Source organism: Vanessa cardui, chromosome 3, assembly GCF_905220365.1.
Source record: "Vanessa cardui chromosome 3, ilVanCard2.1, whole genome shotgun sequence".
NCBI lineage: Eukaryota > Metazoa > Arthropoda > Insecta > Lepidoptera > Nymphalidae > Vanessa > Vanessa cardui.
Window position 1 is genome coordinate 5,945,869 of NC_061125.1, and position 144,179 is coordinate 6,090,047.

General features: G+C 30.9%; 1 protein-coding gene and 1 non-coding gene across 4 annotated transcripts; one reads left to right on the forward strand and one right to left on the reverse strand.

Annotated features, from left to right (window-relative positions):
* The first annotated feature begins 3,587 nt into the window (after positions 1-3,587).
* On the forward strand, positions 3,588-3,660 carry Trnam-cau. The gene has a single exon. It is a non-coding gene; the product is annotated as a tRNA-Met (tRNA).
* A 26,675-nt stretch (positions 3,661-30,335) lies between these two features.
* LOC124543730 lies at positions 30,336-118,994 on the reverse strand. 3 transcript variants are annotated; one of them, XM_047122005.1, is made up of 6 exons: positions 118,825-118,994; positions 110,852-111,343; positions 54,699-54,744; positions 47,600-47,726; positions 32,431-32,540; positions 30,336-32,324 (listed from the first exon to the last, which is right to left on the reverse strand). In XM_047122005.1, exons 2-6 carry the CDS (start codon positions 110,953-110,955, stop codon positions 31,965-31,967), a joined length of 747 nt encoding a protein of 248 aa, XP_046977961.1. In that variant the 5' UTR covers positions 110,956-111,343; positions 118,825-118,994; the 3' UTR covers positions 30,336-31,964. The 3 variants fall into 3 exon arrangements, with proteins under 3 accessions (XP_046977961.1, XP_046977962.1, XP_046977960.1); XM_047122006.1 differs by having other exon boundaries at positions 118,820-118,994; XM_047122004.1 differs by having other exon boundaries at positions 118,666-118,994.
* Positions 118,995-144,179: the final 25,185 nt, after the last annotated feature.

Genomic DNA, 144,179 nt, shown 5'->3' on the forward strand with positions numbered 1-144,179 from the left:
TTATATTATTAACCCCTTCGACAATGAGTTGCTACTATTTGACGGCCTTCAAATGAAAGGATACTGAATAAGATTCAGCAAGCTATTCGTAATACCGAACAATTTTTAAGAAAACATTTTAGTGATTTTTTTGTACTCTTGTTTGACATAAAGGATTTTAGATTATTTTATTTACTTGTATATTTTTTTGTAAGCACAGAACAAATCTCAATTAAATTATCCGTACAACTGTATGCAAACTGTCTTCGATATTAGTATTTAAAGTTAAAAAAACAAACGTGGCGCTTCTCAAACATTTATTTTAGCTACGAGTCTCTGACCATTTTTTTCTTATTAGTAATAATAGAGCGTTAGCCTCCAAGCCACGCAATATTCTGTAAAATATTACAGATAATTTAAGTTTAAAATGTGTGTTTTAATGATAAACTGTTTAAAAAACGCTGAAGTTTAATCCTTTGGGAGGCTATAACATTATGCATGCCGCGCTTCGTTGTGTAAGATTAACCCATTGTAAAAGTGTCTTTTAACAAACTCTTACAACTTTTAAACTCCACCGTGTCTCAAATCTCGAATCGGTCTCAGGAGGTTTCCTGTAAAAAATTAACGTACAAAAAGTCGAAAAATAAAGTTTGAAATGTCCCCTTTCGCGAGTAAACATTTTAGCCGCTTGGAAGTACAGAATTTAAATTAAAAATGTTCGAACAGAAATTCTATTTTTACATAACAATCTTTTTATTATCAGTACAAAATATTTAGTATAGTCTCGATGCTAAATATATGTGAAAGATTAAATGTCCGACTGATGTTGTATAAGTTTGTTTCTTTGTTTGTTTTCGCTTTTTTCTACTGCGATTGCTATAGAACTATAACATGTTATAAACCAGACAAAATAGATTTAAGATATTATGTGTAATGTGGGTTTGGACATAGGCTGTAAAAAATGTTATTGTATACCTAATTTTCTTGCTGGGAAAAAGCATTACGCCACATCTCTCACCTGAAGTATGACCGGTGCTCAGTACGCCGTGTACCCTAGTACACCAGAATGCTGAAACAAAAAACCGCGGTACCCTCACCATCTTTACACCGACACCGGTTCCGAATCTCTCCAGAAAATTATTAGTCTGGGCACTTTTCAAGCAAACACTGTGCAGATACCAACTAAACTGTTTGTAGTGCGTATTTCTACTTTTGAAAATATCAGAAAAATCTGCATAGAAAATAGTAACAGAGTTTCCGTCGTTTACTTCAATAACTAAACTCACAGGTACTTTTTATGGACGAGATATATTTTTTCGTTTTGTAAAATTAAAACCTAAATATCATACTATGAACCACCACGATTATGCAAGCAACAACCGCGCTTAATTCATGTTGAATTCATTAAGTTTGAAAAGGTGCCGTAACTAGGTGTCTTGATAATTTAATCCTTACAGGATTGCCCAATTAAAATGTTCCCAACGACTTTTTAAATATTCACCACGGCGAAGGGTTAAAACAAGCCTAAAAACGAGGTAAAATTTACAACTCCTGTGAGAATTTATTCGAATATAATGACATTTTAGGTGTCGATTAGTAAAAGTTTGCTCGAAAAGTTTGACAGGCGCATTAAAGGATTTTAGCTGTCGATACAAAATATAAATAATTACGAAATTCCTATGCGTACGAAATTTCTATTTCAAAATAAGTATAACAGTTCTTGGATACATTTATCATTTTAAAATCAAGTATAGTAATAATATAAGAATAGTAATAACTACAACAATGTTATCCTTGCAACAACATTCTGAGTCTGAGAATTGATACTTTTTTTTCAAAATGTCACGTTTTTAAGCATTGTCAGATTCTTAACAATAAATAGTTGTCGTTGTTACTAAGCTCCTATTCAAATCATCGTATTATTGAAAGTTGTCAGCGGATTGTGTCAGTAATTATTATTATCAATTATTTAATTTTTAATCATGATAATAACAAACTATATATTTTATCAGAATTAGAAATATGCAGCTTTAACTTCAAGTCTTTAAGGTTTTAAAGTCTAAATAGACTGTAATATAAGTAAAACATATGTTAGAACGGAAAAACCTGTATTCTTAAATATAAGTCCAGCTACACTATGTAATAATGTAAGTACCTTAAACGTTTCATAATTTTCTTGGTTCATTTACAATTTGAATTTGAGAAACTAACCTAACCTAAGAATTTGTAAAAAATATTTCTACTAAAACGTCACATATTATGGAAATGTTGAAACGATAATGATTTAAGCTTTGTTTTTATGAATTGAAATTTGTGTTTCAGATGTAATATAGGCATACTAAAACCTTCTCCAAACCGTGCTGCTTTTTCTAGTATCAGTTTAGTAGTTTTTTCAGTTAAGAAATAAAGAAGTGGTTTTCTCGTTATTACAATGAAAAAATAATCTAGTGGAAAATACCCTCAGTTTAAACTACTTTTAAAAAATGTAATTATTTACGATATCTCACTAGACACTTCTAAAATTATCAGTGTTTCTTTAGTAAGTATATTGTCCATGAAATTTTTTTATACATAATACGTGTTTAAAAAACTTATTCTCAAATCACTCTGTCTATTTAAAAAAAAACGCATAATAAGCGGTTGCGTAATTTAAAAGATCTAAGCATATATAGGGTCACAGTCGTAAGCGACTTTGTTTTTCTATGTAATGATATATTATGACTTCACTATAGTTTACCTATACATATTATGTTTTTTAATCGGCTCCGTACACGCTCCCTTTTTTATATCTGTTTTCTCTAGCTTATGGTTGTTCTACATTAATGTTTTTTTTAAAATCTAACATTTAAATCCATCTATAGAATATAAAGGCCATCATTTAAGATGATTTCGTAGGTATTACTCTTATGATAAACTCATAGTACTAAAACAATAATCATCATCATTACATGGTAGGTATAAAACAAAGTCGCTTACCACTGTCTGTCCCTATTGTATGCTCAGTTCCTTAAAATTACGCATCGGATTTTGATGCGGTTTTTTTCAATAGATACATTGATTTAAGAGGAAGGTTTTATGTATAACATATGTACATATAATAAAGAAACACTGTCAATTTTAAGTGTTTTTAAACTGATGTAGTAAATAAAATCATTTTTTGGGCTTACATTGCAAACGCTGGCTGAAATCAACGAGATAGATCAAAATAATGTACAGTATTGTGTACCTCCTAAAGGTCTTCAAAAGATTCTTTACTGATATATCTATCTCTTAGGGATAACCGGCATAAACCTATTTTTACGAGATACATTGGGTTATTATCTAAGCGATTTTAAGCAATACAGTAATCCATATCCATGTGAGTACTTTAAATACATTTTGCATTAAATATAGACCAATATAGTATAGGGAAAGAATACAGTTTTAAAACGCAGGGATATAGCAACTTGTATTGTACTGATTGAAATACTGTAACCGTTTTAAGACATTCTGTAGAATATTTAGTATTAGCATTGCACCCATGCGAAGTCGGGGCGGGTCGCTGGTGAAGTATATAAAAGCAACTGTAGCAACAAGAAATGATTACTAATTTAACTTTACGCAATCAAGCCTCGGTAGCGCAGTAGGCAGCGCGTAAGTCTCATAATCTTAAGGTCGTGAGTTCGATCCTCACCCGGGGCATATCTTTTTATCAAAGTTGAAAGCATTTTGCCGTTACAATATTTTTATGATAAAATAAAATTGCAGTGATTTCTGCTCAAACTCTTACTGCAATCATGTCGCAAAAGAAGCTTTATTATAATCGTCAAATACATTTCCATGTAAACTTTTCTAGTCTAGTCTGGACAAATATTTTTAGATACATATGTGTCTAATACTTCATCGTATTATATTATTTCTAAGAAATATTAATGTAAATTTGTAATTCCACAATTAGTCTGAGTATAGATAAAAATATTTCTTGGATATTCCCGAATACAAACAGAAACCAAACGAAGCCAATAGCGCCATCTATCGAGGCAACTTGAAATCCGTGGAAGCTTTATGAAACACGCCATCTATTGTAAATCTTGTACATTATCTTTGGAATTTTGCCAAGTAACGCGTGTTAAAAAATATAGAGTATCGTACTTAAAGCTTTCGAAGATAGATGTCAGTGTTCATGAATTCAATAATGTTAAAAAAATATTAATTTATTGCAAAAAAATTGTTATTTATTTGTGATCAGTCAGTTTGATTTAATTTGCTTATTATTTCGCCTTCTTAGTTATGCAACAATACGAATAATATACGTAATTGTATATTTAATGAACAAACTAATATTCAGTTGTGGTAAAGAATAACTACTGAATTTCTTACCACTTTTTCAGAAGAACAATCGAATTTGTGGTCGCTTTACATTTGATTCAATACGGATCACTGACAATTAAATTGTGGGTTTATGAGCCTACTTGAATAGCCTAGAACAAGTAATGCACGAAATAAATAACATTATAAATAATTCGTACGAAATAAAGAATCGAGTTTATTCCAATACTTAAAATTTAGTTTATGTACCTATTGCTAACTATATCACCTTTATACAGTGTATAAATACAAAATGTTTGCATAAAATACAAAAAATAATATAAATTCAGAGTTGTCTTATACTAAATAGACGCAAGTACATAATCTTTATATGATATAAAGGAAAAATTTGGTGGGTAAATTTATATTGAGATTTGAGAAATTCGTTATTATTTTAAATAATTCTCATAATATTGTTATATAACCGGGTCCCTCTCAGTAACACTATGGTAACGAAACTTGACAGTTAGGAGAGCAAAACGACCAACTTGATGGAGTATTGTTTCGAATTCCGTCACGCGTCGAGCTGGCTAGGGTTAAGCCGGTTAAGGCCACCGTTCGGAGGCTAAGCGCCAGAGATTTTACTGGCAAAAGCGAATTGTTCTAAAGTTTACGATATTTCCCTATTATAAAGCTGTGTTTGCCTCTAACGACTTCGTTACGCACAAAATACAAAACGTAAATCGTCTAAAACAATAATAATTTCGGGTTTCATCCATTACATATGTACCTATAATAGGTATGTAATGACTTGCTACATATTTTTTTAAATGTGTATATAGTATAGAGTAATTTACATAACGTTTTGCTTTATATTGGTCAAGACTTACAACGGTCATTATCAACGCAGAGAAGCGAATAATACAGTGTAGATGCTAAAATGTGCAAAAGTCTGCGTAATAACACTCACTTCACTCACTCTTATAATACCAAATAACTCACCTCACTCTATAAATTCACACGTCCAGAGTGAGAACGTTATTGAAGTTAATGTATTATTGTGATTTAGTTTAGCAATCATATGCCTGCGTATATTTTACTGTGCAGCATTAGACTTTTGTCTTGCGTCGGTCTGTTCTTCAACTTTGTTATTGTTGTCACTAATCTTCCTTGGAGTGTTATCGATCTTAATGGATTTCTGGATTGCTAGGTGGATCTCAATTACATCCAATCAAGATAAAGCTATTTAAAGTCAAGTGCAGTCGGAGTAAGAAAACCTTCGTCAGTTTTCAAATTCATTCCTTTATCAAGTCTTAAACTCTTAATATACCCTTTGAATCTAAACATCAAATAATTGCGACGTAATATGTCATTCTCGATTGGTAAAGCAGATTATCGCACATACTGAGCACACGAAAATAGATCTTATGGTGACGAACTTTTTCTTTTTCCCGACTGTACTCGTACATAACAATACTTTCAATTAGGTACATACATAGCTAAGTGCCCACAAAATATTTTAAAATAAATCTAATAATGTTGTTATTGTAGTTGATATAATACTACATTTTAAAAGAGCTTCCTTTCTTTCATCTTTACAATTCGGTGTATTCATCATTCTACCCTTTAAAGGGCACTCATTGAAACACCACCCGTGTTTCAATGAATCAAAGATTTAATCGTTTCTGGACATTATAAACGTTACGGTTCGGGTTTTAAAGGGAAGTGAATTTTTAAATGTAATTTGTGAAATTGGTCTGCTTCATTATCGTGGATTCTTTTTTCAATATATAATACAAATTAAATTAAATATTGGCTTAATTTACAAATGTTGATCTAGGTTATTTTCAATTAAAATATATTTGTTCAGGTGAAAGCTCTTCAAAAAATGCATTCCAAAGAAGTACTTAATTGAGATACTCACGTATCTCAATTAAGAAAATCATAACAATCAATAATAGCTGAAATCGCTTTACCTATAAGGCAATGTACTAAGTGGTAGCACCTATTTGTTGAAACAAAGACAAAACAGTTGAATACCTTTCATTCTCTATATATCAACAGCTATTATTGTTTCTTCGTCATAACTCGTCATTCGTTAATATTTTTTTAAATATGAATATTGTTGCTACCCAACGTCAGACTTTAGTGGTATCTATTAAAAAATAAACTTGAAATAATTGTAGAACCAAATGTAAGAAACATACAAATAAGTTTATCTCTTCAATAATGGTTGCAGTTAAACTTCTAAAAAACACTAGTATTATTAACACGAGCACTTTTTAAAATATCAATTATAATAACGATCGCTTTAATCAACTCCGTCTTTTAAATAGTAAATTCAAAATTCTCCAAGAATCTAACAACATAAAGTTGCTGAAGAAAAAGAATTTAAGATTAATAAATTGATAAAAACATCGATCAATCTCACTAAACTTATCCTATTATAGTTATCAAAGCTGCCCCTTAACCATGCATGGTGACGATGCACCCTTAAAACAGCCTAATTATACCCCTTTACGGGCGCCGCCCTAAAACGTTATTAAGCGGAGATTTATATCGAATCATTAAGAGCATTGATTAGTTACGGATTCCGTTCCGAGATATTTAACACGTTGCAATAAAAAAAACTAATGTTCTGGCTACTTTGTTTCCAGAGAAATGGTATTATTATCGTTTCTTTTAGAATGTTTATATTTAAGGCAATTTAAATTATGAACTATGCTGGGTTTTTGTTACCTCAAATAGCGTATTATGGCATTTATTTTACGTTTCATGTTTTACAATATGTTAAAGGATTTCTTTGCTTAAACGTTTTACTTAGGTAAGTACACAAAAGATACGAAATAAGTAATATTATAAGCTTCAAATATGTAAATAGGAAGAGCGCTGATGTCTAAAAATCAGAAAAGTAATTTAGCGACCTAGTTCAGACAAAAGTACCATTTTTTTAGATGAAATATTTTACATTGTATTTCTTAATGTATAAATAAAATAAAAGTTTTAAGTGTGTTAGCAATTAATAAGTTCTAAGTAATTAAGTGTAACAATGGAAATTAAGTTTATTATTTTATGTAGTTCTTTCTCTCTGAGGATAATTTCATGATAATTAAGACACTTTATCGAACACCTTCTAGCCTTCGTTCGTTCGATATCGATGCTTTAAATTATAATAAGCTCATATGGGTTACATTCGTACAATCGATCATAAACTACGCTCAATCGAAAGTCAAAATACACTCCCGATTCTTATTATTATTTCTTGTTCTCGTTTAAACTCAATAGAAAAAAATATTATGATAACCAATAAAAATAATATTGCTGATTTTATAAATGCGAATTTCATTCTCCAATAACTCACATAACATAATTTTATTAAATCACACTCTGTGTACGAAATCTTGACGTTTATAGATTGAATAGTTTATTATTATAGAATGTAAATACGTTACCTTTTTCTATTAAACATAAAAAAAAACGATTCAAATTAATGCAAGACTTAATATTTCGATTGACTACCATTTTCAACCGACTTCAAAAAGGAGGAGGTTATCAATTCGTCTGGAATTATTTTTGGTCATGTAAGAAGGTGTATCAATAGAAGTTAAATTGCGGATTACAGTGTAGCAGCTTTAGTCGAATATACCCCTACAAGACTTTAAGTCCGTTTACCAAGCAACCGGCAAGAAATTCTGTAACTATAACTACGGATTAGTACTATAATAAATGGCATCTTCGTATTTTGATTAACTCTTATATGCTACAGCTGCTCTAGCCAGAATTTTTGATGACTGCAGTCTAGGGCATCTAGAGGGATAGACTATGGAGGACCTAAAATTTTGGAAAAACTTCTGTAGAAATCTGTTATTACAAACGCACTACGATTGGATGAATGTTGCACGTCATGTATAATTTAAGATTATTATAATAAAATAATAAAGTTGGCAAATAACCTTGTGGCATCATGATTGATATAATAAGTGAAAATATTTTAATAATTTATTTTGCAATAAATCGCTTATCTGAAATCAACAATGTAGGTAAAGCGATCCAGACGATTTTAACATACAATCACTGTTATTATTCTGACATTTTGATCACAAAAGACGCCGCCAATGATATACTGCTTTGGAATAGAAAGTCTTTGGAATAGCTGTTTGTTCTAATTTTAATTTTCTGTCTTCAAAATTACAAAATAATTCAATTTAGTCGCTTGTACTCGAGCGAATGGGTAAGAACATATATAAATTTGTATATGGCAGATCTTTGAAAGTCTATAATATAATATCGATCAGTCATCTATTCTTATGTCATACTAAATAAGTTAATTGAATTGCTTTTATATATAACTTCTATCCGTCAATCTTACTAATAATATAAATGCGAAAAATTTTAATGAATAGATGTTCGTAATTCTGTCAAGTCAGAACGCCTGACCGGATTTAAATCGAATTAGCGCAGATGGATCATACTTCAGCAGTAGAGTTTACTTTATATCTCGAAAAAACTGTTTCCATCAGTTGGATGGAGAGCTAAGCAGTGGGTTACTAAATTTATATATATGTATAGTACATCGTGTTAAATATAAATAATTCAACCGACTCTATGGCAATTTTTGTCCAAGTAAAGCTTCTCCAAATTGAGTTATCAACTTGGGTGAAATTCATTGTCTTTAAACGTTTATACCTTTTTGTGCCGATACGCGTTTAATAGTTAATTAATGAAGCTACCTGGAGCCTGCGGTCCCCATGCCCAGTTTAATGTTATCGCCCGTCACTGTGGCCTGTGACCGAATTAATTGTCATTGCAATATATCTGAATCAAAGCTTGTATACGTAACTTTTTAAATTATTTTTATTGAAAAGACTAACCAACTTATATGTAGTAGTTATTTTTAATTAAAATTATTATAGTTGTTGCTTGTTATACGTTATATTATATATGTATGTACATATATGTCATGCAAAGATTTGTATGTGTGCGTAAAATATATGTCAAAAACACAGATGATGCAGGACTGTAGAAGAGTAAAACGCTGTAAACTTCCTTCTTTTCTTAAAAAATCAAGCAAAACCTTTCTTTGAATTATTTATTATATTAGCTTACGTGTATTTTATCTTGTACTTGGTTTCGAACGACTACATCGCGAGATGCATGTGCAGTATGAGATTCTGTCTTATGTGTTTCTAAGCCCGTGAATTTTCTTTAAAAGGCGAGTAAGACATTTCCCAGAAATGGCTATGTAAGGCTGTCACTTTTTCGATATATTTCCTAATTTTGTACTTCATTTATATTGAAAGAATATTTATAGTTAGGCATATCTCGAATCTCGAGCGCCTAAAAGTATGTTCAATGTATTTCAAATATATTATTTTGTTGCAGAGTTGCATTGTTATAATCATTCGAACAAACATAAGCCGTTTCATATACATTATGCAATAGGTTTTGTCAATAGCTACTAACGTGCTAGTGGTACCTACTCAGACTAGAATAAATTTCACAGGATCAATTAAACAAATATTTTTCAGACCCTTTAAATAACAAAAAAATTAAGTTAATTGATTATCTTATAAAGCTGGAGATCTCGATATCCTAGTTTAAACCTTTTCTCGAGCCAGTGTAAAATTATTACATATTTCGTTCAAGAAACTTTCGATATTTTACAGGGAGTATGTTTTTTATTTTATGAAATAGTTGGACGGACATAAATGGTCCACCTAATGGTAAGTGCTCATATATATTGAGCCGGTAGAAATTTTAGCCTTCAAAATCTACCACTACTACCTATGTCTCCAATGTTCCCGTAACTTTGGGAACTAATTGGTACATTGGCAATTATTATATCTCTAGACTCTTATCATGGCTGAAACTATCAGGAACACAACATCATCATCTTCATCATTTAAATACATTATATTGAATTACAAAATATTTTATAATAGAGTACATTTCTAAGCGACATACATAACAATGAATGTTACGAAGTCTATCTTATTTTAAAGTATGTAATATTTATACTGTTACTGTATGTACGAGTCGAGATGACCCAGTGATTAGAACGCGTGCATCTTAACCGATGATTGCGGGTTCAAATTCAAATTAAAAAAAAACTTACTCAATCTATAAAATAGAGTAATAAGTAAAAAAATTAAAAATAATGGCAGCTACATACTGAACAAACATTTTTTAACTATGTTTTGTTAAGGTCACCAACAAATCTACTTTGGAAAATAACACGTTATAAACAGCGTAACTAGAATAAAAAAAAGTAAATCATCTAGATATTATTGCTTCATATTACTTTTATAATTAATAATTACACTCATAAATCGAACGAATCTTTTTTTTAAATCACGTTCGTTCAGCTCATTCATTCCGGTCAATGAATCAAGAACTAAATAGGCATTCTGTAATTACAGCCTCCTCCCGATCGTTTATTGTAACTGATATCAATTTAAGCACTTCGCGAGCACTACCATTACACTCGTTTTCATTCGTTATTTATTTCAACATTTATATATAAATTTTTTAATCCGTCTGGTCAATGTAATAAAATTATAAGGAACCTAAAGTTATCGAAGACGTATCGCTATACGAAATATTACATGGTTATGGAAATTAATTATAAATTCTAGTCAAAATTACTTGAGATTCTGCAAGCCTCTCTAGGTAACTATATATCAATCCTTAATACTATTTTGTTCCTATTTGAAGTAAGCATACATTATACATATCATGTTATTCCCTAGAAATAGAGACATATTATCGATTTAAGGTATCGTTAATATTTCTTACGGCGCCAATCCATATTTTCTATATGCAACATTAAAAAAAAATATTGCGTTTATATTGTATATAGCTATGTAGCTTTAATTCTAAACAAAACGTGCATGTTAATTTTTTTTATTTATAGTCAAGTGAGTTACATTATTAGTTATTTTCACTATACTAGTTCATTACAATGTTTCAAAAATCTTTAAATATAGCCAAACGTGAACATAATTTTGGTGGATCCCTAATGGCCCAAAACATTTCACTTAAGTTATAATATTATGTAATTATTACGGGCGCAGCAATTTCTTCTGGGATATTATATAACTTAAAACACTTATTGAAAACTTCGTAATAAACTAAATAATAATATACTAATTAGTAAATTTGAAGTGAATTTAATATAATTATAACCAATTGTTCGATTTCTAAATATACTATCTAACGAAACATTTGTAATTAGTAAAACATGGCAATTAGTCTATACTTGTTAATCGTACAAGAAATTATTAGGAAAAAATATATAAGAAAGATAAATATGAAAGAAACAGAACCACATGTATTGGTAGTTCAGTTTTAAGTGAGGATTCGATGATCGGGTAGAGGTGTAGCAGATTGTGGATAGATTAAGGTTAATAACAGCAGGAACTGATCATCCCGATCGATTTATATGAGATGATAACACATCTGATATAATAACTGTTGAAGAAAATCTCTGTAAATGGTTTTGGTAAGGATCAAACTTTAATTACATTTTAAATAATAATTATTATATTTCATTAACTATCTACAACATTGCTGCTATTTAATGTATGAGACCTGGTTTTCTTTTATGCAGAATTTACATTTTTAGAAATTAAATATCAAAATTCCTTTACTAAATTGGTGTCGGAAAAACCGCCTTTTGAAATCTACCATGCCGATTTAAATATAAAAATCGTACAGTCGTATACAACAACAACAACAACAGCCTGCAAATTCCCACTGCTGGGCTAAAGGCCTCCTGTCCCTTTAAGGAGAAGATTTGGAACATATTCCACCACGCTGTTCCAATGCGGGTTGGTGGAATACACATGTGGCAGAATTTTTAAGAAATTTGTCACATGCAGGTTTCCTCACGATGTTTTACTTCACCGCTGAGCACGAGATGAATTATAAAGACAAATTAAGCACATGAATCAGCGATGCTTGCCTGGGTTTGAACTCGCAATCATCTAACCACTGGGCCATATCGTACGTACGTATGGTGCCTTTGAATAATAACTATTTGAATAACCGTCAACACTGTCTCGTAATGTGATGTTAATGTAAAACTGAATATACTGTTAAATTTTTTTTCAGTTTCTAAACGAATCCTCATCATGAGACTATATTATGAGTGTCAGTATATTATGTATATAAGACAATGAATGTAAATGAAATAATTATCAGTCATTCTGATAATCGCATATAGATTAATGACTGGAAAATGACTGAAAAATTTATGACAGCAAACGAAATGTTTGACAATTTTATGCATGAAAATAATTCTTTACATTGGCTTTAAATTCCATAAACTAAGCGTAACACACACTCACTAATTATAACGCATCGTGTAATTGAGACGACTTAAATATAATAACGTTACGATCGATTTGCATTAAGGGGAACTCGGAAGCATAACCTTTACTAAATTAAACATATTTCGTTCAAAGAAACCTTAAAACATGTGGGGATCGAACATCGTGTAGGTTTTAAAGGGATTTTCCGATGAATAAGTCCAATTTGAATGCGTTTACTGTTATACCGATCGTCCATTTGTATTTTCATAATCATTTAATTATTGTAATAAGTGACATTAAATTTGTCAGTAACTAATGATAACATGCAAACACGACGTTAACTTGCCCGCGACTAGTTTTGAATGCCATTAATTACGGTTGAATCTTTTTCATTATCAATGTGGAACTCTGTTAACGTAACTCGATATTAAAAAATATTCAGCCGATACTTAAGAAATCTATTGTAAATTAGTTTGACAAGGTATCTCAAATTACAAGATGAAGCCACGTGGGCGTGTCGGCGCCACCGCACCGTAGAAGTTATATTGTATGCTAATATCACACGATTTCGAATAATAATTAATACAGAAAATAATTTGGAAGCGGCTCCGATAAACGCGGACAGGTTTGTTCATAATGGTTCTGTCTAATATTAATATCTTTTATTTTATACCGGTTACTATATGTTAAATTTGTAACTGGCCCATACGAACGAGTACCGTTGTGGAGTATCGTAATCATTCCTGAATGCCTACACTGTTATGACACTTTCCACAAACAATGCATTAAATTTTATGCAAATGAGGATGATGTTTGCACTATTTACTAGCAAAGAAAAAGTAATACATAGAGCTCTCGACTACAATACGTAATAATACCTATGTCCAAGGTATAACTATATATTCTTTCCAGCGTAAATAATGAGCTGTGTACAATCACTATACATATATGCAATACTAATCAACCAACCAACATCTGTAATACTGGTTCATAATTTGGATTTAAAAGTAATCGTTCGAAAATAAATGGTGATACTGAGGGCATTGAAAATGAAAATCTGAGAAAGGAGGAGTTTGTCTTAAAGAAACACACTAACTATTATATATATAATATTTTAGATATAAATTATCAATTTATTAACATAAGAACATTAAATGCTTAAATATATATACAAATATGAACTAAAACTAGTTACTGTATAAATCTTGACCGCGTGGAATGGTGGCAAGAATGCTAGCAGCATTTCCCCGTTGAATCGCAATTCCGATCCTCTGGGCAAAAAACGAACCAGCCCTCCTGTCACCAGTGGAGGCAATGAGACGAGGTACTTTTGATAAAGCTTTTTGCACCACTACTCCAATGGCCAAGCGTTTCGACAGCAAATGGAACAAAAAAGTAATTAGATATAATTCACGAATATTTAGTTCTTTTTTTGGCTTCAGCTTTTTCCGCAGCGGCACCGGCTCTTAACATTGTTTCTCGAATATGAGATGGCGCCAGTGTGTCAACACATGTAGCGTCCCACACAAGAGCCCGACCTCGTTCCCAGGGAACCAATGTTAATCCATCAGGTCTCTTACCATCATCACGACTATAATTCTACGAGGCTCAGTAAGAGCAGGAACGTCGATGGTGGCAAGAGCCCTTTTTATTATGTCATTAAGAGAACCGTGGCGGAAAAGCCTACCTGAACTCCTTGGGCAAGAGAGACCATGTAAACCGAAAGAGTCCACTTCCTTTCCACACGGGCATCTGTGCTCAGAACACAGAGGTGTTCCCAGTCGGAGACCAATCGATATGCGAAAACATTCATTATCTAAAAGTGTCCCAAGATTTTTAGAGGGTAATGAATTCAACCAGTGACTAGATTCTTTAGATGATAACGCTAGAAGCCTGGCACGGTCTTGAGCACTTGTTAAATTTTGTGTCAAACTGTGTAGTGTAGCGTGAACCAATGAAGAATCCCAAAGTTTTTGTTTTGTAACTTCCTTAGGGATATCATCATTAGGGCACTTTACCTTCCAGGTCTCTATCGCCTCAGTAACATTCATGATTTTTACTGATTTTGGCTTTAAAATTTCTGAACAAAGGTCTGAAATGCTATGTACAGAAGAAAGATAGGCCGGGACGGCAACACTTGAAATTTTTCTCACGCCGATGCCACCAAAACGAATGGGAAGTGTAGCTTGAGTCCAAGAGTATTCATCAAGAGACAAATTTAGAATTTTTTCTAAAGCGGGTATCCGGTTTAAGGGTGGCGTCGATTTGATTGGTAAGACTAGGATATTTCCAGATTGGGCTCGCACGTAGAATGTACATTAATTTTGGAACGAAAAGGCAATGTTTTAAGATGGTATAAGCTATATGAGAATTTAAAATGCCCAGTCTGTCAAAATTGTCCGAAAATAATATAAATAGTAGCATGTCCATTATTTATCAGTAACATATCGATGGAACTAATTATTACATAGTAAGAAACAAAATGTATCCAATTCAGGACATTTAACGTAAGATGTTTAATAAAGCTCGTATATTCTCCATCACCACGTACGACTCGAGTTTACATATGTATGTCTAATCCAATCCAGATCTTCTGTCAGATCTTAATTCTGAAGTATTTACTTCCATACCGTTTATATTATTTGACAAATAGAATATGCAAATATATTATTGTACCATATAAGATTTGATTTAACTTGTATAGTTCACAGATATCGCTGATTGTTGAATGATTACACGCGATTCAACTCAATTCATCGTAACTTCCGATGTTTTTTTTTTTCCCGTAAGTGGAGTTAAAAAACAACACATATAGTCGTAAATATATTTTTTAAGTTATTTCCGTTTATAATCAATAAAAATTATCTAATATTATATTAAAATAATTAGTTGAAATTCTAATTATTTCTAGCCCTGTTATCTAAATCCTCTTGACTTAACATTTATATAGATAGAGTAGTGTATACTACCATATTTATAGTCACTGAATTGTCTAATATAAGCCCATAATGTTTCTTAGCATATATATATTTTTAATTATTAAAAAATTTCATGTATGAAATGTATTATGTCTAAAATATTATCAGCATTTATAAAATATTTTAATACAATGTATTATTTCATCAAATTAAATAACACAGCAACACATTCTTATAAGATTAACGAATATTTATCCATTAATGCGAACAATTTAAAGATTGTAAAAATATTATTGACGTCAGCAGTTTTATTTGGATATCATTCATGTTCAATTCATTCATAAATTAAGGCATTTTCTATTGCGGTTTTATCAGATACGGTAAGTAGGTATAAGTTGAAACATAAATGTATTGCATGATAAAATTGCTAAGTATTTTTATTGCTAATAATTAATAATAACATAAAATAACCCTAAAATTTGTTATAAAAAATTAAAGTTTTTTTTAATTGTATGAAACAGAACTTAAAGAAGGCTACAAGTTTTTTGATAGGCTAAGGCATCCGATTCTCTCCTCTTGGGGCTGTTCCAATTCAATTCATAGAAACATATGAGGCAAATTTTTCGAACTGGTTTCCTCTTCATTCACAGTACGAGGCACTCAATGATGCTTACTCGGGTTCGAAACCAAAGTCTGAGTCTAAAACTCACGTATTGTAGCCAATAAGCTATCTGATACTATACTTGTACTAAATTTTTAAAGCATTCGTCGTATGTTATTTTGTAATCCAAATAAAGTTGCCAATTTAAATTATTAAGAGGAAATCGGCTTAACGCAATTTATCACCAAGAATTTAATAAAGATTTGATCTTAATGATCGTCGAGATTATTATTATATCAAAAAATTAAATCATTAATTGTATGATTGATTACAATTACGAGATCAGAACGTGCATTGTGTTGTGTAAATTGATATTTATATGTCCCAATTTTAAATTCGAATTACAGGGCAAAATAAGATATTACTACCTTATAAAACTTAGTTACTAATTAACACCATAGACAAACTTACTCATTCTTTTTTTATTTTAAAAGTCCAATTGTTCACAATCTATGGCTAAGGCTTTATTAATTAAGTCCAAACTGAGTGAGAGTTAGTGTGAAGTTATTTTATGTGTGTGTGAATTAACTGAGCTTAAAGGCTTGTGAAATAATAGACTAGTACTCTTACTTTCATTATCATTGTTGCGGACAATAATAACTAAAATTTTGAACAAGTTGGTCTGTTTGTTACCCATTAACGTCTACCGATCATAATCTTGATCAATTTTGCGAACACTTTTTCAGATACAGATAAAGTTTGTAATACTTGCAGCCTCCCAAACATAAACGAAGATGGTTGATACCAGTACTTACATAATAAAAAATAATTAAGAAGAAAAATACGTGCATATCTATGTTATTGTAGTTCACCTTTGCCCACAGATATCAGCATTATAGAAAAATAAATTATTGCTTATAACCTAAATGCTATGTCCGCTATGAAATCAAAAGTGTTACGTATTTAAGTTCATGCCTTAAATACTATCTCCCATTTTGTAAAATAGCAAACTGTTAATTGCTCGTATAAACATCTAAACATTTTGTATAGAACAGAACCAATATACAATAACAACAGTGTTAAGCGAAAAGCGAATATAAATAATAATACGAAAACAATAAAATATTATCCATATCTACCCAACTATTAAAGATTATAAATATTTAATCTTCTGATCTCAACATTTTTAGCGAATCGATAACGTGTGACAGGTAAATGATAAAAGAACACGATATATGAATGAATTATTCATATTATCTCGGCTTTAAAAATATTTATTTGCAATCGAAATTAAACATAAATGATAGATTTTGCTGTTTTATGTCCATATTCCCACAATAAATTTAAAAATTCTTTTGTCGCGTTGTCTTGTGATATTGTATATATTTTATTCATAATACTTTTATTATTCCGTCATGAAACAACCTTGGTCCGTGTAAATTTCCATTTCTATGTAACGGTGAACTACATCCAAAAGATAATAAATCAATGTATTTTTAAGAACAACTATAAATTCATTTTCTATTACCTAATTATTTATCTTGCATCGTCATGAATATTATAAATCAAAGGATGTAAATAAAAAACAGTATATTAAACACAAACCTAATGTTTTTATATAATTCAAGTTATATTTCGAATCCGTGTATCGAAATTATTTCTTAATTTACATTACATTTCCTTTGAAAAAATAATGTTTTAGTTATTCCTGCCTTAGCAATTTCGAAATATCGTGTCAAATTTTCGTTTAAAGCGTTTAAATAGAATGTCATATTTTGTCTAAGTTAACTTTGACTTGTTAATAACTATCTATACAATGTTGTGTAATTGTCAGTGACTTTCTGAAGAATGAAAATAATTACTTAAGCAGAAAGTGGCGACTATTGCAATGGAAATGTACCATTACAAAATAGCCTCTAGAATAATAATAATATTACTATATTTAGGCACGTACATATAAAATATCTCACTATATCTTATATTGAGAAATGCTCATTTTAATTTATTTATTTTTGAAAACAAAAAGAGTTTTTCATTATGATTACAAATTTGTAACTTTTTATTAATTTTTATCGCCAACAGACTAAGAACAATGGGAAATAGGATTACCCTTGTTTCCTGTTATTACACTGGCTCACTAAGCCTTCAAATCGTTACTTACCATCAAGTTAGGTAGAATGACTTTCTGGTTAATTTCGGCCACTGAGGTAATTTTCAATGTGTTGAAAACTTCTTGATAGAAATTTCAAACGATTTAATCCTCACGTTTTGTGTTTCTACAAGTTAGCCATTGGTAACATATAAGGACTTAGTAAATTCCCTAATATCAGGCTATTATGATATATGGCAATTCTCTTGGCATAGCAACGTAGATAACAAGTATAGTACGACACAAATTAGATGTAGCATCGGAAAATGCAATGCAATGAAAATAAAACCGATTACTGCCGATTTACACAACCAATAGAAATAGCTCCATATCGCGCCATTCGACGCTATTCGTCGCTATAGATTCACGCGTCAGAGAAAGCAAGTGCATGTAAATTGACGAATACATTAGGTCATGTGATATTACAAGTTATTACGTTTGTGCAAAGATCATATTCGCATGAGAAAAAAAATATTGATAATTTGGGATCGCGTACTCAATTCGGATGTGATCGGTATTACGAATTTTGCCGATGCGACGTCTAAGTTGTGTCGTACTATACATAGTTGTATTTTTTTCATATGAAGGCACGTAAACAAATTTGAGTATTCTTCCATCAAAATATTCCGTTTCATTGTTTAAAATATGCGATGTAATATTTTATTTAAATAATTTCGATCGATGTTTATCGGTTAGTTAAAGTGGCACACGTCAAAATACCGAACTTTAAAAGATGATCGACAGTTCCTTGTAAGCAAAGCGCAAAAACGTCATTAATAAAGGTTTGTTTTAGTGGACCTATAATTTGAGGATGTATGTATTATAAAAGCTTCGAAGTGAAATTTGTATGTACGCGCGATAATAGTAGATTTTCAAGGTCGATTTCATTGCAACGTTCCTATATGCAATGTTTGAATTTAACGTTTTTTTTTTTTACAAGATTGTTTATCTTGCACAGCGACGTGTTATCAGACCCGTTCATTCTTTTTAATCATCACTGAAGCGATTAATTCTGAATGACAATGAAATAAGATTATTTTTTTTATCATGCAGGCGGACAATCAAATTAGCCTGGTGGTAAATGGTTAAGAAATATTAAACATTTCCTACATTGCTAATACGTCACCGACCTTGGGAACTGAGATGATATGTCCCTTGTGCCTGCAATTACACTGGCTCACTTAGCCTTCAAATAGATGGGTTTACACAAAGCCATAAAGCAATATTCATATTATCCAGCTAGAGTAACATTATAATTAAACTGGATTACTATATTAGTTCTTCATTCTTTTTTTCCTAATTACACTTCTTCACCTCTTGTGATTGTCACAAGTTCACAAATACTACTTAATAATAATAATAATAGTATAGGACATGCAGAGTGTAATATATTGAAATATCGAAATCTAGTAGACGTTGTCCTACAAGTGTAAAATACACTAAACCTCTTAACGCATTCTATGAAAATAATTTACGCGAACTCTATTAATAGTTTTTACATATTTTTTTCATATATTTATTGTTGTCAGTATGAACACGTCCTAAGCGTAAATTATATAAATCAATTATAAATAATGTAGATACGTTAATACGCTCATTACACGCGGGAACGCCTACCGAAACTGTCAATGAATGTTTTATTAGCACCATTAAATACGAGTACAGTTACTTACATAACGTATTTATGAGTGTAATTTTGTTGCTCGCTAAATTCGGTATGATTGTTATAAGTAACATAAATACAACACATACTTTATAGACGTATTGTGTTATATAATAGATTTTATTACTATTTTTGTGCAATGATTTTGCTACATAACTGTATATTATTGAATAAGTATAGTACGACACAAATTAGATGTAGCATCGGAAATTGCAATGAACTGAAAATAATACCGATCACTGTACAACCAATAGAAATAGCTCCTAGTTTTACGAATTTAGCCCATGCTACATATAAGTTGTGTCGTACTATACCTATTTTACTTTTGCTTTTGCAAGCTAAGCACGTCACAAAATAACAATTTGATAGTCTTATTAATATTAATACTCCTCGCATAAGATATGTTGATAGTCGAAACAACAATTACTTAGATGTTATGTCTAGTTTAGGTCCAATCCTCAAAAGGTTAAATCAAAATCAGTTGTACTGTTAATGGAATAAATAGTGCAATATGACATTTATATTGTCTATAATATAGGTAATTCTTAACCAAGATGAACTTTGAACACAGCAAAGTATACTAGATGTATATGATCTGAGATGGCACAGTGGAAGAATTTCATTTGACGACTGCACGTTCAATTCCGCATAGGCACCACTGACGATCAGTTATAATTATACCTATATGATTATTAATTGAATATATTCTATATATGTAGTATATAACGGTTTGAATGACAGATGGAAATTAAAAAATGTTGTGGAGGATTATTCTATTATAGAAATCCTATAATAATAAGTTCATTATTTAAACTTAGACAACCTGTCTTAATAGATTTTGCATTTTGTGGGCGTATGAAGGCACGAACATCTTATTTCTGATCATTACTCGTTATCTACACGTATGCTAATAGGTCTTGTGGTCATGTACAAAATATTGAGAAAGAATATTCTATCTTACCACCATTAGCGCCTCATATCATATGCAAATTACCGTCAAGTCGGAACCCACAATTACGTTGCTCTGCCGACGATTTCTCTTAATATTTCAATTCTTATTTCCCTTCATTTTCTTTCTTATCTGTCTAGTTTACGATCATTGTATAATGTTAATACAATCAAGGTGATGATTTTGGGTGGTCTGACTCGAAAGTAATGATGTTAATATTTATATGGAATTATTAATGGTGTTGCCTCGCTTTAACTGTCTCATCAAGATAAGTTTGTTTTCGACGAACACTCATTAGTATGTTATCGGATGAACGATTGACTTTTAGCGTTTATCAACATTTAGAGATTTTGATTTGATTCTCGAGAGCTGCCAGTGAAATTCCAGACTTTAAATTGACCTCGTAACCATTTACCTTATCTCCAGCATTCGTCTGAGTCATGTGATCTTACGAAATATTTGACGCATCATTCGTGAAATTATTTGGAACAAATTGCATCGAACAGTTATTGCATTATAACGTTCTTTATTTATATCTTATTCAACGATATTATTTACACTTTATTATATTATATTAAAGGTATATGTAGCTGGTTTGTTTTACAAATAACTAAAAAATGTATGGAGATTAAGATCATTGCATCATCACAACATTAAAACTAATTATATACACTTGTTATTGCATTCTTCATGCATTAAAAATCTATCCTATATGCGTCCTGCTTACACTTCATATTAATTGATTGTGTCATCTCGTTCATTTGTTATTACGTGGTCAGCTCAAAAGGAGATCGGTAAATTCCTCATGGAATGTCCAATAAATAATTAATTCAACTAATTAGAATAGTCTTGTGGGGTATAAAGATATACAGGGGGAATTAGTTAATCCTTATCAAGTGCATTATTTTTCTTTATCAAATAAGTCGTATTATTTTTGAATAAGTTTAGTTATTGATGTCATAATCGTTTTGTGACAATGTAAAGATAAATGAGTTCCAAATATAATACCTATCAAATGCATTGATATATTGTGAATTTTAAAATTAAGTATATATATTTTTGTCCTATCTGATTTTTTTTTGGGATTAATAATATTCTGAAAATTTATTCTGTGACATAATATCGATGGAACACCGTAAGAATAATATATAATAAATAAGAAATATTTTTTTCTTATTATCGTTAAAAACACCAATATTTATGCATTTAATAAAATGTTGCCTTATATCATATATGTATATTAAAACAGGTATAGATATACAACAATAGCCTGTAAATTTTCCACTGCTGAGTGAAGGCATTCTCTCCCTTTGAGGAGAAGGTTTGAAACATATTCAGACTCGCTGTTCCGGTTCGGATTGGTGGAACACACATGTAGCAGATATTTTATTAAATTAGACATATGCAGGTACCACCACCACCAAGCACGAGATGAATTATTAACACAAATTAAGCACATTAAAAGTCAATGGTGGTTGCCTGGGCTTGAACCCGCAATCATCGGTTAAGATGAGCGCGTTCTAACCACTGGACCATCTTGGCTCTTTTTTCTTTTCATATTGCACACAGACAGGTGAATTGCATTTTAAAAAGAATTGAATTTATATGGGCTGTACATATCGGCAATATTTTAACAACATAAGGGCAGTTTATACCAATGAAGCTTTCGAATTACTAATCGCAGTTCAATAAAAGATCGCTTCTACATACACAATCTGGAAAAATGTGGCACAATCTTTATACATACTAATTATTATACGACGAATTTAATATTTCACATATTGTAGTGAAGGGACAACGGGTCACGTCAAAAGCGAAACGAGTTGCAGCGTGGGAACTCGGCGTATTTGTCCGCTACGACTAAACACTCGACGCCTTTTGTCCGAAAATGTAATGGGGATAAGTAAACAAAAATACGAGAAGAGGCACGGCGCTACAAAGATATGTAGATGGAATTATTGACAGGTATAAATATTACTTTTTTTTTCCAGTACGCTGTAGTATCTTAATAGAATATGTGATATAAATGCTCATAATAATGTAGATCATTGATGATTAAATTAGCCATATCATTTCTTTGTGCCATGGTCAGTGGTCCCCATTGCCTATACATTTTGACACCGTAAGAATTATTAGCTAGTCTTTATATCACCAATGGGGCACCAACCTTAGGAAATAAGCATACCTTGTGCCTTTAGTATTTGCTTGGATGAATATATGATAGGGGGTGGGAGCACCGATACGGGCTTGTCCAAAGCTCTACCACCACATATAAACACGGCAATTCACCAAACCACAAATTATATGGTATTGGTGGTATTCGATAATATAGTAACTTATTCTATATTCGATAATAAATATATAAAAGTAAAAGTAAAATAACAGCCTGTACATTTCCCACTGCTGAGATAAGGTCTCCTCTTCCATTAAGGAGAGGATTTGGAACATATTCCACCACGCTGTTCCAATGCGGGTTGGTGGAATGCACATGTGGCAGAATTTCAATGAAATTAGACACATGCAGGTTTCCTCACGATGTTTACCTTCACCGCCGAGCACGAGACGAATTATAAACACAAATTAAGCACATATATATATATATAATGGTGCTTGCCTGGATTTGAACCCGCAATCATCAGTTAAGATGCACGCATTCTAACCACTGGGCCATCTCAAAATTATATTTTTGTTTTAATTGTAAATCATATTATATTATGGAGAAAGAGTAACTAAGTCGCTGATTTTTCTCCAATTGCATCAAGTAATATTTCCTAATAATGTATCTATCTCACATAAAAAACACAAAAAGTTTATTAAATTGTGTAAATTAATAGCAAAATGTTCTATAATAACAATTATAAAATTTAAGTATTGTGCCTAAGTTAACAATTGAGCATTTGTTAAGGAAATATCCACATTTCGAATTTCTTCGTAAGACACGGGCTAGGCGTATAACATATCAAGCGAACCTAATGGACTTGTAATACCCGACGACTTCAAACATTCTAGTGGCGTTAAAAGGACGAAGGGCCAACATAATACATTTAGTTCTTTGGTATAAAATAATGAAAACAGCGGAGAAGTTATTAAAATACATAGAAATTTCTGAAGCAATTTGTTTTAAAAATACATTAAAATTCTTCTAGATATTTTTTTCATAAATAGAACTGGTTTCAGTCAGTAAGTAACAGAATTATTAATCATTTTATTTACACGTAATTCCCAAGAAATAGTCGCCGCTTATGCTTGTATTCCATACCACTTTAACCTACAGTGGACGCCAATATTTACCAACTGTGGAGTATTTTTTGTCAAGCTTGAGTGGAAGGGTTGAATGGCTGAGGGTGTTTGGAGACGGCAACCTTCACGGTGGAATTTGGAAATTGTGCCGCAACAGAGCATAATAATGGGCCTCCTTTTGTATTACAAGAGTACCATTCAATTTGTACGCCAGTTATTGTAAATGCGTTCACGCATCTAATTCGTAGTGAAGGACGTTACATCTTGTGATAAGATTAGTTATGTTTAGAAATATACTTTAACTTGAGAGATTTGTTTTAAACTGTTCTAATTGCCTGTATTTTAAGTTATTATTGTTATTTTTTTACGTTTCCGTGTGACTTTTATAATATCTGTTTACAGAAAAATCTAAGATACATTTTCGTTTTGATTTTGTGTACTTATTTATATATGGTAGCTGTAATTGAAAATTATCAGAACGTTTATCAGGAAATTGCAAATAACATTCGCGAATGCCTTTCTCGAGGTTTCTATTTGAGAGGCTCAGACCGATATAATATTTGCCGAGCGCTTCATTTCGATTGTAATAGGCCGCCAATAGGGGGAATTATTGTTTGACTTTCTCCTTAAACGCTCAATGTAGGTAATATTTCAGTCACTACCGAAAAACGAAGTTAGAAAAGTAACTTAAACTTTAACAAAACCATTTAACTATCATGTTAATTATCAACATAAGGCTTGGAATAGTACATTAACTTTATAAAAGCGCCGCAAAATTTACGTAATTTTTATTAACACTTTTTTCTATAAGAATATTCTCATACACATTTAAAAAGTAAATTACACGAATATTTTTGAAAATAGCGTCTCTTGATTCATACCAGGTAGTGGAAGACCGGCTTCATATTTGAACTAACTGTTAGCAAGAACCTTAACTAGTTTGTCCCTGTATCATGATTTTCGATTAACATTCGTTTAAGAAACTATTCAAACGTCGAAGCAAACAGTGTGTACACATCCTAAGAAGTTTTTCATTATTACCAATTTAGTAGGAGATATTGAATGAAATATGTACAGTTTTATAAGGATATATTACCATATGATTATTTACCATGATTTTATTAATATGACCAAACAAAAATTTATACTATATAATAATCAAGAATGCGGGAAATGGTGGCAAGAATTCTAGCAGCATTTTCTTGTTGCATTTTCTTGGGCTATCTAAATGAAATAATCACCTGTGAGTTCGTCAGTTGCACGAGACACTGTTACAAATATAACATCAACATGCCACCTACCTTGGGAATTAAGTAATTATGTTCCCTGTGCACGTAGTAGTACACTAGCTCACATATCCTTAAAACCACATCACAGCAATACTGAGTATTGGAGTTTGACCATACAATATTTGGTGATTAGGTTATTCTTTTCTCAGCTGCTTACTAAACTTTTCCAAGGCGATGAGTCCATACAATATACATACGTTAACGATCGAGCATATAATACAATATACACTTTTAATAAAATACTTGGACATTGTGTTGTTTTGTGAATAAAATATTCAAAAAGACTAATATGAATACATCATTCTCTACAAAAAACTGAATTGTATTGCTACAAAGTAAAGAAAACAGTTTAAAACTGCAATAATTTTACCATGATTACATTTAATAAATCAAAAAATGTCGTATATTTTTAACCTTTATTGCCCTTGTATGTGTGTGTATATTTGTTTAGTTTGAAAGTAGATGAGCATCGATATTTCATCCTCTCACACCCTGTTATATCCTCCATTACAAGCACACCTGTACTGAAGTATACTAACACATAGGGCGTCAGTTAGCGCCTTCATCACCGTGTGTCAGTGTTGACAAACGGTCTACGAGTTTGGCTCGAGAGCTTACAGAGTAGATACACTATAGAGTCCTCAAGTTTAATTTAATATTATATTTATTGAGCATTTGAATACAATGAAATCAAAATTATGCCTACATTTTACACAGGTGGCTGATTGGGTACCACTTATCAAATATTCTATCAAATCATTATCGTATTATGTAAAAGGCAATTTATATTTACACGTAGTGACGTAACAAGAGCATTAAAAACGGCAAAGAATGCAGCACGTGCGCACTGTTACAATGTAAGTACACTAAAACTAGCATAGGTAATAAATTACTGCTCGATTATGTCATAACTTGCAATGCAATTAGTAATTGCGTCAGAAACTAAATACATAAAAAAGTTTTTTTTCAGAATGTTTTATTAATGGCACAGCTAGACGGAAGACTGGCATAGGAGCTACTTGATGGTAAGTGGTGACCACTGTCCATAGATATTGACGCCGTAAAATAACCTACCTGCCTACATATCTTGTTGTTTTTACATAGTTGTTATGACTGTATGTTAATACTATCTCACTGACCATTCAAACACAACAATACTATGTATTGCTAATTGGCAGTGGAAAATATACCTACTGAGTCAGTGGTGCCTACAGAGACAGGCTTGCTCAAAACCCTACCAACTTAATATACATATGCTTAGCAACAGATATAGTAATTACATTTAAAGTTACATATATTCAATTAGCCATTAATCATAATTATATGAATGAGATAATAATATTTCAAATGATAGAAATAATAATTATTATAATAAGCGGATTATAAAATTTTTGACTGATTGAGTCATGCATAAAACTTGCAATAAGTGCTCCCCAAATGATTGATAATTTCAAAACAATTTATATTTTAAATATAATCCTTAAATATTTACATTACAAATCTGCTGATAATGCTGATTGCAATTTTAAATTTTTTGACTAAATACGACCCAAGTTTAATTTATATCTCAGGCACGGTATACTTTACGAAAATTTTGAATGTAAACTTATGTAAAATATTAAATAGGCAATTATTTTAAAAGATGTTAAATAATTATATTACAAAATATTTATAAATACTCCAGGAAGTAATCCAAAACTCTATTCAAATATTTTTAAAAACAATTATAATTTATTCTATTGTTACACAATAATAAATATTTGGACTCAATATTTCTTTAAAAACCACAAATATAAAGCGTGGAGTTACAAAACCAAGCGTGAAAAATGATAAATAATATGTAAAATACGTAACAACGTGAACAAAGGCTTGATGAAAATACGTACTATTGTCATTAATAGGTACTGTAGTATCTATTGTCACTACTTAATTAAAAATGTGACCCTAGTAGCCTTGTCCACAATGGTATACAAACGAAAAAATTATGAAAGGAATATTTATATAAAAGACAAATAGTTACATTGAGACGACAATCAGAAGTTTCAAATTATATCACCGTGAATATTCAACAGTGTGTCACTTCAATCATCGTGTAAAACTAAAACGCTACTTATTTTGGGTTATTCCAATTTAAGATAATATATAAGTTCTTATATTTCTTCTTAAAGGTTTTCCAATGGTTTTTATTTCCTGACAACATTGGTTGATTAAAAGGTGTTTTATAAAATAGCTTCCACTCGCGGCTTCTACCATGTTTTTACCGAGGCGTGCTAGTAAGTCAGGATTTAAAATATATTTATTCTAAATATCATATAAATTGACCAGCAAAAACAAACATACAAATATTCACATTTATAATATTAGTAGATCATAAAATTTTTATAAAGTACCTCTAAAAGGAAAGCCAAATTAAATCAGTAACATTCTATTTTCGAAATAGTTTCTGGATTAAAAAGGCTTGTATAGGATGTACATGTTTTACATTTATATTGTATTTCACCTGTGGTCTGGATAAATGCCACCTACACACACTCGTTACAATGCCAAATATCAAAACTTTTTATTGCTCCGGTTTGAAGGGTCAACATGTACTGACTTGAATAAGGGAACTTAGATTCTACCATTGCCAAGACATTGAGACATGTCACTAATATATATTTTTATTGACATACACTCGTTTTGCCAAATCATAATCATAGAAAGGTCTCGCCGAAATCAAAGTTTCTTTACTTTAAAACTTTGATTGCATTGAATGAACTTTAAAAGAATTGTAAAACATTTAATTTTTATTAATGAAGTTTTAGTGTTCTTGTTTTGTAAAGGTTATCTATATTATTAGATATCAAATAATATAGATAATATACAACTGTATCGAAGGAATTCCAAAGTCCGCAACATCCTATATCTTTTAATGACAAGTTACAACAATAATGTTTTTTTTTCAAGAAAGGTATAATCACTTTATATCATTGTAATCAGTATTGATACGCATAAATTAGTATTTTATTTAACAGGACCTATCCTGTTAAATAAAATACTAATTTATGCGTGGTTTAGCTAGTAGTTTGAAGAATATACTAAAGATATTTCGATAATATTATACTTATAAAAAAGTACATGGGGCGGACGTTGAATTCACTCAATTTCATAGCTTGGATTTGATATATACTGTATTATAATATTTATGTATTTATCTTTATTTAAAAAACGTATTTCATCATCGATTCATCTTCGTAAATATCACATTCCTAACCGGTAGTAGTTCTACGTTTAATTAGCATTATTATCTTGTAAAATAACCAACCAGCACTGCTTTGGATGCTTACTAATTTTATTTCGATTTCGATTATTTTACTTTACATTATGCTAAGATTTTCCTCAATTGATGACTATAAAAGATGAATTAATATAGTAACCAAATATCGATAGTAATCGAAAAGTTTACTTAAAATGAAGACCTATTGATAGGTTATATAACCTTGCAGGACATTGTTACATCGTTGAAGTCCTTGATAAAGTTAATGGTATCAACACAAAGACTTGAGACGTTTTACGATCGTCCTACAATTTACGATTTACATAAGAGTACTTTATACACCCGTATTGCACAATATATTAGTTCAATGTATTTTAAGTAAATATCGTTTTTATAAACATAATAATAGAGATCAAAATGTTTAAATAAATTTTGATTTTGTTTCCAAATTTATCAACGTGTCTTTTAAAATGCAATAAATTTAACTTTATTGAGTTAGCTGTAAGAGCACACTATGCGTGGTATTTTTCATAAATAATAAAATATGGATTTTATTGTATTATTAAAAATTAATTTCCATAAAAGGAATTAGAAGTTATAAATTTTATTAATGTATTTAAAAACCTTCAATCCAATGCCACTAATAGCAATTATCAGTCGCAGTACTTTGGAACATTAAAACTGAAATTAAACTTTTAAATGCGAGTTTGAAAAAGGAATCACATTGACGTTTGACGAAACAAATGTTTTTTTTTTCTTTTAACATATAAATTATAATAAGACAAAATTTATTGAGCCTTAAGTTGTACCTTTGTAAATCTATATTTGAAAAACGATGTCTAGTATGCCTATAAATATATTCAAAGACAAACGATCAACGGTTCATAATATATGTTCAAACAAAATTACCTAGTCACTGAAACCAGCTGACCACACAACTCCAAAGCCATTCTCAAGGAACACACACGCGTTTCCCCCAATCCATATGTTTGAACTGTCTGCCTCTGTTTTCAACCTACTCTCGGAGCCGACTAGGTGCTAATCGTAGAACGCACGCATATGCAGTATCGTACCTGTTAAGCATACTCAACCCTGTTTATTCTTCGAGTTAAGTTTCTCCCGTAAACGGCTTCTTCCGGCCAGATTATTGGAATCGCCTTTGGTTACCGACCGACTACTTTAAATCGATAAAAAAATCGAAATTTGTCGACATATCTGTTTAAAAGAAACCCTTCATGGAAATTCAAATGTAACTTTTTGCCATGGTATTGGATTAAACTGGCTCTCTGATTTATGTGGGAAACTATCCCATTTCATAAAATAAATGTCAGTTTAAAAAGTCGTCAAATATTTTGATACTTTACAAACACGCGTCGATTTCGATATTATGGACTTAATCCTATAATAAAAAGCAGTCATTTGCCTAATCTTTACAAACAACGTTGGCATAAAATGCAATCCAAATGGCCCTGTCAAGTATAAAGTTAAAAATACATTGAAATATAAAGTTAATAATTTTCTTATTTGGAATTTTGTTGCAAGTGACCAATAAAAGAAACCTCAATTAGATTTTACACGAACCTAATGAAATTAAGACGTAGTTATAAAAAATCAGTTCATTAAGAATTTCATGTCACTTTACAAAGATATCATCATTTTTTTATAGGATAAAGTAATAAAAATGAGTTTCGAGTTAAATATGATTTAATTTCGTAATTTTTCTTAGCAATTATATGATTTCGTTTTCAGCATCTGAATAATTATAAATATAGACACGGCATTATATAAACGGTGTCATATAACAAATTTATTGTGTATTTAAGCGCATACATCGTAAACTATTTTTACACTTCGTTTGGAATGTATCTATGTCATTTATACGTATTGTCGACTATAAGAACATCAATGAAATTATGGAATCTAAAGTGACGTTTACACTAAACGTCGAAAGCAACATCGAAACATTAGCATATACTGGATTTAAATAGACACTGGGCGTAGGATACACTATGTTTTTAATTCAGTTATTTGTCTTATGTTAAACAATTTTTATCTACTCACAGTTTACAGACATAAACTTAACACACTAGATACAATGCGAACACAAGGTCATATACACTGCCACCACACTATGGCACAGATCTTAATAAAAATATTAAATATTACAATGTCCTTTATCATTTAGAAACGGTTATGCAACTTTAGCTGTGTAGCACGTGAACAATGGTGTCTTTAATTTAGTTAAGTAACGGAATGTAGATTAAAATGTATCACGGAATATTATGACTTAGGTTGTTTCCATTTAAAATAAAGATACCATTTTACGTCGAGCATTCGGATTAAGGACCAAAAGAGATTCGAAACCTATCACTCACAAACAAACACTTAAAAATAATATGTACAAAACGCACAAATCATACATTTAGTTCAATTCAAACAAGAAATTAATATATAAAACATAAAGACAGACGTTTTTGGTGGAGGCAGAAAGAAATCTAGTTCATACATACATTATCAACTGTGGCTAATCACAAGAGAGCAGTTGGTCGGATTAAATACCCCTTTTTAAATACAAAACATTTTAATACAACTTTACACTAACATCTACGCTTACAAATTTTTGATTAAGGTTTTTTTTGATAAATAAGTAAACACGTTTAGTATATTTACAAGCAGATAACACGATCCGTACTAAATTAACAGTAAAGCATTAAATAATAATACACTGAGAATTGACGTAAAGGCGCTGTAACTATATTATGGCGAGCCAGCCGGAGCAATCGAGGTTCGGAAACTCAAACGTTGTCGTCTAAAGGTTCGTCGCAAGGAACGGACAAATTTCGTTCGACACATATTAATAACGACGCGCCGCATAATTTCCACGTCGCGTACAAGCATCAAAGTTCAGCGGTGGTCTGTCGGAAGACTCGTGACTAGCGAGACTACTATTTGCTCTTTCCACAGAAAAACTTTTTTCCTTTTAGAGCACGAGTCCGAGCGCAGGCACAAGAGCAAACGAGCGCCACGATGTTACACGACCTTAAGGAATTTCACAGCTACAAACGTCGCCCCTCGGCTCGGCTTTTTATCCTCATTCAAATGTTTGCTCTCTCTCTCGCTTCAGCTACCATTCATGCGACGTTTGAAACGCCGCGGCCATCGCGGCCGTGTGCTAACCTAACGCTATCCAGTCCTCGTCACTGTAATAATACTGCGGTAGTTGACTAATACTCTGTCCACTCACAAGGTCCATCGACAGCTGGCAACGAAACGCGCGAAGCGTTGAAGCGTAAATGAGCTGCAAATGATGAGACGCGTCGTCTACGTGCCCTCGCAGTTCCTTCGCCTCGGATGCCTGCTGTGGCGATGGCGGACGTGATAGGGTGGCTTGTTGGGGTTTTGCGATGGAAGCCGAAGTCTACGCTGCGGACGAAATTTGGGCAGGTCGCCGGCAATCATAGTGTTGTGCCTGTTTATGTCGAAGTCGTGGGCTTTCTTCATGAACGAGAAGCATTTGTGCTGACGCTCGGGTAAGTGACTTTTCCCGCGTCTCACCTGGGCCCCTCGCCTGTTGAACCCTATGTAACGGTCTTCGTTCTTCACTAAGTGATATCTGTTGTAGCCGTCTACAAACTCTTCTTTGAACAGGCAGTTCGGTTGTCTCTCCGCTTGAAGTCGCGTCTGTTGATAAAAATGTTTTTCGTTATTTTCTTGAAATAATACAGACATAAAAATAAACATATTATTTAATCATAGTAAACGTTAATTAATTGACATTGTTTCTTACCAGTCGCCTGCCGACTAGTCGGGAACGGTTGAAGCAAAGGTACATGTCCTGTACCGGTGAATGGATGAGCAGGTCTAAGCTTAAACCGCGTGTGCTGATGGTGAGATTCGCTGCAACAATAATATAAAATAACAATTATTTTTTTAGTATAAACTTCAATCATATCTTTAAGAATAGGCACACCAGAAGATTCATAAATACATACATAAGACCGATTATTAATATGCCTAATTATATAATATTATGAGATGATTAATCGCTCGTAACATAAATGTCGACTGTACATCATAATATGGCCCTGCTTGATATCACGCCGCTAGTGGTCACATCGTAAATTCAATTACCAATATGCATCCATACACAACCATAAGAAAGGTTTAGGCGCAACAAACTAATCGTTAATGATATTTGAACACTTACAAAGTACAAAAATAAAATGTCAATAAATATTAATCTATTGCTGGACATCGAATACGCGGATTAAGATCGGATTACATACATCTCTATGTAAATTTGGAAAAATCTATGGAATTTGATAATATTTCAACAAACCTAAACGCTCTTTGAAGGAAATTTATTACTATGCATGTTGAATGAAATTTAACGTCACATAATTCATTTTATATACACATATTAGAATCGCAAGGGAAAGAGAGGAAAAGATTTTTTATTTCTCAATAAAAGTTTGTAAACAAAATTTTCTTATTCAAATTAAAAAAATAATTAAAAAGGTATACAAAAGTCATGTCAAAAATATGTAGCGACGTAAATAAACAAAAAGATTAAGAAGATAAACGCATATCTTACATAATATTAATTCTATCAATATCTACTTTATACTATATAATTTATATAATGAAAAGTAATTCTAACATCGTTGAAAATGTGTCGAATTTATATACAAATCGAATGAATGAAGTCCTAAAACAGATAGTTTAATGTTAAACACGTTATCTGATTTCTTGAAGCGCTAAAAGGAAGTTCCCATGTCATCGAAATTCGTGTCATGTAAGCCTACCCCGGTCATCGATTAGATAACATAAGAGAGGAAAGTTGGAGTATGGAATTCGATGACCAAACGCGATGGGACGCTAATAAAAAGAATTAATAAAAATAAAAAGTACAGACGACCGCCAGTGACACGGACCATGTCATTTCAATTAACATTAAAAGAAATAAAACCCTTCGGGCCGGTGCATCGGGAACATAAATTTGTTATAATTTCGATAGTCCCGGAGTGTGTGAATGTGATAACGCAGTTTACGGTTTAATGGTATGCTAGTACGTTTATCTTTCGCCTGTTTCTCTGACCTATTTCATTGGAATTGATTGATTAATTAATATTTAAATTAATCGTTCGAAAAAATACCAAAATGTTATCATTATTTATTATAAAACAATGAATAAACAGATATATAAAGCCACAATGTCTACGAAAATTGTTTTTAATGAAGCATCACGGTCTTATACTATTTGATTAAACTCACAAAATATTGTTTATTAAAAGATAAGAGTCGTAAACTTTGATAACAATTGTTATAAAGGGGTTTATAAGGTAATCTAAATAATTAAGTTTGTTTAATTTTTTTGTTTGTATATGTCTTTGTGACGCAGAAAAGATATTCCGCTATCACGACCCGTATATTACAACTTATTTAAAAGAGAATTTCAAAAACTGTTTGTTTGAAAGTTTCAAATCCTATAAATACAATTCTACCCCATATACCAAATCACGTTATCAATAATACCTTAAGAGCGAAGACCTTAGCCCAGCAGTGGGGCGTTCAAAAGTTGTTACTTTACTTTATTTAAATATATTTATTAACTTTTTTGTAATAACAGTTATTTTCGAAAGATAATAATAACGACATAAATAGATAGATAGGTATAGTATTCATCCAATACATTGGCAATACGAGAAGTACATGTAGTATGTGTGTGTAATTATTTCTAATACTATTAAATATTTTATATAATTTGTACCCGTAATTATATTGGCTCCAAGTGAGCCAATATAATTACGGGTACGAGATTGATGCTTGACGGTAGAAATTATTGGTTGATGTTTTTAATTATATTTCGGTAGTAGTACAATTTATTTCTCATTATTGAAATCCTAAGAACTTTAGCACCAAATTTCACTAGCCTTAACTCACAAATGATTCCGAAATTGTACCGTACGTTAGTACACGTACTCTTTCCTTAGTTAAACAGAATGAAGCCAATTTTACGATGTTCATACTTCATATTTCAAGTAACGTGTATGGGTCTCTCAAATACTCCGACACAAACACTTATTCGAAGGCGGACAAACATAACCCGGTCCGCCAATGGGCCATATTTCTTTCGTAACAAGAAAAAACGTAAACATTGCCCAACCATCGTAATAGGCATAAGCTAATTTTTGAAAAGACAACGTAATCTCGACTTTACTATCCAAACATGACACTTTGATCGCACCGACGACACGCTTGTAAAATATTTTTAATAAGGATCATAATATTATTTATATTTACGAAACTGACTGACCTACTGACTGACAACTTTGTTTAATTTGAATAAACATATTTTTTAATTTCACATAATTAAGTATCCTGATCGATGGTAATTTTATATTTGTCTCGCGAATACAATATTGTCATGTGTTTTTTGAAAAGTAAGAACATTATAGGTAGATGAAAATATAAGCTAACACGCAGTTACACAAAAAATAAATAAAAAGCTGTTCCCAGCTGTCCTCCTTGACAGTTTTCACGAAAATTATTTTTATCGTAGATATAATGTTCCTAATAATATATTATATACTTTTAATACTGACACCAACTTTATTTACTTATTACAAACGAATAACATTTCTCAAATCATATAACGAGCGTTAATACGAGACAAATGTGCTCAAAAAGTTATTCTAGCGTTATAAAATAACGTACGACTTAGTTAAATATTCAGTTAGTACATTGTACAATACAATGAACAATACCTGGCCTTTTGTATTGAAAGGGATTTATGGAAACGAGATTTTCTCTTCCTCTTGTATATAGACGAAGTCAAGACGAAGCTACAAATTTTCTCCCGTTCCATAGAATTCTTGATTCGATACGCGGTTAGAACGTGATTTGTATTGCTCTATTTCTATATTTTATCAGTCAAAGACTCATCAAACGAAACTTGTATACCATAACTTTTGTTTACAGTTAACACAAGTTTATATGTAAGTACCACAAATTTTCTTTCTAATAAAAATCAATATAACAAGCAATTTATAATGTGTGATATTTCATCAATACATTTATCAAATAGTATGATTTTGATTTCTAGAAAATAATACGTCTTAGTTGTTTATTATGAGATTTTAAGAATGAATGATGATGTTAGTATCTTATCATAATAATGACCAATTAGATTAAATAAAGGATTAAATCAAATATAGTGTGAGGGAATTTAAAATTAATAACTTTATAAATCTAAATTTAATTTATTGAAATATATTATTATATTTTCATTTTCTTCACTTTAATCTATGTTTCAATATATGAATACCTGTCAAATACGACTCATGTATGTCACAATAATATAAAATGCGCAATGTGAAATACTTTACGTAAATAAAAAATTACATAACACATACCTTAGCAAATCAGCATCATATTTAAAATCAGAATTAATTGTGCGTAAAAATAGTATTGAATAATTCCATTAAATTTATAGTCACCGTTTGTAATTGGTTGAGCGACGAATCACCGGCCAACGACCGGCTATCGTCCTGATAGTGTTATATCGACATAATCTTATTTGTAACCTGCATTTTCTTTCCAACGTACGATCGCTGCCTACCTATACTTTTACACTTTATATTAATGGTTTGTTGATTTATAACATTGGTTATCTGTATTAAAATTTATGCTTACTACCGTGTGTAGTAAATTGATTCGATATTGCCGAATAAAATAGTGTTTATTAACTTTAACTGAGGATTGTGAGATCAAACTCAGACAGATAGCGCTGAATTGTTATTTGCCCATTTTTTCAATACAATTTATCTCATGATCGCGAGGAAAAATATTGTGAACAATGTGCTCGTATTGGATGAAAATTTGACACATATTTATGTATCAATTTAATCGTATTGATGCCTCGTGATGGAATAAGCTTAATACTATTTATTTTACATTGAATATTATTAAAATAAATAAGTAATTTATCAGTGCAAGTTATAATGTAATTAACAAAACTTACAATTATATATATATATATATATTTTTTTTTTTTAATTAAGTAGTTTCACCAACGATTTCCTACTTCGGTATTATTGATATTGATTATTTAATTCATTATGTTTTATTAAATTAATAGGTATTATAAAATAAACTTTGATATATAATTGAAGAATTAATTTCGTAATAAATACGTTATCTGCAGGACCTTGTGTTTGTAACGTGTCAAATAATAATTTGTGTACTTTTGCGTGATTTTCGTCATCTCGAGATAACTCGTGATAAAGGGTCACGACAATGTTCTACGTAGTTTTACGAGGAAAGTTTTTTTTCTATAGATATTCAAATCTTAGACGTCACGTATTTAATGGTTCTACGTAAGTTTAATTTCAATTATACACCAATACATATTCATACTAATCACTTCGTCTAATTAACTCAATCGATTGTTTTTTTCTCTAGATATTCTACGGATTTCTAGAACAGCAATTCAAGGTTTTTTTATTTTGTAATACGTATAGTACTGTCTATATAAATAAATGAGCAATTTTTTTATATAAAACAAAAGTAAAAATTGCTACTTAATAATTATAAATAAAGCTAAGACCAGAAAATGCAGTATTTCGGAGAAGGTCTTAGTATTCATTATACTATAAGTCACCGAGGTTCGCAGTTTTAACTATTAACATGACAAAGATGAATTCAGTGATATTAAACATCCATGCATTTAAATATAAGTCGCACACACAACCTTTTCGAATTGGTCAAAAATTAGACGAAAGTATGTATACAAATTGCTAACTCAAAACATTCTATTGTAGTACTACATGTCATTTTTAAGTCTTAATCGTTTTATAGTTCTGTCTATTTGTTTTACGATACGTTTATGTAAGACTATTGTCGGCGTTTCACATGATCAAGTATATCATTAATTACACTTGAATGATCCCAATAAAAATAATTAACACTTTATTGTTTACAAGAAAATTTCGAACAATTCGAAATTCAAAAAGTATTCTCATGTTTTTTTTTTCTAAAAAATATTTCATAACTTTTTTCTGTATTTTTAAACATATCTACTGATGGGATTAAAAATTGAGAAGTCTAAACTGAACGTCGACTAGAACACGGGATTGCAATTTTCTCGCTTCCTGCATTTGACATATAGTTTGACAGTTTTAAAGTGTTTCCCTGTTCGGTTGTCCGAATTCGTTTTCGTTTACGAAAAGTACTCGTCAAATAACTACCAAAGCTCTCTAAAAATTATAAACAATAAATTGATTGATATCACAATTTAATTTTGAGAATTCTTATTTTATTATGTTGATGTTAATTATATGTAATGTATATTTTAAATGATAACTAAAAAGATGAGGCTGTTATAGATATGTGATTTTTCTTTTATGATAATATTATAAAGGCAGACCAGCTCATAGGACTGATAGTACCTAAGTCGATGCTGATAGACGTTGGCGCTGTAAAGAAATTAAAACAAATAATACCAAATACACGAAACAGCGATCTATAAAATATTAAATAATAGCATATCGTTTTATTCAAATATAATTAAGATAATCTAATTATGTAAGCAATGGAAAGAGGAATTTACGTAGACGTAATTCCATAGCAAATTGTAAAACAGCAGCTTGAAAGCTTTTCTTAAGTAATTTACTTAAAAACGGGAGACATCGCGTACATGGCGTCACAGTTACAGATATCTGAGCCGGAGGACAAACACGTTTAGACTACTTAGTCAGAGATTAGAGTAACGACGTCTAATCCAGGGTTCAACTGCGGTAGGTAGACTGAAGAATATCCTGTGTTGAATTCCTTAGCTCTCTTACAGCCATCGGGTCTGTTTACATTGTAATATTAATCTTGATTTCAAAGAAAGTTAGTACAATAACAATATTATTGTTTAGAAAACAAGTTTTATAAGTAATATACATATGTATATAATAAGCGACAAAGATAACTAACACTAGATAAATAAATATTTTTATAAGCTTGGAGGCTCGGTATTAATTAATTATTATAGCTATTTGTAAACGTAGAGGCCTTAAAAAAATCTAGATAAAAGGTAAAAAGTTTGTTATTTAAAACGCTTTATATTACGAAACGTACATATATGAAGTTATTTTTCGTGAAAGCTGGTGAAATTACACGGAGCTGGAATAATAAAATGACAAAATCCTCAAAATGAATTCATTATCGCGGTCGCATCGTTGATACAAAGAGGCTCAACTATTTACGAGTTCATAATATTAAAACTGCCAGTACACGTTAATCCGAGATAACAGCCGTCTAAAATTGTACCAGTTATTCCACATAATTCTTTTGTAAAACACTTTTTTATCATTTTAATGTAAAGCGATTAATCCCACCTTGTACAGTAATTTTGGAAATAAATCCGCCTTTATAAATGTATAATTCTAAATTTCTATTTACTAAATTTTGTATGTGTGCTATAAAGAGAACAAACCGACAAATTGTGTATATTTTTAGTGATTTCAAATAAACTTAAGACTTTTAATTCGGCCGTATTCATCCAATTTACACAGATCACAAATTCAACTTTTAATAACACCTATATAACAATGATTTATTTAATTATCACAGTTCGTATCCACAATCAAATAACAAAACATTTTTCTCTATTTTCTCACAGTGCAGATACGAAATAAAGAAAAAAAAAACTATCGCTTAATAACAATTTACTAGATAAGAATCTACAATAAGTTATATGTGTGCGTAGAGCGTATATGAGATATGTAAAATAATTTTTAACATTGGTAATATAAAAGTAATATTATTGGATGTCTTACTCATTAGCATTATGAAATTATAATCGAGTGTCCGTTACGACAACCAGTTAAAAGATACGACCGAAAGTTACCACGCCATCTTTCAAATATGTAACTTTCAATCTAAGTAAAATATTCGTTACATATAATTAATTGCGTACACGCACTTGTTACAACGATAATCGTTTCTGTGTGTTGGTGCTGTTGATTTATCACTGAGAACCTTAGAACAGGAGGCTCTTGGGAAATGTATTGACTACATTGAATACGATTAGTGTTTCATTGTATCAAGAAACGGTAAATTCAAAACTGAAACCATTATAAACGATAGAGATAGGTGCATCTTAGCCAAGATAGTATTTTCAAACGCAGTGATTAATTTGTGGAAAAGTAAAAGGAAATCATCGTGAGAAAACCTTCACATATCAGATGAAAATCTGACACGTGTGCACAACCTTGCGTTGGAGCAGGATATACTCGAATTAGAGAACTTAAAGGAGAACTGGCCTTAGTCCAGAAATGAGACGTAAAAAAATGTAAAAAAACAATATTGTAATCAAGAAGGTAAGGTATTGTAAATAATGTAATTTAGTTAAAGTGTTTGGAGGGGTCATCGACCCCTTATATATAATTTCAAAGAACTTATGAAATAACGATTGCCGATCAGAGACTGGACTCAGTGATAAAACATTTACATATACATAGGCACTTCCAATACAATCGCTGTTCCAAGATATTAGCTTTAATCGTATCTCTTAATTAGTTTTCATTATAAATGTTACATAGTTGTTTTACTATAAAGTCATAAAATTATATTTAAATAAAACGAAAATGAAATAGACAAACATACTTCAAAGCCCAAAACAGAGACGTGGCTTCGTATCCTAAAATTAAATTGTCGGTAATAAATTATCTAAGAATAAATTCTATATGCAATGATGTAACCGCTTGTTTCCACGATTACTTATTGAAGCCGGGTATCACTTAATATAACATGTATGAAAATGATTCCTGCAAATATTGATTTAAAATTATACGATGGATAATTCTAATGCTAAAGTCTTGCAACAGCTACAATATTACAAAGTAAACATAGAAAACATATTGCTTTTACGAATAATTGCGTAGGTTTAAACAAAAAAATGTATATTTTATAAAGTCAAATTAACAAAATTTTGAATAATACATTGTAGTATTTTCAGCTCAATTAACTAGCTGGCTTAAATCTTAACAAAGTTGATCTACATATACTTATAGGAAAGTGTAATAAACGTGTACTTGAGCTAATTTAAAATAAATTGTTGGTAAATAGACATATTTAATTACATAGTCCTTTTATTATACATATGATATTTATATTTTTAGGCGCACCGGTGGTCACGTGACTTTAGTTACTTTTTAACTTCAAATTGAATTGGGTTATAAACCAAGAACTTACAATCATTTGTTTTTTACGAGAACCAGCTTAACATACTCTGCGAAGCTATTAAAGTCGCCAACAAGGATGTCTTTTTTAAAGTCAAAAATCGTGCGTTCAAATTACAATTTCACGATATATTTATTTTATAATAAATGTATTATTTACTTTGATCGTATCAATAATTCAATAGATGTTCAATTCCTTGTCCGAAATGATATTATCATATTTAAAAAATATACGTAATAATTTACTTTAATGTGATTTTTAACCTTGTAACAATGACTGAATAAACTGCAGGTTCCAGTTATGGTCTTTAAATATTAAATTTAAAAAAAAAATGTAAGCAATATTATATAGTACTAAAAAATAATGTTTGGTTCTTGAAAATTCACAATTGACAAATTTATCAAGGTATTCATGTCGTTCCACTGTATCTAATCTTCCTCTACGCTATCAATAAATGCATTAGCCTACTATATCGGATTGCTGTCTAGTCTGACCAGACATGTGACCACTAACAATGTGGCATTGACACTAATAACCACGATTCTGCCACCCGAACTTATTACTGAATGCAAATGTATTCTACATTATTGGAAATTAAGCAAAGGTCATCGTGCGGATCTGTGAAATTATACCGCATAATGCATGCATGGAATGCTGTATAGAATTCTACGTATAGCTGCATCGAAATGACGATTTAAAATTGTTAATTAACACATGTAGTATGTTGTTTTTCAAACCAACACAAACGCAGTGGGGATATTATACGTTGACATGCGCTCGTCCGGAAGTCGTATCGTAATGAATCGTTAGAAAATCTTTGTTAATTATATTTAATATAATTATATTTTTTATAACAGTAAAATTAATTAAGGTACGATAAAAAAAATATGAATTATTATAAAATACTTCAGATACGCGGAATAAAAAACGTAATGGTTCGATTTCTTCTGTATCTTTGATCTGTGGTATCTGCATCTGTGATCTTCTTCTGTATGGCGGTCCAGGTCAAAATAAAATGGCAAATAAAATTGATTTAAATCCAAAAAATGTAAATAGGTCTTAGATCAAAACTAAGCTGTAGAAGAATTAGATTTGTCACCGCTATGAGTGTTATACAATTCAAATAATAATATTTATTTGAAATGATTAACCCGTGAACATCAACTCGAAAACATTCAGGACTACTTGACAACGAAACACTTGATTTGATAATTTTAGTGACATTCCTTTATAATCTAGATACTTCACCGAACAAATCTAGACGTAAAGAGAGTAGGTGAAATCCGAATTTCGAACCTAAACTGTGTCAACAATTTACCCATACACAGCCATGAAGATAATCAAACAAAAATACTTTTTATTTCGATAATCGGAAGAGTGAAACACCGCATTTCTCTTATCGAACGATATGATTGAGTAAGGAATTGTCACAACGTTGGAAATCGGGTCATCATATATTTCGATAACTAAGTACGTACGGACATCACAGCCGATAATATATATTCGAGATTGCCGTCTTGTATTTCTCGAGGAATAGATTATTTGGACAGTTTTATATCCAGCGGTCGTCCGGTAGAATAAGAATGTCAAAAATTGTTCGAGATTTAGTTTTCCCTATGACCTGAATGTTATCGAATGTTTAATCAAAATAAAAGTTCTCACGAAATACGCAAAGTGGAAATTTCCAGTATTATATTATCAATTTCAGAATGTCAAAACATTGGATTTACCGCAAACAATCAAGATAGTATTTTTATTATCCAACCTAAAGAAACATATCGATAATATAAATACTGATCAACAACATCAACTCTATCAAGCACTCTTTAAAATATATATTAAATTTTCATTAAATCTTAACCTGTCTAAAAATCGATGCTCAAACGTGTGGGATTACTCAAAACATTATCGTTTACAGAACGCGAGGCGAATCGAAAATAACATTTGAATTTGTGTAATTAAAGAATTTATTTAAAATACAAACACATAAAAGTAACGTAAGCACTTCAGAGAAAGCAATCGTTTTAAAAGAACTTAAAAATATCGCACCAAACATTCATTAAACAACCTGAATTCGAATTTTATTACAATGTACTGTGTTTACTAAACAATGTATGTTATTTTTTATCCACGACAACAGACCGGATCGACAGACGACCACCCAACTTGCAATTGTTAGCAAAAGATTTTTTAGCGCGGGCAATTACATTGATAAGGATATTAGAAGTTTAGGTACATAAATAAATGTTTTCGTGATATGAAAGTTGGATAAGAGTAATAATAATCATTTTATATACATTATTTTTTATTTCAAATGTTATGAAAACATATGATTGTTTCTGTATATACCTATTTATAATTTTAAATGATTCAGAAATATCCGTGTCTTCTCCTCGCGTGTAGTTATTAGTTATTATTAGTTTTGCATTCGCCCAACTAGGAACTAGAACTCAGAACTCTAGGATTAATGACCATATAAGTCAACCACTACAACACTGGCAATCTCTTTTGGTGGAAAAAATGATTTCATTATATATCAGTCCGTAGTAGTAATTTTACATTTCGTTTTAATTAATATAATATTTACCTTCTAAATATAACTGTCGTCTTGTAATTCATAAATATTCGTATCATAATTACCTACCTATGATTTTAATCATAGCATTAACAAAACACGTGAGAAAAATTGTAAAAAGTCAAGATTTTTGGACAACAAAATTACGAAAGTCATCGAAAGCTTGAACACAAACAACTTGATGTCTGTTTCATTATTTAAAAGTGCTCCTTGACACGAACAATCGAATTCTTGGAACGTTAAAATAGAATCAAAGTTTTATCCCAATTATTTTACCCCGGGCACAAAAATTGCTTCTTTTATTAGATTAAATATGTAATGGGGTTGAATGTGTGTGGTATGGTTTTTTGCGAAACGGAGGGCATTATGGGCATTTTATTATTATACTTTTTAAGTATAACGACTTAATTTGAGAAGGCGCCGCACCGCCTCCGTCGATTGATTTCGTATAATTTGCGGACCGACAATCCACTTTCGAAGAATCGCCACAAAAAATCTAGAGGAGGCGTTAAAGACTAAAGGCTCTGATTTTATTTTCATTTGTGTAACATACTTTTTGTTAAAACCTCTTTGGGTGGTTTGATTAAGTGGTTTAACCACTTATGAAATTGTGGAAATTGTGCTAGATATTTTTTGTCTGTCAGCAATATTTATCACAAACATCAATTGGTAACATAATTTTACTAACACAGTATAAAAAGCTATAATAAAAATTGTCTTTCCCGGCTTTAAGTTCATCACGTAAATACAATAATTATTGAGTATGTTTACCAAACATGTATATTTTTAAATATATTACGATAACTCTTGAGTGTTTTGATATTTGTACTGCTTATATTACGAAAGTAAGCACTAAAATTTAAGTAGTCATTTTTATTACCCCAAGGCGTCGGCACTTCAAACACTTGCACAGTTCAACTCTTCCTAACTCTATATGAATTATTGAATTTCTTTATCAGCGCATTCAAATCTAATTTTAATTAAAAAGCGTCACATATATTATGCGATATTGCGGCGGGGGGCGGCGCAATGCGTCCGGCGATGCTAGCTGACCAAATCACACAGGCCTCCCAATTATAACAAAGTTCATAAAGAAAGTACGATAAGAGGAGACCGTCTGATAGTGGCAGTTTAATATTATTTCGTTAAGTTTAATATTGGCCGTGGTTTCTTTTATTGCCTCCTTACTAACGCGTACTGTGTTCAAGTGATTTTTATAGCATTTATGATCTTTCTCACGCGATTAATTTATCGCATTAAAAGAAAAAAATCCCTCAGATTTATCTTTATTTTAGAGCAAATATTTTGTCGATAAATCATAATATACTTTAAAAAATCGTAGTAGGTTTAGGTTAAGATATCATAGTCGGATAAAGATGTAAACTGGAGTTAATATGTATATGTACGTTAACCCATTGTGCAGCGGCTCCACGTAGGAGAAGACAAAACGCGTCTGGCACAAGATAGCTTTGCTGTAAAAACCTTGATTCACACATTTTTATTAGATAAAAGCATATAAACATAATGTTAAGTATACTTGAATTCTAAAAATTATAAAAAATAACCGAATTAATATTTAGATTAAGGTTGTCGCTATCATTGTATCTACAATTTAGTTCTCGCATACGCTGGAATCATTCATTGCATAATACAATATGGAATGTCTGGGCTACATTAAAATAACCTATATAAAAAACGTTATATATGTATAATTAAAACATCCGTTATATCAAAAGATAGCGTTAAACTGAGCAACAAAAAATATTATTAAAATAGTGGTGAATGCCCTGATTTGAACCCACTATCTTGTTTAAGATTCACGTGTGGTAGCCACTGGGCTATCTCGGCTCAATAAAGAATAATTTCTTAGGTTAATTACAATCAACGTCAGATGTAATATAATTTATAATTAAATTCGCTCCATTATCACTGTTGTCTCGGCGTAATTATCTTTGAAATTTAGACGAAATGAAATAATACTGTGTCAATTAATTTGCCGATCAAGCGACTTGAACCTGCTATAAAGAGTTCAAATTCACTTGGTTCAACAATATCAACAATAATTCAAACTACCGCTTAGACATGAGATAGAAAATATTTGATTTTGTGTATCATATTTTATGTTTTGTTTTCTCAAACTTAGTTAGTAATTTATGTATTTTAATATTGTTTCCATTACAAACCTAACAACAGTTAGGCAACATTGTTTAAATTATTATTGACGTCTTAAGTTCATTCATACGATTACGTAAAAATTTATCAGTAACGCTTGTTGACAACATAAACTTTGCAAATTTTTCCTTTAACGGAAATGCAACTTGTATCAAACTTTAAAGTGATATTCTAAAATCAAAATCAAAGTAAACTTTATTCAAGTAGGCTTTTACGAGCACTTTTGAATCTTCATTTTACAATTAAGTGAAAATACCACCGGTTCGGAAAGTAGATTCTACCGATAAGAACCGGCAAGAAACTCAGTAGTTACTCTTTTCCAACATATTGTATAAATATCGGAGAAATATACTTTGTACGCTACATTAATATTTTTATTATTATTATATTAATATACAATCACACTGTGAAATAAAGAAGTAAGCTGTGTATGATTATTAAGATAAGGGTTGCCATTTTATAACAATATGTAACCAAGACTTATAGCAAATGCTTGTATATAATTGTATTAAATTCAAAATCATCATAAGAATTAAGAAAAGTCATAAAACACAAAAGAAACTTTTATCTCTGTGTCTTTTTAACTAGAGGTAATAAAAACTATTTACATCAGAAAAATACTAGCCATATGGCAACCCTGAGCTAGATCATGATTTATCACTACAATGAATAAATATTTCTTATCAAATAATAACAAAATAATATATAATAATTTACAAATTTTATTTTATTTATTTAAAAAAAATTATTAATTTTATTTTAGTTTTATAAAGTCATAAGTTATCGTACAAACAACACAATTAAATCTTGTTTAAAGAATGAAAATGTCTAACCCTCAAATAAAACATGTCGTGTTCAAAGTAACGCCTTAAATTCCTTGAAGTTCAAGGCTTTACAATTACATGACCCTAACGTAAACATTCCATGTCTTGCTTTTAAGATTACAACAAAAAGGACAAAGGCGAATTCCTTTATTTATTTTCAAATAAAAAGGTCCTTCGCGTATACCGCCCGGTAAAGCATGCGATAATTCTTGTGCAAACCACAAAGCGCTCACGAAATAATGCGAGGTGAAAGTACTTTTTATTTAGAGAGTAGACTATGCTAAAAAGTTGCGCGGATTTACAGCAAACATTGAGTAATGATGGCAATATATTACATATTTGCGAATACTTGAAATTCTTTCACTGGACAAGACAATGTACACTTAAGTCGTTCTGCTTTTGTGGCCCTTAACTCAATACTCGTTAGAAAACTAGTAAAAGTCGATATTCTAATTTAATTATGCCTCACTTTAGTATATGTTTAGGCTATATAATATTTACTGATAAAAAAAATGAGTAGAAAACTATACACTGGAAAAAATGTTAATACAATCATTAATAAAAAATAATTATTCATGAATCGATTGAATATGCATTCGACTCATTGATTCGATTATTTCACTGTAAATATCGAACGCATTTATAAATATTTCAATAATTTGAAACAACAACGTCAACCCCTCCGGCTTTACCTTTAACTAATATAACAACAATATTAACCGTAACTGTATTGCACCGCGGACTTTACCTTGCAGCACCTGGCCAATGACCCTTCAAGTATTGACATATTACTATAGTTTCTCACGTCTAGCTCCCGCCATGATTACAGCGAGCTTGGTATGCCTTTACAAACGTATGCCTTCGAAATTCCTTCGTTTATTATTTAATTAACGGCATTGAACTAATAAATAAGGACTTAACTATCAGTAATTAGTTCCCGATTAAGAGAAATTTTGTTACTTTTACTGTCAATATAAATGAAATGCTTGGAATGATTTCAGTTAAATATTTTTGAATTTCGAAGACAAACAAGATTGGAACTTAAGTTCCATTTTATGACACTTCTTGTTGAAAGACTTCCTGACAACAGGAAACTACAAATCTGTTACATTTTTTACATGTTTATATTATTGGATAATAGAAGAGGTACTTACGCTGGTCGTTTCCATCGGAACGGGCCATAACAGTGCCGTTTGGGAAGACGTTGACGTACATGTGAGAGCACTGGCTGTAGAGGCGAACCGATCGAACCATCGACGGCACCGCACCGCAGATTACCACCTGGAAAATTAAATGACTTAGTTGAGAATTACAATTAATACGTTTGACTGTACCTTGGAGTTGTACCCTAAAAATAGTTCTAAAGGATAACATTACGTAGTATTGCCTCCAAAAGGATGGTTCATGTTTTGAAATATTTTGTCTTAGTGAGGAATGTGATCACTCATAAATTTATTTTAACTTTGGACTCATTTCTTCAGATGGTGTTAAGAGATCCGGAGAAATGCTACGAGCAGTATATTTAAACATAAAAAATATTAATTAAAAATAATAAATCCGAAAATCACATTAAATTCCTTGAATTGACCTTTTTTATGAATCTTTATGAAATGAAATTTCTAACAAAGACCTTACTATTATTGAAATTCATGTCAAAACATATTCCGATGACATAATTGTTTTCCGCTAAAAATTTTTTTCTGTTATCTAGTATATTGACAAAATATATTATCGTAGAACTTATTTGACCTTTCAATTCAATTACCTCTGATAAATATTTATATTTATATGACTCTAAGATAACTCCAACTGACTACCGGTTTCGATGTAAAATTGTTGAAAACATCACGAAAAATATATCCATGTTTTGATTCTTCTATCAAAATAAAAGTAATGACATATAACAATTTTAATTATTTAATTTTTCTAATATTAATTATTCCTATATTAATTATATTATTGTACTGGCATGCATTGTAAAATTTAAATGAATTTTCTTGTTCAACAGATAACTTTGCTATTATTTTTAATGGCGCCTAGAATTAAGCCTATATAAATCATCACATTTAAAATAAACTCACAACTTAATAATAATATATTAAATATTGTTTTTGTTGAATTAACTATTGTATAGATACTCGGTTATCAAAGCTGTTTGATTAAACGCAGATAGATAGGACTAATATCGATTAATTGTATCAATACACAAACTCGGCGATAAAAGGCGTGTTGCCATCTGGGTCGTTATTATTTTATTAAATAAATGAGATTAAAATAAAATGTTCGAAGAGCAATTAAATTTTATATTTAATGTAATATAATTTTGTAATTATTACCAGAACCAACTATTCCGAGCACTACAATAAGGAAACAATCGATCGTTTTTATAGGTCAACCGTGCTCAGCTAATCCGTCTGACTGGGGGTTCAAATCAAATCTGTTTATTCTATTTTAAGTTCTATTTAGACCACATTTGAGTTCTTTTCTCGTTTTTATCTGTTGTTGTTTTAAGACCATTCGGTTTCACGAATGCGGTGTCATATTCAGGTGGGAAAGCATAGGCTACCGCGTCGCGGTCACCATTCAGCCATATTGCGTTTCAAGAAGACTTTTATGAAAACAAAGTTTTAGCTTTACGAATTTGACATCTAGTTTTCAATATCTCATAAAATGATTCTCTAATTGACGATAAAATTAAGTCATTATTCGTGGATTTAAATGTACTTAAACATTTATTTAGTAAACATTTTAATTTAGTATTTTATGACGATGTATTTAAGGAATTTCAAAATCAAATATAATTTTAATGATAGACCTTTATTTCGACACATTCCTGAATAAAATATGTCTGTGTAAACCAGTGCTATAATCGTTAACACGTCAAAACACACCATATTCAAAACTAACGCCCGTATTCTGACATGAAAATAAAATGTATAATTATGTTAATCATATTTTTATCATACCTATTAACAAATTGCACTTTATCTTAAATAGTTAATAAAACACGATCTTTATACGTAACAGTCTCGTCGAGTTGATTAAAATCATAATAATTAATAATATTTACAACTGTGTATAATTGAATGTGTGCTGATTTCAATTAGCAATGGCGGCAATATTACAAATATAATTGATTTGTTTTGATTAAAATTTACAAATAAACATTACACTGATAGAAAACAAATTGCAATTCCACGGTCTATTTAATCCTATATTGTACGTGATATAATTTAAGTAAATAAATTACAACACATTTTATTAAATAACAACTGAGGTTCTAGATTTTTAAACCTCGTGTAGGCCAATTAAACGTATTGATTTTTTTCTCGAGTTATTCTCAAAAGCAGCATTTTAGCAACGTATATACCCATCCGTCAAAAATTCATACAAAGTCATATACCCCTGATTCATCTCTCATGTCTATTGCTTGTTAGAGAAGAAGGTAGTTCAGGGACCAGAGCTTGATGGAATCCAATTTTATTGGTAAGTAATAATGACCTATATGGCGTTCATCATGATTACAGGAGGTCACCGCGTTAAGTGTCATTGGACTTATCTCTCAAGCTGACAGCTTCCATTATTGACACTTGAATACATATCAGCCCAAACCATTGCCTATATCTGGAGCAAGTGTATTGGAAATTTTCATGAATCTTGAACATTGATCTGATCCTATTCTATAATTATTGTGTTATTATTTACCTATACAAAACATTACGAGAGCAGAGTATTTATAATGTAAATTCTAATTTGTTAATTATATACAGAATGGAGTATTAATTATAGATAGTCAAATTGGAAAGTACACCCACGCAAGTACTACCGACAAGGGCCCAAATATTTACACCTTGTTGAGTTTTATTCGAAAATATGTTACAAATTAGTTTTTTTGTTGTATTTCTTTAAATCGAATTTTTCGTTTTTGTCTTATTGTATGTTAGCTTGAACATACGAAATAAGAATAAAAAATAAAAATAAAACGGTCACCTCTAAACTATGCTATATCTATATCCGAGAAATGATTATGACTTCTATCCTTGTACATATGAAACTACAATAATAACTCATAGATCTAATATTGCAAGAAATATAAACTACTCTTTATCCAACTTTGCCCCATGTAACATAATAATAATAAATAAATACTGGCTGTTGTAATTATTGTAATATTTGATTTTAAAAAAATACTATCGTATAACTCATACATATTTCGAATACAACTTCATGTAATTGGACACGGCGTTTATCCTTCCTGATAGAATGCAGCGATAGCCTGAAATTGAGCTAAACGTTCGTGACGTCCAGTTTCTTAGCATATTAACTCGTTATCATCAGAATACCTTATTCGAAGGATTAACTTGGCCACACACACGCCAGATAACGCAGACGTAATAATTGTTTTGAAAAGATAGTAGCGACAGACGTCTGAAGAAGTTTTACATTTTACTAAATACAAGCTAAGCCTGCGACTTGGCTTCTGACTTGTTTTTGCAATATTAAATAATGATATACTGGACCCAATTGCAAAATGTGAATCCGAAAAAATATAATCAAATTATTTTCCTGATACTAATATTTGTTTGATTATCCAAGGTTTCAAAAATGATTAATTTAGTATTCGAGTTGAATTCACTGTAATTTGTCTTTATAATTCATCTTGTGCTCTGCAGTGAAAGAAAACATCGTGAGGAAACCTGCATATGACAAATTTCATAGAAATTCTGCCACATGTGTATTCCACCAACCCGCATTAGAACAGCGTGGTGGAATATGTTCCAAAACTTCTCCTCAAAGGGAGAGGAGGCCTTTAGCCCAGCAGTGGGAGTTTCACAGGCTGTTGTTGTTGTTGTTGAATTCACTGTGATAAATTTCAAGGTCGTATTCTTGAGTGAGTTCGTTTTTACAGAATAGCTACACTGTTCAGAATAATATTATCGAAAGAACGATTTAATAAAAAAAATATTATTGTTAAACGTCAATATTACTTTTTTGAAATGAAATAAACGTAACTAATACGAGTAGCCTTAACCCAGCATATATCTTACGCTTTATTTAAAACATGTGTAATCTCTGAGTTATAAGTGTGTACTACATTATATTTCAGTACATTAGGCTACAATATAATGCGATATTATTATATAACACATAAACATGTATACGTATTTATCCTTGATAAAAGGTCGATGTGATTATCAATATTTACCCGTGAGATTTTCATAAATTTTTGGCTTAATTCGCAAACCTCTTAGATGATAGGTCCGCGAGCCTTTTAACAATGTAAGGCAAACAGATCAGTTAGTGCTAAACGATCGATCACGTCATAGGTGACAATGGAATCCGTTAAGATGGACTTGTTATGTTGGATTTTGGACTTTAGAAAGTTGAAACGTCGGAGATTGATTTTAATGTACTCTAATATATCGTTAAATACAAGAATTAAATAAACAACCAAATCATGTAATATTAAGTTTTGTCATGATTTCAGATTCGTATGTAATTTTGTACTGCAATATTTTATTCTCTATTTTGTACCTATGTATTTGCTTTTACAAAATATAATTAAAATGTCTATATATAATGTAAATGGTTATTAATTTGGACTCTATTTTATATTACCACATTTTTAATGTACCCGATACCCGAACTTGTCAAAAGAGATGCAAAATTATGACTTTTATAAAATCGTGTAAATGAAAATAATTAACGCATTTATAAAAGACCCAAAGCAAAAATTTTTTAAAAGAGAGACAGGCAGCAGATCCAACACTTAAATACAAAACAAGTAACTATGAATTATTAAAATTATTAAAATTATTGTTTATTAAAATAATATTTAATTTCCTAATAAATAGAAAAAAAAGATCTATTCAGTATGGAGAGGGGTTATTCTATTATATCCATAATTAAAGTTATTTTTCCGCCTCTACTGCCATAGATGTAATATTTGGATAGCGTATAAATAAAAATACCTTGTGTCGACTGGGACAAACATATAATAAGGTTACTTAAGCTCTTAGGCATAACAAGGTTGTTTATCTCAGACATCGGTGTCATGTTGTTGGGAAAAACGAGAATATAATATTGTTTAGAATTTGATTTCTTGGAAATTTCGTTAAAATATGTTTATAAATATTTAGCGCCGGCGCCAATGACTCTTCGCCTTATCCGATTTCCCTAAATCTGCTGAATGTATTTGATATATGTTATAAATGACACTTTGGTATTTTGTAATAAAAACAAGTGTCATAATATGCGTTATTTGAAAAATATAAATAACATTTATATATTTTTATTTATTATGACATATGACATATAAAATGTTTATTTTTAACATATTCAGATTTTCTACTACAGAATGAGTATAATACGTCCATAGCTAACTACTTTACTATACAATCTCAAAAAAACGTACGCTTATTATTCAGTATTAAAATATGCTGACGTAGAAATGACGTCAAATATTTCATTCAATTTATCAACCCAGTACATTAGCATCGTTTTAACTTTTTTTAAGCACGTACTAGTGTTTAAATTTTTTGTGTTGTTGCGTTCGACTAGAACATAATAATATTTCAATTTATTTTGAAAAAAAAAATTAAACAAAAAGTTATAACGCTTTTATAAATTGAAAAGGTAGGGAAATATAATAGTTGTTTATTCAAAATTATATATAATTAAGGTAAGTAGCATGTCGCGGTACCTGAAAGTAAATTTCTTCATCGAGCGTGGAAATGAGGCACAATCAACGCAAATGATAGACGATCGCTAAAGACTAGTGATATTATATGTATTAACATAAGTAATACTTATTTGCGTTGACTTACACTATGTATACGCGAAATTGTAGTGTCATTATCGAATGAAATAAACCATTTTAATAGCTAAGGCACTTGTGTTATGGAAAATCAGAAGTAACGATGGTACCACAAACACCTAAACCCAAGACAACATAGAAAACTAATGAATTTTCTACATTAACTCGGCCGGGGATCGAACCCGGGACTTCGGAGTGGCGTACCCATAAAAATCGCTGTACACACTACCACGGATGTCGTCATATATAAACTGTTTTCATAAATCAAATTGATTACGATTTGGTTTAATGTAAAAATGAATGAATCGCAATCTATAATCGATGACGTAAACTATCGATAGTTTTCGCGTCACTACGAATTCCAAGTCAACATACGTCTGCAAATCGAAACATTAGGTGTAATGAAACATTATTACGATGAAAAGGGCTTTTACCGCTATTGACGTTAGTGTAATCATTTAACCCTCTGGAATTTGCCTCGATATAATCAAATTATTTACCACGTGCTCCTATTTTTTTCATTAGCCGTTTATAATTTTGATTTCTATATATTTTTTTCTACAAAATCGAAATAAAACTAAAATAATGCATATTTAAGAAAAAACAAGATGCACTCTGCGGCTTCGCGCGGGTTGTCTCGACGAGGCAGACGTTTTCCTATTAAACTTGGCTAATGCGAATAAAATGATAGTCGCAATTGAAATTACTAATCCTTTTATACCGGTTAAGTGACCTTTTTTACTTGTTACGTAAATTGTTTTATTAAGATCTTGCGATATCGTCCGTCGTGTACACGGTACGGAATTGCTGTTTGCCATAGAATATTTATAACAGTTATATAGAAAAAGTGAAATGCCTGTCGAGCGAACATAGTGTTGTTAGTAAACTAATTCAACAGTTATATGAATACAGGTTCATTCTTATGCTTTCTTATCTCCGAAGTAAACAAATATTTTCCGTAAAAAAAACGAAATGGAAATATTTAAATTTCATAGAAAACTTCGCTAAAGATATATAATCCTATTTGTTTTGACATTTTGGAATTAGCAAAAAACAAATTTTAATCATTTAGACACTATCCAAACTTCTAAGAAGCAAGCTAGTAGCTATTTTGAGATATATGATTATATATAATTATGATAAAAAAATTAAAAACATCTGATAATATACGCACTGATATTCTTCGTATTCTGAAATAAAACGTTATCAAAATAAGAACAATTATTTTGCCTGTGGAATATTTTTGACACAATTAATGTAACTTATAAAAGCAAATATAATAATTCGTTAATCTAAATAATACGTTAACAAAATCATTTTTCACTTTCACACTTAGCGTATCAGAAATTTTCTTGAATATTTTTTTAAAATTGTCCTGTTTTTCTTGAATTATAAATAAGTTACTCATTTCGATATAATAAGTAATAAGAACTTACCATCAGGAGGCACAATATCTTTGCAGAGACGGCAAGCTGTGGTAACCTGAAATAAATTTTTAACATTAATATTTACTATAAAATAAACTAAATGGAGCTTTTAAATACACAACAAATTCTAAAGTAGACATACATTTCCTCATGTGATAAAAAAAAGGAAATTTAAAATGGGCATAGAAAAAATTTTAGTTATAACGTTTTAGGATAAGACTATACGCCGCAATGAAAAGGCGCTTATGTATATTGTCGCGTGCGAAGCCATATCAATTTCTGCACATAAATCCAATCGGTTTTCAGAAATCTATCAAAGTTCATATAACACTATTTTAAAATTTCAATTCATAAATACGATGCTATTAAAATATAATATAAACAATTTCTAGTACTCTGTTGAAACGAAGATAAATATGTGCGAAAACAGTTCTGTTTTACTCTCTTATATTTATTACTAATAGGCCTGAAAAACTATAGATTTATCTCTGCCACTGTTAATTAATTTGTCATACGAAAGAAGAGAGCAATGTCATGTCAAAACATTCCCATTAAATCATCTGTATGTCAATTTAACGTAAGTCATGAATGTATCAACCTATCAATTAGGGTTATATAAAAATATTTAATAAGCAAAGAATTCTAAAATAAAAATTTCTAATTGATATTATAATTATTTGTAAAAGTCAAGAGGTATAGCGTGAATGTATTTGAAGTTCTCAGACGTAACTTTGTAGAATTTAACCTTTAAAATTCACCCTCGTTAGCTTTACGACTATGTCGAGGCAATTCGATTAAAGTCTTTGCGCAGGGGTAAACTGCTTTCTACGTAAGGTTTATTTAATTAAATAGGGGAAGGAAAATAATAGCGAATCACTACATAATTTAATTTTGCAAGTCAATTATAATGTTAATGATATTCGAATATTTATAACATATTTATTCATTAAATTATTATTAAATATATACGGCATCATTCGTCAATACCTTCGTCACGGTTAATTTTTAATAGATTAACTTAATTATTAAGATATTTAGTAGTATTTAGTAAATTAATGAGTCACAAATAATGTACTTAAAACCTATTTAACAATAACATTATGTTAGACATTTTAATATATTCATTTAAATATTAGGTGTCATAAAATCCGTATAATGATATACATGTCAAATATAATTATGGATAATATATAGATAAATGTATTGCATAATATTTTTAAGAACTTACATAAAACAGGAGCGCTATTGTATGTTGCTACGCAAACCAATCGTGGTTTAAAGAGAGCCTTTATCACTCGTCACGCGAGAAAAAGTAATTCATAATATAAAACTATTAAACGTCATCTCATATTTCATTACCTTAAATCGAGATAAATTTTAAATTGAAAAAATTGAACATAAAATACATGAACATGAGTTTTTTTTTAAATTATAGCGTTCTTTATTTCAATACAAGATTAGGTTGTAAACAAAAAAATATATTTTGATTATTTAACAAAAATTCTCATAGATATAAATTTGTATTCATTTGAGTGACTGATAATAATTGAACAGATCAAACAAGGAATGTTATACCATTATTTAATAGAAAAGCCCGGTGAAGAACAGACTAATTAAACATGGAGGTATATTTATTGTCGATTTAATATTCTTGTTTTACGATGTGTCTACAATCTCAACCGCTTTTCAAATTGTATTCAATGTTCTTAATTTAAAATCAGTCTTCCTAATGAATTCCTCATAAAAATATGATATTAAATTGAAATAATAATATACATTTACGAAATTAATAATGTACAAAAAATATTTTGTTTATAAAAAATATGCCTCTTTTATACTCTTGTATGGCTATAATAAATTATCTATAACGATTATTTTTATGAGGATTTATTTACAAAAAATATGTACCTATTTTTTAATAAATATGTCAAAAAACTTTAACCGAAAATCACAAAAGTAGTACATAAATAAAAGTCCTTTTATACGATTTATTTGAGTTAGTGATATTTTTGTGTTTATAGCATAATTCTACGTTCAAATAACATTACGTATAAAATTTATAAAATAACGATGAACAAATGGTTATTTTATGCGCTATTGGTGCATTTTACGCGATTCAATGAGATAAAGAGAGCGGTTGATAAATTAATTTGCATATAAAACTTCGGAGAGAATTCTACGCTATTTTTTTAAAACATTCTATGGGCATGAGTATTTTTACTCCGCATCGTGATTATAGGGATATTAAAATTTACCTCTAATACATAATTATAGTACTGAATACTCGAGTGAGCTGTATATATAACAACAATATATATAAAGTACCTACGTCTGTAAACCATATTTACGTCGGAAACGCCTAGACGAGCATAAAGTAAATATTACAAAGCAATCTTGAAATATGGACTCTGCAGTTGTTCAAAGGTCCTATTAATGCCTTCTAGAAGTATTTGTAATATAATTTATATTATCGCAGTCTCAAAAAAGTAACCTCGTCTTAACCTCAACAGATCATTGTGAAATTTGACATAATCCTTGTCATCAATAAATATTTCCATGGCAAGTCCCAAATCTATGGAGCAAGTGTAAGATAATGTTGACTATGGTACACAAATACGTTGATAAATAATAACAGTTAGAATAAAACAGGAATCTTTTGTTGTGGATCGGAGAATAGTGAGTGGGCTACGATTTCAAGAATCCGGGATAGTAACTTATGTCTTTTGATTGGTAGGTTATGAATGCCAAGGAAAGGTAGAGTTTTCGCTATTATAATGTAAATCTAACTCCAGCATATGATGTGGTTACATAATTATAAAATTATTGTTATATTTTTGTATTTAATTATTATAGCTCGGTAATATTCTGCTTTTGGTTAATGCCTTATAATCCGTTTAAGGAAAAGAGTTGGAGCATATAATGCCATACTTCAAATCCACGGCCTCCAATTAAAATAGTAAATAATAATCAGTCTACTAATATTTTCAGATTTATCATATTTTATTTCAATAAGTAAATTTGAATAAAATTTGATTCTTTATCACGAATTATTTTTCTATAAATAGATTTAAAAGTAATAAATAGATAAGTTAGTGTTATCATGAGACTATTGTTTTTCTTATTTACATATTTTTTATTTATTTCAGGTCTTAGCTAATATAGTCATTACATAATGTACGTATCAAGGTTTATATTTCACAAACCAGTAATTTAATAAACAAATTAATTTATTTCTTTAATAAAATGTTAATGAATATAAATATAATCTACTTAATTTTGTATGTAACTAGATTCTCCTTCACACACACATGCTTCACACGGATAGACTCAAAGAAATATTTTAGATTTTTTGGGTTTGGAACATTCTAGGGCATACGCCCCAAATTGTCATTACGATAGGATCAATGGTTCAAAAGTATAGATGAAAAACATTTGTTTACATATATAGTAAATGTAAAAGTAAAGTAAAGTAAAAGGCTGTAAATTTCCCACTGCTGGGATAAGGCCTCCTCCTCCATTAAGGAGAGGGTTTGGAACATATTCCACACGCTGTTCCAATGCGGGTTGATGGAATACACATGTGGCAGAATTTCTATGAAATTAGAAACATGCAGGTTTCCTCACGATGTTTTCCTTCACCACCAAGCACGAGATGAATTATAAACACAAATTACGCATATATATAGTGGTGCTTGCATGGGTTTGAACCCGCAATCATCGGTTAAGATGCACACGTTCTAACCACCACGAAATATCGAGGACACGCTCCACGCTCTACTAAGGGTTAGCGGACAATGAAAGTATAGACATTACCAAGATTTCCAGTCATCCACTGGGCTATGCTACCCGCGTTATATATTATACATAACGTTAATATAAATATTTAAATTGCCTACAAGGTGGCACTTCATTGTGTTTGTAAAGTCAAGAACCCTTTATTTACAAGAGAAAATGGAAGTGTAATTACTAGGATGGTCCTTGTCGTATGTTAATACGTACACGCTTTTAATATACATTAATAGTGTTGATTATTTTAATACAACTCTATCATTATATTGTAAAACTTTAATAACGTCTCCTGGACATATAACGCGAATATAACATGGAAAATATGACTTACGTTAATGATACAAGTTTGAATTCTTAGCGTGAATCTTGTGCTATGACTTTATTAATTTACTTTGGACTTAAGATACTTGTCTTATTTTGTAGGAACTAGCTACTCCTTGCTTTGTATAGATTTAATAATTGTAGGTAACGAATATTAAAATGCAATCAATATCGAGCTTTATCCGTATCCGCTAATACTATAATGCCCACCTACTCTTTTTAAGGTTCAATAAATCTATGCATAAAATGATTAAAATAAATATGTTACTTATTTTAATTGTACATGTAAATACCAAACGGTAAGGCTAAGGCCTCTCCGTGAAAAGTAAATGTTATTCATTTTTTTCTAATATTTTTTTTTCTAATTTATGGAAGATGTAACTAGAAATCAATCATATAGTATTAGTAGTAGTAGTACCCGCCTGAGAAACGTCTCAACGGTAAAATTTTCCCTCCAACTAATTTGACGTAAGAATATACGTATATTATTATAGACTTTATACATTCTAAAAATTATGTATAAGAAGACGTGATGTAAAAGGTCCATTTGGATTTATACTTCTTACAATATAAATACTAAAATTTAATGTGATATTTAACTCACTGTGTAAATCTTGCAGAGCTAAATCTTGGTAGACTTCTGTAATGATTTGTGGACATATATGTCTCATTTTTTTTACTAACACCAGAAGGCAATATTTTCATTCCACCGAGCACAAAGTGAATTGTAAATATAAGGGCACTTGAAAAACTCAGCGGTGCTCGCCAGGATATTAACCCACGACCTTCGTTTCGTGTGCGGCACGTGTTACAACTTTGTTATTTCGACAAGATTACGTACAATTAAAAAAACGAGACGTAATTCAACAAAAATACAACCATCACAATAATATATGTTTTTTTTGGATACGATAAGAGTAGAATTTCAAATACCGATTTGAATTTTACTATGTGAAACGTGTACGAAGTTGGATGCGTATTAATTATTTTTCTTTCTCAAAAATATTTTTTTCAGAGATTATCCATTGAACCCAAATTACAGAAAAAAAATATCGCATAATAATTATTAAAACAACTTCTTCTCCCGAAAGTTCCATGGAAAGAAAACCCTTTTGAATTCGATATCATCACAATAGCTCGAAGGCGGTAATAAAGAAAGGCTTCTGATATAAAATAACATTTAAGTATCAATTTCTAATACAATACCAACAGTACCATTTCCTTGTAAGTAACCGCATGTATCGGTCAATCGTAATGCGATAGTAAGGGTTTCACATCCTGTAGGTTTCCTAGAAGAAAACCGATTTAAGGCTGACATACATTTTATAATAATACCGTCTGGTGTAGTGGTTGACATACCTTAAGCATCAACCATGCCAGGTTCGTTGATATATTGTTTACGTCACATTCTTAATAGTCTATCAACTATACAACACTACTAGTCACTACCACAGATTAAAAAATACCATGATTAATTTGAATTAAAAATTAACCAATAAATACAAGCCGTTACAAATATCAAGTGATATCAATTCGTATAATAAATAGATCACTAACTAACATAATTGTTAATTCAAAATTAATACGAAATAAAAGATTCACTTAATATATGCTTAAATCTACGTGAATATAAAGGAAAGAAAGTCGGAAAATATAGCGTGTATTTATTATGTAAATAAGTTCATCTTCAAAATAGAAATATTCCATATATAACTTATTAGCATGTCGCTAAATAACACTTATAAAGCGAGTAGTACTCGAAAGATAATAGTTATTATTATAAAATTATTTCCTAATTTAAGTGTTTATTTATTATACACAACTATCTATTTACATAACATAAAACATATATAGAATGCTACGTACGTAACTAATAATTTCTTTTCATTCATGTTCAGAAAACCTTACTATAAATATAATCTACTCGAGATTAACGCGTCCGATAACAAACGACGGAAATGAAAATATTTCATGATGATATAAAAAGAAAATTAAAATTTTAACTCGCACTTACATAGCCGAACTTTGCCGTCATGTTTTGTCCCGTTGTATATTATGTTGAACATACATCTAACTGAATTACACTGACGATTTTCCTTTAGTCAAACTGAACAATCCACTTTTATGTAATAATTAAACACACGTCGCATTCAATAGCAAAACACTCAAAATACCATATTTACACGCTTTAATAAGCGTTATTTCAAACAATAGCCTTTGTAGTCACTAAAAAAAACTAAAGAAAACGCTGAACGCAACTGAAGGGAAACACCGCAATGTTCCACAACACTTTCATATTTTCCCGAATAGGCGGACGCGGTTTTTTAACGCTGCACGTTGCGCTCGTCTGACGCCTTTGACGGTCGACGCGTCTTTGACTAATAGGGGAGGTATTTTTTTATTTTTTTTTATGTTATATACGCTTAGATATTTTCACGCGCGTATTTATGATTATAAGGCTTCAGCGCTGACGGGTAACATGCGCGCTGCGCGGCGGGCGGCCAACGACTACGAGATAAAAACGTCGCTTGATTATAAACTTATAAGCTAAACTTTTTTATTTGTGTGCGTGCGTTCGAGATGTGTGTACTCAAGACTTTTGTCGGTGACCTTACAAAGTTTTCTCTGACTTTTTCTTATAGAAAATTTTACTTTTATAAATACATTTTTCAAAAAAAAGTACGGATAAAGTAACTCAGTTGTAATCCTTTTGATATATTTTTTTAAAAATATCATTAATGTGTTTTTTTTTTAATTTATATTTGTATGTGTACAAACATTCTAGGAATTAAACAAATGAAACAAACAAAGGTGAAGTTCTTTACGGTCACAAAATACGATACATGCACCTGAGTGCTTGAGTGGACGTAATCTCTGTCCGGCTTTATCAAAATGGGCCAATGCGCGTACCTACTCGTACTTCAATCCTTTTTATTTCGCTGAGAAATCCTTCACCCGCGCGATAACACCGTTTTGTTTTAAATAAATTACCTTTTTATATACCGTGTAAGGCGATTGCACTGTGGTTACAGAGCAATGTAAAGTTAAAAAAATTATCGAAGGACAATGACTATTAATTTCGCGAACTAAAATTACACGGCAGGGGATTTATTTTAATCTAATGTTACAAAATAATCTTATCGCTGTTTCTTAGGTCTTCCCTCATTCGCATAAAGTTTTTGTTATATAAAATGATTTGTCATGTGTAATAATAATACAACATCCTGACATCAGTGAAGTCAAATAAAAAATGCAATCTTTAAAGAGCTAAACAAAAAGTCTATTTCTATATTTATATGTACAAAGATAAAATTTGGTAAGCTTGTACTTAAGTGTAGTTTATTGGGACCCAATTATTTATAAAGTAAATATTGCGTGTCTAGCCGTCAGTTTGTTCAGTTGCAAACCCACGCTTTATTACATAACTTTTACAACCATAATCAAAACAAACATAGTGCCCGTATATGTTTATATGAATCAAAAATCAGGTTTACTAATATAATTCAAACTAAGAAAAATATTTGATGGTCATTGTTACTGTTGTTGGTCGTCGCTAAAAAAAACCATTATTCATAGAATTGTTGACAATGAGGAAATAAAAATAACAATATAACGTCAATAGTATTGTATTATAATGAAACGTTTTATGGAAAATTTAATGGATAATTTTTCATAGTTTAAATAACTAAAAACAGCTGATAAACACCCCACTGCAGGGATATTGTACCATCTCCTTTTTGGGAGATGTGTAGGTATAGTATCAACCAACACATTTTTTATTGGCATTGACAGGCGGACAGACAAAGCTACTTGATGATCAGTGGTCACCACCGGCTATAGGTATTTCCACTGTAGGAAAGTTCAAACATTTTTAACATGCGCTACCAACCTCGGGAACTGAGATGTTATGTCCCTTGTATTTGTAGTTAAGCAGGGTAACTCACATTTCACACCCAAACACAGCAACAGTACACAAAAAATATATGATGAGTTGGTGGTACCTACCCAAACGACTTGTACAAAGCCCTACCACCAAATGAAATGTAGGTTTCCTCACCATGTTTTTCTCACTATTCCTGAATATCGTTGAGCGTAAAAAAAAAAATTATAAACACAAAATACGAATTGTGAACCCCAAATCTTCAGTTAATATTCCTATCTTTGAATCGCTGGGTATTCACGGCCCTTACATTGTTTGTTATGAAGAAATTTAGTAGTTTGTATGTATTAATATTTGCAAGAATGACGAAACATTTATTGGGCATCATCATTACAATAGTTGTATGACTCTAATTATAGGTACAGTGACATATTGTGACAACTTTCTAACATTTCACAATTGTCACTAATTTGTTAAACGTCCCCGAGTATCCGATTGTCAAATAATGCCTAGTACTGACGAGCTGAGCCCACGACTTCGTGCGCTTTTGAATTTAACAGAAGTTATTATTGTAGCCGAAGTTACTCCTTTTTACATTAGTTATCAGCCAGTTAAAGTCCCGTAAGAATCGGTCCAGCCTTTCCAGACACATAACACAAAGAGACAAACAAAAATAAAAAATAAATGTTATTTTGTTATATGTACCGTGTATACAACACTTATGCATTTAGTAGCAAGCGGTTTTTTTTAATATTACAAACAGATAATCCAATTTTGTCACATATAGTTTTTTTTTTCCTTTTATATATACTTAAATTGGGTTCTGATGCTATGTGTTATAGTCTGTCATAATTATGAGATATATGAGAAATCATAATGTGTCGGATAGAGTGATGTTTGAGTGTAAAATAAGATAATTTGAGTTTCGACCTGTCTTTTCTTCTAAAGCATTTCATATTTATGTTTAATAAAAATAATTGACAAAAATATATCTGTAATCGAATATAAGAAACATATTTTTCACGTTAAGAGTTTATAGTCAAGAGTGATATTGTCACATCCGCAAACTTTCTTGTCGGGGGCGTGTATAGTGTTTTAAGAGATATTTTACTAACACTATTATACAACATCCGACTCACAGTAACTTGCATGTTTTAACAAACACCAATTAGATAGATAATTGCTTTGAAAACAGTTTAACCATTAGGCTGTATACGAAGTTTTATTTGCGGATACTGTTGGCATGCTTGTTATCTTAAGTTTTTTTTAGATATGTCATCGTTGCGTTGTCATTGACTCTGTGGCTTCAATAATGTTTATAGAAAACAAAGATTTGTTTGAATTAGTTGTTTTGATATTTTTTTGTAAAAGAAACGTAAATACAAACCCACACGAAATGTTAGATTTTATATTGTATTTATTTAAGCATTAAGTATCTGTGAACAATCTTTTTTGGATTTGGTTTTGAGATTCTTGTATATTATTTACATCTTTATAAGTATTTGAAAGAAATAAAAATAAAACACACTCTTTTAAAACCACAAAATCAACGTTATAAATTACTAAGTAAATTCAAGGGACTTAAAAACATAATTTAACATTACATACACATACAAACTATGTCATTCATAGTCTACATTCAATCGATTCTAACTAAACGAAATTGACACTTCCTCCTTCCGGAGTCGTTGACACGTTTTTTAGTTCTTCCTCGTTTAGTCTGTGGTTAAATGTTTTTAAAGAGGTTGATTTAAACATTACCTTGACCTCTTTAGTACTGACCCTCGACCGCGGGGCCTTTTATTTAACATATATATTTTTTATTTGCTGTAAACAGCTGTAGCGATTATGTACAGAGTGGTATGGTCATTACAGAAAATTATGATATGAATGAGGCAATATTAGTTCTGATAGTGAAACAAAATGAATTGAATGAATGGTAATGTATGTTTTTTCTCGGTCGTTAACCTACAATAAAACGCTCAATAATATGATTATTGGATTGGTATGTACAAATACATAGTTGTCAGGATCCTGTACTTTATACTGACTTTATAATTTTTCTATATCATTAGCAAGTCAAATCCCACATAATAGATGATAAACGAATGAATATTTTTCGTCCCCTTATGGGTACCAAATAGTCCAATCTATTATATAGATTTATCTACGATTAACTTAACATGTTCCACACAGTAATAATATGTGAAAAGATTTTTAGACGTATTCCTACAACTCGTATAGCATTCAAATATAATAGCATACCAAAGTAATGAGCAAAGAATAAAAGAAGAATGGAAAGCCGAACGCTCAAAAGAGTAAGTGCTCACCTTTACTTACAACATTAATAAAAGGAGTCTTCAACACTGACGTCTTATTCCAGGTTTATTGCCTACAACAAAGTCTTAAGAACATTCAACAATTCTGATAATTTATGCTCACACGTTAAAAGACAACATGAAATACACTCGCTTGAAAATGTTTAGATTTAAAGGAGCGAATTAAAAGGAAATCGCATTCTGTGACATAAACGTTTATGATTACTTAATTATTTATACTCATTTGTTTGTAAAGTCATTATTCTGTTGAATTACTGAATTGAAATTAAACATACTATTCTTCTTCTAAGACATTGCATTATTAATCGTTAATATCGCTAGTTTACGTAAAGCATAGTTTACGAACTAGCATTAGAAAAGTCGTAAGTTTGTTTCTGATACATTAACCTATTGCTTCCACATACCTATAACAATAAACCTTATATGATAAAGGGACAAAATAATCAGTTATAAGTAATGTTGTCTTAAATTTTCGCGATTATTACACATTTAAATAAAACTAATTATAACGGATGAATCGCGTATATTAATTATTCTTCAAATAGACAAATGTCATCTTAGTCTACCCGTGACCACGAACACTGCAAAGTGCTCGAAACGTCGGGATGTTTAAAAATAATTAATATACGCGATTCATCCGTTATAATTAGTTTTATTTAAACAGTTATAAGTATTATATTGGTTATAAATAAAATTTAAATAATCATTTTTAATTTTTAAAATTACTTTACTAAATAGATAGATAGACGATACGATTTTGACGATTACTTATTAGTCTGTTACAAAGTCCATTTAACTAGTATTTCACCATTGAGTCGTAAAATTAGTGCACTTATTTAAATTATATTAATGTTAGCTGTTTATATCTTAAGAAAATGATACGTACTATATATCTGTCAGTTATGTGTTTGAGTAGTGGAATTTCATAGCACATGTGTATTAGCACTTAACATTCTATGATAATGATTTTAATATAATCAATAACATATAAATAATATTAAATATGATTAAACATTTTACATTTATTTATTATTATTTATATAATATTGTTAGATATTGTTGTTGTCAACATTGTTTTTTTTAACGGTAATTTGTTCTTGAACACAAAGAATCTGGAATTTAGTATAAAAATCATACCGTCAAACAAATATTATCATTCAATTTTTTTTTATTTGATGTACAGTTGTAACAAATTATTGAGGACACACTAAAAACAATATACGGAAATATGTTATCTTCAATAACATTGCAATATTAATGAAATAATGACGCAATCATGTGATTGATTTGATCACGCCTATCCTAGCTCAGGTCAAGATCGTCAAACGTCTCAAATCCTAATCATTTCTACTTTCAGTTTTATATCTTTGAATTAAAAACTATTTTCTATTAACACAATATGTCACACGTGTTCAGTTATATAATATAGACAACAATATGATGTCAAAACAATATTTTCGTAAACAAAATTTTGAATAAATAAAATGTCAGTAAACTTTATGTCGAAATACATGAAATGCATTTTTATTTGAATTGACTCACTTTCATTTGAAAATCGAACGTATCGAAAATTAATTATAATTTAAAGCGAATAAAGATAAATAGGACAAACATTTTTACTAAAAGAAATAACGTTTTGTAAAATCCACGTCAAACACCTCCAGTATTATAGATATGAGGGGTATGATATGAGGGGTAGTATATGCGTCAGATCTGTTACAGACACATTCTGGTTCCAAACGCAAAATGAATTAAGGAAAGAAAAACATAACTTAATTCTGCTTTCTCACATCTGAAGCCGTAATGTTCGATTAATTATTTGTAAGAACAACATTTAATAATAAGAAAACATAGCAAAGCAGAGCAGGAATCATCATATAAGGAAAAAGCTTTACAGCAGGTGAATTCTCATTCTCTTTCTATATACGGCTTTATATAATATTAGCCTAAAATTAATATTAATTAATTTATTATTATATTTTAAACTTATTTTAATGAATCTTCAATTATGTTAATTTTGTTTTAATGGAAGTGATATTTAATACAGCGAAAGAAACCGGGGCCAACGTCACATCTCGTTTTCATGCCTTCGTATATTTTGATCATAATTGTACACTATCCTTTATAAAAAAATGTGTATCTATATATTTTATGATTCATCATATAGCTGAATAATCATTAAGGAAAATTATATTTTTTGCATCATATTCAAAATTATAACATTAGATTATTACTTACGATCAATGCGCTTCTTCGAATTTCGTACAACTGTATCAAGGATAAGATTTTGTCATATACTAACTTCAACGCTGTTATGATATCACTGTTCTCAGAAACAACTTATTACAGGATATCTGATGATAATTATAATCTATCCGATGACAATTATTACAACCTCTTTGTTCGTAACTTGCTAAATTTATGAATAGTTATCATACATTTCTAGGAAAAGTGTTATAATATTGCAATAAGAGGCGACGCGAAGCGCTACGTCGACGCGATATTGTCATTACATGTGAGAATTTGAGTCTTGTCTGAGGTCGCGGATTCCAATATTGACGAGTTAAATATTTTCATTTACCCGTTATGAGTTCTGGTAATTTTATGACATTGGTTGATTTAAATCAAAACTATTTCCTTAACTGTAACTGTGAAACGTGTCCGTTTTACTAACACCGTACATCTCTCATCTGGGGACATAGTATGATCTATGGTTGTTATTAAAGTTGATCACTAAACCTTCAAACCTGACTCAGTACTTTAATTGAACTTAGGTTTTTAATAATAAAGTGGAAGGTAACGGCCGGTATGATTCAAATAAGATTTTCACCCTTAAATTCAATATAGCGTGAAATTCAACGTATTGCAACGCGAAAACCTTCTATTATTCGATACGGTCATAATTTGAACAATAGTTACTTTTAATTTTTTAAATGCTTATTTAAGTACTAAACATATTTTTTATCGTATTTAGTGTTAGTAATTTATATGTTTTTTTTTTTAAATGTAGGGTGACTCTACGCACGATCTTAGTTACAATAAATATGTGTGTGAATATATACATGAAAGTCATTCAACTCCATCTGGTCCACATTTGCTTAGCCTTGACTAGCCGTTATCATAACGTTGCCCACTTAGGTCTTGAAATACAATCAGATGTCACACTTATTGCCTAATGCAACTCACTCGAACTTAACAGCTGAAATCAATAACCTTGAAAACTGTTTATACCTAAATGTTTAGTAATGGCTTCAATATTTCGCGTAGTGCTTTTGTGATTTGTACATACTGAATTCATTTGCAGATTTCCCAAATGAAAGTAGCCATACTTACATTATATACAAAACTAATATTATTAATATTAAAGATGCAATAAATTATTTTTTATGCTTGTACAACAATCATGTCTGTGCATGCATCACACAATCAATACATGATTGATATGTATGGAATAGTTATGGTGTTTATATATTATGCATTAATATTTATAATTCTTGTTTATTTATTATTTATAATAACCTTTATTTATTTTATATACACAAACTCTAAACACACACTATATACATTGTTTTTACGAAAAATATACAGAATGTTTCAAGGATTCATTATTATACAGTGGTCATTATGAATTTGATAGATTATTGAATTAGTTAATTTGTACCGATTGTATGTTTTTTATGAATAAAAAAATATATTGTTAAAAGTATTGGTTTCAAAATAAATAAATGTAAATAGCAATAGCATAGAACGTAAAGCAATGTATGTCTATAGTGACGCATACGTCAACAAGACCTACAAACTGCTGGACCCAACCCGATCCAAACCGTTAGCTCTTGAATAGACTATTTCCACTTCAAATATCTGCATCGAAGTAACAACACTAGATGAGTAAAGATTTTTTATCTATATTACAGGTATGTATATTCGGTACAACCAATACCAATATCTATGTGATAAGATACACACTAAGTGCGAGTTTGTTTTAAAAATAGTTTTTTATATGACTAGTGACCTGACCCGGCTTCACACTGGTTTTTAACGTATAACCTATATTACTGTAAAATTTCATCCAAAACTGTTGATTAGTTTGTTCGTGAAAGAGTGACAAACATACACACATCCATACAAACTATCGCAATTATAATGTTAGTAGGAATTAAATGAAAACTACTTTAGTTACTCTAGGTAATAAAAGCGTTAGTCAGAGAAAAGTTGAGGAAGGTCAAAGTAATAAACATAGTTTTAATAAATTTTATACACGAAAACTGTCGAAATATCAAAAACATTCATCGAATGTATTTTCTTCGGAATATAGGCAGACATAGATTTTAAAATGATAAATTCAAAACAACTAGTATTTTAATTCTACGGGTGTTTGCCAAACTTAATATCCCAAGTATAAATCAATCTGTCTATTCACTACCTAACATTTATTAAAAATATGAATCCCAAAAACGATTCCATTCACTTACGAATATTACAGGCTCCGCGAAAGTAAAACAGTAAGTCAAAATAGTCGTAACTGAATATTCCCTTGGATTATCTGACATTGTATAAGTGCTAAAACTAGATACATTAGTAAATCTGGCATCCCGACGCTTGTGTCTGTTTGTACGAACAATTACATATACGAGGCGCCAGTCGACAAATATAACTACGGTAAACTTATATATGTATTGATGAAGCATGTTGTCCCCTACTAATGTCTACTTTGGACTGGTTGTGTGATTCGTTTAGGGCAACTACATACGAAGCGATTTGACGTCGTCAAAAACAATATTGCCAGACGTGAATTTGTCATAGCAAAATATGTATTCACTTGATATTTATTTATATCAGACGGTATATCTTATCTGAGAACGTGACGATCTTTCCAATATAAACACGATTATCGATTTCTGTATGCGTTTTATCACGTCTCGTAGTTGTTAATGAAACTGAAGCCACTTTAAAATGCAAGACACTAGACGCAATATTGATTTACCAATAAAGTGGTTATTAATTAATACACGCATCGATGGCAATAACGAGCTATTATTAATTTATTGATCGGATATAAAACTGACAAATTCAAAAATAGAACTGTAATTAGTGTAAACTATTTTCATCATTATCATAGCTAATAATGACTACGAAGTATTTTGCATATTTTTTTATTATAAGGTGGAAAATTTGTCAGATTGACGGCTTTAACCTTTAGAAATTATCAATTTGACTTTAATAATTAGACACGTTTATTAGGAAAAGTTTTACAATACATAACTTCACATACGAGTTATCTGAAAGCGCGACCATATTGAAATAAACGTCAAATGGTAAAGTAAACTGCACAGTACTTTCTTCATACCTTTTTAGACAGATTAGTTTGAAACATAATATTAACAAATGAAAATATTTAACTGTTACAATTGAGATTTTGTAATCAAGTCTGACATTTTTTAAATAAACAAATAGGTATATCCTTATTAAAACCAACAACGAGTATTAAATTAATATAAAATTCATCTTCAATTATTTTATTGAATACAATTATTTATTAAGCTTACTCAAAGTTATTCAAAATATTGTTAGTACTTTTCGACTAATCGGCAAATATATTTTAGGGTACATGCAGCAGGGCCTTTTTTAATTAAAATACCGACAGTGATGAATCGCGACATGTGTATCGGGCCTTACAAGTCAAAACCCGATAATGGGTGTACAAGATCGTACATAAGGTTTTAAGGAACGCTACGGGCGGAGATGACCTGAAAGTCGGAATGATACTTTAGAGTACACAGAAAACTCTTAATACTTTCGCCTCAACCTGTTATTACAAGTATTTCTTGTTGTTTTAAACAACTTCATTTTTGTGTTCCGTTTCTTAGTTAGCATAATCAACACTCGTTGCATAGTCATTGTAAACTAACAGTAATTATCTATTAGGAGTTAAGACTGTCTGGTATGCGGATTGGTTTACGTAACCACCGCTAGCCATTTTAATTTTTATGTTATGTTTTCGTTGTTTTTGTTTATTAATTTTTTGTTACTTATATCAGAATCATAACTTTGGTAGTTAGACTAAATTTATTTTGTATTATTTGAAAATCGTTAAATATAAATTTTATCGCTAACGCATTGATACTTAATGCGTTGTAAATCTACTTGCTATCATTTTTATCATCCGACATATAACGATATAATTAGGAACGATACGCTCATTTTATCAATCATGGCGCCAATACGCAATATCAACACTGCAGCCGTGAGACCAGATTACGTAGCAATAAGTTGTCATTTTTATTTTATTGTCCGAATTTCAGCAACTTCTATATAGCCAATTATACGGACTACGGACGGGATCCAAGTCATTTCAGACGAAACCATTAGACCACGTGATTGGGAACAACTTCGCGTGCTTTTCGAGGCACGAAATTTTTTCAATCCGTGTTCTTATTAAAATTTTCTTGACAAGAAAAAGTTTTATCGACCCGACCTAGAAATTAAATTTACATCGGAGCCTTTTATGCTATATTATAAATTTAATGATTTCTTTATAAATTTAAAAATGGAATGTTAATGAAAAACACATAATTGGTATAAGAAAAAAGGAACGGCCCAGGCTAATTAGATCAGTCATGTCATATAAACAATGTCCTTATCATAGCGAATATTTCATAACACACGAAACATTTATATGCTGACACTATCAATGATGTTATTAAAGTTACAGTGTAATAGAAATACTAATCAAGAATACCATATGTAGAATGACGACATTGACAGTCATATGACCAAGCATTGAAAGTTCAACGACCTTTTATGTATCCCAATAACTAAGTATGCTGAATTACTGAGATTAATACACAAAGAGAAATTATTGTATTAATTAAACATTCGCTTATATCAAAGCTGACTGAAATATTCAAATATTCTTTTGGAACCCCATCCTGATAAAGTCATGGTGACCCATGACTTTATCTACCTTGCCTACCTTTGGGATATGTACAGGCTATTCCTAGAAATTATAATTTATGTATTTGGTTATAAACAAGGAAGAAATAAAAAGTACAAATATAACTTTATAATATGTTTTAAATGTAAAAAAACTATTTTTTTATTATTTTACTCAAGGGATGGTGTAAGATGGTGTGACGTATGTCTATGAATTGGCTTAAAGTTCATATAATATCTAAGTATTAATACGTAAAATTATAATGGACCGGAAATAAATTATTATAATATCAAGCTCATTGAGATAAAGATTAAACTATCATTAAATTTTAATACTAAAGTATAAGGGTGCATGATAACATATAAGTAGACCGTATGCGATACATTATCGAATGCTGATACCACATTTGATGTAATTTAGAATATTGTTAATCCAAAAACACTGTAGGAGAATTTATCGTTAATCTTTTCCGGCTTACTATGTTCTAAAAATAAATTTCTGCATCATTAGCTTTATTATTTATTACTAAAATAAGTAATTATTCTAAAGCAATGGAATTATAATCTTATATACGTCACCAGCTATAAAATTAAGGATTATTTGCAGGAGACCAGATCCCCAAATTTAATTTCAGATTTTAAAATATCAACATTGCAACATTAGAAATGGATTCATTTCAAGTGTTCGTTTACAATTTTATCAACGACAATTTCTTTTAAGTGATTAAAAACTTTGAATAAATTTCCTTGGATTAAAACGTCGTAAGGTTTCTTGGAATCTTTTTTAGTTCAATAGCACAATATCTTTCGTCACAATCTATAACAATATATTTTATAAAAAAAAAAAAATATCATGACCTCATTTGTAAATCCGAATAATCTGAGTAATTTCTACGTGAGTCATACAAAAAGTTGAACAAGAGCCATTGAAAAAATTGCGTCTGCTAATTGGTCTTAAGTCAGTTTATATTTTAAAATGTGACTTTGGCGTAACAAATCGTTTTCAAAACATCATAATGAACAATTCATATGAAACTCACAACTGTTGTATTTCCCTCTTGAATGTATGCGTGGAATTTCTCTAACTTACAACAGGAAAATTACAAGGTGACAAGCTGTCCGTCTGAAATGTCTTTACTGGTGAATTGGTCTCCACGACTAGATGTTCCGGGGTCCCGCCCCGGTACGGCCAGTTGAGCAGTTAAATGCTCGATGGTATTTATAAATATTCATAACAACATATTCTTTGGTCTTTTACGAGGTAATTAAGTTAAGGTTAGACATTATATGTTTAATTATATATTTAAATAATTCAAAACGTTTGCCTAGAACTATAAGATTAACAATATAGAGTCACTCAATAAAGAATTTCAAACGTAGCTTTTTTATATAAATATCTTAAAATTTGAACTTCGTAGTAAAATTAAATGTTTCTAATGCAAGTTGCAAGATTGGACCTAAATATATGTTGCATGTTGAATAAAATCATATTGAGAATTAATAAAATAAACTGTAAAGCTAAAAGTTAGTGAACAAATGTCTAGAGAATTTTTCAAGAGAAAATTAAAAAAACATCATATATGAAAGGGTGTAGAATGTTATTTAGCAATTATTACATATGTATGATATTTTTCCAAATGTCAATGAATTTTTCTCCAAAGTCTAAGCTGAACTTTGGACTGTAGTCGTTTGTGTTATAGGAATGTCAAACGTTTTCCTTAAGCACCGGACAAGGACGATGCCATAAATTTCAAAGTATTTGTCATTTTGTTTGATTTTCTTGCTACTTGCATTTATAATAAAATTACACAAACTAATAAAATAATGTAAATGAATGACTTGGTACTATAAAGCGAGAGAAAATTGCAAATATGCAGAAATATACGATTAAGACTACAAGTCCCAAATAAAAGTCCATCATTCCAAGAATTGCATCAGTACAAAGTTGGTAACACATTATTCTTAGTTTTGTGTTTGTTTCAAACAAAAAAAATACTAGTTTATGCCCGCAGCTTTACCCGTGTGTTTCGGCTGTAAGCATGCTCATACTAAATTTCATCAAATTTAGTGGTTTAGAGTTGAAAGCGTAACAAACAGTTAGACAGGGTAACATACGCATTTATGTAAGTAGAGATCGCCACATAAAATGTAAAATAATATTTATTACTAGCTGTGCCCGCGACCTTGTACGCCTTTGAATATAACAAAAAAAAATATTATTGTAGCCTAAGTCACTCTCTATTATATGAGTTATCTGCCAGTGAAAGTTCCGTCAAAATCGGTCCAGCCGTGTCAGAAATTAGCTGGAACAAACAGACAGAAATTGTAAAAAAAAGTTATTTTGGTATATGTAACGTATACAAATACATATGCATTGAGTAAAAAAGCCTATTTTAATATTACAAACAGACACTCCGATTTTATTATATGTATAGATTAATGATTATTTTAATATTACGATTTAGAAATCACATCTCAATACGTATGTTACACTGGATTCATATAATAATTGTTATTGTTTTTCTAACATTCATATTATCAAGAACTAACTATTTATGTATTCCAGGCAATTCTCATGAACAGTTCTGATAAATTTCAGATTTGATTTGATAATATATTACGATTGTGCTTAAAATCGTACTATTTAACAAATTAATTTGCCAATAAGGAAGCTAAATCTCTTATCAAAATAGCTTAGTCACAGCCATTGCTCACTGCCGTTCGGAAAACTGTAATCTTATTAGCATGTGGGCCTGATTAATGCTGAAGTGTTTTGCTTGTTATGAGGTCAAGAGCGAACCGCTGGAGGTCTAGGAGTTTGTTTGTGTGAAAATATAATGCAGAGAGCTTCGACGTTTTTTTATTAATTTATTGGCTCTGTTTTTATATATAATGACGTCATTACTTTTTTTATTATTTTCTCTACAGTGTTTACTAGACAGATCAATGTTTTGTGGACTGAATTTATTGCGATAGAAAATGTCGTTAGCCTCGTTAACTTTTAATGCAATTTATAATATTGAAAAAGAATATGTACAGTATTTTTTCTGTAATAGTACGTTAGTAAACGGAAAATAAATTAGTATTCAATAATGACATGAACCTAAAATTTTACACTAAAAAGCGTTCGTATAAAAAATAAAAATCAAATGCATGTTGAAATTTTTTTTAAATTTTTAATTCCATATTGAAAAACTTAAACGACGAAAGAGTTTTTATATTGTTCTATGGATGAATTTACTTTTACTTTTTGTCTAGTTATCAATTAGTAAACAAGTTATCACAAACATTACCACGCACAAAAAATACTATATATGTACATATATAAATAATACTCAATGAATGTTTGAAGAGTGCATACCTTAGCAGCGCTATAAAACCACTCTGTAAACATACATACAAACAAACGGTACAATCAACTACATAAGTGCATCCGTTTTAAGCGACCTCAAAATTAAGAATATGTAATTATAGTATGTGTGTTTGTAATGCATAACGAACTGGCCACGACTGAGTCTAATCAATAAATTTGAATTAAGATTTTTTTTGCTACCAATGAGTTTACCAATCTCCAATTACCTACTTAGAGTTTTAGCTCATAAGTACAGTTTATATTGCAAACGTGTCTATTCATTTTTCAAGATATAAAATGATCTTGAAGCTTTTCTGTTACTCGTACGTTAAATATTTAATATTTCCAAAAATTAAATTGATAATAAAGCGCTTTATACAGTACCAAGTTATTAATTAACCACTGTTGGAAACATGAGGCCAAATTAGTTGAAAGAAATTCAAGTTTTTTTATTACTCGTCGATCTCCATATAATTAATTTATGCCAAAAAAAATTAATTAAAGGTGTCTTATTTTACAATAATTATAGTAATAGTCAAACAATATATTAATTTTTTTAATAAGACAACTAGTAAAGCCTGTAAAGTTACTTATCTAGTGTTTATACTTCAGGATTCTACTACTCACACTACTTTTATTTATATAATTTAAAATCATACGGAACCAGATAATCTTTTGAAGGAAAAACCAAATCGTTAACTTATTGACATCTCTTACTAATCTGTGTCCACCGACATGAATTAAAGTTTACGTAAACTCACGAGATTATACGCATTTTTGTATGAATCATGGATTATTCGAGTTATGTTAATGAGTAAAAAGCCGTCTGCACAATCAGTTATAAAATTTTTACTTTCTAGTAAAATAACTTATACCAACAAACATGTGTTTGTGTATCTGTATGTATGTTTATGTTGTACCTTTAATTATTTTTTGTATTCACCGATAAAAATCTAATCATACATATGTAATTAATTATATTACTCATTTACTTACAAACAATTATAATAAGTAATTACTCGGTCGTTAAAACAAATATAGTAAAATAAACTGCTATAAAAATATATATAGAAGAGTTTTTTTATACAGTATATTACTAAGCTCTTCCAACTGCAGAGTCAATAATATCTGGTGTAATATATATTATGCTCCACCAAGGGACACTGCGAGCTTAGCTATAAAATACGGCATAATAAAGTGGGTCAGAAATAGCACAATCGTCTACGAAACGTCGACCTCTTATTCATATTTCCTATGAACACATGGCTTTGTGTGTCAAGTGATGTTTGTCGCTTATTTCGAAACTGATCTGGAATTTTCCCGGCTATTTACAAGTATTTGTTGTTAAAACTTAGCCGTCTAATTAATGCGAACGCACGCTCGCAACGTTAAAACGTATACGAAAATAAAATTTTCGTACGCCACCTGTGAAGAATTTGTTTTTATAATTACCATGCAAATATTGCGTTAAGCTGAATTTACATTATATAATGTCAAATAGAATAGTACATAAGAAACATATCATGCACGTTCTCAGTTATGTTCGACATGTTTAATCTGGGCGCTTGTTTTGTGTCAACTTAATTTACCAGACTCATCATACATTTTAGTTTGATGCGAGTCGGAATTTATTATACAAATATAAACTTAAAGCATAATCCTGTAAGTGAAGTGCCTTTTGGGTATAATTTATAAAGCAATTGCAATTGTTGACACTTTTAATTGTCAATTGATTATGCTGATATTTATTGTCTATGTAAATTTTGACGTGACGAATAAAATGGAATTTGAAGTTGTTTCCCGAAGAAACTCGAGCTATAAACTCGGCATTCCGACATAATTCACCCTCGAGCATTTGATTAAGAAAGAATTTAGTGTTGTAAGTTGAAACACGCTAATGGTAACGCACGCGGTGATGGTATTGCGCAATAAAACGTGCCATTTGCCCGACACAATCAAGGCTCAAGTATCAGAGGAAGAAAATATGGTTATTAGGATGGCACCGCGCGACCGCACGCCAGAACAATTACTTCGAGGTTTTAAGCAAAAACCGCAGCCTCTAGCTTGGATTCTGAGATTTATAAACATGGATGCATCTATGAGGTAATATGAACATGATACTAGCCAGTGTTGCACTATGTATATTCACATACAATTATTTGCGAATCATTTAATAGGAACCTTGTGGACTTGACAGTGATGGCTCACTGAAGGTTTTGCCGGTTGCCTTCTTTTGAAGAACTTACCCAATTTAATTTACTTATAAATATTGTGTAGGTAGCCGATAAAAACTAATAATATTTGAAAAAAATTAAAAATAGTTTATTCTTTATCAATTTGTACATAGCAAATAATGGTTGGGACCCTCTAGTGAGTATAATATAATATTCGTGACAGAAGGACCCGCTCTTCCATAACATACAATTCTGTCCATGTTCTTAAAAAGAATAAACAATATCTTACTATATACTAAAACTCACAATCAGTAGGTAAACAAACATTATATCAAAAATTTTACTAGTTTGTGTGTATGTGTGTCTTTCAATATTAAGAAGTCTAAGATAAAATATACCGGTCTAACTAAACCAGATATAGAATAAAGCAAAACAGTTACATAGTAATTAAATAGAATAACATTATTACATATATTTAAAGCGTACTTTAAAGATACACTACACATTCTGAGATTCTCAACCTTCAGAAAAGGACCACCCACGCGTTGAAAATTCAATAAAAACAAACAAATACGATGACGGAAAACTACAAATCGAGTATTATTGTAATAAGTAAATGTGCAGACTCAAGCACTTTACCGTGTTATGACATAACAGCTTATATTTTCAATGAGACAAAGTATAATGTACTAAAGCATACGAATATATGAATTTATTTCATTAAACAGCGCTAACCAATATGATATTATGGATAAAATTCATATCAAATTACGCGCGTCTAATGTCATTTAAGGGTTTTTCTTTACTTCGTAAGTTGACATTCGCTTCTTCGAGAAATCGATATTAAATTTTGAAATCGTCCTGATTCATTAATCATGAATCATAAATACTTTGAAAACATTCTGCTACTAATAACATTCTTTTAAAATTGATTGATACTATCTCTAACCTCTACTACTACAATGAAGCCCTAGGTCTCAAAAATAAAAGTATTTTTGACCCGATCCTTTCAAAAATAGGCTACTTAAAGTACACAATCTGTTTGAACAGTTAAACGTAAGCAACTATAAAGAATAGAATTGAAGATGTTATGTTAATTTTAAATAGGTAGGCGGTAGGTAAAACCTACCCAGACAGTCTTGCACCTACCACGTTTGGTATTTGAGCATAAGCAACATTCATGTATCCATTTTCATTATAATTACTAACGGTTTAATTAACATTATGTTGAATTTGATATGCAAAAAATATTATAACATTATAGTGTTCCAAGCCTTCAAAACACGCTATCTTTACCCAATCATTATAATTCACAGACACGCGCTACCCGTGAACCTCGTAAGCGTAATGTTACGTTGCAGAAATAACGGAATTAGGATAATTTAAGTAACATCAAAAGCCTATGTTTATAATTTGATGTTAGTCAAAAATGTTTAGCCACAATGACCGTTCTCAAGGGAGACAACTGAAAAGAAGATAATAATTTGTTGCACTCGAATAGGTATGCAAACACCGAGGCACGTGCTCTATTTTTTCAATCTCATAGTCTGATGGAACAGAAATCTGACATGAAAATTATCAGGCGCAAGAACAATGGTTTTACTTCAAGCTTGTAGGTTGTTATTACGATTTTTTAAAAAACCTGAAAACCTTTTTAACCAAATCGATCACAGATCCTCAATAGTTTTATAAGGTAACTAGGCAATCATATAATATTACATAAATTGTTATTAAGGAACTAACTACTAGGAATATCTCTCTAAGGTGTTCAATCCTGCCTATAATATATTAGCTTTCTTGCTATCAACTCAAAACTTAGAAATTTAAAAAAATACATGGAAATAATACCCATTTGGAAATTTTGGTGATTTACTAAATTTTGTATTTAGCGGTAACTATCTGTTAATTGCTAGTAGAAGGCAGCTTTACGAATGAATTTTGCGCGCAACTTGTCAGCCGTGCAGGTTAGTAGGTTAGCTTCTTGCATGATACGAGCTATATGATGTTTACTAACAAAAACAGACGCCAAGTTTAATTAACTTGTAAGGTTCGCTTTACTTGTTAATAAATGTAAATATAGTTATTAAGGCAACGGTAATCGAAGCCGTCTTATATTATAACGAAAATGTTTTTTCGGAAATAAATTCAGCCGATATTAATTTAGTAATATAATTTAATAATAGACGTACATTCATCACTTTTGATAATATATTGACCGATAAAAACACTTCGTCGAAACACTATTATGAGTTTTTCAGAAAGCGATTACAACATAGTCACTTTATCTTGCTTTACACAAGGCATTGTTCTAATATAACCCCACACTCACACATACAAACAGTACAATCGATACAGAAAATAAAAAAAGAACTTGCTAAAAGCAACAAACATCGTAATTTACTTGTATATAAACAAAACCGTAAGGCGTAACGTAGTATTATAACAATCATATCGATCGACCTTTTGTTTCTGAGCCAAAGCCTCTTTGGTCTAGTGACTAAAAGATGGAAGTTGGAACGTGTCAAAAAAATTAGTAGCCAACTGTTGGTCACACACATTAATAAATATTAATAACATAAATGAGAGTCGAGATGGCCCAGTGGTTAGAACGCGTGCATGTTAACCGATGATTGCGGGTTCAAACCCAGGCAAGCACCGCTGATTCATGGGCTTAATTTGTGTTTATAATACATCTCGTGCTCGGTGAAGGAAAACATCGTGAGGAAACCTGCATGTGACAAATTTCATAGAAATTCTGCCACATGTGTATTCCACCAAGCCGCATTGGAACAGCGTGGTGGAATATGTTCCAAACCTTCTCCTCAAAGGGAGAGGAGGCCTTTAGCCCAGCAGTGGGAATTTACAGGCTGTTGTTGTTGTTGTAACATAAATAAAATAGACGTTTAGCGAGTGTCAAACGTAACTGTCACGCACACCGATATAATTATGTTGGTTCTTTTGTTTTGGTGTATTTTATTGCAACACCGTATCTAGTAAAATCAATAATCTAAACTCCCGTACCTCGGAGAGCACGTAACGCCAACCCTGATCCTGTGTTTGTGCTCACTCTCATGGTCACTAACATCTCGTATATAGTTAGCCAACTACATACGACTTCCTTGAATAGCCTTGACCGAAATTAGTCGTGAGGACATTTTTTTTGTTTTTGATATTATTTTTTCAATTTATAAATATTATCATAAGTCATAAAGTTAATATACTAAAAGCATTACAAAGTTTCAACGGTTGTTACATTTTTAATGGACAACTAAAAGTACAGTCAAATACAAATAGTATTTCGTTATTTAAGTTGCGTACTAAAATAACGAAGCTTGGTAGTCAGACTAATGCTTTTCGTAGATACGTCTTAATTCAAAGATAACTCCGAGAGACGACATTAATTAATGTCAGCCTCTTTCTATATGGGTCGATAGGAAAGTAGATTGTGAATACGTAAAATCATTCTTAGCCTTAAAAATCTTATCGTGACGTCATAATATTTATTTTGTTAGCTATTTTTGTTACATTTACTCGGAATGCTTTTTGACATCTGAAACACATTTTTTTATTTTTTTCCTCTTTCTCGCTGGCAAAACGCACTACGTGTTTCCCCAACGTGAAGTGAAGTGGGCTATGTAGTGTATTCACCGGTGTCTAAGACTAAACTTTAGTACACCAGAATACCCACTAAAAACCAGCGGTATCCTCTCCGTCTTTATAGCGGGTGCTACAGGATCTCTTTCGCGTGTTACCGTCACGGACATCTGAATCACAACTGTGATTTTTCATATTGGATCGTATGTATTTATCGCTTTGTTTGTTTGTTCTTGAAATTAGCCTCCCGGGTCGAAAGTCGGATTAAAGGTGATTATAACATTGCCACTAGTTTCTGTCTTCGGCTTGATGACCGGTCGAGTGGTTGAGAGATGAAGATGTAACAATCAAACTCACTTACGCTTTTATATTATATGGATTATTATATATTTTATCTTCATTACATGAAGATGTTACATAGCCTATGTAATATTGAAGCCGACATGAAAAGTAATCAATTTTATAACAAACTAAGTGTTGGCTGTCAATTATGCAATTGTCGTCAAGAGTTAGCTTTGATAAAGTAACCTAAGTCCTGCTTTGTGGGTCAAACTTGCTTCATACCAATTTCATTAAATTTGGTTCAGTGATTTGTACATGCAAAAATAGCATAGACGTACAGAGTCACTTTCGCATTTTCAATATTAGTATGGATTTATAATTGTTATTAAATCAAATCGCTTTAGAAACAAGTCGCGAACAAGTATTACTTTGAAAAGTAGCAATTCAATAGCAGTATTACTTTCACAGGCTTCTTGTATCAATTGGATTAATTCAATAATGCCGACCCTAACCCTGCTTAGTTTTACCATTTTACAATCAGGAACACTTATATGGATTAAATATTCTACTTTCATTGTTGCACCCAATATCTGCTGATTTAAGGAAATCTTTTTTTCTATATAGTTTCATATGATATAAGAATTTAAGCTCGCCTGTGATCAATACAACATAAATAAAAGTTATTTAAACAATGTGTTCTATTTAAAACAAAGAACAGCCAGTGTAATTATCGATGTAAGCAGAGAATTTCATAAAATAATTAGGTAAAATAATTTCATGTTTAAATTATGAATAATCAAATTCGCAAACAAGATAATCTTGATTGATTTATATCTTCTTGAGAATGCGACGTCACTAATCTGAGCAAATTTTTAGACTATAGACGTCATTTGAAAATGTTGTAAGATTATTATGTCACGAAACTATTTTACATTAACAATGAAAGACCAAAAACATCTATTTTTTTAGCTTAATCTATTAAGATCTAAAAAAGGTACCCCACGCAGATGAGACATTATTAACTTACTTTATAAGTAAAACTGCGTCTAGGTTATAGAAAATAACAGGTGATCTATTTTACCATCTTATTGTAAGTATTTAGAACGATCTATGCTGTTAGTTAAAAATCAACCGCACTTATTCTTAAACATTTTATACCAGAAAAATATAGTAAATAGTTGTGAACTTAGTTTCTCGATTGTGTGCACACAGACGGATTTACAAGTAATGTTATCATTATCACGTTCATGCAAGCATCCCACTTCAATACACACGCTGTTCAACACATACTCTATACAAATTTAAAGGACGTTCACATATGTTCGCATGATAATAGCACCCGTAATATAAAGGCATTGTTATTAAATAATATAAAGTTCAAATTTTCATTTGTAAATGTAAAGGAGTAAAACTACTGCGCCTCCATGTTGATCAAATTTTTGATATAACGACAAATTCCTATTTTTCGCCGCAGAGGACAATATGCCTTATAAAAGCAATTACCCTAAAAGTCTAAGCAAATTTTGTGTGAATTCTACTGTTACATATTACTATTCTACAGTTAGGATTCTCGTGTTTTGATCTCTGGCTCATCAGTTTTTTCACGATAAAATTTCGATATTTTATTAAAAAAAGCTAATTAAATGATCCAATGATACAAAAAATTTAATGTTTATAGCGAACCTTGACCAATAGAATTTTCTGCAATGCGGTCTCGTCGCCACGTAGTGACGTACTTCATACCTGTGTATGCAAATTTAAATTTCCCGTCGTAAAAATATTTTCATATAATTCTTTATTGTGTTTTCATTACTTTAATGCCTAGTTTTCATTAACTTAATAAAATTTAACCTTAAACCAGGTCAACAAAATATAGAATGTATTTTGAAGTAATATTTTAATAAAAACACGCATCTAACATATACGTAGTCCATAAGTCGGTTTGCCTTCTTATTTCAAACTCGACGACCGCTATTATTTAACTACGTAAACTTTAACTAATAAACGTTTTAAAATATACATAATAATAAATTTGAACAAATTGATAAAAATATTTAATTCTCCTTGGAGAAAGTTAATATGCTTTTAACAGCTCCCAAGTGTAAACCAAAGTTAAACGATGCTACAACTTATAGCCCACTGTGAATATTACTCCTCATTACAACGTCATACATAAATATTTTCCGAAGCGTTATAGACATTTTTAAAAAATTGATTAAATATTGGGTAATCGATGTTTACGGTAATCAAAATTCGACAGAATGCTACAACAACAACAACAACAACAGCCTGTAAATTCCCACTGCTAGGCTAAAGGCCTCCTCTCCCTTTGAGGAGAAGGTTTGGAACATATTCCACCACGCTGTTCCAATGCTGGTTGGTGGAATACACATGTAGCAGAATTTCTATGAAATTTGTTACATGCAGGTTTCCTCACGATGTTTTCCTTCACCGCTGAGCACGAGATGAATTATAAAGACAAATTAAGCACATGAATCAGCGGTGCTTGCCTGGGTTTGAACCCGCAATCATCGGTTAAGATGCACGCGTTCTAACCACTGGGCCATCTCGACAGAATGCTAACATAAATTAATTTTAATAGTTTAGAATTCGGCGTGGCGTTCTACGGCTGTAAAAATGTCCTAGTTTCATTTGTTAATAATAAAAATATATATTTAATTTGAAATCTGAAGCAGGTAGAAGAAACAGTATCAATTTAATTTTTATTCATAATAAAAATAAATTTAAAATGTTCAGTCATAAATAAACTAAAAGCTGCTATCAATTATCTTTCCTCCTGTTAATATTCTAATAGAATGATTATAAATTAATTTTGTTGCTAAAACATGTATTGTTAAACAAAAAACACGTTTAAAATTAGCACAAAAGTTTCCAGTACGAAAAAAAACTAATTTGATTCAAAGAATAAATTATTTATACCTAAAAATACTTAAATAAATAGTACAATAAATTCTCTCGGCGCAAACAACATTAAAGACAAACAATACGATCAAAAGAATTAATAAAATTTTTACACGAAAATCTAAATTTATTACCGTAGTTGTGATGTCTCATAAATTTTATATTTGGAATCAGGTACCAGTAATTTTGAATATATTAAGACATACACAAGCATAAGACAAATTATATGCAAGACAATTCTTCGTCAAATCAATTATATCTACGTTTATCATAAGAATGATAAAATAAAATAGGTTATCCAATAATATACATATAATATCAAAGTTTCATTTTTTACATAGGTGATAGATGGATGAGCAAATGAGGCACCCAATGTTGTGTGATCACCATCGCCTATAGGAATGGCGCTGAAATTAATCATTCCACTAACACTGAGAACCTTTCAAATCAGAATACAACAATGAGGAGTCATTCTGTTTCGCGGTAGAATATCTAATGAGTCGATAGTACATCAGCCCTGCTACGAAGTGAAATATAGATATAAAAATTAACAAATATACCATAGTATTGGTCGAGTTCTTGAATAATTTGGTATTCAGTATTTATCCGTAAAAACAATTTTAACTGTCGGTGACATTAATAGCGAAGTTTGGATCTTGATTTGAGTGAAATAGTTTAAAATTGCAAGGTACGTATAATGCAAATGACAGAACAACTATCAAACATATTAATCTCGTTTTATTTAGCTGTACTTTTTCTTCGATAAGAATAATCTGTGGTAGTATGTGGTAAGTGTGCACAGGCTCTTTAACTTACGAACGAAACAAAGATGTAAATAATTAATGACGGTTGACTTATTACTGCAAATTCCTTAGATTTTAATCTTAGGCGACGTTACTTAATAACTATTTGTCGAAATGATAATTTATCGACGATTTATGATAATTCGAAGACTAGTAGGCGACATGAGCTGGTTTTATGGAATTTTCATGAGTATTTTTATTGTTTCAATTCTAAATTCCATGTATTATATATATATTTATAAATATTAACTAGCAATCGTTCACGATATTATTGCTTTATATTATTAGTATACATAATTAATAACTATAGAATACAGCTATTTTACTGCCCACAATTAATGTTGATTTATTGAGTTGCCTTTTTACATTTTGATAAATTTTATTGCAAATTAAAAAACAATAATATATGATGTATATAAAAAACCTTGATGTTACATTACTTTATATTAAACGATTTTATATTAAACTAGTATTGACCGCGGTTTCGCTCGCTTTTTAGGATTTGATGTCATGTGTTAGACATATAAAATGAGCCAGTTTGTCCTTCTTTGGACATCAAGCTGCTTAATAGAAAATTTTGATTGACCGTAAAAGATCAACAGAAAGGCAGACAGACAGACAGACTTTCGCTTTTATATTATTAGTTTAAATTAGATATATGGTATTATGCTGCCCGAACCAATATTATAAAACGGTTTTGTTTTCTAGATGCAGAATATTGGAACTGCTTAACATGACAGATGAACTTTTAAATAGTCCTAGCCGTTGTTTCTCAGTACTTTGGGTTATACAGGCTTAGAAGCAAATTAGACCACTAATAGGGCAGCGAATTAAGTATTGATAGCAGACTTATAATTCGTATAAAATTTTGTATATTTAAAAAATATAGGAAGTCGGGACGGGTAGTGTTGTATAAAATACATAAAATTTAATATGTCATATTTTATAGAACCATTGGTTTTTATTGATAATTCAAAGTAATAAACAAGTGATAATTAAATAACGCAATTAGTAAGCGGATATAATTCATTAATTAGTCAATGAAAAGCACAGTAAAACCCAAACAATCAATTCATATTCAAATTTTCTAACACATTCGTATGACGTATTTTCCATCTTAAATTTATTGAAGCGCGTGTGTGGCACAGCCGAGAAATATAGAAAATTGAATTGTGTTTATAAATGACATGCAAATTGGCAAATTTACAATCAATATGTGAGTCGTTTCGGTCAATTATTGTGATTTTATTACATTCCGACTTTATTTCACGTGACATGAATGTTTATTATGTATTTTATGTTTGAAACATAAGCTTCCGTGGACATAGCAACAATATATTTAAATATTTCTTTCCCAATTCCACTACCTATTTTTTTACAATTTTCTTTGAAACTATAAAATTGTTATATTTGATTAACTGTTTACATTTCTTTTGTTTTACGCGTGTGTGTGTTTTTGTTTATGTTATAAAGTCCCTTATATTTATTTTATATTTTCAAGCTACTTAATTTAGTCAGTTAATATATATAAGATATAACATTTTAATTTGTAGCATTGCTGTCAATGTCTCTTTCAGTAGAAATACTTATCACTTATTGAATACTTTTATATGACATACTTTGTGTTTGTGTATCCGGTTTAAATTATAAACAAAGAGAACAATTTAATAAATTCCTAAAATAGCATATTCAATATTGTCGCCGAATATATAAACCAATATACAATAAGATATTTTAATGTTGAATATAAAATAACTGAATGTAATAATAAAGAACAAAGTTCGTCAAACAAATTAAATATCGTATGGTAAGATTAATAACGCTTTTCGCTACATCTATTTTTAAAGTTCTATATATGTAAGTAACTTCAAAAATATTCATCAGTTCAAAACATCAATGACCTAGTGAGTTCAGTATCTTAAGCCTTATTTCTTGTTTCAACTATAAAAGAACAATACATTGTACATGTGAAAAATAACCTTTGAAATTTAATTAATTATCTAAAGTTAATGAAATTTATCACTTGAAAATAATTATTTGCCTTTTTTACCTATTAACACACCACATTTATAAATGTGTTACTCTGAGGGTAACAAGCATCCATACACTTTCGCCTTTATAATGTAAGCAAGGATTTATAATAAAAATATTTATCATTAAAACATTTCAAACTTGTAATATAAGATCGATTTATTTTAAACAACGACGAGAAAATATTACAACGCAAAACAAATGAAATAAAACGATATTTACAACCGACACTAACATAATTAACAAAATTCAGTGTAACAATAAACAATTCCCAAAATCCCATCTTATTTGTATTCATGGAGAAGCAACACCTGGTGGGCTTGAATTTGTATGCCTTTAACACTGGTATCGATTTAGTACCGATATCAAATTGTAGTTACGTCTGCGCTTCGAATACTAATGAAGTGATCTGTATACATTTTCTCTATTACAAAACCTTATTGATAAATTTATATTTGATTCAATATGTCAATATATTTTCTCTGCGGTACGATGAAAGATCTCACTGGCTTCCCGTTTGTGAAATTTTGAATTTACGGTAATTTGATGTATATATTCCTTTAAAGTTCTTATTATTAGTACGATTAATTTCGAGTTTCTTTTAACAGAACAGGTGTACTGTTATTAACTAAGATATACATACAATATTAGTAATATGACACTATTGACTACTATTCCACATTTATAATAGCTTGCCCTAAATTAAGATGAAATAATAAATATCTATAATAGGATACGATTAACTAGACCAATATCTTAAATAAAATATAAATACAGCCTGTACGCGAGTCTGTGTTATCGATAAACGAATTAATAGTAAAGGAAGGTTTATATGAATACATACACAGAAATGCCGAAAATGACATATTTTTAATACTCTTTTTTTATATTTGTTCTTCAATAGAAGCGTAAAGCCGCTATGGGTCGTTATCATATATATAAACCAAAAAGCAAAAATGATAAAAGATGTATCACGTTTATGATTATTAAAAAATATTTCTTTTCAATAACTGAAAGTCACCTAAATGTCTAGTTTATTGTCAAGAGCTGAACCTTCAAATGTAAATGCGATGGCTAATTATAAAAAGTAATTAATAACATAATCAAAAGAAGAATATGCCAGTATGCCAAGATAGATATACAATAACATCAATAAACAAGACGAAATTACGAGACAAACATATACTTTGTGTTGCACTCAACGCCACTGACTTGTAATACAAGCAGCTTTGACTATCTCCGCAGATTGAGGGCAGGCTTGACACACAAGAAGAAAACGACAAATATAAAAGTATTTTTGATGTTTAACATTAGCAATAGAAAATATTACGTAACACACTTCCAGCAAAGAAATAGATTTTATCATATCTAATGTTAAATTTGCATATCATATCAACGATTAATATTTGGTGTTCCAATCCTGATTTTGATCGTATATAAACACAACATCTTGCATTTACAAATGACCTGTTAACTTTAAATTTATGGTAGTTCGTGTGTTCCCACCCTTATGATGTGCATTCTCGATTCGTTGTATCTCGATTGTTTTGCATATCATGTACCAGCTTCTGCAAAGTCGTTGCAAATTAATGATCAAATGGAATCTCGCCACTGAAACACCCGCCGACACGACGACTTAAACGCTCCCCGACATTAAAGCGCATACCGAACAAATTCACCTGTCAAGCGCATTGTGGCCTCAATTTCAACTCTATATCGTACACTAAAACATGACAATGGATAATGGGGAAACTGTTTTTGTCCTATAATTCAATTACCAGACGTTGGCAAGTGTGCGATCAAGACCGAGTCCATCAATCACACTTTAACTGTATCAAGTTTTTTCTCGTCGCTTGCGCCATCGCCGCTTTTTACGAGACCGCCCGTTCAGACTGGCATAATTTGTCAAACTTTTTATTCAATTAATTGATCATGGTAACCAATGACTCGACATGATGGAGGGCATATTGAGGAAATATTAACATACTCGACGATTACTTGGTTCCTTGTGTACCCAAGAACTGAATGTCATTAACGTTTCCCGCACAAGAGTTTCGAGTGCTCATCTTTTCAAGTCGGTGTGCTATTGAATAAATATTGTTTAACAAGTTGCCAAGTGACATTTCGTTGAGCGGGCGCATGCCAGCCACGTCCCACGTCATCTCACCATGTCCACTCTCATCGAATATAATTTATTTTCAATGCGTTTTATGCAAAATATAACAATTAAAATTGTTTTATGAATTCATAGAAGGATCGATTAAGATTTCATTCTGATAAGAGTTGCAACCTTTTGGTCTATGTCATTAGACTTTATGACGATGTACGACTAGTTGCTTAATTTATGCAAGCTATTAAGGCCCTACAATGTTTAGCCGATGTAATCGTGTTGTAAGCAAGATAAACACATAAGATGAGGTTACATTCAAAATAAAAGAAACGTCGGATTTCAGTGACTGTTACCAATCTACCAGCCACATAAAATGACTTAACCGTACTTGAAAAAGTTCGAACAACAGTTAAGTTTTCGCAGACGATAAAAACGGAATGAAGATTTAACATCACAACTGAGCGGCGCTCTGCCACGTCTTTGCAATCCATGGATTTACGACTCAGAAGTTATAATGGCATATACGCCCACAAAACTACTTCTAAATAATACTGTTTAACTCTAACAAATGTATTCTCGCATTCAAACGAAAAAAATCGTGCCAAATATTATTATTTTTTTGCTCAAATTACCGTCGTCAATAAAATATGTGGTACTTAACAAAATTAAGTTGTAAATAACCTTGCCAATAAACCGCATTGCTTTGGACGAACGTAAAAATTTTAAAGTTGCAAAACGAATAAGTGTGATGATGGTTCTCGGCAGCAGTGCCAATTTACTTTACCCATTAAATAAATAATAACCAATCTTCATTTGCACACATAAGCTTCCATTGTCATGGCACATGTCATGAACTTGACTATTGTCATGTAAAATAAAGTTTGTCACGTGTAAGCGTAAACATAAAAGAAAATGTTTAATAGTTAACGTTGGCTAGTCTCTAAACTTAGTCACTTGCAAATGCATTACTAGCTTTTAATTAGCAAAGTCATTTTTGATTGACTACCTTATGCAAGTAATTATAGTTACGATTTTTTAACGACAATGTGTCATTGAATTATAAGGGGATTCAGTTAGTAACGTGTGTTACAATGCTTTCTATGTATTTGTATTTCGTGTGAAGTTAATATCATAATAATAATAGTATTGTAAAATATTTAAGACTCTTTGTTTGGAGAATTTTATGTTTTCTCTCAGTGGGTTAAAACTTGCATGACCTCTACAAATATCTTAAGCTACAGTAGTTTATGTTTAAGTTAACAACACAATACAATACATAATAATTACAGCAACAAATAAGAAAGCAAATATATATAAATGAATATATTTGTTCGTATCATTCAAAGCTATAAAGGAATGCATCAGGCGGTTGTATGGTTACACAACAATTTAAATATTAACATCGAATAAGTCTTCAAAATAAACAAAGCTAATGAGTGTTGTCTGTCAAACGATGACTGAACAGATGAACTTGCATCTGATTCTTGTATACCGAACAATTGAGACAATCTTAACGGTAGACTTTATATTTCCAAACCTAAGACAAATCTGACGCGACTCAATAGATATTGAAGCTAATGTTCTACCTAAAAACATTACTAGAAATATATAGTGAAAGTAGTCGATAAACTTATTTTATCTTACAGATTTTTGATGAATTATATATATTATCAAGTTTTTTAAAATTAAAATCTATTTTTACGACTAACCTCTTATAAGAATATGAATATATCATCATCATCATAATAAATATTGTGTATGTAGATTCTCTAAAACTGCTATAGAATAGGCTCTTTATCCTGTTAAACAAGAGATGACTTACCTATAGGTACATAAGTTAAATAGTTGAAAGTTAGGTTAAAAAAACTAAAATGGATTTATAGAATTGGTACAATTGCCACGAAGTTCATGGTTCATAGCTATATTGTAAGAAATCCTTGAATACTCAACGAAAACAGATGCTACACATGTGTCACTACTATAGTTATTGTTATGAGTATAGAATTAAAGATAATTCCAGTACATAAAAATGTATTTGTTAATGTGACAAAGTTGTATCCCAGACAAAACTGTGTTACGTGTACAGAAGCCCTTAATATTAGTTTCAAAATCATTTGTTTGACACGCGATCATTACTACAGATTGATTCTGATATTGATTGCCCACTTCCGCATTATTCGTTTCACGATCGTTCTTCAATATTGACTTTGAACTGTTTTTTTTTTCAACAAACCATTTCGATAATGATCAATGATTATTGCTTTATACCACTTAAGATTATTCGTCTGTAATGATCTCTTGTAAGTTTTTTTTTTATGTAATTTCGTGTGTCTGATTGTTATTTTTTATTTTAAATTAGCTTTACAACTTCTAAAGGGATATTTTATACATACATGATGAAATTTTGACAGTTTATTATTTATTTATGCGTGAGTGTAAACTAAACATTATTTTTATTTTAATTGATACTATGAAATGGCAACCCTCTACTCGACATGTGTAGGGGAGACCTGAAGAATATTTACAAGCTGTTACTTCACTTTCGTACGTATTTTATTATTTTTTCTATGTAAATGAATAAGCTAAATGTTTATTCTTAAATTCTATCGATGAAAAATTAACAACAAAAATGTACACTAATGTAATTACTCGTCGATATTAACCTATCTCTTAGTTTTTGAATTTGTTTTTAGAAAATTACAATAAATAACATTGTATTTTTTGATGTTTTGAATTCAAGCGTGAAACTCTGTACTGCTACAAAGAATTGCTCAACACAAACATCAAGAAGATATAAATATGCCCAACCCAGACGTTGAACATATTATTTCGCTATGTGCAGCCTTATGAACCAGACTACACTAACAAGGCCTTCCTCTATAATATATATCATACCTACAATAACTACACAAAATATGAAATATTCCCTAATGCCTACTTGCAATGCAATTTAATCTTGAATCATAATGACTCACATTTGTTGAATAAATCAAGGCGATGTAAATTTCGATTAACATTACAAAACACGTGTTAAATCATAAAGCGACAGCCGGGGCGTTATCAATTCACCGAGTCTTTAGCGTAAATTTGATTCGTACTACGTACAGTCTGGACCGCCTTAATTGAATGTTTCGGCATACTATTAAGTGACTACTAAAAATTCTGATTTCTAGCTATAACGTATGCATGCAGCCGTGTAATTAAATAACGCTCTTTTGTGTTATAAATAGTGATTTTAACATTGAAACCATAATAACTGATCCGTTAAAATAACTAATAAGAAACCAATAAAATTCTTTAAGCTCGTCATTATCCCTTTTAATAGTAACTTACGTGGACATAAATACTCATTTTTATTATCATTGAATCCAACACTTAATTTTATTGAATCAACATTTACAAATTGATTGCGCATTAATTCTCGTGCACAATATGTCATCTGTTATAGGGCGAGCGTTCGCTATTTATAAAAATACATTAAAAACTCTTTGTACCAATAATTCTTGTTTTTAATTATTCTCTCTCGTAAATTAATTTTATCAACCTTACATTGTTGGCTACATTATTAAGAAAAAAAAAAATCTGACTTTTAATTAGCTTAAAACGAGTCCTTTATCTGATCATAATGTAAAAAAATCATTTACTTTCACTTCTAGTGAAATTAGAATACAGAGAGGCTATTTATTTATTTAAGGTATCCGAACGTTACATAATTAACTACATAAAACTTTAAATGTCTTCTTAATTCAAACACGTCAAAAATAATCCAATGGACCGTGTAAATAAATGAATCCAAAAGAATTTATCTTGTATCGTATCTCATGCCTACTTTATGCCAATTACAACTTCGTATTCTTATCTTAAACATGGATAACATATGCTCACAAAGCTACTGTACAACTTTATCGAAACAAAATTCAGATTGCTAATTGGTTACTGGTATTACGAGTCAGGTGTATGATTGGATTTAACTCGTTTTATCTCACTTCGGATAGGCTCGCGAACCGATACGGGTACCCATTTATTGCTGATATTTATGTTTTTATACACAATGTATTTATCTCTTAGTGGAAAAAGATACGCATTGAACTTATCTTGCTTAATTTTTAACAATATTCTTTTATTGAAGTATATGGGACAGAACTGGCACCTGAACTTTAAGCCAGTTCCACACTAACGCTAAAATTGAAATTTTATTGTTTGAGGTGGTGACAACACAATAAAGTATATGTCGGCGCGGAGCCACGAATTTAAGAAAAACACGTGTCCAGAAATGATTATTTTAATAATTTAAAACTGTTTCATTGTTAAATGAATAATTTTTAGTGAATTTTGAAATGTTAAATTACTCTGAAATATTTTAATGTTTGTAAACAACTGTTAACTTGAGTGAATAAGTCTACCCACCTATTTTTGTTATAAAAGATCAAGCGACCGCCGGTTTCGACAGACTTGGTCGAGCCGTCGGAGCGAACGGACCGTCTCATATTGGAATAAATCAGAGAGGATTATTTCCTGAGTTTTATTTCATACCACCGAAGATGGTTAAAGATCGAAACTCTGACACTCGTGACGTCAGCTATGCTGACGTCATGTATTTTTAAAAACGCGCTCGGACATGCTTGCTCCGTTATCAGAAGCGGGATCGGAACAAGCTCCGATCTCTGCCACGTCCTCATCAGCTTCGGTACCACCTGTCACATAAGGATCGCTACAAGACATAACCATATTGCGAAGTGATAAGAAGATCTCTAAGCACTTCATACTAACTGCCTGGTACATCTACGAGGGAGGACCGCAAACCATGGATCCAATAAATCATTCATCAGCTCCAAGGACGACTCGTGCGGGAGTACCCACTTCGTCAACACTTGAGGCGGCTACTTCTTACAATTAAGAACAATACGCTTCAAGGGCATCCTCATTTGCCATGCTGTTCATATGTGTGGAACATCTTAACTGAAAAATCAACAAGTGACCATGTGGATCACGGAAAACATGGATATCATGGGGAAATGAGACACACTAAGATAATCAACACGTCAGGAAACAGCCGAGCATATGGCTAAGTGGAAAAAGTTATTACTACCCTCAAAAACGAGTTAATAATAATCAAGAACTACGTGACCGAACAGTGCATCTAGTATATGGAGTTGCACCACTCTCTTATTAAACAAAGAAAACATCGCATACCACCTGAACTTCTTAAACCTGATCGACATTAATAACCAGAGGACTTTGCAACACTTACAACACAACAACAGCAACGAGTGACTCTTGTGCGGAATAAAACAGTCATCGCTTCTATTCTCAGAAAACTAAAATTAATTATTTTCAGCATAAAGATTAAAGAGTGCACGTAACCACCATTACTTGATGTGATTAATTAATTGTGTCTTTCGAGATTTACAGGTTTCATAAAAATTAAGACAGTGGAGAAGGTGGTCGGCAGAGGGCGTTCGTGATCAGCTTGGCAGAGGGCGCTCGTGATCAGCTTCGCCGAGCACCACAACCAGAAACGCGACCGGTGCAGAGCGCGCACCGTCCCGCAGAATGGCCGTGACAGTGGGAGTTGTCGTCCATATCACGAGCTGGTCAGTCAGTGCGAGTGGTCAGCATCGACGAGAACTAATCATCGCATAAAACTGTGAGGCAAAATTTACTTATCTTACCTCTTAAAATCTAAAGAAATAAAAAAGAGCAATAACAAAAAAGAAAAAAAAAAAATTTTGAATATTAATTACCATTGAGATTCCTCATGCAACCATAACTACACACGTACACTCTCGTTTGAGAGTGATACCTCTGAGCTAACCACGTGTTACCCTCGTATTACTCACGGATCCTTGATGTATCCAAAAGTGAACCATGAGATACCGTTGGGAGGCGTTGTGGAGCCGTGGTAGCCATTTATATACCGTAATCTGGAGAGTGATACCTCTGAGCTAACCACGTGTTACCCTTGAGCTACCCGCGGATCCTTGATGTATCCACAGAGAACCATGAGATACCGTAGGGAGACCTTGTGGACCGTGGTTAGACATGTATACACCACAGATCTACGAGAACCTTTAGTAGCCATGTATATACCATAGTCTGGAGAGTGATACCTCTGAGCTAACCACGTGTTACCCTTGAGCTACCCGCGGATCCTTGATGTATCCACAGAGAACCATGAGATACCGTAGGGAGACCTTGTGGACCGTGGTATAGACATGTATACACCACAGATCTACGAGAACCTTTAACAGTTATGAGCATAGTATGCGTAAAATCTGCCCACATTTATTATAATAAAGGTGCATGAGAGATTTCTTTGTGTACTGTTTTACAAAACAATTATCAAAGGTCAACATGATGTGTTGCTTACAGATACCTGCTTCAAAAATATTTTTGATTCACAGATTTCCAATCGCACAACTTAGGCAGGTGCAGAGCGCGCACCGCCTGTCAGAATGGCCGTGTCGGCGCGGAGCCACGAATTTAAGAAAAACACGTGTCCAGAAATGATTATTTTAATAATTTAAAACTGTTTCATTGTTAAATGAATAATTTTTAGTGAATTTTGAAATGTTAAATTACTCTGAAATATTTTAATGTTTGTAAACAACTGTTAACTTGAGTGAATAAGTCTACCCACCTATTTTTGTTATAAAAGATCAAGCGACCGCCGGTTTCGACAGACTTGGTCGAGCCGTCGGAGCGAACGGACCGTCTCATATTGGAATAAATCAGAGAGGATTATTTCCTGAGTTTTATTTCATACCACCGAAGATGGTTAAAGATCGAAACTCTGACACTCGTGACGTCAGCTATGCTGACGTCATGTATTTTTAAAAACGCGCTCGGACATGCCTTCTCCGTTATATATAATATTTATAATGGACTCGATTACGTTTTTTTTAACTCATTTTTATCTATATCTAGATGAAAAGGGAAATTCCATATCTTAATGATATATTATTTTAGTCATTATTTGTTTTTTTTTTATATTACCAAATATCAAATTCAATTATGTATTGTGGTTGCAAAAAAATACTGACGCGCAATATAAAAAAATAACAACATGACAAATGTAAATGTCACCTATTGTCTATCTTAAGAAAAGATATAGGTAAAATCCCGGAGTAGAACAAAAATAGTAAGTAGGACGGTTTTTTCCCCAAAATATAATTGTTATCCGCCAAGTGACAAATAAATACAGATAATGATCTGTCTGATCTTGAAGTAGTTACATAAAGTCCCAGACTCGGCGAATACGATAAAAATCTAGCTCAGATAGATGCCTAGATAGAGTGGTTTGAGCTCTTGAATCGGGTCAGGGCCTTAATGAAATATGCATGTAGATAAGTAAAGAACCTTTTTTATCAGCTTTGCGTGCCTTTGGTATATTTAAGAATTTTTAGAAAAAAAATTCAAACAAACTAGTTACCACGTGATCCGAAGATTGCTGGTTCAAACCCAGGCAAGTGTCGAAGGATTTCATGCTTTAGTTTGTAGTCACTGTGTCCAATTTACATTCGAGTAGCGTGGTGCAAAAAACTTCCCAAACTCCTCCTTGAGAAAGAAAGCCTTCTCCTAACAATAAGACGTTAACGCAGTTACTTTACAGACTGAAGGTAAAGCCATTAAATCATTCTCCTTCGTGTTACAAACATCTGACGCGACAGTTAAATTTTGAAAGTTAGACGTTGCTCGAAGAAAATTATACAGTGTGGTGTTAATTACCAGTCATTGAGGCTAATTGATAGGCTTATATTAAAGGCCGAGTGATTAATAATCTGGTCGAAGGCATTTTGTTACTGAAACCAATAAACGTACTAATCTTATATGTAGATAAATTCGTGATCAATATAAATTAATTGGTCTAATATTTTAATGATAGTAATAAATTATCATGTATTAGATGCATCGATATCTGTGATTTTAATATGTAAAAGTCTTGGCATCTGCTTTGCCGTAAGAATGTTTCAGATTGTTAATATAAAAAACAAAATGTAAACATATTTTTTTATTTTAAGTTATTTGAAATACTGCATAATCAATATCTAATTAAAATAATCAAAAACAAATCTTGATGCTTACATCTTTAACGTAACGATGAAAAGCTTTATTTAAAAAAAAAATATTCAAAATGATATTTATTTCTAAACATAACTTGTGTTCTAGGCTTATGTACTATTCGCTTGCAGAAATACCTTATTATAAGGGCCGCCCTTTGCTTACAGTTATTTGTTTGCCGTTCGATAAATACTATCAATATTTATAGAAATTAAAATAATTATTTCCATTCTGTAATATTTCTCTCGTTCCACTTGCAGTTTTGAACATACAAGACTGACGACTAGTATCGAATAAATTTTAATTAAAGCGAACATTCTCTAGATGACCGCGTCTACCAGAATAATAATTGACAACTTCTTGATGAATCGCTGTACGCTGCACCTGTATATATTACCAAAATCTCCTTAACACATTAGCAATAGAGACTAATATTCAATAAACTGCATATTACAATTTAAAGCAAGCTTGTTATAATATAACTTGGTCCCATCTGTCTTTTGGTGGCCCACAGTGGACAGTGGAAAGCTTTAATTTGATATAAAATGTGTGAGTGATATATTGATTTGTGTTTAGGCAGTTTCTTTCACCAACTTTTGATGTTTATGTCTGCGATATACTTATTCCTCGTTCCTCTCTGGAGTACGACTTTTATATAGAAGGTTAAAATAAAATGAACCCATATTCAAAATTAAAATATATCTTGTTTAATATCACTACAACCTTGCATAATAGTAAAATTCTAAATGGAACTAAAGGCTAATTCAATTAGCAATCAAGTACGTATCGTATAGCAATACACATTCATCTTTATTTAATTCCACAGACTAAATTAACCATCAACAGCCGAAATGTACAGATGCCGCTTACCAGCGCAATCATTTGATATTCGCTGTCACAACCAATCGACGCCAGCGTAATAAATCGTATCAAAACAACATTATAGCTAGACTAAAGTTATAAGTATTTATAAACGATAAGCTGTAATACGTTCAGTTATTAAATCCATGGGATAAACGTATGTACATATAGAAGCTTTTAACGGTATAATCTAAACATTCCTAAGGATTAAAAAAGAAAAAGACTATTCATTTATTTCAAGTTTAGTATCAGTAACACTCGTCGCTTGGAATTATTCTTCCCCTGTCACAGCCTTTCAAGATACACAATTAGTAAAGGTATAGAAAATTTTAGAGGCGACAGTTCCCAAAACATCAAGTATCTATTAACTACTAAGGTTTGAAATTTATTTCACATGAATTAAATATTTAATAAAATCGACTTGTTGCTTCGATTTTTGGTTGTTTTTAAGTTTGACATGCGACAGAGAATTTTTTTTAATACTTTTTTAATTGAATTGACAATTACTTGTTTAATACTTTGTACTATTCGTTATTAATTCTTTTATTTTTTTAATATAAATACTAAATTTTAAATTAATTAATTATGAAATTTTATATACGTAATTTTTAGTCGGGTCTATATCTTCTTAAAGCGCGTAGATATATTTCTATAGTAAATAATATGTCGCATTACATCAAAGTCCTTTCGGAGTTATTTAATATTAATCTCTCATCCCGCGTCAAATCGAACAGATAAAACTACACACAGATTATAAAAATAAACATCGGTTGATAAAATGTATAAAGTCAAATCACACATTTAGTATTTTTATAGATGTAAGACAAATTGCTATGACGTGTATTTTAAAACATTTCCTAAATACCGACATATAAGAAATAAGGATGCAAGTGATATGAATTAAAATTTATAATACCGTGACGAAAATCGTATCAAAAAACATAATTACATAAAAAATGATGAGGCGGCAGGATACAGGTGTATAATACATTAAAAACTGGGATTCCATAATTAAATTAGCATCTACGAATTAAAAATTAAAAAAAAAACTTCGGTGTCCCACCAGCCGCCGCTGGGCGCCACCGTCCGACACATACCATCGCGTTTTATACCCATCAAATCGCCCGATAATTGAAATGAGTTCCTTGTAAAAAGCAGAAAAACGATTATCCGTATACCTTTTAAGACGTCTCAGATACACAAATGGACTTTGTATTAGAATTTATGTCACTTAAAAGAGATGATATAAAAACGCGCCGACCGCTTTACACGCAATAAAAATATGGGAACGACGAGAATGCCTTCCCGGTTGTCAATCGGGGGGTTTAATAATCGTAAAATGTGTTTTGATATACTCAAAGTTTCTTCTCAATAGAACAGTGGATGAGATTGCCAGGTGATGCTAATATGGAGAAATATACTTCTTTATTTTAAAATGTGACAATAATTGAATCTCGTTATCAAAATAATTATTGCTGGGATCTAAACTAATATTAGAAATGCAAAACTGACTCTGCCTATCTGTTACCTCGTAACGACATCGCCACTGAAATCGATCGTAATTAAATTTAACATTAAGCTAGCTTAGAACCGAGATAAGAACTAGCATGTAAATTACGTAAGGCAACATTAATTTGATTCGGTCAAAGTCACGGGCAAACGTTAGGTGTCGTATAATAATAAAAACATAACGAACGTCATACTTTTTTTCACTAAAATTGTACCGAGATACGATCAAAATTAATGTGAAAATCTAAAATACGTTATCATATTAATGCTAAAAATACGTACATCACTCAAAGCTTTGATAAACGCAACGTAACAATCAATCAATGTAATTAAAGTTTGTTTCCTTAACTAAACTAGTTTTTATCTTGAACGTCACGTCTCTGAAACTATGTGAATAAAACTTTACTCAAAAAATAGACGCAGTATTCGTAGCGTGTGCCACACATCAATATGCAGATATTACGTGTTTTTATAGTCGTTTGGATGATCACGAATTATTCTTAATCTTTAAAACTTTACCTCAGTGCTTTTACGACTCGTCGAGACATTACGCATCTAGTTAAAACGTAAAACGATAAAAAATCTTTTTAATGTTTGTGAATGTTAATAAAATATGTTTAATTATTGTAAAATTTATATTACGTTGCTCTGTGAAATCGATAGTTCCCTCGGAATATCGAACAGAGAATTGTGTTTCGTATACGTATGCGTGCACGCACGGCCCGAAACCGCTGCGTCCGAACCAAAGTATTCCGACACAACTAATAACTTGTTACTATAATCGGTAGGTAATTTATATACTAAATTCTTAACGCCCTACGTGATTAAAAAACGATGGACTTTTTAATATTCATAATGTTCATTCGTTTCTTTTAAAAACGGATGCTCAATCAATCACCGCTTTTTATTGGTTCGACAGAGGTATTGTGTGAAAGTTATTCAACATAATATAAACATTAAAAAAAACTTCGAGATCAAATTTTAGTTCATTTTATATTCAGAACTATTGTATGTTGACTTGCCAACGCTTTTTCATATTTATATAATTTAATCAATTAAAATATAAATCGAGCCCAGATAACACAATGGTATAACGTAAATTTTAACCGAAGATTGTGGACTAAATTCCCACATATTAAATCATCTTGTCATCGTCGGTGCAGGAAAGCATCGTAATGAAAACGGCATGTTATGGATGAAAATCTACCACATGTGTATAAAGAACTAAAGGCCAATCGGAATGTCGTAGTGGAATTTCTTCGAATCTTTCAAGGAGGAGGCGTTAGTCTACTGGTGCAATTTTGCTTTCTCATAACCTATATTTGAATATTAGTAATTGGAAACTGAAGCAATTTTGGTATGAATAATTTCCTAATAAAATATAGAAACTACGAAAAGATTCAAATGTTTCTGTGTTAACCATACGCATATTTTTCAAGTACAAAGTAATATTAAAAAGGTGACGTTTATTAGCCTGTTTATAGCGAGGCAAGGTACATTTTTTTTACGTAATTAAAAGCTTAACGCTGAATATATTTTATGATAAATCGATACGCAGCTTTGATGGGCATCATTAATAAGACATCAAAGGCTTATCGTAAAAATTCAGCCCCCGATTAAATGTAATACCTATTCATTAAAAACACATGCGCTGCGGAAAAATGAGAGTAGTGACAATGCCGCGTAAGTAAGGAGCGGTGCGTTAGTGGAAATTTCTATATTATTCCAAGTTACTTTTTCTATTAACTAAGAAGATTTTTCAGATAAAATTAACGCTGTTCTTTTATAGCGTTAAAATAAATTGAAACGAAAATGCTTAATTAAGAAATAACAACATTGAGGACAACCAATATCTTAGAATACATATAATTCTGTTTATTTAAAATGCTTTGTGCTATTTAATTATTTCAAATCCGATTTTTATAATTAAATAACATATAACTATTTTTATATGGTGATTTGTGTAGATATCTTTATGCAGTTGCAATATAGGTGCAATATACAGGGCTTGATATCTATAGTTATAATATTTCCGAAATTAGAACTAATTTTAGTGAACAATTTGTGTTCACTAATATTCTCAATTCCTGAGTCCAAATTTCATTGTATACATATGAATTAAATCACTAACACTGAAGCCTTTTTGATCAGTGCAGTTAATATCAACAAAATTCGCATCAGTTGCGTCACTCAGTGGATACTTCATTGCTATATCTAAGTAAGACAAATGTCAGTCTAACAGGAATTCCAACAGGATGATGCACCGTTCCCGGTATATATTACATAGAAAGCGAGGTAGACGGGGGTATGAAAGGGTGTAAGGGTTACGAAATATAAAAATGCGAATACATCACTCGATGTGCATCGAATTTATATGTATGTTATTTTTATTAAATTTTATCCCATGGTGACTTTACATTTTTGTGTACTCACAAATAGCCTTGTATGTTAAAATGTTAACGGCCGCACCTCCGCTATTAAGGTCAGCTCTAGTGGGCGGACATTTTCACTGAATCTTTAAACAACGCCACCACTGCTCACTTGCGCCGGTGTACGAACGCTAAACCCACAATTACGCATATTGGAGGATCACATCAAAAGGACCGACACTCAGCTATTACGAGTACACGAAATCAATGTGAACGTTTAATTTCATATGGAAACTTTATTACGAGGTGTCAGACTCAAGGATCCGTCTATTTAATTAAAATAATTTCAATTCTATTCTTATCCTCGATATTAATATCTTAATAACGTCAAATTACATTTCAGAGTTAGTTAATCCTGTGATCTCATTAACAATTTGATGTCGAAGCGTTAATGTTTCGGTAACTTCCATGTTACAGAACTCCTCAAAGTTTTGTGACAATATGTACTTTGTTTTTTAATTAAATTTTTTTTTAAATTAGCAATAGACAATTCTGTAAAAGGGGGTGTAAAAGAGGAATTGAAAGGCTACATTTTTCTTCACAAGAAAGCGACGTCGTTTAAGCGGCCACGTCTGAAAGTATAGACAACTCCTTGCACCCTCGATGCACAACAAACTCTCCGTCTTAGATTTTATATTGTGCTTGAACATAGAAAGACAAAGTGAAAAGCTCAGCAGAATAAGTTATCGTTAGTTGATAAACAGTACAACATTTAAGAGTAGGCCCAAAACCCTACCATTGGTAAAATAATTGAGTATTTTTATCCACATTTAATTTTTAAGCGCTAATAATCAATCATCGTCTCTATAATTTTACGGATTATCAATTTTTAAAGTATTAAATAAACCACCACCTACGTACAGTATTGAACAAAATTTTGAATAATAATATATTTAAATCATAGATATATTCAGACAATATTCATAACCCATTTTTATTATGTATTGGTTTTAAAAAAAGCCCCTCATATAAACTTGGGCGTATAATTTAGATATTTTATAGAACGTAAATCGCTGTCATATTAATATTTCCTATGTTCTCCTGATAACAATCGTCATGCCCTTTCATCCCTAAACCAGCATCCCTCTTATCTCGAGACGGACCACCTGACATCAGTCCAAAGCAGCTGCTTTTATAAAAGTGTTATGCTAATTAATTTATATTCCTATTAGCTTATTCCTGAGAAACATAATAAATTCTATACAGGTTATTGAATTTATACACAGTAACTGTGTCAAAACTCAATATTTCTTTTTTTTTATAATTTATACATTTATATGATTGAATCTTATTGGATATTATTAAGAAGCCCGTGTTAAGTTTATGATTGCTTTACAATAAATAGTACATTAATTTGTTTTTATTTTTCATCGAACGCAATACATATTTTAAAGATTAATTTCATATGAAACTCGTTAACAGAATAAAAAATAGACAAAATAAATAATAATCAAGATAAAATTTATACCACTGCAATGCAATAACTTTGATTTAAACAAATTATTAACATTAAAATAAGGTGTAAAGCTGTAGATCATATTACTAACATTCGTTAGTAAAAATTCAACTGTCCTTGTCGTCCCAAATAAAGCCGCCCACACACACGCCACAGTAAAAGTCGCTTTCCAATTGTACAGTGACTATAAAGTGACAAGTCAACGAATAATGTAACTTCTTTTCACGCGTAACAATATTTAACTTAAACATAGTGCCTAGGACACATTAACATACCAACAATTTCTGTATTATGTAATTTATACTCTTTTATTTATTGTTATGCAGGTAATTTATTGTTTATTTAATTGTCTGCCTGAATGGTTTTTAGTAAATTTAAAGGCTGGTCGTCGCATGGTCTCTGGTTCGTATCACATGCCTAGCTTAAAATGAATAAATCTTAATTTCCAGACGTTTTCAGTTGCTTGGAAATTACGTTAAGTTGTTAATCCTATGCCTGATTTCTTAATTATATGTCATATAATGACATGACAGAGGGGCGATGGAAAGGGTACGTCATGTGTTTGTGCACTCATATATATAGAATCATATTCCCTTTGTGGATACTCTTTAAGATAAGTTCCATCAAACAACCATAAATACGTTTCATTTAATTATATTTTATATAAATATAATACATTTTTAATTAACATTCTACACAATCATCATGTTTTAAAAGGGCCCGATATCGGGTCTGTGGGACTCTCCGGTATGTGACCGGACGATATGGCGCAAATTACCCCTTTATTCCGATTTTTAGCGAGGGATTAGATTCCCGTTTGTACCGGCCCATTGGGCCGCAACGAAAAGGTATGCAGCAAAACATTACTACTGTACAAATTTCATCTTCACCAATTAATCATTCCTACTCTATTTAAACCTAATTGGATTGAACTATACGCTGTATATATGTATGTATTTATTTTGATTGCATACAAGTATTTCATAATAACTGTAACTATCAATTATGATAAAGCTTTAACAATAAAGAAATAACGATTTATTCAGCTAAATTCGTTTCGTCAAATTTCAAAATAACTTAAAATTGCATGTCTTACGTAAGATTAATTTATCAGTTCGTGGTCTCTTCGTCGTAATTTTTGGAACTTGACCCTTAGCACTACACTGCGTAACTGCCATTCATCTTTGATCACAATCAGTTAGAAAACTAATCCGTCAATTAATATTGGACGACCGTCGCGTCGTGCTCTGAGATTCAATAAAACTTATTAAGGCCAAGTGTGCTCGTTAAAAATACTTTTATACATATGTTGCAACATATATAAATGTATAAATGCAACATTAGTCTTGTGTTCTTATTAACCTGGGGTTTGGTAAAGTAACCTATATTATATTAAATTTTGTTATATTTAAAACGTCGCAGAGAGTACCGAGTGACATAAGCCCCAACGGTCTAGATGTAACGTAACTGTCAACGTGTCCGAAACGTCAGCCTTTGCCCCATAACATGACATTTACAGACCGTTACTTACTCACGTCTGCGTATTGTTCTTTAAAGATATATTTCGATCAAACTTATCAAACAATATACCATTTATCAAATGTTAACATTACAATGATAAGTGTAAATAATTGAAAGAAACAACCTCCCACTTAAATAGATTCAATAATAATTCATTAGTACTATATTTGGTCGGCACGTGTTGATATGAATGACATATGAATTAAACTGTTTGGTGTCATTGCTCTACCAATTAATTAACCATGGATTCAGTTTAACAACTAAAATGGATGGTGTATTTCATGTGCTATAATTAATTTAACAAGATTAGTTGATTCTGATTTTGTATCCTGCTTTTAATTTTATTCTATATTCAAAGTCATGTTGTTACTATTAAAGCAAATACAATTCTGTTTTTTTATGTATTTAATGCTTTGATAGTTTATATTTTATATCAGTGAACATAAAAACAGTAGAGAGCAAATATGAATATTGCATGCTACTGTAGCTTGTCGTCGATGACTTTATTTTCATATTATGACGGAACAATCATATAAATTTCTCACTTTTTATGTCATACAAAAATGTATGAAGACAAATGGTAAACACCGCCCATAGACTTTGGCGCTGTAAGAAATACTAAACATTTTTTACATAACTAATAAGCTACCAACCTTGTCTTCAAGCACACTTTGTTCCATTTACTTTGTAGTGAATAAATCATAAAATAAATACTACTAAGTTTTGTTTCCTTCGACAAAATAAATGATATTTGTATCGTCGTGTAATTTTAACTCACATTTTTTAATCAAAAAAATTTTACGAAAATTTGTCAACTTGTATTTATTCCAACTGAGCATTCAAAAAAGGAGAATTCGTTTCATATTTTACACTAACTTGGTCTAAATTTCACAATCTTTATTACTTCATGTTTGGACTCAGCGGTAGGTCCTCAGTCAAAATATTCATTTATATATTCATATAAATTAGAATAATATTCTTGTCTAGAGAAATCATAACGAAAGAATAACTTTCAATTTTACACTAATTACATAATGATGTAAGTTTCTCAACAATCAGTAAACAGGAAATTTCCTTAACCAATAAGGCAACCGACGAATACGGTAAGGGAAATTTATTTGCGTACTTATTATAATCATAATGATTAAAATCGTATCTTATAAATAAATTAATCATACTTGTGACAAATAAAGAAGAATCTTATTGAAAACTAGCTGTGCCCGCGAACTTGTACGCGTTTGAATTAAACAAAAAAATGTATATTATTGTAGCTATGTAACTCCTTATTATATCAGTTATCTGCCAGTGAAAGTCCCGACAAAATCGGTCCTGCCGTTCCAGATAATAGCCTTAAAAAACGGACAGACAGACAAAAATTGTAAAAAATGTTATATTGGTATATGTACCGTGTATTCATATACATGCATTGAGTAAAAAAGGGCTATTTTAATATTACACACAGACACTCCAATTTTATTATATGTATAGATAATTTAAATAATTCATAATTGTATCAGGATGTGTTCATATTTAATTCATTTTAATTTTTAATAAATAATTTTACTTGGTGGTAGGGCTTTGTTCAAGCCCGTCTGGGTAGGTACCATCCACTCATCAGTTATTCAACCGCTAAATAACAGTTCTCAGTATTGTTGTGTTCCGGTTTGAAGGGTGAGTGAGCCAGTATAACTACAGGCACAAGGGACATAACATCTTAGTTCCCAAGGTTTATGGCACATTGACGATGTAAGGAATATTGAGGATTTCTTACAGCTTCATTGTCTATGGGTAATGGTGACCACTTACCATCAAGTGGCCTATATGCTCGTCCGCCAACCTATACCATAAAAAAATATCTATCAAATATTGCACTAGAGGTCATGCTTTTTGCACAATTTACTACCGAATCCTCAACTTGAACCAGACGATATCCTGTCAATGCCATCTGCATTATAAATATTTGATTTAGTTGCATAACGTGTCTGAAAGCACACCGATGATGATTAATACGTTTTTAATACACACCTACACTGTATAGTACAGTAGTAAAAAAATGTCTACGCGGTCATGTTGTAATAAGTAATATGAAACCTCGTGTAAGTTCAAACAATAGTGCCCACGTATTATTGTTGTCTCAACTCAACGACGATTCTTAATGCGCAAATAAGAAGTCAAGTGTGAGACGGTCTGCTTTATTTGTTTGTTTTTTTTTAACTTTTGAATATTTTCAAGACTCCATCCAGTATTAGAAATTACATTATTTTATGAACGATTGTATGAACCTGATGTCGAATTTGTCTATGGTATAGTTTGTTTTTTTTCCGATAATTCTAAATGTTTCGATGAACCACCAGCAAAAAAACAGTACAACAAATTGTATTAAAATACTTTAAACTAATAAACTTATGAATCATCATCATTATTGTCATATACAAAATAGAAAAATAAAATACAATTGAACCCTGTGGAACGCCCATTTGTAAAACAGGCAAACTATTTATTTAATTAGAAAATTTAAATTAATTTAAGCTTTGCGCATGTATTTCAAACATATTATTACGATGTTCGAAACTTATGAGAGTCGCATAAAAATAAGATCCTATAATTAGATTGACAGGGCATTTACGAATTTGCTTTTTGTGTTCGTATTGATACTATAAAATCGTACTAATAAATAGCTTTTTAAAAATTTGTCAGATATGACGTAAATATGACACCGTATCATTAGAAGCACTAGCAAAATGTCACATACTAATGCAACCTTTTGCTAGTAACCTGGCTACTAGCCCGTGATAGTATTAACCTTAACTATTAAGCCTTTAGTATAATGTAAGTAGAGGCGCAGTCTGACGCGGCTTACATATAGATCAAAAGATAAAACGTGCGCAAGTGTTATACTCGTGTGTAAGCTTTTAAAAAACACGTGCACAAAAAATACAATAATGTGTGATGTATAATAAAAATAATTAATTTTTTTGGACAGTTCAATTTAATTTTCGAGTCGTCTTTATTTAAATACTTTATCTGTATCTCTGAGCACGAATTCGTTTTAAATGATCCACAGATAATATTACTATAGAATTACGTCATCAAATGTCAAAATATAACTGAGCTATATTTATATTATCATTACAGGAAATTAAACTAAGACTAAGCCTATTAAACTATATATTCCTAAAATAATAATGTTTATTATATCTGATACAGTAAACAATGGAATTAATGTTCAAACAGCATTATTTACTGATGTTAAAGAGGGATGAAAGAAAGGATGAACAGACGAACAATTTACAATCCCATATAAAAATCCCTGAAAATCGGTTTATTCACAATTGTTTTTACTCAGTTCTATGTTACACTTTTCAACCATTGAAATTATCGTGAAAGTTATTTATTTTATTATATTACTAAAAATAAATATAAATTACTAAAAACATTAAAAATATTAACCTTACCCTGTATTTACATATTAGAAATTTACAAATTCGTTAAAAACAATAAAAAAATGTTCAACCAAATATCTGAAAACCCGAGGCGCTTTGATTCACGATATAAATATAATTTTGAAATTACAACATCAAAACTGAAACTTCACCAATCGGGCACACATGCTATGTGCATATAAATTTTCAATAAATTGCCGGACGTATTTAAGCAAAATATAAATGAACTAAGCTACCCAAATAAGTTAAAAGAAATTCTTAAAAAAAAATGTTATTACACCCTCGAGGAATATCTGACAGATAAAATCGTGATATAACGTCCGTCTCTCTAACATTTGCTACGCCCTAGCAGGGTTTATTTCATGTAAACTAAAGTTTAATTGTATGTGTGAGCATGAAACCGCAAATAAATAAATAAAATAAATACTAAATAGTTTTCAGTTGTGTCTTCAACGATTTTTTTTAATTCATTAATGCTTACCTTACCTAACTCAGTACTCTAACTTTTTGTGTGCCCCAGTAAACGTGACAGTGGTTATTGTGATATATACATTTGAATTCGTAATCCATTAATGCACATGCCATCAGATGGCATAAAAGCCAGTCGGCCTTCAAGATTTTCAAAAAGAGATACTACAATTCTAAAAACTAATTGATTAAATTTTGTATTATTAAGCGAATAAAAAATACAATATATATGCAAATATAATATTTACATGACAACATACGAACGTTTGTGTGTTTTGCTTCTGACAATGACTCCTGCTGTGATTATTAGATCCTTATAGACTTATCTATTATGACGCTATATATTAAAAATCATAAAATATACAAACATAATACCTACTTATCATATTCCGGCTCAGACATCGTTAATATTTAATTCCACCATTGTGACCTGATTTGGGACAAATTATATATAACGAGTGGGATGATCTTATTAGTTAAGGTAACAATATATTAGATTTACGTTATGTTTCCAAAATATTATATTTTGACCTTTTAAAACTGTGTTTTGGAGACAGGGACACCGGTTCGCGTTTTATAAGGCGAGTAACTAATCGTTGTAGACGCTTGTGTTAATATAATGCTAATCCCATTTATGGAAAACAATAAAGTGTAGATTTATTATATATCAATTTTAAACAATAACTCCATTGTTGATGAGCTATAGAACCCACGTATTCAATCGCGTGGATTTTCAACATGTTAATTTTCACATATGTATAATTGGGCTTAGAATATTACACGACGGAAGACAGAGGGACAAACAAGAGAAACAATTAACTTCAATTAGATATAATCTAATGTAACAACAGAAAATCATACGTATGTTTGTCCTCAAATAATATTAAATTCAAGACAATTTAACACATCGTCGCGACTTTTCAAACTAACTAAGAACGCTAACATTTTATGTTGTTGCCAAATTTTCAATGCCCAGTTTATTAAACGTGTACAAAAATCTGCCAAAGGGTGTGTCTGTCTATTTAACAAATACGATATTTAATGAATGTCTATGAATAAAATTATTCAAATTTTATTAAACAATGTTTTTCGTTGTCTCTGACGATACATGAAATATAATATACTAACAAAACTCGATCTGTGTTATATGTGTAAAATTCTTTCGTATAAAAACACTAATATACAAAGTTTCGTATAATAAGTTAAAATTTTCCAATGTGTATAAGGCCTTCTCGGCAAAGCAGCCCACAATAGCCACCTGGATAGCATTTGTGAATTTGAAATTAAACTGTAGACCATTGGTCCGTATAATTGAATAAATCAACTCTGCTACTTGAAATTAATTTAACATTCGCCAACAGAAGTTTACAGTTGCAATATAGCAAACAAATATACATACTCAAATGTCATCATCAAGACTTACTTTGATTGACATATAAATGAAATTGAAGCGATTACCTACTAGACCTGATAGACTACTTAAGCCTATGAATAAATTTATGATTTTTAATTGACATTCAAAGCAAACGGCTCGGCTACTGTTTGGTAATTATTCAAGTGTTTACTTTATAAATTGCCGTTACGATAAACATTTTGGCTAATTTAAGTCCATTGTTGAAATATAGAAATAACGCATCTTGTATATGACAACACTTTAGGATGAGACAACACATTAAATAAATAATTTCATAACTTTCTATTTTAGTTATAAATAGAAACCATAAAATGTCATATATGTTTGGTTTTTCTTTAAATAATACTAGTCAATGTTATCTTTTAAAATCATCGACTTCTAAAGAAATCCTGCAAACAGGTTAATATTTTACAATCGTGTTTTAAATACACAGAGTAAATAAAACAGAAATAAAACGAAGTTGTACTCACGTGTATACAGTTAGTAGCATCCAGCACTGCAGTCGCGCGCCGGGAAGCCACGTGACGTAGCGACCAGTCAGCGCGCAGTCGATACAAGGTGCAATATAAAGCATACCACCGTGGTGGCCTTTCCAGTGAACACTACTCCTTAGTTTACTTCCTCTATTGGTAACTTACTATTGCTACTATTGTGACTGACTAGCTTAATTAACACACGATTTATTTTCTTTTCAATTTCGATTAATATATTTTTATCATGTAAGGCCGAATATTGTCAATGTTATTTAAATTAAACTATTCATTTACTCGCGTACTTGTCTAGGCACCGGCTGTCAGCCGCGCTCAAATGGATTTGTATCGCAAAGAAGACGATCGAGGTCACTTCCCTTAAAACACACGCCAGCATCTTTGTTTTATCGCGGAAGAAAAACGAAAATTTGCTACATAAATATAAATTACAAGTCTCCTATTATCGTGTCCAGGTTTCTTTCCATATTGCACCTGAAACAAAAAGAGCAACATTAATATTGGCTAAATACTAAATCTGATTTTATCGTTTCAATAAAAAGGCGGTCAAGCGAGAACTGTAAGGGCTAAGTAAATAAATCACGCCTTCACACGAGCCCATTCCCTTTGTTTAATCGCTACTAAGACATACAAAAACCTTTTTATTCTGGCAACCCTAACAATAAAAAAATCAAGCCGTCGAAGATTGTGCAAGATCACAACAGAAAATCATTAAACAATGGCTTTGCCAGGAATTGAGGTGTTTATTATATCGGTCCGCGCTCGTTCCGAGTCATGCAAAAAAGTAGATGTTCAGGTAAACTCGGACGACGTTTTTTGCACTCCCGGGAACTTATTATGCGGGATTTATGTCACTTTTTGTTGCGTCCAAGCTAATTATTGTTATCTACTATTCGCTTGACCATAGCGTTTTCTATGGATCAATAATAGTCCACTAATTCTCATGACACCTTCGAAGTCAAAGCGTCAATATTCCGGACGTTGAATGCTATTGTTCGCGCCACACAAAGCGACCGGCAATTCCTACCGTTCTTAAACGTTTTTATAGTGAGCATCTTCGATGTCTCATTCAGGTCGCACTTCAGCAACACCCACTTTACGATTCTAATTTAATTTCTTATCACTAATTAACTTCTCTTTTTCGTTTTAGCGGTTGATTACCATATCGCTGATTCATTGAATCGCGGGGCTAATGGGCTAACAAAGGGATTGCAAATTAAATTTCGTGGCGCGTATCGGCATGCGGCAAAGCAAAAAGTAACAATAAAATATCGAATTTAGAACAGCAATCCGGGCGCGGGTCTTATTATTTTAGCCAACAAAGTAGAAAACCATTTACAATAAATCATTTTGAATGCTTTCTTGGTTCCCATGCGTCGAGCGGGCGACGCAAAGGGTGATTTCTGTCTGAGTATACATAAATAAAGGTTTTGTACGAACCTCAGGTACGTTTGATTTGAAGTAAAGATTAAAAGAATTTGCAATGGGAGAAACGGCATTTGTAAAATCAGCTGACTTTACCAATGTCTACATTCGAACATAGAGGTATTATTTCAGTAAATGTTCGTGTATTGTCTGATCGATTATAAATTATGTTTTAAATACTCATTCATATATTATCACTGTACATTGTGGACACACAAACACATATTGAATGTAACACTGACGTAAACAGTAATTACGTAACTTTTTAAATTAACATTTCAGAATTCATAAACGTAAACAATACGTCAGTTCTCACACTCACATTTTATACAATACAATGTTTTTTTAAATTTTTATTTACACAATAATAGGTGGTCATCTGTCTACCTACATATAGCACTATAATATCGATTTGCTTAAGACGCAATTTAAATTTCTGTTCCCCTAATCCTAAGGCTTATAATGAGAAGTTTCAATACAGATTATGCGACGTTTTATTATAAGCCCCCAAAAACTGAAAAACTACTTTAAAAAATTAGCTCGTGTATTACAACTTCTTGTGTATGCCACTTCTATAAACTATGCCTTATATTCACATTTGTGGTTCCGACCACACGTAGTTCGAAGTTACTAAGCGATTAGACGCAGCGGAGCATCTACGAACATGGCGTTTAATAGAAAACTTTAACTAAAACGACTTTACTTCTAAAATTTCAAAATTGATAAACGCTTTGGACCTTAAAAAATCGTACATCGATAAGACTTATAATTAACACACATTAAATAAATAATACTATTACAATACAAAAATATTTATATATCAACGAAATCCGTAGCGCATTTTGTCTTTCATGATTACATACTACATGTACAAATCAAATATATAATAAACCTTATAATCAGCATTACAATATTATAGTATTGGTATATTTCGTGGAATAAAAATATATGAAAATATGTATTTTATTTCTACATTCTAAGTCTACGAATCGCAAGCTCATTACAAAAAATATAACATAAAATCTACGAGTCAGAATTTTTTAAATTTAATTTACATTCTTCATAATCTACGCATTTAGTTATACTTTGAATGATCTTAAAAACAGGTCAAATGAAAAACCAACGACATTGCACCTGAAAACCTTGCACTTCTAAAGGCCGTGACTCCAACGTCGACGCAAAATGTACGTGTTGATTCTCTTTCTATATAATAAGTATAAATAAATAATATATCGTTTAAGGAAAACTCAAACTTAAGCCTTCGTAATAAGAATTTATTTTCTATGAAATGCCATTCCCGCGCTACTTGACCTGTTAATTACTTGAATGCGCAAAAGAAAATATTCATTTGAAACGAACGCCGCACTTGAATGAAAACTGTAAACTAGACCTCATTTTCAGATTTTTCTATTTCTTAAGACTAATTATAATTAAAAAATATATATAATTCAATATTTTATTAATAAGTACCCGTTATATTATGAATTATTAAGTAAATGTTTCATTTAAAACAAATAACCATTTCCAGAGGTAATAACGTTCTGGGACGCAGGAGAATCTAGTGAATAGTTGTGAATATTTCAACTTGTATATTGTATTCCATTTAATAAAACTTTAAATTTTTGGTTTATAATTAGAAGAATAATTAGTTGACATTTATTTTATTAAAGTTAATAGTATCGATGTAAAAAAAGGTAAAATGCATTTAATAACAATTTAAGCACTTTAATTTCGAAAATTAATCACCAACAAAATGTTCATGTCTAATAAAGAAACCTTTTATATTTTAATTTACAATTCGATACTTCGTTACATGAAACAACACAACAATATTTCTCTTCATTCTTTCTACTGAAAGTTCTTTCGTTTCGATACTTCGAACAAATGTTTATAAGAACATACAAAATCAATCAACGACACCGTTACTCAAAGAAGCGAGTCATCTTCTGCATCGAAAACAACCTTTACCGTTTCCGTAAAAATATCCAAACCAATCATAAATCACTGAAGTTTTAACTGACATTTTATTTTGGAACTGCGAAAAGTTGCGTACTCACAAGATATATGCACCGACGTCGAAAAGTTTTTGAACGCATAAACGGTGCAACGAACGCTATGCGCTACACGCGGACAATTTAATCTGAAATATTTATGATTTTTAGATCGTTCTAGTGCTTTATAGACCATTGCGCTGTTTTACTATGTGAGAGAAGTGTTAAGTTATAACTCAAGAGAACATTTGAATATATAAATTGTGTAGACTACTCATTTATAAATCACATTTGCGTACTATAAAATTTCATAATTTTCTAACAAAATATAAATCATTGTAGCAATTTTTTGTCTTTTATAAAAGATGCAAAAGAAAACACTTACAGCCCTAGAATGAAAAGAGTTTTATCGTGCATAGTTTCACTAATAGCATTTAATATTAATATTTACTTATGTGAAATGAAACGTCCTAGAACGAATGTTAATAATATGTATACATCACAAGCCCAACGCAACTCTACACTGTAGCAAATAGTAATTATGTACCGAACATAGCAGTAAGAACTTAATAGAGTGCTGAGTGAAGTATAAAATTATAAATGTTAGTACAACATTATACTGTGTAATGTCTGGCAGGCTGTTGTGAACTGACGGCGAAACTATGTGCGAAATCTGCCTAAACGAACGAAAGCGTATTATACAAAATGCCAGTAAAGACGTGTTAATACAGTAGACAGATATGCCGCAACGTACGAGTATACTTCCCTTATATCTTTGAAATTTTATGATACTTTCTAAATTGTAATCATAATAACACCCCTGTTATATCATACAAAGTATAGGCGATACTAACGACAAAAAGATAATACACAGATAATATCAATAAGTCAATCAATATATACGTCGATTAGTTTGATTAAATGGACGTAATGATGGCAAAGAGTATACTGGCTGAGCATGTAGAACAGTTTTATATCGAAAGTGTTTATTTACAAAGCCATCCTTCAAATCGATACTATACAAAAATAATTCTATTTGTATCTTTTTATCGGTGAATCAATAGAACAGAATTTTATAATTTGATGTTCTTTTTTTAGGTAGCTGAATATTACTAAAATAAAATTTAAGTCTAGCGTGGCTATATAACTTAGGTAATATATATCAAATATCATTTTTTCTGATTGAATGGCTCATGACATAATCTGAGCGTTATTCCTTCTTCTTTTGCATATAATTTATATCGTAAATATTATAAACTACCGGAAACATTGTGCATTCTTATAACGTGTTGTAATAATTTATCGGGTAATTCACTTAATTACATATATGTTTTTGCTTCCCAACATTTAATTAAAAACACTGCTTACTCAATCCAGTATTATCTATCAACATAATGTGACAAAGAAATAAAACTTTCGCGCATTGTAATTTAAAAATAAACTCGCCCTCTAAAATGTCAATACAGCCAAACTGGAAATTACATTATCCCGAAGTTAAACTTTTATACAATAGCACCTATAACTTTTAAGTTATCTGTGACGCATAAGAATGTTTATTTTACGGTCAGGTACAGTAAGTTTTAAAGTTTCCAAACAAACGCAGTTCGGAAGATCCGCTCCAGAACTATGGCGACAGTTTCATAAAGTTATTTTCTACGAGTCAATAACACCATTCCGCGGGATATATGGGAGTGAAATTTTAAATTCCATTTTCAAATAGAATTAAATTTATAGACGCGTGTTATTTACTGCGTAAGCGCTACTAAGTATACTTCGTACGTTTTTGAAGGTCTTGCCAAAATCTTGAGTTATACAAGTGTTTAACATACTCCACGGTTAACAAATACATTTTTATATAATTGGCTGAGATCAATTGTGCGACGTAACACCCAATACTTCTTAAATATTATTGAATTAAAGTAACATTGAATTATATTTTTAATTTAACAAAAACAATTTATGTAATTGAATAATTTATAAAACAAACTAGGATAAGTATCAATTAAACACAACAGTCACGAAAAGCTAAATACCAAAAAGGCATATTTGACTTAATTTTTTTAACAATTAACTTTGAATAAATTAATTTACATATTATTTAAGTAAATCTACTGGCTAGCTACAAAAACAATTTAATAATTTTAAAACCTTAAATATTTATGCTACTGTCCTAATTGTGGTTAAGCGATTATCGCAATTATTTCGGTCCAAATTTCTGAATTCCAAATTGACCTATTTAACATCAATAATGAACTAATGTGTATATATTTATAAGCATGACATCTAATATTGGTTAGTCATGAATACTGTTTATATACTAGACTTGTTATAAGAAATCTAAACTTCCCATCTCCGTGTATAAGAGTTAAGACCTAGGCTACGAGGAAAGCGATTTGTGCACAAATTGAAGTCTTATGTAAGCGAAGTTGAGAAGAGGTTACATAAATAAATATTTGAAATCATTTTCGTATTCGATATATATTTTGTTATATAAATTATGAATAGCTTGAATTCAAATAAATAAATTGATTTCAGAACGATGAAAGGCTTATATGGCACAGTGGATAGAACACGAGAATTTGGACGAGAATCTTAGGATCAGATCCGCAAAAGCATCACTAGGTTTTCGTGTATTTGTGCATCCCTTGCAGCGTTGAAAGACCACATCATGCATGAGTCGGAAGAAATCTATCCACAGTCCAACAGTTTGCAGGACTGGGCTTCTGTATGATTAAGACTAGAAGTATTTCTCCAACTGTGTCTTGTAATGAAGTTTCAAATTTTTAGTTATTGAAATCCAAAAATACTTTTTCCTCTTAAATAGGAAAATAGAATTTAACTACACCCTCTTTTTCCTTTTATTTTGGATAGGGTTGTAATAAAATTGTATTACGTTAACTTAAGATATAAATATATTTCCATTTTTAAGTCGATTATTGTTATATATATTACAAATTAATTAGCAGATTTTAACGGCTGATCTTCGTTTAAAAATTGGGTGTTCTGTCGGATATGGCCTTATGTAAAATAAAGGATGTCTTAATATATTTTTTAATTATAATAACGCCATCAATTTTATATACCAAAATATTGACAGTATATAACTCAAGTTGAAGGTGGTACGAACTATTTTTTTCTGGAAACTAAACCTCACGTAAATTTTCTCTGCTACATACATCAATCTTTTTATTTAATTTTTATGAACATATAAATGTTTAAAAATTGCTTGAAAACAAATGCAACAACTGTTCTTCAGGTATATATTTGGAAATCGTCCAAAAAGTATAAATATAAAAATGGACTACGTAATACTTTAACATAAATTAACTATTTTAATTTTATGTATTATTATTTTTAAAATTCAATAAAGTTTTTATTATAATTTGAAAAAGCAAGGTTTTTTAAAATCACAATTTTATGAAAGTTATTTTTAAAACAAACATTGGATGTACAAACTCTTATACACGTTAACGACAAAATTTAATTATTAATAAACCTGTCTGCCTAGAAGTGAAAATGGTATGAAAATAAAATTATCTTCTTAAAAGCGACGAAATAACTTTAGTGTGGTGCAAAGGGAAAAGATTTTAGTATAATTAATAAATAAACAATTATGAAACGTTGTTTAATTTTATTATATAATATAATTGCTACAATTAAATATTTACCGCTACTTTAAAAAATCATGTAACGTGTTAAATTCAATTATATTTTTAAAATTATTTTAAAAATAGAATTTGATTTTTTTTTCGTTAACACAAACCATTTTGCTTATCGTTACGATTTTTTTTAAATGAGTGTCTATTGAAGTTTATGTTTTTATTTCTTAGTAGTAATGTAAGGTATTATTAGATTTTTAAATAATATTTCAACGAGTAAATTTAAGTCTACATCATAATTTAAAATATTTAATAGATTCATTAAAATTAATTAATGTAAAAAAATCACGCAGCCGTAGTCCTATTTAAATTAATTAAAAAAAAACTAAATATAAGAAATAGTGGCTGGAGTTAATAAAATATATATACAATAGTGGCGCCTTGATAATCTTACATAGTAAATTAATCAAGGTATCGCCGCTCACCGCCCGCAATGAATATTTTCCAACTCGTCAGAAACCCGTTAATACAAAATGATAGCATTTGTCGAAGGAAATTAATGGACTCCTGATTGATTATACGGAATCATTCAGTACTGATATAGTAAGTGAAGTAATAGATTAATTTATTTGGAATTGTGGACTATGTACACAACGTCAGAATTATAACATGGTTTTAATTAAATTAGTGTGTAGCTTGCGCTAAAATAAAAATATAAAAATACGCCTAATATGTCCAAAAATTGTATCTAAAAAATAAAATGGCATAAATAGCAACAAACCAAAAAATTCCGGAGCAAAAAAAATCCAAAATGAAAATATGCACAAATAAAAAATAACACTTCACATCAACATAATGTTTCGGTACACCGCACAGAAATAAAAATAATCTTAGAAGCAGTATGCGAAACGCACTTTACAGACACAAACACTAACTTTACCCGCTTGCCGCCAACAGGAACTTCTCAATCAGTTCGCGTAAAGTTCAAAAGGAAAATTTGTTAAAAAAATCGCGCTATGTTGCGATGTTTTTCGCGCCGCGTCGCGCGTCTCTGTATTTCGAATGAGGAATTTTCGGCTATGATGGGGAGGATGTGCGCATAGCTGTGGCTTAGATGAGACTGTGGCGCTATGTACCGCGTCCGTACTGTGTGGCCGAAGCCGACTTTCGCCCCGACCGGTCGCCCTACAGCTCCGTCGATCGGTGACGCATCCAGGAACATTTAATTCATTACTCTTAACACTTATTTTTCACTGGTTCATCTCAAAGCGATTTGACAATCGAGGGTGGGTTTCAGTTTAAAAGTCACTATCTTCATAACTGTTTATGTACATTAATTCGAAATGAGGCACTAGTTATATATCTATTTTCTTTTGAAACTTCAATTATAATCATATTGTTCACTTAAAATATATAATCGTGTAGGTAATTTACTTATTTAATGTATCAATATTGTATATTGATTGCATATAATTTGATGTATAAGATAGGTTGGCTTCGTTCTGAATACGAGTCGATACTACGTAAGGGGTTGCTTACGTAGCAATAAATGCATTATTGTTTATGCGGGGATTTTTGCACGAACGCACTATTGTTCTGGTGTGAAATTAAATAGGCATATTGTTATGTAGATCATTGAGTTTTTTTTTTCAAAAGGAAGTGCATTGTCACTCTTAAGAATAAGCCGAATAAAGACCGAATGGAAATGAATGATTTTTTTGTTAGATAAAAAAGCATTATAGTGAAACTGTTGATTATACTTACGATATACGGATTAAATGAGTAATTAATATTGTGTATTACGATAATTACTTAAACATTTGTATTTCTTTTAGTTAATGTGTCTGTTAGAACGATAAAAATGTCCTGTATGGAAATTGACGCTTTTTATCATTCATTATTATTGTTCTGTGCAACATGCCTCAGTTATTTTTATATATAAAACATAATAAATTGAAGAAAAAAAGATTCCGTAAAATAAACAACTAATTATTTTTCCTAAACATGTTTCGAAAACTTTTCTGGTCAACCAGAAATAATGCAAACAATGAAATCATGTTTTAATTTTCGATATATTCATTAAAAAGCGATCGTTGAACATTATTCCATATATTTCAATATTTTCAAATTAAATGATATGAAATGTCAAATGCCATAGATGAACCAAAATAAAATAAATGGCGCACCTACCAACGTTCTAGTTTTACTAGAATTCTATTTAAATATTCTATTAGATACTATATTTATATACTATACTATGATTCATCATTATTAATATAATTAATTATTATGTATCCTTATTGTGATTAATCTTTTAACACATTTTGGTTAGTTCTCCGTATACCCATTGATGATAATGCGTCATCGGCTTAGAAAATAAACAATAGCTAAGTTATATGATAAATAAATAATATAATAACATTTTTTAAACTGGTTTTAAGCTAGACCCATACTAATAATTACTGTGGTATGAAAATTATGTTATATTACAAATAATTATTTTTTAAAATATTTTTCACGCGTCGTACTGTCTATTATTCTCCAATAAAAAAAATTGAGTGAAAAATCATATAATTTATCCGGACATGCAAGCGAATTCATGAAACATTCTCATTATAGTATAAAAATAAATATATTGCGACATAGTTACAAAAGCCATAAATTGTAGTTTATATCAACTGATGCTGTAACCTAGTTCGAAAACAAGGATCTGTAGGAAGCGGCAGGATGTTGCGCCGCAACTTGCAGGAACTAGTGGCAATGTTGCCGTCACGATACCGTTCAGTTGTGGATACAAACTACATCGAACTTTGGACATCGACAGATATTCATAACGCTTTGTTTTATGCATTAAGTTGAAAATTGTAACAATGCGCTTGCGTTGAATTATTTTTTAATAATAATACAAAAAAATACAGACGAATTGATAACCTCCTCCTTTTTGAAGTCGGTTGAAAAGAAGTAAATCAAATATCGAATATATAATTTTCTTTATTTATTTAACCCAATAACAACTTAGCTTAATACTACTATTTACAACAAATACATTTAAGAATTATTTTACAAGGTATACAGTAGAGAATATAACTCAATATATTAAAAATAATATATTATAATAACTATTTAATATCTTTGAATCAGCAAGGAGGCTATATATCAGAAAAATTCCGACAAGACTACAACAACACTTATTGTGTTAATAAAACAATCTTATATTGTTCATATACCTAGTTATCTAATGTATCGCACTACAAAATGACTAAAACAAAAGATGAACGTGATTATATTGGTGCGCGTGACAGCTACGCTTAACACTCTCCAAACATCATACTACTTTACTATCTAATAATTGGGACCAGCTTTTAGCTACTCGACGCATTCTTAGCATTGACAGACTATCTAGACATACTACCACAGTATGCTATAATATGGCGTTGAGTTTTAGGCAGTAAATATTAATTTAAATAATTGTATTTAACTAACACGACTTTGTATTTTTTTTAAATTGAGAAAAGTAACTTCTGAAAACTTACCGGTGTAGTCTACATTCCGAACCGGTGGTAACTTTGTTTAATATAGTTTGTTAAGCGACGATGTTTACTCAATACGAAGCCTACTTGAATAAAATATATTTAGATTTTGATACTTAGTTTGACAAAATTATCAAGATGCTCTTTCAATCTCGATCAGCCTATCAGGAATAACTAAGCCCGGTAATATCAAAGTTAAGGCAATCACTTTCTTAAGATAATGTATTTAATTGCAACAAAAGATTTTACTACTTGGTGGTAGGGCTTTGTGCTAGCCCGTCTGGGTAGGTACCGCCCACTCATCAGTTATTCTTCCTCCAAATAACAGTAGTCAGTATTGTTGTCTGCCGGTGAGTGAGCCAGTGTAACTACAGGCACAAGGGACATAACATCTTAGTTCCAAGGTTGGTGGCACATTGACGATGTAAGAAATAGTTAAGATTTCTTACACTTTCATTGTCTATGGGTGACGGTGACCACTTGCCATCAGGTGGTCCATATGCTCATCCGCCAACCTATACCATAAAAAAATACTTACGTTCTAAAGTACAAAAAAGAACATTAATTTTTCAATTAATCTCGCACCTTTGAACGGTCATGTCACAAGATTGAATTGAATGTAGTTTAATAGTTTAATTGTAGAATCTACTGAGAAGAACTACCCAAATACTCAGTAATTGAATTTTTTTACTCAATAATTTAATTGAAATAAATGAAGTATAAACCTTTTAATCATCTGTATTGAAATGAAAAAAAAAACTATCTAATTACAATGTATTTTATAGTTTAATCAAACGTGGTATTTTACTCGACAGGCATCGCTCTCGTTAATGACTATCCTTCAGTAGTAAATGGCATCAGCTGTTAGTTGAAACGGCCAGTAATATTATATATAACCTACATGCATAGAAAAATATATTCATAAGATAAATGAAGAATCGAAACGCCTGCAGAAATTATAAAAGTTGACATGCTATTAACGTTCAATATAAATACATTATTTCAAAACTTTACGATTATTAACATTTTATCGGACAGCCAGTCTGTTCCGCGTGATATGTGACAGCGGGCATCGCATATACAGCTAGTATTATATTAAATATAATTCAGATGGCTCGTTCTAATTATCTGGTTACAAAATATGATATACGACTTTATATTATTATATGTATAAAAATTCTTACATCGTTTTGTTATTCGCCGAACGTTAGTGTCAATAAAGCTATGTAATTGTGATTTGTTATAGAAATACGAGCTTTCCGTCCTGAGTTAATCTAGGTTCACCGGACTCGGAATCTAGATCTTATCAAGATTCCGATCACAGCACCTAAAACACAAAAATTTCTTTGAAATCGGTCCAATCAGTTTGCGAGGAGTTAAGTGTCATACATACCTGTATGACACTTAACTCCTCGCAAAAGATTTATGGATACAAAAATATTAAATTAAAATAATAGTATCCTATTTCTTATTCATAAAGTATATTCGAACTATTTACCTACTATTTATTATTTTTCATCGAATTATTACTGATAACTTCGAAGTAAGCTACGGCCAGAAGTAAATGTTGAGTTTATATATATAAACATTTTAGGATGTATGTATTTAAGAAACACAATATTAATAATTTAGGGCCTTGATAAAACGCATTCTAGTTTAAACATAATATGTAACTCTTTATTATATATTTTGACGTCTACATTTCGCGATTGCGTCGAATAAGTACTTGCTAACGAGTGTGTGAAGGAAACCCGAAAACACGTTGCGGATAGCATCGCATCTATTCAATAGCTAAACGATCAACTATCAGATGATCTCGCGAACATCTCACTCGTCGGGCAGCTTAGCTACCGTCTGCAGCAATAAACAGAAATCCGATATCCTGGCCTACGACAGCCATTTAAACAGATCTCTGATAAGACGATCGTTCGTTTTATTATTTACTGCCCGCTTGCCGGCTCTTACGCCAAAACCACTGAGTTTTTTATTTATTTGTAGTATTACTCGTTCTGATCAAGACTTTAGTTACCTACCTGAAATCATACAGTAAATAATAATATAGACAAGGAATGTCTCGTATAGCTTATACATAATTTAAATTTCGAATAAATAACAAAACAAAAGAAAAAATACATTTCGCTTGTCATTTGGTTTATAACTTGCTGTGTCCTTTGGTTTTACCAGCGTTACTTTTGTGCTTCTATCCATGGAAAATTGAAAACGTAATCATATGTAAGAAACCGAACCTGAGGTTCCTTTAAAAATATAGCAATAAATAAATGTAAACACAGAATTTATGTTGAAATAAGTTGTAAAATTTTAAAAAGACTAAATAAATTTGAAAAAAATGCAATGTTATAGGGCGAATACTCCCTATATAATAAAAACATTATAATATTATTATTTACAGTTGTATTTTTTACCTATTTTAAGAATTTATCTGAAAAAACAGACAGATAGAAAAATATAAAGATAACGTTTGTTTTGGTTTCGATAACTGACACGTTAACTTTATAATGACAGTTATATTGATATCACTTCAGTTTTATTTATCTGTGCGAAGTATAGATTATAATTACAATATCAACTTGTTAACATAAGTTGAAGCAAATATTTGCTCTTGTATTTCAAATGCAGAATCGCATTACAGATGCAAGCACACAGCTGCAGAATTTAGGAACCTTTATTAATTTATTCATTTACCCTTCACGCCCCAAATCCCTCGATAGTGAAGGGTTGCGCCGCGTGCGTACAATCCATCATTTCGCTGACGCAAAACAAATTGATTTGCGAACACGTGTGATTTGTTACTATCACGGACCACACGCGACATTCATATCCATAATCTTTGATGCTAAAAAATCCTTTATTACACTGGCATAAAAACCATTGTAGCTTATAGTGCGTAATACATTGCGTACGTTGTACATATTATCGCGATCTGTAATTTCATATACAGAACAATGTATCGTTTTTGGTGATCTGCAGTCAAAGTCAATGCCGTTCATTATACAACTACGACATTGATGTTTATCTTTATCACACCTCTGGTTTAATGAAGGCCGGAATGTAAATTAAGAGTGCGCAATCGATTAAGCCTAGCGAAAGCAATAACGTTTGTTTTTTATATTGTTTTCAAGGAATAATTAAGCTGCCTACTTAAATACCTGTCAATTAAAATTGTACGATTCGATTGCAATATCGATTTTATTCAATTTAGACGTAGGTACAGTAATTGTTTTATTTAAGCGTCGTAGTTTATAATGTTTATTAATATGTTTGACACCACTCTATTTACTGGTTAAAAATCGAAGTTGTAAAATGAATAAATTGTATTTGATTTTAGAGAATTGTGTTTCTTTTATTATTTAATACTTATTATTGCGCACGGGTCCGATCGCTTTTAACGATCGGTAGTCAGGTGGTAGACTTAAAAGTAGTCTTTGTCCTTCCTTGGAGTTAAAGTTCAAAATATATATTAGTCACGTACCAAACCATAATACTAAGTATGTAGCTCTATTCGGCGGTAGAATATGTAGGATAGGAAGGTACATAACCTTCCTATGTCAGCTTATATATATTATATTTGATTACAGTTACTCTTACCGGGGTTAAAATGTTTAAGAGACTGTGTGTGGTAATGTGAATGTTCACACTCATAGAACGGTTTTACGCATTGGCACGACGAAGTCACGGTACACAATCATTGATTTTAATATGGTATTATAGATATCGTTCGGAAGCACGAGGGTGAAATCGGAAGCGTTACTGGTTTTTATTTCCGCCCCACTATCTTGTATCGACTCCCCATTGTCACCACAACGGGGTGTTACTTTGGAAATTTTTTTGATTGATGTTCTTCGTTATTTGTTAACGAAACGCTTTGTAAAGATTAAATTTTATTGATGCGCCTCCTTTCTAAACGTATAAAAATTTAACGTCAAAATATTTTTATTATTACTATAAAATTTTAAATCTATTTGATTGTTAGGAAATTTGGTAATTTCTGATAATCTCCGATGTTGTTAATGTAATTTATTTCTTTGTATTTCAAAAATCGTTCATAAAAATCTACTCTATGCACGGCCCTATTAAATGCATATAAAAATAACGTTACAAATTTAATACGTAACGATTTTAATATCAGATCGAACATCACTATACATTAGATTCTGACAATGGAATCACAGCTTAAACTCTTTCGTTAGCTCTAATGCATATTTAAATCTTTATTGTAAAGTACACACCACAACTACAAAACTACGCAACGCTATAAAAACTTCAATCGATTTTAGTTCTTATTGTAATGCAATAAGACTGTCTAATAATAAAACTTTAAGAGATTTGTGTTAAAATAGGATTCGTATTGAATTGGATAAAGATGTAGGATGCAATAAGCTTGTGCCAAACCGGTCCGTTTCAATGGAGCCGTGGCTTTGCCGAGCTATTGTTAACATTTTAATTGGCATTAGTAGAATTACCATAAGGCAAGGGTCACAGCGATTTGAATAAATAGCTCCCTGAATTAGAAATGTTATCATAGCTATAATAAAGAGTAATAATAACAAAGTTGTACTTTTATTTAAACGCACAGCATACAAATAAAATCGAAATAAATATTTTCAAGTATTATTGTTTTTATTGCTTTTGTTTATAGTTAAAGGTATCTGTAGCACAGTATGTCATCAAAATTATTCTAACATAACATAATTAGGAGTTATCTCAAAGCTGAGCTGAGGGCTCTTTTCTCAAGGTGAAGTTTCGTGCTTCTATCACCACACTGATTTAATGCGGGTGGTTGTGGTGGTGATGCATACACCTTGTAATTGAAAATCTTTCAGTACGTGTGTGTTTCCTTGTTCGCGAAGCACGATAATAAATTAAAAATTGATAAATCATTAGCGCTAAGATGGATTTGAACCTACAATCTCCGGTAAGAGTCTCTAACCACCAATCCATCCCTGACTTACATTATGGTAATTAAAAGGAAATAGAAAAAATATATGTCACTTGTATTACAAAATATCACATACTTTAAAGGTAAAAATATAACTAACTAGCTTCTAACCGCGACTGCAACTGCGTCCGCGTCGATATCGGATTTGTGACAGGATTGCGTATCTCAAAAGAAAATCAAAATAACCCATAAAGATAAAAAATTAAAAAAAAAATGAAGAAGAAGAAGATGATTCTGGTTGATTTTTTAGACCTTGTGTCCGAAAATCCCAAGAACCTTAGAGAACCCTATTTTTTCCAAAATAAAATTTAGCCTATGTTATTATTATATTATTCCTGAATAATATAGCTTCCAAATAGTGTTCCAAAGATTTTTTTTAAATCGATCCAGTAGTTTTTGAGCCTATTCATTACAACCAAGCAAACAAAGTTTTCCTCTTTATAATTTATTACTTAATAAGTGAAGTTCCTTAAACACGATATAAGTGATAATTACAAACAAATAATAATAATAATATTTGTTGTTAATAATGCTAAAAAATTGAGATGTCAAATTAAAAATACGAAAAGAAAAAAAAAATGTTATTTTTTCGCTCTACGACAAACTACTTAGACGCATGACTTGACACTCACTTGACCGGAATTCTCGACTTCCACTTCAAACGTTTTTTTTGTACACGAAATTATTTATTACACGGCATTATAAATAAAACGTATCATAAATTATAAATGCAGTATTCACACATTCTTTTCAATTTCCACTCTTATTACTATCTATGGATTATGCAAAACATAATAAAAATGTAATCATTCTATAATTTCATATTCAACCAAATCAAATTACACACGAATCTTAAGAGATAAATTTTGTCTGTGCATCCATAAAATGAATGAAATGGTATATTAGAGACTGAGCGATAAATTAAACATTTATGCTCGTAGTAATATTAAACATCTGTAAAATATCAATAAACGAATAGGTCCGTGACGCTATAAAATGTATTGTGAAATCACTTTAGAGTTTTAAATTTGACAATAGGTACACTGGGCATCATAGTGCTGGTTAACAGATTGATTAGTTACTGATTTCATTTGTTATGAAAACGCGACTTTATTTGTGTGGCTAAATGTATTTACTTATGAAAGTTTTATTCATACATTCCAAATTTAAAAATTATTACTGTTAAAAAAGTTATACATTTTTTCTTGCGTTTAAATTATCTTTGTTCAGTAACAGTATTTATATAATTTATTTTGATAATCTATATAGATGATTGTGCGCTTCATAACATTTCAGTAAAAATAAAAATAATTTTAGTGACCATCCTGATGACCCTTGGGTAGGCTTTTGCTCTTAAAATGATTTCGATCCTTTTCGAATTTGAGGCAATAATATCGTATAAAGTCAATTTACAACACGCGCGGTTTGATAATGGGTGTCTATTGTATTGCTAAAGCTATTTGATAAATATGTAATTATTATATCTTGTATATTTATAATGCTTAGTTACCTACTGCTAGAACTTTCTGCAAGATACCCACTCATCAGATATAATAACGCCATGTATTTCGGTTTGAAGAGTGAGTGTGCCAGTGTAACTACGGGCATATTGGCATCTTAGCTCCTAAAGTTTGTGAGGCGTTGGTAATGTAAAAAATGGCTAATAAAGTAAGTACAATGTTAAGCACGAAACTCTGTCATTGGTTATAACCTCTAACATCAGTAATCTTCATCGTCTATTTCAAAAAAGAAAAGTAAAAAATAAGAAAAATATACTACAATTATTTGCTTGTAATTTTATCTTAAACCTGTGTACAAACAATCCAAAAAAAAAGTATGAACACACCCTAATGCCATATCATATTTCCGATACAGAAAATAATATTTAATCTGTTAACTGCTTGATAATAGTAAGATATAATAATCGTCAAATGCAACGCTTCCATTACTACATATCTATGAGCATAAAACTCCATGTTGCAACAGATCCAAGCTCGCTCATATAATGTTAATATAGAAAACTCACGAAGTCTCATACCAATAAAACAATATAAAAACTTATTGACAATAATTTATTCAATACGACCGGTGTAACGTGGGTACGTGATCGAGTGCAGCGAACGTAGAATAAACGAATTTATTAATTCAAATATACGGTCCACATAGAAAGTAATAAAACAACAAAATTAATATATTCAATAATTCTAAGGGTTCAATCAATGTTCTCGCACCTTCTCTTAATTTCAAACTTGGCTGATATTAAAATTAATCAAGTTGTTCGAACGCATGCCACTTTCGAATACCTCACGCACATAACTTTATCGTGTACTTGGATACTTTCCATATTCTAATGAATTATTTTAAAAACTAATGTTAATTCATACATTCATGCTCCGTGCGCTACAACGTTTACAATCGAACTCTATGGGAAGCCCAGTGGGCGGCGATAATCTAGTGATTACAAGGGAATTATTATCCGATGAACCAAAGAATCAAACATATTTTTCTTATATAAATACATAATTTTCTTTAAAATTTAAATAAATATTTGTTTGTTCAACATTTATCGCGTGATATATTTCTATGCGTCAAAGAATAGTAACGCCTATACGGACCTGTACACTGGATTTATGTCCGAATATCAATTATGTTCCTTTATTATTGATCCCTAATAATATAGATTACAAATGCCTCTGAATACGGAGTGTTTACAATTTATTTGACAATTTTTATTCGGTACATTGATGATAAGACTTTTAAAAATTTAGAATTACAAATTTAAATAAAATATTAAAATTCAATGATGTTTAAAAATATATCTGACATTGAATGTGTGAGCCTTCAATTTACTTAAACATATTAAAAATTAAACTTAAAAATACAAGTAAACAGAAATGCGTTTCCATGTTCATTTCAAGGCAGCGTCACATTCATTGCGCCGGCGCACCGAGTCATCGCTCCTTCAAGTGTTGACACTCGATTGTTTATTCTCCTCGACAAACAACAGTTGCACAGACTAATTACATACAAACATATCTTCTTTACATACTGACTGCTGAGGTTTAAAATTTTCTGCTAAATTCTGATGTAAAATCCGCCTTTTTAGAAATATAGCTATTAATGAATGAAAACGGGATTTTTTCAACTCCAAATCCATTCACTCACGAAGGAGTGCCCCACAATAGATTACTCCACGTGTCATATACTTATGAAAAAGATACGATTCTGCCTGGATAAAAATCTCGACGTAGAATATGTCACAGTGCAGGCATACATGTGCAATTGTGTATTAACTCTGGTTACTTACTTAATTTTGAAGTGTCATAATAATGCTGCTTTATGTACTTTCCAGCTCCAAACAGCTACTGAATGAATGAACGAATGAATGCTTTTTATGTGACAACCATAGGAGTGAAAGTGATTATATTTCATTCTCTACGTTTAAGCATTCCTCATAAGATAAAGTAAGCAATGTTTTACTTTTTATTATAGAACAATCTTCATTTAAATGATAAAGTTATGGCCAGTGATATAAAAGTTTAATGATAGGTTTAAACTGTAAGTGTTTGATAAATCATCCATAGATACAATCTGAAGTAATATAAAGATGTTAACTGTACTGACCAATAAACACAAGCTAAAAAATATTAATCACAAACTAAAAATATTTTTTTTATTTAAAAAATAAATTTACCACCTACTCGTTCGCACCCGATTGGTACAGGTGAGATAAGGATAAGAAAAGTCTTTAATTGACTCATAATAACTCAGCCAATTTAAAAGAGAATAACGAAAGAGATAAACGCATTCAAGACTGGCAAGAGTCTTGATTTTATAATTCTAATGTAGTAATATATGTATTTCTAAGTAAAATACTATAAAGCAATGTAATAATACAATGTATAAATATGATAAATGTTTCTCCTGACTTCATTGAATACTTAATATTGCAATAAATTAATTATAAAAAAATCACATTTTTATTAATTTTAAGTGTATAAAGATATAAATAAATTAAATGCTAACTATTTTAAATAGTTTCTGTTATAAATTGAAGAGCATTTGTCGTCAAATATTTTCAGTGTCATGTCCCTAATTGTAAACGCAAACTTCCTTACTTCGCAATCGCGACTGTTTGGTGACTAAAGGAAGGTACACACTATCTATTTATTGCTTTACTATAATTTATTTTTATAAAATATTTAGTGTGACTGCTGCGTTAGCATAGAAGGCCCGATAGATATCAAGGTCTTCGGATGAGGGTCGAGTCAGTAATTTTTTTTTCAATCATCAAATCACCTCAGAACACCAGCCCACAGTCAGAAGGTTGGTACACTGTCGTGCCTCAAGAACACTTAAAGCGTTCTTCTTATGCTTGATTTTATTTCGATCATGTCAATCAGAACGTATAACGGCTTTTTCGTAACATACCAGAATAGAGAGTTTACTATGGCACATAGTTGTGCACTATAGCAAGTCTTGCGCAGTTTTTTCTCTCTATTGATTTAATGTCGTGGCCAATGTGTTAGAAGGACATAATTATTTATAACTACTGTTCTCGAAACAAAAACACCTACTAAATATTTGAGTTTCTTGTATATTTTTAGACAAAGTAGAATGTATAACTTATTTGTATTTAATATAAATCGGACTCTAATCAAATAATTTTAATTTCTGACATCTTTAAACACATACAGGTTTTAGTTGTGATCAGATTATAAATATCCTTCTTAATCGTTCAACTGGGGTAATAAATCATTTAATATGTTCCATAGTGTATCCGTAGCTTTACGCAGAGGCCACAGCCGACACGTAAAACAAGCAAGTATGATATAAACATTGGTGCATTCGTATGCGTTGAAAACAAACTAACAGACATATTCCACAATTCTTATCCTGTATTTAAAAAAAAAATCCCCGATTACCTGTCGATGTATCTTACCATAGGCTAAAGTAACATATATTTCCACGTAGGTTGGTTACTGGTTGGTATTATGTACGCTTGTTATAGATGTGTATCTCAGTGAGTGTCCCTAACATGATATAATTCGCCATGTTAACTTTTCATTAAATTTACATAGCTATATAATATTTCAGTTTAGTTCACGAGCAAGGTCTTAGACATTTTTCGGGGCAAGGGGTAAGTATGAGTTAATACTTGGTAACTCCTAAGTTCTAGACTGCTACTGAGATTTACATTGAGGTACATTTACTCAATACTCTGTTATTCACCTGACCAGGGTTTTGCACCAAGCATCTCGGTATTTTCGTTTTAAGCTATTCGCTACGTAACGAGACAATTGAATTATCAAGACACTTACCAACTTACAAAATAGTTCAATACTCAACTGCACTTCACTCGACTCAACTCACTGCGCCGTCAACAAAACGTTTCCTTACAAATACTATCGGAATTAGAATCGAAGTCATATCTGGGAAAACCTTATCTTATAGATGGAATGTTAAGTACAGTTGCAAACTTAGGTGTCGTTATTGCGAAAAACACAAACTTACTAATCATTATAATAAACGAATATATTACATTACATGCTTTCTGTTTACATAAACAAATACATTAGAATTATTAAATTAAATAAGATTAAACTTCATAGGGATAAAGTTTTATTTTCTGGTGGTTGTGCTTTGTGATTTCCTGCTGCTACTGATGAATGATGTATAAATGGGGTAAATAAAACCTTACCAGTTAGTCTATCGTTAAAGATTGGCTTTACAAATTTTGGGATAGATAGTGTGTGTTGTGAGTAGACAACAGATTCAAGAAACTTTACCAGTTTTAGTTTTTTTAGTACGGTTTGAAGCGTCTCCTTGATGTTGTAAATGAAGAAGAAGTCACCCATCGATAAGGCGGCTATGATGGTGTAAAGTGTAACCACTGCAATGGTGAGCTAATAACTACCTTGGTAGATGTTGCGCCATCAGATGATTGTGATTGCTTCACTGAAAAAAAGAAAAAGAAAATCTATAGGTACATATAATAAAATTGGAGTATCTGATCGCTTTTTACGAAATGCATACGTATGTATACAGGGCACATATACCAAAATAGCATTTTTTACAATTTTTTCTGCATGTCTATTTGAATAATAAACGGATGAACCGATTTTGACGAGACTTTCACTGGCAGATAGCTGATGTGATAAGGTGTAACTCTGGCTACAACAATAACTATTTTGCTAAATTTAAATGCGCAGTAAGTCTCGGGCACAGCTGGTACATCTTTATTCTTTTGACATTTATAAATCTGACATTTCAAAGGCTTCTCCTAATTATATTTATTTTCTTATTATTTGGAACTTGCCATTCTATTACTGCTTTCGAAGAAATCCTCCCGGTAAAGTGTATATATTCAAATGTAACCGCAAGTTAAACACGTATTAGTGTAATGTCAAAAAACCTAGTCCACGGAGACATAATTTTAAACATTTTAATATGATTACATAAGTAACAATCAATATATGTTGTATTTTATTAAAAACACATCGATGCACTAAGTACGATAACAATAACATTTCAAGTCAATTGTATAATCTATTTAAATCTTGATGTTATCAAAGTTGAAATAGTTATAGAGTTTGTCACATCTAGAACTTGCGTTATGAAATTGATCCTGCTTTTGAACTGGCTTTGGTCGTTTCCTTCATAAGATATGTATTAGTGAGCTTGTATTGTTTACACATACTTGAACAATATAATTTGTCCATACTCCGTTAAGAATAGTTGCCATTAATAAAATCGGTCTTGATTCTTGCGCAAAATAATAATAATATAAATATGTAATAACATACAACAAACAACAACAACAACAGCCTGTAAATTCCCACTGCTGGGCTAAAGGCCTCCTCTCCCTTTTGAGGAGAAAGTTTGGAACATATTCCACCACGCTGTTCCAATGCGGGTTGGTGGAATAAACATGTGGCAGAATTTCTATGAAATTTGTCACATGCAGGTTTCCTCACGATGTTTTCCTTCACCGCTGAGCACGAGATGAATTATAAAGACAAATTAAGCACCTGAATCAGCGGTGCTTGCCTGCGTTTGAACCCGCAATCATCGATTAAGATGCACGCGTTCTTACCACTGGGCCTCTTACCTGGCATCTCGACTCCTAATAACATGTACATGTGTAACATGACTGTAATAACATACTGTATGTGTATTTATATATATATATATATATATATATATATATATATATATATATATATATATATATATATAACTAGAACACATGACTGTAATTGTGGATAAGTGGGAACAAAGATAAAACGTCATGACGCAAAAATGTAACTATTTTCACTTTAATTAGCCACTTATGATATATATTTGATATCACAGGTAGACAGGCTGGCAAATGATGAATGAAATATTTGTTTCATTATAATTTAGAAATTTGTCGTAATAGTCACAGACTATCGAATCAAACTCCAGTTCATTGCTCCAGTCCATTGCTTGGAATAGGCTGGCACGTTCTTCAGGAAGGTCACGCTATTCTATTTCTGTTCTCCTCGTTTATTCGGATCTCGCTGTCTTCTTCAAGCGAAGATACGCTGCACCTCTATTCTACGTCTCAGCTGCTCAAAAGCCTTGGGTATTGCTAATATGTATAGTTTTTTTGGAATTCGTGAAATAAAAATTTCTCAGTAAACAAAATTATTTACAGTTAAGGATTAAAAACAAAATTTACGACAATAATTCTTTCGTAAAAATTTTTTTTAATCATTGCATACATAGCATACTATATTTCCCCAAAAAAGTTTGAGAACCACTGCAAAACATTAATATCTAATATCCTAAAAATCGAGTCGTAAACGTTAAAACGATATTCCGTAAAATGAGTAATACGACGCTGTGCCACAGACTATTAACAAGCACGGTAACAAATAAAACTAAATCTTCACAATTTTTAATAAAACTGTTCAACAGATCAGCAAATACGAGGAAGCTTAAAACTATTCACGGGTAAAATAAAAGCATTCACTCGTATCCAGAGCAATAAAGCTTTTCTATATGAAATAAATTGAAATGTTTGATCTGAACGTAAAATTTTCCAAACATTGATACGCAATTTTGATGCGTCCTTTAAGTATCATAATTATTATTATCAATGTCGCGTACTTATTACTTAATGTCATTTTACAATCGAGATCGGCGTCGAGTTTCGAGTTAGCGAATAGCTCCTCAGTACATTGACAAGTAATGGCAATTGTATCTAAAAACATGTTACGTCTATACGAGGGTGCTTATATTTTGCCAGTCACGCCACTCGTCGCCTCCAGGATACGTCGAATATGCTCAACTCGTATTGAATTATATGAATTGTAATATAAACACATTCTGATGTTTACATGACGTAAAATAACTTACATAACTCATAACGGTAGAATAATTTACTATATTTTTTTTTTCATAAATATAATATTAACTATATTTGTTATATGCCGTTACGCAATATTGACGTTATGATAAAAGTAAAAGTAGTTTTAAAATATGTTTGTTGAAAGAGTTATTTAAATACTACCTATAAATTATTTAAATTTGTACTAAAATGTGTCTATAATATTAATACAAATTATAAATTTTGCTGTGATTTTATTCTAATATAAATTTTATAGGTATATAAGGTTAATCCCCGTAATTTAAATTAGATAAGTAAAATAAAAGCGGTAGCATATCAAGTTCAGATCCAAAAAACAATTTTGCAAAAAAAATTAGTATAAATCTTTCTAAAAGCTAAATTGAAGTATAGCTGACATATGTACTATACGTGGCACGTGGCATCTTCTGCCATTTTATACAAGACACGTTTTTTAACTGTTCAAACATAAATTCTGTTGTTCAATTGATCAAATTTTAAGTGACATTATTTTATAGATTTTCGTAAATGACTGATAGTTCTACTAAACTTTTACGAACTTTTTATCTGTACTATACTTCTTTATATCATGTATATTTTATTATTCATTATAGCTGATTGAATGTAAACGACACAAAACGTTAGTAAACTGAATTGCCAATAGGTAAACTTCGGTATTTATTATTATTATTTCGGTATTTGGAACTAATAAAGAAGAAAAATATACGGTGGATCTAGAAGGCGGAATACCGGAACGGTGCCAGTCAGGAGGCCTAAACGCGGATGAAATGGATTTTTTTATCGCTGGAAAAACACTTTACGCGCTTCCCCCACGTGATGGGAAGTGGGGGGGGTGTGGGACTCCCCGGAGCCCTAGACGCCGAGTGCGCCCAAGCACACCGAGCTTACCCACTAAGAAACCAGTAAAAACCCTCTCCGTCTTTCGGCGGACGCCACGGAATCGCTTAAGCATGTTACCATGACGGTGAATAAACGGATTAGCTATCGAAATTAATAACAACATTTCACATTATTTACTCTCAAATTAAACAGCTTCTTTTGTCCACACAATAAACTTTACAAGGTACTATTCATTATCCGTATACCAATAAGAAATCCGACTTATTCCGGAATCAGAGTTTTAATATTGACAACAACTTTCAAACAAACAGTTTCATTAACAAGTCTTGACTCGCCTTATATAGTATACTGCTGCCTTTATTTACTATTAACAAATACAAAGATATCGATATCATTCAACTACTCATAACTACGCAAATTAGCCTTATTTATCTAGGTGTCTCGAGTGTACGTAACGTGTTATCTTGATGTAATATATTGATTATCTTTTGATATCGGTAAATATTCATCTAAATATAATTTTATCGTAATTGTTTTAAATATTGGTATTATTATATATGAACTTTGAGTGGCGTATTTTTTACTAAATACAAACATTATTATAGTTATTTTATTGTACATTTTTGCTGGATATTTTGTTGTTAACAATCGGGGTCTGAATTATCTGTTGGTTCATTAATAAACAAAATCAGTAGTCTGATTCTGTAGGAATTAACTTCGTATATCACTTGATATGTTCAAAATCAAAAATCAAAATCAAAATAAAGTAGACTTTTACAAGGACTTACGTTGACAAATTTCTATATCCTTTAAATTTAATAATTAATATAAACCATGTCAAATAAAAAAAAATTGGACTGCCCAAGATCGTGATGGTTAGCATTCTATGGAGGAGGCTTTCGTTCAGCAGTGGGCGGCAAATAAATGTCAATGTCACATGTCATATTCCGACATTTCAGTTATTGCTGAATACCTCTTGTACCTCTTCTACTGATGCTTATAAGGGTTACAAGTAACCCAGAAGTAACTTCAGTAATTAACACAATTATCGCAATGATTCGTTTATGGCCGAAACGGTAGTGTCTCAAAGAACATGAAAAAAGTATATCCCGGATATTTGGAAAACACTTGAAATTTGCTAGAGTTTTGTTTCCTAACTGTAACGTGTAACGGTGGTAAGAGTCTTACGTATTTGATTGATAAACGCTCTTTATAAAAAATCCGTTTAGCAGCTCTTACAACATTCACGCTATGAAAAGGTTTTTTTATTATTAACATAAAAGGTCTATAATTTGAATGATATATGTATATCGCTGTGTTAAGAAACTAAAATACATGATTGTACATTTATATACATATCTCAAAATGCACGAATATTTTCTTTAATAATAATATACCTAGTATTTCCTCAAACAGTACCGTAATTACTAAACATAGAACGTAAAATCGTTAATATATTAATTTGGCGTGAATTTGAATGTTATATATAGTACATACAATTGACACGCATAAAATAATAATATTAAATACCTAATAAATAGCTATAAAATATGTTCTTGTTGCAATTCATGTAAACAAGCAATAGCCGAAATTAATAGCTATTGTATCTACAATCGTGATTTAAATTAATATTACTCATATGTTAATCAAAATATTAAGTACAGTATTTTCAGAAAAGATCATTATATAAAACCGTCATTTGTTTTTATTGAAACACTTTATTAAATATCTGAATATATATAATAATATACATGGAAAAAGTATTTCATTTCTGATATAATATTTTTAGATTCGATTAATTACTACTTATGGCCGTTTAGGAAATATATTCTGATGAATGTGTTAATGCACTGCTAATAAATAGTAAAAAAAATCTTGCAAAAATGTCTAGTCTAGGATATTAAACTAAATATAGTTTTACTGCTTATTATCGTATTTAAAGCACGTAATGTACATAAGTATGTCTACATTTACATCTTTCAGCCAATCATTGTCGACATCGTACATGCATCTCAAAATTTCCGTATCTTCTTTGAAACGAGGACTGCCCTGGTCGAAGAAATCAAAGGCGTTTCACGTCCCACAAAAGCCAGTAAATGTACTCAACGTACAGCTGAACAAAACCACAAATAAAATACTAGTTGGGCTAGTCAGCATCAAAAGAATAGTACCACCTAACTCCTGTCCATGTTACCGAACGCTCATTTTATCTCCCTAGTAGAAGACCAGGAATATCTCGGAATAAAGGTAAGCAAGTAAAACCAAAGGCTGGCCACGTTGAAATAATTCTGCACCGTCACAAAGATTTTTTAGCAATACGTACACGGTTTTTCCGTTTTCCAGAATAATTATCTCATTTAGAGTATTCCCAGAAATTAAAATTGGGTTTTCGTTTCAAATGACTACAACACACACGCGTGACATTCGTCGTTGACGTCGATTGCATTACAATGCTTGATTGCTTAAACACACCTTAACTAACAACAACCAAAAAATTAACGCTCATACTAACAAAAGAATAACAATACTGTTTATAATAAAAAAAATATACATATATTAAAGGTGACTAAGACAAAACAACATCAACCACAAAGTAGAAGGACAAAGTCTATTTTTTTAAATTACATGATTAGGTTTTTTTAAGTTATCCAAAAATATACATACATTGATGATTAAAAATTAACCAGGTAGTAAAAAATTAAACCAACTATGATCGACTGACATTATTACTGTCCTGACTGACTAAAACTGTATTTATTAATTGCTTCATAAGTTTACTGTACCACTGAATTTATCTTATTAAAAACATTATTTATTTATATTCTTAAACCTACATTATTAATTATGAAAATATGTTTTACATAATAATAATCTTTATGCAAATTTACCAGTAGCATATCACTTCTTGCAAATATAGTCACAATAAACGACTCTCATTGTTAGCAAGTGGACCGTATCAATAGTGGAATATGGCACTAAAGATAGACCAATAAAAACCATAAGCTGACACGGTATTTATCTGTTATGGCAAGATGAGGCAATAAAATGTTTCGTGGTGGTAGGCGCCAATCCATACAACTATAAACTCTTGTAATAACTGCGCTTGTAGTATCGTTTTGTGTCACGTCTGGTTCGGCTAGTTTAAATATTTTACACTAGCTAATAACTAATGTTAGGATATTTCATACCGTGGTTTTAATTGCATATGTATTGAGTTGTATTTAAGCGCAAAGATAATTTAAATTATATCTTAAATATCTTTGCTTTGAATAAAATCGTTAAATACGATTAAGTACAGATTCCTCTCCTTATTCCTTTGATTCATCTTCTCATTTCTTTTACATATAATCATTTAGTTTTCGATTATTAAATCTGCTTACTTGACAGCGAAATACAGCTGTGGAAGTATTAGGTAGTAAAATATTTGATGAGTGAGCTGATAGCAAGTGATCTCTATCCAAATGCGTGTTAACATTTTATTTTTAAATAAAATAATAGTTTAAATAACTTTTTATAAATCGATGATTTAAACGATTTATAAAACATCCCCTATCTTTTATGGAAAGAAAAAATTTCGTGATTCGAATTTAAAATTTTTGTGAATTTTTAAATGAAAATAAATAACAAATCTTTTTTCTCTGCACCGGATATGTTTAATTATCAATGGAATGTAACTAAATCAAGACCATACGACACTATTTTTATCAGAAAACCAGGTGTCTTGCCGAGTTAAACCTTGTTATAGATAACCGCAGATCAAAGAATACTATTCAGTGAGCGTGTAATTCCAATATTAATTCTTTCATTTTCAAAGCAATTCGTTTTACCTACATGGTTGCCATTACGCACATACGTCAAATACAAAATGACCAACCATTACGCCCTAAATAAATCGGAAACGGATAAATTCACAGCCAAATTGCTCGATTTCCGAATATAGACGACTCAATTCGCCACGGTATAGACAAATTGTCTGCCAATTACACGTAAATAGTGCTCATGTTATGTCAACGTAATATAGTCCTTAGATTTACGATGATTGGATCCAAATTACATTGCATCACAACAAAATGAACATTCAAATAATCTGACAGTTGCTGACCATTATATGAGAATTAAATACCAAAATATGGGATAAAGAGAGCATTGTAAACGGACAGCTTATTATAAAAATCCAGTAACATAATGACGAATAATTCGTAAGCCACGGCTTTCATCATCGGCCAGATGCCCTTTTTGGCAAAAGGAATATTTTCGCCACGTGTCCGTCGCCACAATGGCAATAAATTGTATTAGCGTCGATTATTGACACAATAGGTGTCAAATGGACTATAATAATTCAAACATTGCGGTCAACTGTATTAACTTTGGTACTGTTAATATTTTGGGATCGTGCAAGCAATTTACAGCTATGTCTACGCTGCCAATTCCGATTAGGCAAACGGTGAGCAATATTTTCTATGATATTGATTTTGACGTAAACATTGTTTTTGTTGATGAACACAAACACACGATCATTACCATAAATTAAACAAACATATCGAGTTAAGTGTTCAACATTTGCTCAAAACATCCTACTATTTGAGATATTTATTGAAGGAATCGACTCGACGCCTACGCTAATAAAACAAAATTATAAAATTAGCAATACCATTAATAACATCATTGCCCGAAGAGTAAGCACCTTCTTATGACCTTCTACATTGTCCAAATTGACTCATGTTGACTTTGCAAACCACACATCAGTGTCATGGATGACTTTGTCTTTGTATTATGCTTTGTAGATATTAAATTAGCAATTTTTTACACATTCGTACATACATATTCTCCGATATAGGCACGCTTGTGTGTTTTAGTTTAATTTCTATTACGCCTTAAACATGTTTCATTGAGAAACAATAAAAATTATATTTATCAAATTTCTTTTTAATTTCAGCTTCTAATATACAGATCAAATTTTAGATAGGTTTAAACGAAAAAATTAGATTACCTAAAATACAACTGTCGTAATACGTAAAAATTTAACATATACAATTTTGAATACATAGGTAAAAATAGTATGTACAATAAAAAACGCTAACATAGATAATGGTAATTATGTCTTGGTATATTATTAATAGCATTTATTGAATGAAAGTGAAGTTAATGTGCCATAGTAACATATGTAGGTACGAAAAATATAATTTGATTTGCGAATTTGATCTATTATGTGTCAATATCGCGACTAATATATTTTGTAATTTTATTAAGATGGAAAAAATAATAAAATAATCAATTATTTAGTCGAACATCACCCAGTGTCAGAATGTTATATTAAAATATAAAAAACCGTTGTAACATTCATAACTACCTACCAGCTAAAAACACATTCACTTCGAGACTATTCTCGAGTAGCTTACATATGAATGAAATAATTGTTTATGTTTCGTAACAAACATTTGAATATAAATTTTAATAAATTATACAAAAACGTACCTATGACTATATTGTCCATTGGAATTAATTATGCAGTCTGTTTATAAACCTAAAGTGCTCTTCAAACTTTAGAATAACATCATATATAAACATATATCTGAAAATCGTTTTAATGTTATATTAGTATTGTGAAACTATCACAAAAAGGAGTACCTATTTGTTTTGAAAACATTCGGCGCGGCGTTATTGATTATAATAATAGCAACATTTAACTTAAAAATAAATAAACTTGTTAAAATTTGACGTTATAACAATATAGCTTATACTAACTTCGGTTTTTATGACTGATAGTTAAGTAAAAAATATAGCTCTTTGTGTGTCATATATAAGATTAAATCTTATGGTAGACAGCGTGCCGCGCGCGTTACTAACTAATTTATATGACACAGAGCTACTAAAGTTTATATATGATGAGTGAAATGTCAAAAAATTTGACATGAAAATAGCACGTTCTGTTATAAAATCTATTTTATTGACATAACTTTATACAGAAGTCGGTTATAACGACGTCAAATAGAATTGTAAATTAATATAATTTCTAGTTAGAGCAACAGACCGATTTAAACGTATTCATAGCCTTGTAGCGAGCTCCCACTTGAAAATTCTAATGCTATGATACCTTGCACTGAGTGCAAATTTTATTTAAATTGTAATGTTATTTGACCTACAACCAAATTATAGTAGTCGTAACTTCATGTTATGAACATCTAGACAAATCAAGGCCTGGGAATTAAGGAAGTACGTATGGCGAGATAATAAAAAACTAATAAACGACTATTTCGACATCATTAAAGATGGTCGTGAGCAAAAAATTCAATACAAATAACGCGTCAAGCAAAAACAAACACGCAAAAAGTAATGAGCAGTCAAACCAGATCATTTGCTTGACAACATACAGTTATTTTGATAGATATATAGCACCGTAATAATAAAGAAAATGTTGTCTAAAGAAGATGATACACGCTTGAGACACTTTTATTAATTAACACTCAAGGTGAAACCTATATCGACGACATACGTCAACTCAATTAATCACTTATTTTTGACAATTGTAATCGTTGTGTATTTACCATTCTTCTAAAATTATGGTTGTAAATGAATTTACGTCATAGTTTAAAATATTCAATTATTTTTATTTGCTAAACAATAAAATCATGTATATCCTTAGCTTAAGTTATGTGTACCTGTATTTAAAGAAACGCTCGTTACATTAATTGCTATAATAAAACATTATTTTACAAAACACGTTTCCTTTGCTAAACCCGTAACTAATATGTACCAAAATAGTGTAATTAGTTTTTTCGATTCAAACATAAAAAGTTGCCATATAAAAAGTCATATTTGATTATTATTTCATACGGATTTTGATGGATTATACTAATTAAAGAAATGTGTGATAATATTTAGAACGGGTTTTACTTATGATGTATTACTTTGAAGGTAATCATTTTACTTGATAAAATTAATAACCGAATATTCGTAAATGTTTTCTTTATACTTTTTTTATGATATAGTTTGATGGACGGACAAATGAGCCACAGTATGGTGAATGGTCAGCAGCATAGACATTGGGCTGTATGGAATATTAAGCATTCCTTACATCGCCAATGCATGTGTGCTGAGGTGTTGTGTATTTGGTTACGCTGCCTCCAACCATTCAAACTAGTACACAAAAATACTTAGTACTGTTGTTCAGCGGTAGAATATCTAGTTGATTACCAAAGCCAGAATTAACTAAAGCAAAAACCAACAAATAAAAAAACACCCTTGAAATTTGTATTTAATTAATCAATTATCGTCGTCATAGAATGACTTAATATTACCTACAAAGCTATAATTTGCCACATATAGACAATACAAAACAATAAGTATACACGTTCGCAAGCGGACATAAGCGGGAGAAGCCTACGTAAGAAAATAACGGATGCTTCGAGATTGCGGACGTAAATACGTAAAACATCCTATTGTATCACGTTTTATTATAGTTTCTAAACTAACTTTGATAATGTACTTATGGTTATTTTTCTATAGCAATTTGTTTGACTGCATCCCATTCAAGACTTATACGGTACTTTTTTTAGTTCCGGTGAGCATAATAAGAGATCCTGGATGGGATTAGAAATTATAATAAGAATACATCTATATATATAAAAATGAATTGCTGTGCGTTAGTCTCGCTAAAACTCGAGAACGGCTGGACCGATTTTGCTAATTTTGATCTTGAATTATTTGTGGAAGTCCAGGGAAGGTTTAGAAGGTGAGTAAGTATGATAAAAATGCTAAGAATATAATAAAAACAACAAAATTGGTTTTCATTAGAAATGGATTTATAAGAGGATTATCATTGATTTTCTATGATTATCGATGTTAGACAGTAAAACATTGATGTTTTAAAATTTATTTTGCATTATTTACATCATCGTTACATCAATTTTTCGAATTTATATATATAAAAATAAGTGGCATTTTCGATGTCACTTTATAACTCAAGAACGGGCTCACCTATCCAAACCAAATTTTCAGGGGTTGTTCGGACTATTTAGTAGATGGTTTATGTGAAGTTTGCACAAAATCGGTCAAGTGGTTCTTCATTTATCACATTTTTTGTAACAAATGAATTCAATAAATGGCGGGTCATTTTGTTAATGGAGATTTTTTAGACGGGGAATTGTACTGTCAAAATATAAGTAAGTATTAATTAAAAATGAGTACACTGATCCACCAGTTTCAATAGGTAATACGAATAATTTCAATTTATTATTATAAAAAAAAATATACATTTAAACGTACAGTGTGTGCATTTATTTTCATGTCTAAATATGCAGAAAAAGGTTAGTGATAATCAATATAACTCCTAAACAGCTTACAGCGGGGGTGCGGTAGGTGGGTTATTGTCCAAAGAAAAATTTTAATGTGCTTACGTTCGTTGCTGCATTTCAACATGATGTGTGACCTTATGATGTACGATATACATTAGCTCTTTTGCAAAGTTTTTTTACTAAGGTCAATTAAATAAATAAATATAAGACAACATCACATGCATTACTCTGATCCCAATGTAAGTAGCTAAAGCACTGTGTTATGGAAAGTCAGAAGTA

Bases quoted from the DNA above. Each gene is read 5' to 3' on its own strand.
- LOC124543730 (XM_047122005.1), bottom strand. From the start codon at position 110,955: ATGCTTTATATTGCACCTTGTATCGACTGCGCGCTGACTGGTCGCTAC. The intron at 54,745-110,851 runs GTGAGTACAACT...AATTTATTTCAG, and splicing joins ATGCTACTAACTGTATACAC to GTTACCACAGCTTGCCGTCT. The intron at 32,541-47,599 runs GTAAGTACCTCT...TTATTGTTGCAG, and splicing joins TTCCGATGGAAACGACCAGC to CGAATCTCACCATCAGCACA.